Below are 144,179 nucleotides of genomic sequence, written 5' to 3'. Positions count from 1 at the left end.
AACATTCTATCAGCCTGACTGTAGAATGGACTGGAGTATGTATATGCTGAGCATTATCTCCTCCATTATAGGGTCCGTCTCTGACTGACTTAGAGGATTTTTTATGCATGCCAGTACATAGAAAAATGCATTCCAACATTCTATCAGCCTGACTGTAGAATGGACTGGAGTATGTATATGCTGAGCATTATCTCCTCCCTTACAAGGTCCGTCTCTGACCGACTTAAAGGATTTTTTATGCATATCAGTACATAGAAAACTCAGTACATAAGATATGTGCTTGTGTTTGTACAATGAGCTCCCACCTTGGGGCAAAGGCGCTCTGTGTTATCCCGTTATATAGCTCGCCGTTGGCCGGCTCGTGGAATAATCACTTTGCTTTAAGGCTCAGGCATCTGCCTCTGGCTTTATAGAGTGAAGTCAGCACGCACGGCGTTTTGCAGGGTGTTCCCATAGCGTAAGCTACTTACGCAATAGGAGAGACCTCTCGATAGGGAACGACTCGGTTACTAACGTAACCTCGGTTCCCTGAGAGGAGGGAACGAGTATTGCGTAAGCTGCCGTGCTTGTGCTTGGTCAGTTCGCTTCAGTCGATTGAACCTAATGGAACTCGCATGACGGGGTGCCCATTATATAGCCTGGCTATGCTAATTTCGGCGGGCTCTGAGCGCGCGAATGCGAGGCATGCGCCCATTGGTCGCGCGTTCAGAGTCGCCCCGTCATTGGTTTGAGCAGTTGCCGCAGCACAGCCAATGACCGAGCTGCCTCGCTCATTACTGTCTGCTGTGCAGCTGCAATGCGTTTTACATAAAGACTTCAATATTTCTCGAGAAACTGAGTTTTCCCATAGCGTAAGCTACTTACGCAATACTCGTTCCCTCCTCTCAGGGAACCGAGGTTACGTTAGTAACCGAGTCGTTCTCTCTAGAAGAGGGAACGAGTATTGCGTAAGCTAGCTTCTGCTACGGGAAAGATTCATCTTTTCTGAGATATTGAAGCCAAAAAATTATCCTTAATTTTGTATCCATTGTCAACGCAGTGCAGCAACTGCATACCTTGAGCGGGCTAGCTAGCGAGCTCATAGGTTGCTCTGCGACAACTGCTGCAGCCTATAGACGAACATGAGTGAACTTGCGTCCAATGACAGGCGCCCGCGCCGTCACTGTATCAAAGCACGCCAAAATGGGCATGGCTAGAGTGCATATAAGCGTAAGTTCGTAGGCTGGAACCCTGGTTTTCATTGAATGAAGCGAAAATCGCTCGTGGCGCGAAGCATGGCCGGCTACGCAATACTGCTCCTCTTCTAGAGAGAACCGAGGTTACGTAAGGTAACCGATTCGTTCTCTTACGATAGGTTCTCTTGTATTGCGTAAGCTAGCTTACGCTACGGAACCCATTGTCAACGCTGTAGCGCCAAGCATCCACTGCATGAGCCCCGGGGTGGGGAGACCCGGGAGCCCTTGTGAGTGGGGAATAATATTTGGCCGGCAAGAGTGCGGGCCAGTGTGTGTGTAATACATAAGCACATAGTGGGAAGGAAAAGACAGAGTGGCGGTGCCGGTCTGTGTGGAATGTGTCCCATCAGTGCAGCTCACCAGGGGAGCTGTAGCGTATTAAACCGCTAGTAGTTTTGTCTGCAGGGCGGGCACTTCCAGATTGTAAAATCTGACAAAGGTGGAGGGGGAAGCCCAGCCCACTGCCACACATGTCGTGAATGGAAATCCCGCTGGACCATGCCCACAAGGAGGCCATGCCTCTAGTGGAGTGAGCCCTAATGCCTAACGGGCATGGTAGGTCTTTTGATGCGTACGCGGCAGCAATAGCGTCCACTATCCATCTAGACAGTGTCTGTTTCGAGGCGGCGAAACCTTTGGTGCGCCCTCCGAACGAAACGGAAAGCTGCTCAGAGCGTCTGAAAGAGGCGGAGCGCGCAGTATACAATCTCAGTGCTCTGACTGGGCAAAGGAGATTGGCGTCGCGTTCAGCTATCGGATGCTGGCAGCGCCGATAGGGAAATGATTTGTGCTCTGAAAGGAGTACCGATCACCTTGGGGACATAGCCGTGTCTAGGCTTTAAAATGACCTTGGAGTCACTTGGTCCAAACTCAAGACACGCAGCGCTGACAGACAGCTGCGAAGGTCTCCCACACGCTTAACTGATGACAGGGCAGTCAGAAAAACGGTTTTGAGTGAAAGGTATTTCAAATCCACGGATTGAAGCGGTTCCAAAGGGGGGGCTTTCATAGCTTCGAGAACTACGGAAAGATCCCAGATAGGAACCGATGGGGGGCGCAGGGGGGTTCAACCTTCTAGCTCCCCTGAGGAAGTGGATGACCTGCTCATTTTTTCCCAGTGACTGGCCGTGCAGGGGTTCAGCGAACGCCGCGATGGCCGCCATGTACACTTTGAGCGTGGATGGTGATCTGCCCTTATCCAGCAGCTCTTGTAAAAACACGAGCAGCGACGACACCCCACATGTCTGTGGGTCCAGGTCTCTGTCGGTGCACCATTTTGAAAACACAGACAATTTGGACGCATAGAGTCTTCTCGTGGAAGGGGCTCTAGCGTGTATGATAGTGTTTATTACTCCTTCTGGCAAAGCGACGGGTAGTCGCTGATCACCCACTGCAGCAGCCCAGCCTCTGGGTGGGGATGCCAGATCGTGCCGCGAGCTTGAGAGAGGAGATCTGCCCTCACTGGAATGGGCCACGGGCTGTCAGTGACAGCTGCATAAGCTCCGGGAACCATGTCTGATTCTCCCAGCCGGGCTATGAGGAGCAATGAGTGACGCGTTTCCTGATCCTCTGCATTACCTGTGGCAATAGCGAGACGGAGGGAAGGCGTAAAGCGGGCGGTTGGGCCAGTCCTGGGCCAGCTGGCCCTCGCTCGAGAAAAATACTGGGCAGTGAGAGTTCTCTTCTGACGCAAAGAGGTCTATCTCTGCTCTGCCGAATATGCTCCATAACATCTGGACTGTTTGAGCGTGCAGGACCATTCCCCTGGGGAAATATTGTCTCTGGACAGTCTGTCTGGGCCGTCGCTCAGGTGGCCTGGCACGCGCGTCGCCCTCAGCGAGCGCAGGTGGCACTGGGACCAACTCAGTATGCGTTTTGTCAGATGGAAGAGGTTCCTGGATCTGACACCGCCCTGACGGTTTAGATAGGATACCACAGATCTGTTGTCCGAACGGACCAGGACGTGGTGACCCTGAATGACCGGGAGGAAGCGCACGCAGCGCGTACTCGACCGCTATCATTTCCAGACAATTTATGTGAAGCAGCTTTTCCTGAACTGACCATAGGCCAAAAACCGGAGAGCCCTCGCAGACCGCGCTCCAACCCGTGTTGGACGCCGCCTGTCGAGATGACTGTTCGGCGAGATACAGCTCCCATCGCCACTCCCCGCTGATACCATTCGGCCACTGCCCAGGGCTGCAGAGCTGAGATACAGGTCTGAGTCACTCTGATCGGCTGGCGCCCCTGGCCCAAGCCCGGCGAGATGCGCGGTGTTTAGCCAATGCTGAAGCGGGCGATGCACAGTAAACCCAGCTGAAGTACTGCTGCGGCTGAGGCCATGTAACCTAGCATTCTCTGAAATTTTTTCAGAGGCGTGAGGCTGTTCATCTGAAAGGACGCTGCTAGTCGCTGAACACGGCGCCAGCTGTGTAGATAAGCGAGCCGCCATCGCCATGGAGTCTAGTTCTATTCCAAGGAAGGAAATTGCCTGACTGGGCTATAGTGAGCTCTTGGTCCAATTGACTGCAAGACCCAAACTGTTCAGATGACTGAGGAGAACTGTCCTGTGAGACAGAAGCTCCGTATGTGACTGTGCCAAAATCAGCCAATCGTCCAAATAGTTCAGAATTCGCAAGCCCTGACTCGCGAGGGGTGCGAGCGCCGCATCCATGCACTTCGTGAAAGTACGGGTGCTAAAGACAGGCCGAACGGAAGGACGGTGTATTGATAATCCTGGCCGCCGGCTGAATCTCAAGAATGGCCTGTGACGGGATTTATCTGAATCTGAAAGTAGGCATCTTTCAGATCGAGAGAAATAAACCAGTCCCCTGGCGCACATGCGCGAGGAGTTTCCTGATTGTAAGCATTTTGAACGGTCTTTTGCGAGCACCTTGTTCAAAACCCTGAGATCTAATATTGGTCTGAGGCCGCCGTCTTTCTTGGGGACAAGAAAATAACGGCTGTAAAACCCCGACTCGCTCAGAGAAGGTGGCACTCTCTATGGCCCTTTTGCACAGAAGGTTTGTTATTTCTGAACGGAGCATGCAGGCTGCTTCCGTGTTCACAGTAGTTTCGAGCCGCTCTGAAGCGGGAGGGCGGCGATCGAACTGTAGCAAATAGCCCTGTTTTATTGTGCTTAACACCCATTTGGATATCCCTGGGATAGCTTTCCACGCTTTGAAGCGTAACGCTAGAGGGTGAATGGCCAAGTCGCCCTGATTGCCGCACACAGCGAGCTGAACAGAATATGTGAGCGCGCTGACTGTGCTTATGCATGACTGCTCGCAGACAGCAGTGACAGGCTGTTCTGTGAGTGACTTCTCTGTGAAGTGATGCGCAAGCATAGTCACGGGCATGGGACTTACATACAGAGAGGTGTTTGCTGGCCGTGTGACAGAGTGGGCAGAGAAGGGGCGCGCGCACGGATTCGTGGGCGCGTTTATTGACTCTAACACTTGAGCTGGCTGTGCCTGCTTTATGTGAGTGGGCTCTGATAGGGACACGGGAAGTGTAATGCTTGTGTGTAGGGGTGAACACTGGATTGTGGGCACATTTTCTACACATAAGGCATGTTTGCTTTTCACAAGATTTCTTTGGTCGCCGTGAAAACGGCATTTGATTGCAGGCAAGCGGGCAGTATCACCGCTTGTTGGCTGCTGAATCCACCACTGCAGTAGCCTGAGAGAAGGGGACTGACAGGGGCTGAATCTTTGACGGTGGTCTGACCGCGGGCGGACTGAGCCGCCGCTTCCTTAACAAAGCTAGGAGGACTTCGTTGCTCAGGTTTCAGCGCAATCTTAGGCCGAGGCCCGCGGGGCGGCGGTCTGCGGCGGCTGTCTGAGCGCGTTCTAGGGTGGCCGCCCTGTCGACGCTGAGAAGTCTGGCTTTGCTGAGCTGGGCGCTGTGAAGAGGCTCGTGCAGGAGGCTGGTCACGTGGGCGGCCTGCAGAGGAGCTAGCGACGAGGCAGGAAGAGATTCATGGCTTGGGTGGCTTTCTGGACTTCCGAGAACGGTCAACAATGCCACTCACCGCGGAACCGAAGAGACCGGACGGAGAGAGCGCGCGCTGAGGAACGCGGAGCGCTCAGCTTCTCCCATGTCGGCTAGCGTTAGCCATAGGTGTCTCTCGGTCACAGTCAGCGCGCCATGCACTTCCCTAGGGCTTGAGCTGCAGCTTTGGTGGCGCTGAGGGCGAGATCCGTCGCGCTCCTTAGATCTGAAACAGCCTCTGGGTGCCTGCCTTTCTCATCCCACTCTCGAAGAAGGTCCGCTTGGAGGATCTGTAAAACGGCCATGGAATGCAGAGCAGATGCGCTTGGCGGGCGGCGGCATAGGCGCGCCAACACAGGCGGAAGTAGTTCTGCAGGCCTTAGACGGGAGCACTGGCTTAGACCGCCATCTCGCGGAGGGCGGGCAAAGGTGTGCTGCTACTGAATCCTCGACCGGGGGGATGGAAGAGTAGCCCCTCTCGGTGGCGCCGTCCACCAACACAAGAGAGGTGAAGACATGGGATCAGTTCCTGGCCGAGAGAGGCACGTTCCACGATTTAAAGAGCTCAGCGTGGAGTTCCGGCAGGAAGGGAGCGGCCCGGGCCGCGGGCGCCGCGTGGCGACGGCTCTGAAGAAAGCAGCCGCCGAAGTCTGTTGGGAGCCTGCTCAGAGGGCGGTGACCACTCGAGCCCGAGGCGGTCGACGGCCTGTGTGAGGAGGCGCGTTAGTTCTTCCTCGACTCGGCGCTGGTCCTGCTGGATTCCTGGGCCGAGGAGGAGGCTTGGGAGCCTGACCACCTCGCTGTCCGAGCCATGATGGAACAGCAGCCCTTATCCTCCGCCTCGCCATCCGAGATGGCAACAGTGCGGCCGCTCGGCGGCAACTGTGCGTCCCGGGGGCGGGAGGGTGAAAGCGAGGCTCGAGGGAGAGGCTCCGGCGAGGTAGTCGCTCTAACACCGGTTCCGGCAGCCTTTGGGAGCGGCGCTTCTTTCTGCGCTGGGAAACGAAAGCGCTGGCGGCTTCGGTTTTGAGTGCTTCGAGTCGAGCCCGCAGGGGTCGACATCGAAGCTCCTCGCAGAGGTCGCATCCACCGCCAGCGAGGGCGAGCTCTGCATGTTCTAGTCCCAGGCAGAGAGCGCATATGAGGTGGCGGTCTCCGGCGCTGAGAGGGGCGCCGCATGAGGCGCAGGTGGTGCGAGGCATCTTTAAAAAGACGCTTGTTGCTCTTTTGTGAAGTTCGCTGAGGAACTAGCTTGCTCTAAAAGGATACGCCGCCGGATGGCGAGCTCGCAGGATCGGCTGAAGGTGGCGAAGACGACCGGCTTCTTCGAACGCCGTCCAAGCTTGCTAGATGCCCCTCGAATGGCGCACGCGGTTTCTGCAGTTCAGAGATGCGAAGAGCTTCGCTGAATAGATGAAAATCAGGATTCCAGCCTACTGAACTTACGCTTATATGCACTCTAGCCACGCCCATTTTGGCGGGCTTTGATACAGTGACGCGCTGGCGCTCGTCATTGGACGCAAGTTCACTCAAGTTCGCCTATAGGCTGCAGCAGTTGTCGCGAGAGCAACCTATGAGCTCCCTAGCTAGCCCGGCCAAGGTATGCAGTTGCTGCACTGCGCTGACAATGGATACAAAATTAAGGATAATTTTTGGCTTCAGTATCTCAGAAAAGATTAATCTTTCCCGTAGCGTAAGCTAGCTTACGCAATACGAGAGAACCTCTCGTAAGAGAACTGTCCTTCATTGATAAGGAACCGATTTGGAACAAATCTTGAGTCTCGTCTCATGAAGACTACAATTGTACCTATTTATTAAACATGAAAGTTAAAAAAAGTAGACATGGGGGCCTGCATGGGTAGCTCAGCGAGGTTTGACACTGACTACCACCCCTGGTGTCACGAGTTTGAATCCAGTCACATGGGTTAACCTCTTCGTGGTCGCTATAATGTGTGGTTCTCGCTCTTGATGGGGCACGTGGTGAGTTGTGTGTGGACGCCACGGAGAATAGCATGGGCCTCCACATGCTCTACGTCTCCACGGTAACGTGCTCAACAAGCCGTGTGATAAAATGCACGGATTGACAGTCTCAGACACGGAGGCAACTGAGATTCATCCTCCACCATATGGATTGAGGCGAGTCACTACGCCACCATGAGGACTTAGGGCGCATTAGGAATAGGGCATTCCAAATTGGGGAGAAAGGTAAAATAATGTGGATGTTTACAAATAGTAAAGCTCATGCTACAGTTGTGTACATGGCACATGCAGAGCGTAATCTTTCCTGAATTGCAAATACTACAGTACTGCATAATGGTCATAATTTCTCCCTAAAGAAATATTCCGAGTTAAATACAAGTTAAGCGCAAATGGCAACATTTGTGGCATAACGTTGATTACCACAAAAAGTAATTTTGACTTATCCATTCTTTCCTTAAAAAAAAACACTGGGTTACAGTCAGGGTTGGGAGGATTACTTTTGAAATGTATTCCACTACAGATTACAGAATACATGCTCTAAAATGTAATTTGTAAAGTATCCCGTTAAATTACTCAAGGTAAGTAATGTATTATAAATACTTTGGATTACTTCTTCAGCACTGGCAGATTTTTTCACTTGTTCTGTCTATAAAAACTCTGCCAGTACAGTAAGACAAAATACACGTTAAAAACACATTCTCTGAAAAACATAAATATCTCATACTTATCTTACTTCAAACTTACTTCCCTGTCTGCTCATATGAATGTAACACGTCATAAGAAAGTGTTTTACCGCTGTTCAAATGCACTTTGAATCACATTATTTATATGTATAAATGTTTTCCATCTGAAACTAATAAATATTAAATTAAACTAATGACAATAAAATGCAAAGTAATCTCTTCAGTAATCAAAATACTTTTTAAATGTAACTGAACTATAATTACTAATGATTTTCAGTGTAACTGTAATGGAATACGGTTGCTAATATTTTATATACATATTCCCATTACATGTATTCCATTACTCCCCAACCCTGGTTACAGTGAGGATCTTACAATGGAAGTAAATGGGGCCAAACTGTAAACTTTAAAATACACACTGTTTGATTTTAGTTTGATAAAGTTGTTTACTAACCTTTTCTGTCTAAAGTTACTGTATTTACTTCGTTGCCATAAAAAAGTAATGCTATAAACCCTTTAAACATTTATAACAACTTTACAGCTCAAATAATACACAAGTTTTAACTGAAGAATTAATTTAAGTGCTTTAATAAAATTATAAGGTTCACATTTCTGCTGTTAAACTCTCCAAACATTTGCCCCATTCACTTCCAATGCAAGTGCCTCACAGTCACTTCGATTTTACTTCTTTTTTTTAAGGAAAAGGACAGACACGTCTGAGTATTTGTGCCACAAATGCTATCGATTGAGCTTCACTTGTATTTAACCTAGAATATTTTTTAATCTGCTGTGACTCGGATGTTGTTTTGTTTCTTTATATAGTAACTTTTTCACTAATGTGCAAGGAAAAACAGCTAAATCCCATTGGCACAAGGACAAAAATAAATATGATCTAATAAAAATAACGCAAAATAGATGCCAAAGGCAAGAAATATAGCTGGTAAATTTTCAAAATTTTCTCAAAAAAAGTTAATTTTTGATGCTGCTTGTGATGTTCTACATTTACAAGATGCTTTGGATAAAATGTTATTGTAATGTTTGCATCTGTAATAAGGGATGAGGATGGGGTTTAGTCCTGAGGGATCAGGGATTAGGGTGGATAGGTCACAAGGGGGGCAACTGGGACACGAATGGGCAGGAATCGAGGAGGAAGATATTGGTACTGCATTTTCACAGGGGCAAGAAATTCCACCCGGCTCAAATGTGTTTTGGCTGCAGTCCTGGCTCCTTGTCAAACTCATGACTGTCAGTCGTTGGGCTATTCCTGGCAGGGTCTTGGATCCAGGCAGGGCTGAGGCTGGGCCCATTAGTGGTTAAAATTAGGGTGGCCTGCTTGTAACAACACACACTCTCTTCCAACAAAGGCGTGCAATGGTGAGGATAGAGGAGTGCTAGGGTGCGGTGTCATGGTCATGTGCCGTCCATCATCATCAGGTCCTGTGATTTGGGAGACAGCTGGGAGCGAGGGGAGTGGGTGGGTGTTCTAGGGATTCTAAGTGAACTAGGTAGTGGACAACACTCTCTTACAATAATCAACATGTTAAAGAGTTTGTTCACCTAAATATGAAACTTCCAACCCAGTTTCATGACAAGTCGAATTAATACGTTTGAGATGGTGAAATTATCATTAGAGGTGGCTTGTACAAAGGGTTACGACTTTTACTCCTACAGAGTAAAACAAACAAACCAGTAAATTATTATATGAGGATTTTTCGAAGTTTAACCCCTAAACCAAACCTAAATCTAACCTTAATGTTTATAGGAAAACCACTGTTGAGAACCATGTAAAAAAGAGAAACATCTTATGTTCTTGCGATTTTTCCTAAGTGTAAACGTGAACCCAAACCTAAACCTAAATATTATTTTAATAGGAAATAGACAGTAGGGTTAGGATTAGGATTAGGATTAGGTTTAGGTTAGGGTTAGGTTAGGGTTAGGGTTAGGTTTAGGTTAGGGTTAGGGTTAGGATTAGGGTTAGGGTTAAGATTAGGATTAGGGTTAGGGTTAGGATTAGGGTTAAGATTAGGATTTGGTTAGGGTTAAGATTAGGATTAGGATTAGGGTTAGGGTTAATATTAGGATTAGGTTAGGGTTAAGATTAGGATTAGGTTAGGGTTAAGATTAGGGTTAGGGTTAAGATTAGGATTAGGTTAGGGTTAAGATTAGGATTAGGGTTAGGGTTAAGATTAGGATTAGGGTTAGGGTTTCTACCACGGAAGAAAGAAAAACATCAGAATTTTTAAACTATTGTTCTTATGATTTTTCCCAAGTAAAATTCTGAACCCAAACCTAAACTGAAGCATACATTCTAACCCTATACCCAAACTCTAAACCCAACAGTCATTTTAATAGGAAGTTCACCTTTGAGTCTCACAGAAGAAAAAAAAAACCCAAAGACATTTGCTTTCTGATGTTTTCTTTTTTAAATAAAGTTTTGGATAGGAGGCTAGCTAACATTTAACTTCTGTATTGTTTAAATTTGAAATTCTGTTTGTTGATTTGTTAGATCTATGAGAATAAGAGTTGTACCTTTTGTATGAGCCAAGTTGTAATATATATTACGATTTCGACATCTTGTACAAATTATTAAGAGTAATCATGAGACTATGTTGAAATGTCTGTCATTATTTTCTCATCCTCATTGGGCTCCAAACAAGTATGACGTTCTTTCTGTAATTGAACACAAAAAGAGATGGGTTGGATGACAGTCTTAGTCACCATTCATTGTCATTGTTTGGGAAAAAAAAGATGCAATGAATGTGAATGTTGACTGTGACTATCATCCTGCCTAACATCTCTGTTTGTATTCCACAGAAGAAATAAAGGTATACAGGTTTGGAATGGCATTAGGGTGAATAAATATTGACTGAATTTACATTTTTTGGGCAAACTGTTCCTTTAAATAATGGTGGGCAATTATTTAAAGCAAATGATTTAAGACAAGGACAAATCTTTTTGTGTAAGCCATCAACAGAATAAAGTCAAGTTATCGCTCTGTACTTTGAATGGTGTTCTAAAAACATTATCAGTGATGCTTGATTTAAAGTAGCCAATTGAAAGACAACTAACACACACGTGTGTAGGTCTGTGTTTGGGATTAGAAGGGTTAGTTGTGTAATTTGTGCTTTTTAGCATTGCCAATGGTGTCTGGGTCTCCTAATGGGCAATGCAACACAAAATAAAATGATTTGATTGTGCCTCTGTGGATTACACGGGCAGATGTGTCCTTGCTCTCTGAACCCTATTGAGGTTTTTGTTTCTTTACCTTATATGTGAGGGGCTGTTCGGGTTCTGGGACAGGACACATTAGTGAGAGAGGAAAAAACCTCAAACAAGCATCACACGTGCACTACACCATGAAATCTTTTTTTAAACCAAGAGATCATCCACAGTATTTACCAGAAACATGTTTTCATAACCTCAATAATACTCTGCTCTAAGAAAACTGCAGCTTTTGGAAGGTAGTTTCACAACCATAATGAAACAATTGTAGTTTTGCTGGAGCAAGATTTATGGATGTTGCTTTGGATGAAATTACTCAATTGCATGTCACATGATTGATTGACAAGGAACACAACAGTGTGTCATGAATGGAATTCAGGTTCAGTCTCACCTCGCCAATCACACTTGTGTTGTGCGGACAGATGTGGTACACATCTCCTGTTGCCATTATGACTTGCTTATGTGTAATGTGTATGTGTAATGACCATTTGTCGAAATGAAGACTTCCCTGTACTTGCTTGCTGGACTAACACAATCAGGCTGTATTTTGAAAGATCTTATCAGAAGATATTTGAAAATTAATTGACCTTGGCAACATTTTTGCTAAGTGAAATTATGTGGTTCCTTTCATGCGTCGCAGCAGTTTTGAGATGACCACTGAGTGGCGCCAAATGCGAGTAAAATTGTATCCAAAACAGATGAGGTTTTAAAGGTTAATGCTCTTGAGTTTTAAATTAACAAAACTAATGATGAAGCAACCACATCCTTTTGTGGTGCTTCTATAATACTTTCGGATCATGTGTCAACGTGCATGTTCTTCAGGAGCAATGCTCAATCAGTTAAGCTACCGCACGATTTGATCACACCTGAACAAGCTTATAAATGTTGGTTATGCACTACAGTAAAAGTTGTAGATGTCACAAGTTAGCACTGTGTGAGCAAAGGCAAAAAGTTAGTGTATTGAGCTACGTAAAAATTATTTAGACTGTCAGTGTTATTGTTGCTTAATGGAGCTTTTTCTACGCTGTATTCACTGCAACATTAGTAGTATGTTTCCATCAAACAGGGAATGTTTGAAAAGCTTATGCTAATGTTAGGTAAAGGTTGCGTAAATGTTCAACAAATGTTCGACAACATTCTTAAAATAATGTTAATGAAATGTATTTAAGATGTTATCAATATAAGAATGAAAGTTCTCACTATGTTAGGGGAAAAAAAAAACTTAATAACCGTTCTCATAAGTAAAGTAATAAGTAAACCGTTCTCACATAATTTTTTTATACTTCCCCCAATAATTGTTCTTAAAATTCAAATAGGGTGATATAGCGAGTATGACCTCCATGAAGGAGTATTTTATACATTACAAATCTGCATTTTTAGAACGCTAAGTTGTTAAAACCATGGAGGAGAACAATTTCAGGAATGCTATGCTAACATTCTATTCATATTAAGAAAGTGGACATTTTAACATTCGTACAACCAAAATGGAATGCTGGGAAAACATTTTTAGACCATACATTTTTCATCTGTATGCATGTGTGTGTGTGTGTGTGTGTGTGTGTGTGTGTGTGTGTGTGTGTGTGTGTGTGTGTGTTTGGGACAGGGACAAGCAGAAGTATAATCTGAAAAGATGAAAGACAGGTGCTGACAGCAAAATCAGTTTAGCATAAAAACAAGTGTAAGGTACATACCATGAGAGCACCTAGAGCAGCTCTGCGCCTGCAGTCCGACCCCGGTGGTGACAGAGGCAGCTGGCCCGTCTTTTTGCCCTTCTCTGTCACCATTAATTTCCCACAAACCCCCACAGTGACAGTACCCTCATAGTGGCCATACTTGGAAACAAGGTGCATGGCAGACATGGGGAGAATGAGACAGACAGTTTATTGTATGTGCACGGAAACAGATGTCATGGAACCACAAACAGCAAGTGACCACTGTCACCTGGATGGAAAAAAAAATGCAATGTAAACTAACACCTCTTTTTTAAAATGCAAATGACGTCACATGTATTGTTTAGTCAGTAAATATATTTGTATATATAAATATACAGTATATGTCCTAATAAAAAAATTACAATTATAATATAATATCATATAACATAATATAATATAATACAATATAGCATAATGTAATATAATATAATATAATTGAATTACCCAAAATATATCTAAAAAGTGATTATTAAAATTATTATTATGAGATATTTATGTCCTTATAAAAAAATTACTTTTATAATATAATATAATATAATATAACATGAGCAAGAGTGCGATATGGCCCTATATCAGCACTGCTGTGATTCGGCAGAGTGCCGTAGGTAATTACAGCAGTGCTGATGTAGGGCCATACAGCACGATTGCGAGTGTGATATTGCTTATATACAACAAGTTCATTTTTTAAAATTAAGAAAAACTGAGTATTGTCATAAAAACGCATTTGTGCATGGAACTACTATCTTAAGCAACAGATCAGAATCTGCCATTGCTGGTTCGACCAAATGATGCGTCTAAGACATTAAAAAATGTCACTTCAGAAATAGTATCACGGCTTGTACTGTTTCGATAAACAAGGATGTGTGTGTGTGTGTGTGTGTGTGTGTGTGTTAGGTGGCCCATCAGAACATACAAAAAAATGTAAGTGGAAATTCCATTCATTAGAAACCTGCAATCAAAAACCACATATGAACCACAAACCACAAGTGAAATTTGAGACAATTCTGAGATGATTTAGAGGTTGCACAATGTGCTTGAATTTTCCTAAAATTGCCTACTTTTGCAGTTTATGTCAATATTTTGATATTATTTGCCAGTGGCTTGTTATTAATTGCAATTATGTTACTTATTTATTTGCAGTCATCAGTATATGTAAATAGTCTTTGCTGACATGTTTATATATTCTATAAAGTTGGTTTGTTTTCATCTGTTAATGATTATAAAATTAATTTAGTACTGAAAGTCCGAGTTCACTCAGTTCGGGTATGCCATGTAGCAGTAATTGCAGCAGTCAAACAGCAGATAATCCGAAGACAAGATCAGAATCTCATATTTGGTTAATTGGTCCTGTGAATAAGAGAATCGTCCAACACTTCGTGGAATATTGTCAGTGTTTTTCCATCACCATACAGAACAGAAAAAGACTCTCAAAGAAAGTGCACGCATAACAGTTTCAGAAGTCCTTGGTTTTTGGCAGAAGGCTGGAATACCAACTGCTCTCAGTTATGATATAGAAAAGCCATTTCTGAAAGTACATGCAGAATGGCAGTGTTTAAAGAAGGCCATAAACCGTCGTACTCCGAAACAAATTTCTAATGAAGCACAGTTCAATTCAAAGCTTGATAAGATATTTGACACAGCTCATCAAGATGCTGAGAAACTAACAGAACTTACAGAAGACCTGGAGTTTCTAGCCAGTCAGAGAGAAGGTTGGAAAGGATATATGACAGGGGAAGATAAAGCATGGACAGAGAGATCCTGAAGTATCATTTTTCAGCTGACACTTGTGGTACCTTTGTGAGGTTATGATGGGCCTTCCTTTCTTTGATATGACAGTTGATCCCTGGCAGAAAATGCAGATGTTGGTAAATATGTGAAAGAAAGAGGGATCAGAAGAACCACCACACCGACTGGATGGTAACGGTGAATATGCAGACAAGCAGCTCAGAGATTTCATTGCAACACATATGAAGACTTTCTTCACCGTTGTGAACGACACAGCAGAAAGAGGTGTGACGCTGATCCAGGACTTCAATGCAATTTTGATGAAAAGACCGGAAGATGACCAGAAACAATTCCTACTTCAGGTTGTGCAGTAATATTGAAAGCTGTACCCTGACTTGAAAAAAAAGTACTGTTGTTGGTTGACTCAGTCTCACAGCTGGAATTCAGGAAGACAGTTGTCCTGTACCTGATGACAATGACAGAGACTAAACATTTCCAAAGAAGTTAGCATGTCATTCAAAATGTTCTGTAATATTGACAGTCTAAGCTGTTGTTATACAAGTTGTCACTGGATGACTGCAGTGACTAAGAGACATCAGTTGATGGCTGTGAACTCTTGTAGTTTATATAGGGCATTTATTAGTGGAGATGGTGACAGACATTATGTACCAATGTTCCCAAATGTTACATTAAATAGCATAAACAATTAGAAAATATATACGGTGCTTATGTAAGTTACAGTTTGTCGCATTTGGCATTGAACATGCTTAGCTTGCAGTTTTGCATAAAATAATGTTGGGCCACCCTAATGTGTGTGTGTGTGTGTGTGAGAGAGAGAGAGAGAGAGAGAGAGAGAGAGAGGAGCGCGTGCGATCGCCTGTTGCCACACCCAAGCAGAGATGCTGTCAGCTTTCTGAAGATCAGCTTTCTCAGAGGAAAAATACAGTCCAAGCGGGGGTAATTCTCCCTATTTCGCGGTAGCCGGTGCGCAAGAGTCGATCAATATAGAAACCGCAATGTCCTCCGACATCTTAAAAAGTACCCATTGTGTAATTAATCAGTCTGTTGAGACTCTCAAATGTGATGAGCCGTAATGCTGAAGTTGTTAGTTTAAAGCCGTTTAAAGCTAGTTCCTAGCTTTAGTAGTATGGTGTAGTGTAGTATGTGTAGCAAGCGATCACGAAGAGCTGTTGTGTGTAAACGGCTGATGCGGATTCACTTCACGTCACCTAACTGGCTCATATTACACACAAAAAATATATTTTGCCACCACCTGCTGGCTAACATATAGCAAAAACAAAAAAGACAAACCATAGCTCTTAACAGATCTGCACTGCTCTTACAATTTAGTTTAGAATGGCACGAACACAAGGGGAGTGATACACACAGTGAAGCGTCGGAGTGCTGATGGAGTCAGACCATCAGTGCTAATGGAACGTCTCTCGTCCAATCAGATTAGAGGACCGGAACTAACTGTTGTATATGATATAATATAATATTAAAATAATATCTAAATTTAATTTAAATATACAGAGGTAAAATATGTGTATTTGAAGGTTGACCAGCAATGTGTAAGTCATTTAAAATCAGCTTAAAAAATATTTTCACTTTCATACCCCAAGGTAACAGGAAGACATGTTTTTTTTATAAATCATATTTACAAGTAGAAACAGCAGGAAATAAAGTAAACCAGTGCTTACAACAGGAAGAATAAATACATTATTATTGAAATTAACATTTTAAAATGAATCGTATCAAAATAATCAATTCAAATGGTGACCTGTACATATTTCACAAAACATCAAATCATTTAGTACAAAATCATAATCAAATCGATGAATGGTTACACCCCTTGAAATAACTGTATGGGAAATATTTAAGTTGCAGAATGACAGTTTGATAAGATTGTGTGTTCATTATTGTTTCAGATCCACTTTTAAACCACTATTAAAGTAACTTTAATTATGGTTTCTTCAGAAACCATCATCACTCTTGCCGTGGCTCCTTGGCGCCCAGAAATATTGCCCCTCAGCTATGTAAATTAGAAATGTTAATGAATAGCTTCTTTCATCACATGGAGTGCAAAGCAACAATTCTATCTATGTGTACCTAGGCTTGTGTTTATGAAGAGAGTGTGCCAAGCACTCAGAGTAAATGAAAATATACACTGGGAGAACCATCCCAGGCATCTCCTATAACAAGCTGCAGAAACTCTCTAAAGCATTGCTGCTATGTTGTGGGGAATCTTGAGAATCTGAAGCTTAAAGCACCATGCCTTCAAGCCTTCAGCGAGACCTCAGGGGTGAGGGGGTGACCGTGGATCATCACCAGCGGCTCACACGATTAAAATGATTTTCCAGAATCTGGGAGACAAAGATGTCAAGGACAGCTGGAAAGTGATTTGCTGGAGTCTTAGTTGAGTGAGTTGGGCGAGGTGGCATTGCACATTGCCCATGTGTTTTCTCTGCCACACTTTTATTATAGGTAACAAAGACTAAAACAAAATGAAAACATATTTATTCACTGAAATAACAATAGTAAAAACTTGCATAATTGGAACTGAATACTGCCAAATAACTGACAAGCGGCATCCCCCATCAGACATTTTTGTATCAATATACAATATACAAATACAACTCGCCTCTGACGCCACTTTGTGGACATTTCATCTGGAAGCGGGAGCTCACATAGTCTCACATCATCACTTCTAGCTTCGGCCACTGGGGGCAGTGATTAGAATTTCGGTTAACACAGACCGATTTCAGCAGCAGAACTTTCGATCTATTGTCGCAGAATTCGCAGAGTGATCAGTCTGAATACTAAAATAAAAACTAAATGTAGGGTACAATGGGGCAAAAGAGTACCCAGAGTAAAAAAAAACTTCTAATTTTATTTTCTCCCAAAACACTAAAAAGTAACAAAAGCTATCAAAGTATTACCCTCAGGGCTGGACCTGTAATCTGGCATACCGGGCATTTTCCTCAGTGTTCAGCGGAACCAAGCAGACCAGTGCTATGGCTGCGCAATGTTCCCAATAAGTTAAAATGAGCTGCAACTTCATGCAGAATGACCACAAAATGGTGCCGTGAAACAAGGCCAGTTGCCATGTAAAATCCGGGGCCGATTTCTCTTCCAGTCCAGCCCTGACTACCCTAAACTACTTTTTGTCACTATGCACTGCAAAGTTTTACTGATCCATGAGATCATCACATGCAATGTCTAAATGTTGATTTTTAGTTAATTATTTTGTTTTATTATCTTAATACACTTTGCAACCAGAAAAAAAGTAAATTCTGAAAAAGCTAAAGCCAAACTAACAACCAATGAGTGAAAACGAAACTAAATTTAAAGGACGGATTGACAATAAAACAGAAATGAAAACAAAATTAAAAATTAATGCAGCATGGTGTTGTTGACTATACCATGCTGTTCAACTAAAACTTACACCACATAGAGTTTGACTGATAAGCTAGAAGCTGAAAATGCACAACGCAAGTGTGAAAACTGGGTGCTAAATTGAGCATTGAACCTGGGGGAATGCACTTTTTTACAGCATGGCACCTTGGGAAATATGCCCCAAGTGTAATAGGCTTGTTCTGTTCAGACACACGCTGGTAGCAGTTAAGTACAGATCATGTTCTGAATGGCAGAATTCCTGATTCTTGTGGAGTCTCCATAAAACCAGACACAGCCAATAAACCATGAAAATACAGTAATAAAAAACAAGTCAATTTCAAAAAGACAAGTCAATTATAGAAGCTGGTTAATTAAAAGTATTATTATAAGGTGAAAAAAAAAAGAAAAATACCATAGACTTACATTAAAGCAGGGACGTAATCCATATCCAGTGAGCAGGATAGAGTCTTTGGGGTGTTTTTTTATACTACATTGGCCAGTAAGCAATCACGAGAACACCATTTCAACTGCATAACAACATCCTAGTAACAACCGACAAACCCGTACATTGTTGTGGTGAATTTTGCATGAGCAAACACCACTCACATTTTCTTCAACAAATGTAAAAATGAACAGTAGTCTTTTAACAACCCAGCTTCAGAAATGGCCGCTGTTGCTGTCATGTCTGCACATCATAAGTCATCAATGTGACTTTTGCTTTGACTCGATCAGGTTTCATGTCCGAACCTAGAAAAGTACTTTTATGTCAGTGCCTTGGGTCCTGTGACCAGCAGGGCCATCATCTTGCAGTATTTCAGGATGAGGTCACAATCTTTTTCTTTACTCAGGCGCTCTGCCAGATTCTCGACACCTGGCTTGGGATTGACAGCTCTATGGGCGTTCCCATGAATCAACGGTCATGTGGCTAGGCCTCCACACTCTAGGACAGACACCAAGTTATAAACAGCTTTGTAACCCTAGCTGGACAGCTGAGAAAGACACCCAAGACACAAAATGAGTGCCCGAGAGTGAGGAGCCGAAGAGTTGAGTGTATTTATGTATAGATTTTAAAAGTGAGGTCAGCCAAAATCTTTTGCTGTGAGGTGCTGCAACATAACAAGTTGACCTTGATCTATCTATCTATCTATCTATCTATCTATCTATCTATCTATCTATCTATCTATCTATCTATCTATCTATCTATCTATCTATCTGTCTATCTATCTATCTATCTATCTATACATCCACCAATCATCCATCTATCTATCTATCTATCTATCTATCTATCTATCTATCTATCTATCTATCTATCTATCTATCTATCTATCTATCTATCTATCTATCTATCTATCTGTCTGTCTGTCTGTCTGTCTGTCTGTCTGTCTCTCTCTGTCTCTCTGTATGTCTGTTGATCTGTCTGTCTGTCTCTCTGTCTGTCTGTCTGTCTGTCTGACTGTCTGTCAGTCTGACATCTATCCATCTACCAATTAATCCATCTATCTATCTGTATCTCATTGTTAAACAAAGACATCAGTTGTAATCTATGCAAACTGATATAAGACATCTGAGGAGGCCATAATTAGCTCATTAGTGCAGGTATTTGTATTAATTAACTTCCCTGATCCTTCTTTAGTATATTGAGACTGCAGAAGACGTGAACGTGTGAATTCAGCCCTGGTGGGCAGCGGAGACTTTTTTGAGGGATAGATTACAGTTGCTGAGGGCCCAGGTATTCATCAGCTTCAAGTCAGACAGGTCATTCATTCTGTGGCTATAAAAGGCGTCATTATACAGCCCTAAATACACCATTTGAAAAACATTTCTCACATTTTAGCTTTGCTCCATTTGGGATAATCTGAGAATTTGCTCATTGACGCTCTGATATTGTTATCCCGCCATCACCTTAATTAAACATCTAGACATGTCTCCTAATTAAGACCCTTTTCAAGCCTTTTCAATGTCCGCCTTGAAGAATAGACCTGTTTTTCTTGCCTGTCTCCTCCCCAGCATTTTTATGCCCCTCCAAAGACTTTAATTGAATGCTCATGTAGTGCTATTGCTGAAGGTGAGGCGGCCGTGACAAAAGGCAGGGCAGACAGCGAGATGAAAAGGATGCCGTCGGCTCGAGGAGCCATTCTTCAAACGGACTCATTAACAGACGAAAGATCTGCGCTCTACATATTCCTCTAATTCATGCAGCAACAGGTGCAAATCAAAAAATGATTGTGTCTTGGTGATATGACTCTTCCCCCCTGTTTGTTTGGACAACACTCTCAATGGAGCTGTTTTTCTTAAATGTTTGTTTGTTTGTGCGTGCGTGCGTGTGTGTGTGTGTACAGTTGGTGGTTCTGGGTTTTCATTGTGATCAATCCTTATGGAATAATAACAATATTCACCCAAAAAGGAAAATTCGGTCATCATTTACTCATGTCGTTCCAAACCCATATTACTTTCTACTGTAGAACAGAAAATTAGATGTTTTGCTGAATATGTATGCTGCTCTATTTAATTTACTGAAGGTGAATAGGGACACTGTCGAGCTTAAAATAAGACTTGTGAGCTATATTCCAAGTCTTCTAAAGCCATATGATAATTTTGTGTGATGAACAGACACAAATTTAAAGTATTGTTTGTTGATCTGACCCTCCACTGTAGCTCTCAAATTCAATTTGATTGTATTGAAAATAACAAATTACCGTTCTGCTTAGTTTCTCCTTTTGTGTTCTATGAGGTTGTGACAGATTTCTTGCTACTTTATGAAGGAGGAAGTGGGAGCCAGGTAAACAATCCATGTAATCTTTTTATTGTACACACTTTTTAGGCTAATAATATATTTAGTCCAAGACTCTGCAGCGTGCGTGCATAGGTCTCTCTCTCTCTCTCCCTCCTCCGGTGGTTTAGATTGCCCTTTTATCCCTCTGCAGCTCTCACTGCAACACAAAACAGCTGTTAGAGGAGATTTCCCACAGGTGTCAATCCTTACCATTCTTCCTCTCTCAGCCTCGCTCTCCACAGACGGTGCTTGGCCACGGCCACATCACCATAAAGGTATACTTCCATTTTGAGATGAATGCTTATCATCTGCGTACAGTCGAACGTGAGCCTGTCAAAGTATACTCCATATAAATGTGCGCATACAGAGGCGGTTGGCGCATGCAAACTATGACTGTTAAGAGATACTGGATTTTGAGTTTAGACCCTTAAAGATGTCTTTATATTCCTCGAGTAATACAAATGTGTAAGACCTCCTCACGCACATGCTTTTGACTTGCACATCCACTGTTGTTGTTTTTACCTTCATCTCCTGATGTTTAGTGGTGATTACATCTTCTTTGAACACAAAGTTTTAACAGCAATGGCTCAGATGTGAGTACTGCCACCTTGTGGACCCACAAATAACAGAGTTGCAGAGTTTGTAGGGTTACTTTTAAAATGTATTCCACTACAGATTACAGAATGCATGCTGTAAAATGTCATTTGTAACGCATTCCTATAGATTACTAACGTCAGTAACACATACATATCATACATAAAAATAAAAATAATAATAATTATAATAATTATTGTAAAGGTATTTACAAGGCATATTTTATTCATAGAAACTATAAATGTTAGAATATTATAATGGCTGTTACACGAGACAGATACAGATCATTTTGTCATATGAACACCCCTAGCTGGGCACTATGCAGGAATCTCCTTAATTGTTTTCTTTGCTTGATGCAGGTCAATAATTTGCCCCTTCTGAAACACAGTAACATCTTTTTCACGACCACGGGATACGTTTCTGACATGGTTGTTTAAGAAATGAGAAGCTACACACTGCATCAGTTAGGGTTAAAAGAAATGTTGACAGCTGAAACATATTAATCACTGCAATAATGATCCAATCATAGGCTCATAAGTATCTGCTTATTCAAATACAAACAGCGACTTTATTTATTTTATTTTTTTTTGGCCAGGCATTGTATTTTTCTCTCATCCAATGAATCAAAAAGTGGATAGGTACTGTATAAGATCACTGGAAAGAAAAATTAATAACATTTTACTTGTGGCCATCTGGTGGCATATGAAAAAAACTGTATTATTTAAATTCTGACAAACCTGTTGTCATTAAAGTATGGCAAATTCAGTATAACCACACATTTATTTATTTTCTTCTTCTATTGTTAAAATGTATTTTAGCTCAGAGAACATCACAACACACGAAAGTTCCTCTTCAGAATGTTGTAGTTTCCACACAGACATTGAGCACTGTCTCCTCAAGGCCGCACAAGAAAAATAGTACCCCTTCAAAAGACTTCAAATGCTTAATTACAATTCATATAAGAAGGCAAGTAAAGTGTTTTCTGTTTGTATATACTGTTCCATAGCATCTTCACAGCTCTCAACAGATTTGTACATTTTGAAAGTAAAGGGATAGTAAGCAATTAGTGAATGCATCGTTGCTGATGATACATGTTTTACACTTTATTACAGTGGAGTCAAAATTTGAGACCACATTGAAAATCCAGGATCTTAAAAAAACCTGTAAAATAGAATAATTAAGATTCCGCACTTTAGTCATTATCAAATGTGCACAATCCTTAAACGTTAAAATATGCATTGCTTCAATAGCACATCCACAGAAGTAAACAATATGCATGCTTTAAGTATTTTAGTTTGATAAAAATCGTTTACTAACCTTTTCTGTCTAAAGTTATAATCAGTTTGACACTTTATTGCCGTAAACCCTAAAACAACATTTAAAATGACTATTTACATTTTTTTACAGTTCAAATAATAAACATTAATGCTAAATTAATGTTTAAAAATGAATCTAAATGCTTTTATAAAATGATAAGTTTTCTAAAATTATATAACAAAACATTTTATGATATGATATATAATGTTATGGTATTATATAAAAATTATTTTAAATGAGGTGAATGGTAGGGTGTCTTGCTTCTGCTTTTGTTGTATTGTCTATAAATAAATAAAAAAGTGTGCATTACTGAACAATAGTCCATGGTACTTAAAAACGTTCTCTATATATTTCATTCTCCTGTGGGAGAGATTTGTCTCAGCACATCTCAACAGCTCCATTCAAAAGCCCCCCGTCACACCTGGCCGTCTCATCCAGACATCACATGTCTTTCCTTCACTGAACCTCATCTGGGCTGCCATAGAGACATGGGACGTCCTCACAAAAGAGACACAGTGACAAAAACCAGTGAGGCAAATGGTCTGTAACAAAGAGACATGGAAGGTGGGGGCATCCATTTGGCTTGACATACACAGTCAAAATTCAATAGCAAAATATCAAAAAGCTACACAGAACAAAAAAACAAGACTCATTAGGAGTGTATGTATTGCACAAGTTCAAACAGATGGTTAAAGCTATATGCATTGAGAAAGATGTAAGCATATAGTATAGTACACTGTATACTGTGTGCTTGTGTATATATACATTTTTTGCTCACATTATTTGGAGATTTTGTTAAATAAATGGCAGTTTCCATTGTGACAACTTACCCCTTATAGTGTGTAAAACATGTTTTGCAATTTGGACACGTTTTTGATTAACTTTATGTTTTTTCCTGGGCAATAACTTTGGAAATGTTCTAAGCTTTTTTGTTGCCAAGACTAATGTATATGCCTATACAGAAACTGACATTCAAAACCAAACACACTCTGAGAAATATTCACTGCAGTAAACAGTGTGACAACAAGCCCCGGTCTCCCCTATTCATTTGATGTGACCCATTTTACACTTTTCAATCCATTTTATCAAGTGGCCCTCAATAGGCGTCTCACCTCACACTCTAATTAAAATCATGTTATGAATAGGCTCCTTTCACTCCACCCTGCTAATAGATAAATGTGTAAAGACTCCATCTGCAATAGAACCTTCGTCAAATGAAGATCATACGAGGTGAAAGATGGAGATGAGCCAGCTGTATGCCCAATTTGTATAAAGCAAATCGCCATTAGCATTTCTGTTGGCACGATTAAGAAATCTAGTGATTGCATTTGCAATTATTTTTATTTTCAATGAAAGGACTGAATGGCACATAAAGAAGGTTAAGCTGTTTTGACAAACTCCATAACCATGGCACTGGAACAACATTATAAAGAAAAAAGGTAGAATAAAGGGTGGTGGTGCGTAAAGGGCAGATGTTGATCAGGGTGTTCATAGACTTGTCCCTGCTGGAAAAGAAAGCCTGTTGGTTGGTCTTAGCTGTTTGCCCCAGTTGGCTGGTTTTAGAGGGGTTTCAGGCACTTTTTTTTTACCTGGTTAGGCTATAAGACCAGCTAGGATGGAGATCTTACCTGGTTAGGCTATAAGACCAGCTTAAACCAGCTGGACAGCACCCCATTCTCGCCAAGAACCAGAATAGATCACAGTTTGGTCTCACATGCAGTTTGCGTTTGCAGTTTTGACTTTCCCACATTGAACATTGTATGAAGTCCTTTTACCTGCTACAGGAAAAACATTAAGTCCAATCAATTAATAAAAATGCATGTGCCAAGTCTGAAGGACACCACTGGAGCATGTAAAATACATAAATTGACTGTCTTAAGAATGTTACAACCCTCAGTCAGGTACATTTACATTTATGCATTTGGCAGACGCTTTTATCCAAAGCAATTTACAGTGCACTTATTACAGGGACAATCCCCCCAGAGCAACCTGGAGTTAAGTGCCTTGCTCAAGGGCCCAACAGTGGCATCTTGGTGGTGCTGGGGCTTGAACCCCAACCTTCTGGTCAGTAACCCTGAGCCTCTACCACTGAGCCACTACAAATAATCATGCTCCTTAAACACTTTTGTTAAGATTTGTTTCAATGATTGACTTAATTCAGACTGGAATTCATTTGAATTGCTGCAAAGTACTCTTGAAAACAATGTCGGATGTCGGGATTTTCAACATCTGATATAATTGAAAGCACTGACAATAGAAAAACGAGGGTACTCCATATTGGTTACTCTGTATTTTGCAAGATCCATCAACAGATTGTCTTTTATATGATTCATAGACACTTCAGCGCCCTTATCCAAGATCCATAATCTCTTAGTTTAAAAAAAAGTAATGATTTCACAGCGACAACAAACAGTAGCAAACATTTAAATTGTCATATTCAATGTGACAGGTGTACTGTATGTATAAATGCTTTTGTCAGTTTTATAAAGGAGACATGAAAAACCTCTACATTGTGTATTCTGTGGTGCTTTTAATTTCTAAGCAAACTTTTCTAGTTGTACAACTGCATAGATCTAGTATTTTACTTTCTAATTCAGATTTTTTGAAAAAGAGCTGGAAACTAGTGCCACCGAACGGAACTGCAAAAATAAACAATGTTTTCAAAACAGTTTTCCGAACACGGGCCTCGTCTGCAGTTGTTCAGACAGTCAGATAGTCCACACTACCAACTCATGCTATTGGTTGAGGAATGTTGTTTGGGCGGGTCTAAGTGGGTCACTCAAAACAAACAGAAATATTTATAGCTTACTTATAGTTGTCTCTGCATATTGTTGCCACATTATGCCAAAGACTGGCATATCTTAAGGTCAATATTAGAGGTTAAAAATGGCAAAGAAAAATCTTTCTCTAGAAACTCATCAGTCAATCATTGCTTTGAGGAATGAAGGCTATACAATAAGATTTCAGATAAAGGTGTACACTACAGTCTTCAAAGGACAACTGGCTCTAAAAAGGACAGAAAGAGATGATGAAGGCCAGATGTACAACTAAATAAGAGGATAAATACATCAGAGTCTCTAGTTTGAGAAATAGATGCCTCACATGTCCTCAGCCAACAGCTTCAGCACCAGTTTCATTACAACAGTAAAGAGAAGACTCAGGGGTGCAGGCCTTATGGGAAGAATTGCAAAGAAAAAGCCACTTTTGAAACAGAAAAACAAAAAGAAAAGATTAGAGTGGGCAAAGAAACACAGACATTGGACAATGGTGTTATGGATCTTAATCCCATTGAGCTTTTGTAGGATCAGCTAGACTGTAAGGTGCATGAGAAGTGCCCGACAAGACAGCCACATCTATGGCAAGTGCTAAAAGAAGCGTGGGGTGAATTGTCACCTGAGTATCTGGACAGCTAGAATGCCAAAGATCTGCAAACCTGCAATTGCTGCACATGGAGGATTTTTTGATGAGAACCCTTTTAAGTACTTTAAGAAGTTCTGAAAAAACTATTCAAATTGCAATAGTAATTTTATACGTTATTAATGTCCTGACTATACATTGTGATCAGTTGAATGCCACTTTGGTGAATAAAAGTACCAATTTCTTTCCATAAGAGCAAAGTCCTTACATCTGCAATCTGCACATCTGAACGATCATTCACGTAGAGAGAATTTTTTGGTATAGTTAGTCTACAAACATTTTTGTTAATGTAGTCTACATATCTACTCAAATACTCAAAAGTGCCTATTCATGGGGGCCTGGGTAGCCCAGAAAATATAGATGCTGACTACCACAACTGGAGTGTCGCAAGTTCGAATCCAGGGTGTGCTGAGTGACTCCAGCCTCCAAAGCAACCAAATTGGCCCTTTGCTAGGGATGGTAGAGTCACATGGGTTAACCTCCTCGTGGTTGCTATAATGTGGTTCTCGCTCTCGGTTGGGCTCCTGGTGAGATGTGTGTGGATGTCGTGAAGAATTGAATGAAGCCTCCACACGTGCGATGTCTCTTCACCCTATTGTCTAAAGGTGTTTTCAATTATTTTTTCCTCATTAATAAAGGCATGAATTGTAGTTTTGCAATATATGTAGGAAATCATGACCACTCATATTAAAATTAAGACTCTAATTTCTAAAATGGCATCTGAAACTGAAACAATTTGTATCTATCTAAAAAGAATAACACCCTTTGTTCTTTTCCCATGCAACTTACTGTAATTATATGTTGCTTAACTTCCCTCAATTGGATCACAATTCCTCACTTTGACACTTCTTCCATAACCATGAATATTTCTGCACTTGTTGTAGAGAAGTGCGCACTCTTTGGTGCTTTGCAGGAAGTCCAATCTTCTGTGCCAGGGAACCCATGAGAGATTCCCTCAGATATTTACCACCAATGAGAGAAATGCCTGCAATGCTCTCCAAATACTGTTACACCCACATGCTGCTCACTCCAGGTTAGGATACATGCAGTTGTGGAATTCTTGGGCTTCTTGTTAGTCAAAACCTATGAACTGATAGACAGCCTGTGGCTGTGTGGAGCTGTGACAGCAACTGTGAAGACCCAAAGGAATATTGAGATAATTAATATAATCATCACTTGGATGTCAGAACAATGATGTAAAAGATCTCACACGGAGTGAGGCATTTTATTCTAAAAAGTGTTCATACAGATAGATATTCATTAAGTTGTTAAAATACATTCATTATATTTATAAAATACCATCACTGCATATTATAAATCATTAGATATATTTAGTATACAATATACTTTAAGTAACAGTAACTTAAGAAAATATTTTTATTTTAGGTTTTAAATAAATGCATTTTTTTCCCCCCAATTTAAGTGAATTGTTAATGTTGGTGAGAAAGATTGTAGTCTTCATGTGTTCAAATTGTGTATTTCTTCAGTAACTTTTAGGATGATGTTCGTTTGTGTTTGCTTAAAAATAAAAGCTCTATGCTTTACATTACATTTATATTTTTTCAGCAGACACATTTATCCAAAGCAACAAATGATCATAAAGCAGTTCATTGAAATTCGATCATAAACATTAAAACCTTTTACATTTAAAAATTTCTCCAAAGAATTTTACAATAGTTTAAAGTTATTATAATGCATTCATCATCATAAAGTAATTATAATGCATAAAATTGCAAGAAGTACATGAACACATTGAAAGACAGACTGGACTTTCACATTTCCTGCACTACACTGCCACATGGTGGACTGATAAAATCCAACACTGAACACTGTAGTCATGCAAGATGCATAATCATGCATATGGCATCATGGAAAGAGTAATGTTATTAAATGTATAAAAAACAAGAAAAAGGTGACAAGGGGCAAAGTAGGTTTAGCGCTTCCTTCTCCCTGTTTGCCAAAATAAATGCAACTGAAATCAAATTAATATTTCATGTATACAAATCACTACCTAGATCAGGGGTTTTAATGGGTTTTTGTTTGTGTGTGTGTGTGTGTGTGTGTGTGTGTGTGTGTGTGTGTGTGTGTGTGTGTGTGTGTGTGTGTGTGTGTGTGTGTGTGTGTGTGTGTGTGTGTGTGTGTGTGAAATTTGTGACCCCCAAATGAGTTGTTTCCTTTGCGACGGAACCCTTTGCTAAAATATGAAGCCATCTAAATATAGATAGATAGATAGATAGATAGATAGATAGATAGATAGATAGATAGATAGATAGATAGATAGATAGATAGATAGATGATTGGTGGATGGGTGGATGGATGGATGGATGGATGGATGGGTGGGTGGATGGATGGATGGATGGATGGATAGATAGATAGATAGATAGATAGATAGATAGATAGATAGATAGATAGATAGATAGATAGATAGATAGATAGATAGATAGATAGATGATTGGTGGATGTATAGATAGATAGATAGATAGATAGATAGATAGATAGATAGATAGATAGATAGATAGATAGATAGATAGATAGATAGATAGATAGATAGATAGATAGATAGATAGATAGATAGATAGATAGATGATTGGTGGATGGATGGATGGGTGGGTGGATGGATGGATGGATAGATAGATAGATAGATAGATAGATAGATAGATAGATAGATAGATAGATAGATAGATAGATAGATAGATAGATAGATAGATAGATAGATAGATAGATGGATGATTGGTGGATGTATAGATAGATAGATAGATAGATAGATAGATAGATAGATAGATAGATAGATAGATAGATAGATAGATAGATAGATAGATAGATAGATAGATAGATAGATAGATAGATAGATAGATAGATAGATAGATAGATAGATAGAATGTGAAACAAAATATGCATTCAGATTTCTCAGCATTTCAAAATCAGTGTCAGAAGTCCTTCTGTATCCTTCCTCACATTGTAAGTCGCCTTGGATACATTGAATAGATGTAAATGTAAGTCTCTTTTAGGTATTCACTTGGCTATTGGCACTTAGAAGGTGCTTCAAAACCCTATATTAACAAAAACCCTGTCAGTCAAATCTAGACAAAAGCCTCTTCTGCAAACTGCTCACACTGATAAAGTTCCCTCATGGATGTGTTGCTACATATGCTGCACAGCTTTTTCCTCCCAACCATGAAATCTCAAGTGTAGAGGAAACACAATGCAGAGTTGATACCTTTTTTCAATTTATCTTGTGTGAATACAATCTGTGTAGCTGTATGCTGCTTGTTATTTATGATATCTGTGTGATATAAAAAAGATTTAAAATCTGTTTTCCTAAATCAAAGCCTTCAAAAGTAGCTATTTGAAAGTTTACCCTGATTACAGTATAACATATTTTCAAACATATTCCTGTACAATGGTATTTGCATAGGATACCAAAAAACATGATTGTACCACTTTTGTTGTGTGTTTGCTTTTTAAATCTAGAAAGCAGGATTTAATGAGTTTGTACAAAATATGCCTTTCCATTTGTTTTTATAATTAGCAAGAATGAGATCTGAACATTACACAAGAAAGAGCTTTTCGAGATTTTTAAAGATGTTTTAAGAAGAGTGCCATTAATTGTAAAATCACAAGTGGTAAATATGATTGTGTCAGGACTCGGTTAAACACATATTATTGCACTAAAACCATCTCTGTCCCTCTCTCACCGGTCACACTTTCCCTGGATCTGTTGATCTTTGTACTGGCTGAGGTGAATATGGAGTCTCCCTTCCTAATGCAAAGTTCTGGTTAAACATTCTCCCAAAGTTAGTGCTCTGCCTTCTGTTGTTTTTACATTGAAGCCTTGGCAAGATGGAGGCAGTATTGACTTTGTAATTAAACTATTTTAACGTCAGGATTTTGTAATCATTATATTTCAAGCCATCTGTTCCAGTCCAAGGGCTGAAATGGATTTTCCCCTTGAGTAGATAAAGGCCAGCACAATGTGGCCAATTTTATCATTAATTGTCAGGACTTTACACAGCAAAGACAAATGCTCAAATCCTTATTTAGCGAGGTGAGTTTAAATACAAACATAGAATACCTTGTGAGGCTTTGCAATGATATCATTTCTGCACAGAAAGACGGCTGTTAATGTAAAGTTACTGATTATGGATTTATTAGCTCCCCTCTGCTCAAAGACTAACAAAGCTGAAATTAAAGAACACTGGGATGAATACATAACAATGAACAGCTTGTGGTGTGCACACCTCTACAGGTCCTGGTTTAAATCAACACCTTTATCAGCCTGTATCCTAACCCTGTGAACAATGGAGAAATAATCTAATCCCATGTAGATAACACCCGACTTTTATCTGCAACTTCACCAATTTTGTTTCTGTAACCTCCAGCAGGGCTATGAAGGACAGTGTATTTCAATTATAGAGTCACATGTTCTGTTTATCAAGCATTGACTAGTAAAATGAGATTAAGTTAAAGGAATATTCCGGGTCCAATACAAGTCAAGCTCAGACGACAGCATTTGTGGTATAATGTTGCTCAGACAAAAAATAATTTCGACTGGTCCCTCCTTTTTTTTAAAAAAAATGTTAAATTCTGGGTTCCAGTGAGGCACTTACAATGGAAGTGAATGGGGGCCAATCTGTAAAATGTAAAATACTCCCTATTTCACAATTATAACAACAAGACATAAACAATATGTGTGTTAACAGTGATAAAATCACTTACTAACCTTTTCTGTGTATAATTATAGCCAATTTTACAACTTTATTGCCATGGCAATGTAGTCAACAAACCCTAAAATGACTGTAAAATGATGATTTAAACAACTTTACTGCTCAAATAATACATGAGTTTTAACAGAAATATTAATGTAAGTGCTTTTGTAAAATTATAAACTTCACATTTCCGCCTTTAAACCCTCCAAAAATTGGCCCCATTCACTTCCATTGTAAGTGCCTCACTGGAACTTCGATTCGACTTTGAGGGACGATTTGAAATCATTTTTTGTTGTAATCAACATTATGACACATATGTTGTCAACTGAGCTGAACTGAACCCAGAATATTCCTTTTACTCTTGATACATTTGGTTTGAAAATGTCCCACCCTCAAAATCAGCTCTATTTATTCTGTTTTCTGTCCTTCTGCCGCTTTTAATTACGATATTAGAAACATGCTTTATGAATTAATGCATTTTCCAGGAAATAAAGTCAGAAGACAGGGTCCATTTAATTATGTGAATCTTTAAAAAAAAAAGAAAAATAAATAAATAGATAGATGTTTACAGTGTAGATTTCTTTTTTTTTAGTTCATTAAATAATAATAATAATACAAATAAAAAATAAAAAAACACTCTGACCTCCAAAATGCAATGTACGGAAAGATATGTATTTTTTATATATTTTAGAGAATGTACAAGAGAACAAGAATGATAAATTACATTATAATATAAACCATAAAAAAAAAATGATTGGACTATTATAAATCACAATCTTAGGGTTAAGCACAAATCATACAATATACACAATACCAGTCAGCAATATATTTGGCAATTAAATATTTACTGTTTAAAGCTATACATATGAGCTAAAACACATTTCACCTGCTATAGCAGAGAAATTGAATGAAATATAAGGCACATTATAGTAACAGTCAGGGTGGCCCACCAGCTGACCCCATAAACACAGTGTTGATAGGCGGCAGGGCGGACACCATTTCTCGCATCTCAGTGGACGACTGGTGAGGAAGTGCATTTTGGGAGTGATACGGAGCAGCAGTTCCATACATGCAGGGTGCAGGGACAGAGCAGGAATGGGCTATGCTGGATCCTGTTGCATAAAACGAAAAACAGCATATAAAACAAGCAAAAAATAGCCCTTAAAATGTAGCTTAAAGATGAACCCAGTAATTTTTTCCCCATTAAAAAGGTTTTACTCTTAAATAAATTAATAGTCATTTTGCAAAATATGTATTAAATCATGAGCACTCACATAAGATGAAGACTGGTCATATCAGTAACCTTATTAAAGCTGTTTGATTCTGCTTGGTGAGGGTCTGCACATGAGGGGGGATTCATGTTAGAACCACATGACCAGCTGAATACAACTTGTTTTAAGGAATATTCAGGGATCAATACGAGTTAAGCTCAATTGACAGCATTTGTGGCATAATGTTGATTACCACAAACAATTATTTCGACTTGTCCTTCCTTTTCTTTAAATTAAGCAAAAGTTGAAGCGACTTACGATGGAAGTGAATGGGGCCAATTTTTGGACGGATTAAAGGCAGAAATGTGAAGCTTATAATTTTATAAACTCACTTAGATTAATTCCTCCATTAAAACTAATTTCAGCTATAACGTTGTTTAAATTTAAATTTTACAGTCATTTTAGTGTTTTTTGACATTACATCGTCATGGCAGCATAGTAGTACAATTGGAAATAACTTTACACAGAAAAGGTTAGTAAGTGTTTTTACACACACATATTGTTTATGTCTTGTGGCTATAGTTTTAAAATAGTGAGTAGTTTAACATTTATGGATTGACCCCATCCACGTCTACTGTAAAATCCTCACTGTAATCCAGATTTTTTTTCTCTTTTTTTTTTTAAAGAAAAGGAGAGGCAGGTCAAAATAATTTTTTGTGGTAATCAATATTATGCCAAAAAATGCTGTTGATTAAACTTAACTTGTATTGAACCCAAATACTCCTTAAATCTCTGTAACAGCTCTAATACTGGACATTTTTTACTCAAGGATTAAATCAAACATGGCTGACTGTGAATAGTGAATTTCTACTAATAGCAAACAATTGCATTTGAATGATGCTTCATCCAGGCCTCTAGGTGTCAGTGTAAGACCAGGACGACATAAACAAAAAAAGTTACTGAGTGTACTGTTTATGAGAGCATGCACTCGAGCGGGCATGGACTTCACCAGTTTGTGTAAAACCTAATGATCCATGTTATCCTGAACATTTTGAAAATATTCCAAAGAGCATCTCAGAAGCCTGGACATCTGACCTCTTTGTTTACATTTTTTTCCTGTTTATTTCCAGGTTTCAATTCAATTTTGAATCGCATAATGTAAACTCAGATGTTTGAACCCCACTGTATAAATCAGTTGTTTTTTTTTAACCTGCAGTGTGTGTGCCCAGTGATGACAGTTCAGTGTAGTAGGGTCTGGCTTTCTTCCTGCTTGCATCATCCAGGATGTTGAGAGGGTCGTGCACTTCAGTGTATGCTGAAACAGAACGAATGCTGCTCACACTGCTGATAACTGACACATGCTGATCAATCAATGTTCCCATCCTCTGAGCATCCACATAACCACTGCTGCTGTAATATCCTGGGTGGGAGAGAAAGGAACATTTCTTTTTCAAAAAGAAAATCTGCATACTTGCTCATTATCTTTCTAAACAGCATGCATACTGTACATGACATACTGTTTCATGCAAAGGACATTATTTATGTTTTTCAAATATATTTTACAGATAAATTCAAGTGGGAAAGACAGGGTAAATAATAAGTATTCAAAATGTATGCTCTAAAATTAAGTATGTTCATTGTTTCTATGTTAAAATACGGTAACAAGGCTGACATGGGAAAGGAGGAGGAGGGAACCAGCTGAACGGTCAAAAGAATATTTCATAAGAACTTAAACAAAAAGACACACAGAACACAAATACACAGACGGCAGCTGCATGTGGCTCTCTCTCTCTCCGAAATGCCGCCTCCGGCTACATTTATCCCTCTCCTGATTAGGGATAAATGGGCTGATTAGCCCAATTGGGTGCCGGGCGTATGTAGTCATGGCCCCGCCCTCCTCCTCATCACAAATACTTTTTTCTATCCCAGCTTAATATGCAGAGACAACAATAAGGAAGCCATTCATATGTTCATTTTCTCGACAATTGTAAAAACTGTCTATGTCGCAGATAAAAATGTCTGTGTTCGTTTTGAGGGACCCGCATAGACCTGCCCCAACAACGTTAATCAACCAAAGGTGTGAGTCTGGGGGCGGGACTGTCTGACTGTTTGAACAACAGAAGACAAGGGGTGTATTCGGAAAGCCATTTTGAAAACATTGTTTTTTTTTGCAATTCCATTCGGTGGCACTAGTGTTACAGAAATTACATAAATCAGCTTTAACAAAGCTTAACATGCAGAACACATTTGCCTTCTACAAGGCCATACCAGGCATAATCCTACTTTTTGCCACTTTTTTCTGCTAGTACAGATTACAGGTAACAGGAAACGATATGTAGAGGTATGTGATCAGGAAAAGGACAGGATTTACAATTTGTGTGTGCACTCTTTTGTAATTCTATTTGGTGATGCTGTTGGCACAGAAATTACACACTTCGGCATTAATTGGCCAATTATCCCTGATTTTCTCACCACTGTGTCCTGTACTGGAGCAAACTGGACCAGAACACCCTTCTCCATTGGTGGCACTTCCTCCAAAGCTGTACCCTGCAGGATCCAGTATCTGTACACCCTCAATGTCCATCACAGGGTCACCTGTGGATGTGTATCCAGTAGATGAAACCCTGGAACTATAGGGAGACAATGTACAGTTGCCACTGAAGCAGTCTTTGGCCAGCTGGTTCCCAGAGAAGGACGTGTAACATCCGCTTTCAGCACGAGCTTGATAGACTGATGTTGGAGTTTGTGTCTGTGGTCTGAACATGGGCTGGTAATAAGAGGGGTTTGGGTAGCAGCCAGAACTGAAATTGGGCAGGTTCTGGTACATGGTATCAGGGAAGGCCTGGCAGGGCACTTGGGGCTGGATGGGGCAGCTGCTCTGGGGCCTCACAGCCATCGGGCCCTGGTTGATCACACTGCTACGGTTGATCATAGGCGGAGAGATCGGAGGGGTCATCAGGGGTGCGCTGTTCTGCGTGTAATCCATTTGTCCTGGAAAATATGATGACGTCATGAGCCATATTTGTGACTAAGTATAATCATTTTAACAGATCTTGTTTTCCCTTTTTTATTGTATTTAAAGAGCTCATATTATAAATGTTTCACCTCCTGTGGTCCACTTATTATGTTAGTTAGTTTTTATGCCAAATTTTTTTTTTTTTCCAAGACTATTTTCCATGCTTCTTCTGAGTCTTTTTGTAAAATGGTGTATTGATTTTAAATAAATGTTTTGTTCTGTTGCTCATACACCAGCTTGTGGGTTTGCAGTCATGTCTAATATAGTTTTTAAAGGGTTAGTTCACCCAAAAATTAAAATTCTCTCATGATTTACGCACTCTAATGCCATCCCGGATGTGTATGACTTTCTTTCTTCTGCAAAACACAAACAAAGTTTTTTAGAAGAGTATTTCAGCTCTTTAGGTCCATAAGGCAAGTGAATGGTGACCTGACCTTTGAAGCTTCAAAAATCACATTAAGGCAGCATAAAAGTCATCCATACAACACCAGTAGTTAAATCCATATCTTCAGAAGCGATATGATAAGTGTGGGTGAGAACAGATCAATAATTAAGTCATTTTCTATCATAAATCTCTACTTTCACTTTCACTTGTGTGATTGCATTGCTTCAGAAGACGTACATTAAACCACTGGAGTCAAAAGGATTACTGCTATGCTCACTTTATGTGCTTTATGGAGCTTCAAAGGTCTGGCCACCATTCACTTGCATTGTATGACCTACAGAGCCGAGATATTCTTCTAAAAACCTTTGTTTGTGTTCTGCAGAGGAAGGAAAGTCATACACATCTGGGAAGGCATGAGGGTGAGTAAATGATGAGACTATTCCTTTAACTACACCATCCATCAGTAACAGCCTCTTTGCAAAGCCTGCATTGTGACAGATTCACAAAACAATCCACTCTGAAATGGGCCTCACTCAAAATTGTCAGGGTGCTTCACAAAGATATGCAGAGCGGTAGGTGCTACATGTAGAAACACGCATGGTTTGATTAAGTTTCTCTAATTTGACTCTTTTATTGTTAGGGATAATTGCAAATATACAGCTTTCTCATTAATACTTCATAATAAATGGGCAGGCTGGATTTCTGATTACCCAACAGGCATCGTTGAAGTGTAAATGTGTTTTCTATGTGTGCAAACATAGCGGAAGTACAAAACTAGATGTCCATAATTCAAGTAATCTACTGTTTGCAAGTACCAGTTACAGTGAAGCTGTCCGGATCGGTACCATGGTACACAACAGTATTGGTTTCGAGTTCTTGCTGTGCAGCTGTGAGCGACAGGAAATCATGTTCTGGATGGCTTTCGTCCTTGACAGTTGAATCACTCTGTGCCACACCAGATTTATTACGACTGGCCAAAAAACAGGAACTCGGGGAGGCTGTGAATGCAGCTTTAATAGCATCTGTCAAAATTTCAACATCACAGTAAACTGGGTTAAAAACATTAATGTATTAAATAACATACTTATGAGCTATATATGGAAATGATAAGGGTACCTGCATTCCTCATATATTTCTCCAGCAGGTTCTGAAGGTCCTGCTCTTTGTCATTGTTGAATTGTGTTTCAATTGCCAGCAGTATATACTCATCCAATAGCATCCGAATGAGGTGGAACGAGCCTACAAGCAACATTAAACCAGGTTTATTTTTTTTAATACATGTTGTAAAGATCATTTAAAAAAAATAAATAAATTACATGTAAATTACAGTATATGACCAGTCTAGTTTTTTTGTTATAACTGGATAAGGATCTATAAAAATAATAATCTAGACTGATTTGTTAACCAGTTTGACAGACACCACTTGCATGCAACTTGGTGAGGTCATGGGACATCAATGAAACGTTTATAGTAGAATAATGCCTTCTATTAAAAAAAAGTATAACAAAATAGAAAATTAACAGTAATGATTATAAGTACAATTTCCACTGCACCCTTTTTAATTAGTAAGCTAGTATCCGATTCCAAAAAAAGGCTCAAATCCTTCCCATGCGTTTCACCTTTAAGTTTTTAATGTTTAGGTCAAATGATTAGGCTAGCAGGTGATACTGTTTGGTTTTGTAAACACCTGTAGGGTTATCAGATGTTAGCAGCACAGGAAAGGTCACTCTCTAATCAGGGCACACGCGACGTAAGATAAAGTTTTGTTTGTACAGGCTGGGTGAATACATTTTATAGCAGCGGCTCTCTGGTTAAACAGTGCCAAGCAAATAGTACAGATCTGATTTTTTGAAAAGGGAACAAGCATTTTCAATAAAGGGTCCATGAAGTTACCCCACAAATAAACATAGATATTTCATCAAAATATACATATACTGCAAAAAGCAAAAAACAATAAAAAATTGCGCGCACACAAAAATGCTAAATGTGTTTCTAAATGTGACTGTCAAGAGAATTTGAAAGCGACAGAAAGACTAGAGTGCTGTGGAGGCAAGCATGATAAAGGCTTACCAAAGCTGGTAGCATTGTTTAGGGTGAGATTGTGCATCACTCGTGCTCCAAAGAAACTCCATTTGAGAAGGAAATCCTGAGCTCGCTTTTTAACCAACCGACCATTTTGCTTGCTGGGCTAAAGTAAAGATAATACGTAAATTCATTGTAACACTCATTGCTAGATTGGATGTTTTGAGTTCTCTACTGACAAGTTTAGCATAATTGGTTGGTTGATCTTAGCTGGTCTCCTAGCCTGGTCAGGATGGTCTGTTTATGGTTTTGGTGGGATTTTGGGCAATTTTAAGCTTGTCAGGCTGGAAGGCCAGCTTAAATCAACTTATAGTGGTATAAACTGTTGTTTTTTTCAGCAGGGGTCACTAGCATACAGTATATTACTTTCAGGAAAGTGGCAGCATGAGATGCTGGTGTGCTGGTGTTGCCATCAGGCTTCTGAATCAGCACAATTTTCTTGGACAACCATCAAGGTTTTGCTATATAATATGCATCAACATAAACGGGATGGAAATTTCAGCAAGGTCTTCAGATAAAGCTCTTGCAATGCAACAAACCTTAATAACTTTCTGCTCTACAACAGAGTCCAGCCATTCAATAAAAGGACTCTACTGTGGCATTTTTCCTCAGGAGGTCTTTCAGCTCTTGAAACACTGAAATTGATTCATCTAGCAAAAGAAAAACGAAGATATTTTGAGGCAGATTTTATTATCAGAATGTACAAAAGTTTACCAAGTACAAAAGATGACTAAGCCATTAATAACTCACATTCAGAGTAGAAGTCTGAATCTTGGTCATTTGTGATTGAAAGGAGCGCTTGAGAACCAATACTGTTCAAATCCACCTTATCAATGTCATTTACCATAGAGGTCACCACTTTCTGGTCAAAAAGTGCAGGTCTTGCAATCTACAACAACATGAAACTATTAACAACACATCAGTTTAAAATAGAAAACATAAGCTAGAATAAACAAAACAGTTCTACCTGTGCAAGATGTAAGAATGAGGTCTGTCTCTTTAAGGAGGACACAAATCGTCGAGCTATGGGCAATTTCTTGTCTGAGAGTATGTCTGGGAGATTCTCCAAGGAAGACACCATCCAGTGTTCCCAGTGCTTGGCAAAATTCAGAATATCTGCCAAAAGACTGGAGATATTTTCCTAAATTCATTTAAAAACACTTGAATTTGACACTTGCACAATATTCAGTGATTCTATTTGTATTTAAAGCAATAGCTTAGCCAAAAACAAGAATTATGTGGCACGTGTGTTAACGCAACAATTTAGGCCAGAGACTATTTAGCAGAGATGGGCCACTTATATTAAAATTAATTGGAGAAATTGGAGAATTTGGAATACCCAATGGTCAACGGATGTAGAAAGGAAGTCCCGCCTTACATCTAAAAGAGCCAATCATATTTTAAATACAGACATCGCCTGTCAATCAACTCAAGAACGTGCATGTGCATTAGCTATAAAAGCCGGGAAAATTTAGTTTTTAGTGTAATCTGACAATTTATGATACTGGTGTTGACAGATTTCACTAATGATTTGAAATATGTTATTTGATCGTAATCTTGACCAACCGTTTTGGAGATTTCAGTCCATCCCCATTCAAGTAGATAGGAGCTGCACTGTCATAACTAGAAATAGCTTCCCGGGAGTGTTCCAAAGATGGCCGCCAGTAGACTGACTTGTTAGAAAGGCTTTGCTTAGGTTGTTTTTGGCACTAAACAATGCAAATTCTCATGTGAAAACTTCAGCCACAATGTATGAGCTTTTTTCATGCACTAATGAATGCACTACAGATGTCAAGATTTTCACTGAAAACTAAACTACATTTTGTTTTTTCTAACCAAAACCATCATATGACTTCATAAGACTTGGAATATGAAACACAAATCACATTTACTATTTTATGATACTTTTGGGTCCATTTTGAAGCTTTGAAGTAGGTCTCTATCCTCTGCCATTGTATTGAAAATACGGGCTGAAATATTCATTTAAATATTTCCATTTGTGTTCCGCATAAAAAAGAAATTTAAATGAGTTTGGAGCTAAATAAAGTTGAGCAAATGACAGAAATTTCATTTTGGGTGAAAAGTATTTTCGAATTTCTACTGTAGTCCATTGTTGATGAAAATGGTTAACAGTACACTGCAAGCATTTCAACAAACAAACCTCTCTGGCATATCCTGCATTGTAGCAGGGATGAGAACATCAGTCAGAACCTGGGAAAAACAATTAAGACAGTTTGTGATAACCCAATATAACTGAATGCTAATACACTCATATCTATCTATCTATCTATCTATCTATCTATCTATCTATCTATCTATCTATCTATCTATCTATCTATCTATCTATCTATCTATCTATCTATCTATCTATCTATCTATCTATCTATCTATCTATCTATCTATATATATACAGTTAATTGACACTCACTTTGTAAAGTATAGAGTCACACACACAAAAGATGTCCACAATAACTGGATTCTCCAACAATGGTAGGAGATGTTCAGGCATCCCCTGCCAGAAGTGAAGCAGAAAGTTCTGTATCTGGAACGCAGTTGGGAACAGTTAAAGTGTATTATTTTGGAATTTAAATTATAGGACAACAAATTTGTTCAAATAGTACCTCCTCAAAGTTGACATTAATGGCGTTGTCCAGAATGCATTGACAATGAGTTTTGTACATCATAATCAATGTGTCAACCTACCAAATTATAAGTATAGAAGAGTTTGAGGTATGTAAATATAAACGGTATTTTGGAAATAGGTCTCATGGAAATGAACAAACCTTGTCTTTTGAAACAGACTTCTGAAGCACTAGATGTTGCGTACATGGGAATTCAGGTAAAAGAGTCCCTGTTTTAGAACTAAGGGAGTATTTCCTGGTGAATCCTCCCTGTAAACAACAAAGTGCATGCATATTGCAGAACTATTTGGCTATATCTTTAATAAAACATGACAATGTTTTTGGACTGTAATAGAAAGTTTTCTACTTTGCAAACATACATGAGTATTCCATCACACAATAATTAAATTAATAGTTTCTATGAAACGTTTCCAAGTGAAGTATTACAACACAACTTTATATGAAAAATCGCAAAATTGCCAACCTCGTTTTTTAGCTTGCTTCCAGAAAATCTTTAGAAAACACATAAGGTAGAAAAACACAAGATAGATTGTTAATATGATAAAACATTTAAACCTGGTTAAACAAAAGCATCAAAATATGCTTTAAAATATATGTGTGTCTTAGCATGTGTTTTTTTTTAAATGGCATGCCTTTTATATGGTATATAATGTATATTTTAGAAATATTCTAGGACTTCTAAAGGGTTCTAACACTGAGATGAGAGATCAGACGCAGAAATTAAATTAGGAAGGTCAGCGCATACCGTGTCAATCCTTTTCCTGAGTACACAGAGTGATAATACGCACTGCTCTCCTTTATTCCAATACCATAATAATGATACCTGGAAGATATTTATGAGCCAAAGTTACCACAAACTGAGTGGTTCAGATCAAGTATACTACAAGTCGTGCATAGTACAGTAATAAAAGATAATAGTAAATGAAATTAATTTGTCTTTCTCTGACTTTGAATGGCCTCTGGTTCCAAGCCTTCGTGTTGTAAGTAGAGGAAATTTCTGACGTATTGTCTGCAATACAAGAGAACAAAGTGCTAACACAGTAGTGCAACTGATCTCAAAGTAAAATCAATTGCTATTTTTATGCATTTAAAACAATGTCTGATAATGTATATACTTGGTGAGATTAGAAGTTGGATATTATAATATATTTTATAATCAATTAGAATTATCATACTTCAATTCCACAACGGTCTGGCAAATTATTGGCACATAAAAAGCACTAGAACTCCTCTTACCTTTCCAAAAGTGGCAGCACATGCTGGATCTAAATTCTCCTTCCGACAAAAGTCCAAATAATGAGTATAAAGGATACACCGCGGCAGGCAAACGCCTTCACAAACAATGTAATTGTCCTCAAGCCTAAGGGAAGCAAAACAAAAACTATGTTGCTGTAGTATGCAGAGTGTCCTATACAAATTAGTGTAATATCATTTGTTGCATACACTCTTGTACATTATTTATAATGGCAAGCGAATACCATTGTAAAGTAAGCTGCATCTGTTTCCTTTTGTCCTTGATGATCTGACCAATGCTTTTCTTCAGCACAGTTGGTTTCAGAGAGAAGGTTTGTGAATAATCCAGGTGATCCAAATCATCTTCAGAGGATATGCTTCCGTTGCTCTCTTCAGCTTCTGCCAAATATATAACATACATAGCTTACAAAGGTCTTGTACAAAACCAGTGCCCAAACTATTCATAATATATCATTGCTACTAAACAAACGGGCAACACAATATAGCAGTACTTTTAATCAAAAGCAAGTTTGAAAACAATTTACAACAAAAAATGATGTCCTCACCTGATTTAATTCCAGAGTCCTCCTCCTCATCAAGTCTGGTTTTAAAAAACACGTTTTGGAGATCCTCTTGGTCAATAATAATTGTCGCATGGAGGTCATCTGCGCTTTTGCAAGCTCTCTTTGTCTGTGATGGTTGTAGTTGATGAAACGTGTCATTCTTCAATGCACTGCCTATATTTCTTTTCATCGACATGTTCAAGGAGACATTAACAAAGAAAAACTGGAATGCAAAATTAAAACCACCTAGTGAAATTACAAAAAGTGTCCCTCAAAAAAATGTTGAAACATTCAAAAATCGACACAATCCAATCTAACATTTGGCAATGTGACACAAATATCCATTCCTGAAATAATAAACATGTTCAAACCTTCCCAAAGAATCTCCCAAAAAACATTCAGACAATTTGACAACTATGTGTGTTATTTTTCCCTCTTTCCTCACAAATCTTCACCTGCAACATTATGGAAACACCTCAAGTATAACATTAATCCTGTAAATGTTCACATTAATCCAATCATTTAGAAAGATAACACCTTCCAGTCTCAAGTAAAGCTCTGCTGTCTCTGAAATGATGTGTCACAGAGGTGAGCACCTTAGGGACATCTATCTTATTTACAGAAGACTAGCAATGGGATTTAATGATTAACCAAATGGGATATCATCTCCTTGAAATCATGTGCTGGTTTTGCTGCTTGGCTGTAGACTCAATCAAGCCAAGCATTAGCATTTTGGTCAAAAACATGTAGAATTTACAACTAGATCATTCATTTCCATTAAAATGTTTGGACATTTTTTGGAAAGTATGTATGTAAAGTCAATGTTTTATCCAAAAATGTCAATTCTGTTAATCAAACTCATTTTGTTCCAAACCCATTTGACTTTTTTTTCACCCTTGTGTGGAACACAAACAGAGATGTTAGACAGATTATTAGCTTCTGTCACCATTCACTTTCTTTGCATCTTTATTCCATTCAATGAAAGTGAATGGTGACTGGGGCTAAAATTCTGCCATGTGCTTTCTACAGAAGAAAGTCAAACAGGTTTCAAACAAAATGGAAGAGAGTAAATTATGAATTTTGATCAAAGTAAATGTTCATTTTTGGGTGAACTATCCCTTTAACAGTTTTGTTGCATATTATTATTAGGCTATTTTTGAAGTAACTGTTTTATAATTAATTGTTACAATTGATACATTGATGGCAAAGCCCCATTTTCAGCTTATATTACTCCAGAAAACACTGTTACTGTATCTCAATGCTAGTCCATTTGTGCACTATACACTCAAAAAAAAGGTTATTTGGCAAACTTGATTCAGTCGTTGACAGTGGTTCGCTGTGTTTGAAATGAGTTTTCTTAACATAAAGCCGCAGTATGTTATTTTTCGGTGCTAAAATACTTTCTCCTATCCCAGCTTAATATGCAGGGAACACTATAAGTAAGATATTCATATGTTCATTTTCTCAAAATTAACTGTTGGGGGAAAAAAAGTTATTGTCAGAAGTGGGATTCGAACCCACGCCTCCAGAGGAGACTGCGACCTGAACGCAGCGCCTTAGACCGCTCGGCCATCCTGACTGTTACCAAAACATTACTTTGGAATAAATAGATGCATATAATTATTGTTGTTTATCAATAATGTTGCATTCTTATGTGTGGAATATATATTACATCTCTAAACGGAATAAACATGACATTATTCGTTAGGATGATTTATTGGGAAATAGGCGGGGTTAGGATATCTGCGGCCTCCCAGGAACAAACTGAGACCCCTTTGAACAACGGGCAAAACACTTAATTCAAAAATCTGATATTAACTAATGTGATTATCACATTTCAAAAGAATATGATTTAATTAAACAAATGCGTCCTTCAAAGTGAAAACATGGCACGCGGGGCTTGTTTATATTGTAATATGTTGTAGATTATTGTAGGAGTGCACATTTTATTTCCCTTATCTGTTTGAAGGAGCTGCTGGAAGCATTGAAGAGTCCCCAATGTATCTCAGCCTTAAAGTTAAATGTTCTGCACTATGAACAGGGGCGTCGGACTGGGGGGGTAAAGGGTACCGAGTACCCAGGGCCCGAGGCAGGGGGGGCCCCTTAGAAGTCAGTTTTCTATACATACATATTTGGTACAGGGGCCCAGCAAGATGGTTTGTACCCAGGGCCCAAAATTTGGTGCTACGCCCCTGACTATGAATTCAAACTTTTTTTATTTATTTATTTTATTTTATAAGTTTTTCCTTGGTTATTGGTATTTTGGTTTCATCATAAAGTGCATCTGGAATTTAATTATATTTGGACTCTTGTAGCCTCTGGCCTTTCCCATCACAGGAAGAAAAGTCCATTAAAAACATGTAATATAGGCTACCTATTTTAAAAACTATTGGCAGATTAATTGCCTTTCTTTCAACACATTATCACATCAGTGAAATCAAATATTGTTCGACCTCTAATTTGTATTTATTTATATAATGGTACATAAACCCATTTTTACGTGATATATATGTGGAAAACATGTCTTGAGTATTTTATACTTGCATATAAACTTGATTTTAGAAACTCTGCAGCAGCCCGTTCATCTCTAATATTGTGTTTTTATGTGTATAAATGATATGTGAACATTGACAGTGCAATCTCTGTATGGGATAGGCCTATGTGATTGGTATCATATTCCTGAAATATCTACTGTAAAATACGTGTATGGAGCTAAAATTATGACTTAAGTATTTGAGTGATGGGTTGTTCGTGAACAAGTCGGCTCTAAGAGCAGGCTCTTGTGAGTGAATGTTGGGAGTCGGCTCACATATCAAAAGAGTCAAATCTATTTATAAAATATTTTAAACAATTAAAAAAAAAAGAAAAAATGGAAAGGAAAGACAATTTTTTTAAAAATAAACAAGACAGCCTCGATGGCATATGCGGCCAACAAATATGACCTTCGGAGGAGGCATCCTTCCGAGACACATGGGATACACACATAGCAGCCAAGGAGAGATAGGAAGGATAACTGTAAAAACAACAGCTGAAAAGTGGGAAATGTGTCGAAAGCATTTGGATGTATTTTAATAATGTAGACATCGTTAGAGCACAGTGTATAATTTGCCAAAACAAAATCTCATATAAAGCCGGTTACGCACAACCTAAACCGGCATGCAATCTGTGCACCCTAATAATTTAATTAGAATTGTTTTAACACCAATTATAGTCAAACTATCGCAAACTGTTTGAATTGAGAAAATACAAAAAATATTTTTTAAAGAGCCGTTTAGGAGCTCTTTTTGGTGAGCTGAGCTGTCCTACCCGCTCAGGATGTGCTACCGGTAGTTCAAGCTGTCATATTGTCTGACAAAATGTGCTTCTTTCTCAGAATGAGCTACTATTTATATTAAAAACCGCCTTAATAAATGATGTAAAAACTGGGGTAGCATAGTCTGTCAGCAAGAGACACCCCATCAGAATGTACTACCGCCTTAATAAATGATGTAAAAACAGGGGTAGCACATCCTGTCAGCTTGAGACACCCCATCAGAATGAACTACCGCCTTAATAAATGATGTAAAAACAGGGGTAGCACATCCTGTCAGCTTGAGACTACCGCCTTAATAAATGATGTAAAAACTGGGGTAGCACAACCTGTCAGCTTGAGACTACCGCCTTAATAAATGATGTAAAAACAGGGGTAGCACATTCTGTCAGCTTGGAAGTCAGCTGGAGCACCCCTATTTCAGGAGTGGTGTTCGGAGATGGCTAGGTTGGCAGCTTTTGAGGAAGGGGCATCCAGAAGACTGGGGAGTTTAGAAATGGGGCAAATAATGCCTATTTTGGAGGGCTGTCAGGGAGGGAAAGTGGAGAGAGAGAGGTGTAGTGGATGTGTGTGATTATATATATTTATTTTTTTGTGTCTATACTTATGTGACCAAATATGTTTAAATATTGATTCTGTTTATTAATGTTTTAATGTTCTTGTTTAATAGATTAAATCAATAAAAACATGTTAATCACAAAAAACAAACAAACGTCCAGAGATGTAACAAAGAGCAACCCAATAATAAAGTAGTGAAACAACAGATAAAATGCTATAATTTGCAATGGGTGCAATTATATTGTATCGGCAGCTCCTCTGCAGTCGTGACATCAGGGATGCAAGATAAGTGTTCCCACCTTGAACACAAATTGCACTGCACCTATAAAGAGTCAAGTGAATTAAATCAACAATACATCAAATCAAGTTTATACTGTGAACATGGTGAATCTATGTGTCATTTACCATGGTAAAGCTGTCAGAGATGCCTTTGCATGGGTTAATGTTGTTACAGGCTGTGCAGAAGGGATTAACCTTACCTTGTGGGATAAAGAGATGGGTATTTACCAAAAATACTTTATCAATACGATCCACTTTATCAATACATTGTGCTTGGTTATGGAACCTTGATAATAAAGAAACATTAGCAATGCCAAGTATATGCTGATAAACAATGCAAAAAGGAATTTTACAGACCATCATACCAGTCTTCACAAATTACTTTAAAAGGCAATTGTGAATTTAACTGCAAATAATCTTACCGCTATGCTCAATTAATGTGCATGCTATAGAATTTCTGGCCATTTCCACAGATTTTGGATCCGTCTGAACATTGAGAGCTGTTCCTGTTTGTAGGTAATCCTCTGCAAACTAACAAAAAAAAGTTAATCAAGAACATTATTATACATAATGTAAAACAAACCTTTGCCGAATTTTAAATAATTTGTTTCCCTACTTTTAAAACTAAGACTCCACAGCTGCTCCCATCCATCTGTTGCTCATGCTGTAAACTGTGTGTAGTCCAAGTCACAACCATCAGATTGTGACTAAGCATGTTTAGGAAATTTCTTTAAAAAAAAGAAAAACACCTTTCAAAGCAAATATTTGATATTTGATAGCACAGGTAAATTATGATAGACACCTATAAATTATTTTACGGCTTAAGAAAAGTAAATCTTAAAGATGCAATAATTCTTCTGCCTCAGTAACTGTTTAGGTTTTACTGACCAATATGAAAGTGGTCTTGGACTTATACTAACACCTATTATTACATGGCAGTCTGGAATCCTCAATTCTGATTTGTCAATGGCAATCTAGTGGTCTGATATCTCCTTGTAACACCTCCTTGTTCTCGCCTGAGAAAGAATAATCAGACCGGTCACCCGGGTACTGCAAGCCATTTTTACTGCTTCTTGGATCTTTGCATTCTCTACAAGTAAGCTAATAAAAATATTTTCAACACAAATTAATGTGTCATGTGCATTTATTAATTAATTTGTCAAGTAGTCTTGTAACAGGCTCAAAAATGAAGTGTAATGGTCATTTTCATAAAATTAACAGCAACAAAACGACATGAATCAGAGGTGGATTCAAGCAGTTCAACTACGTATTTGTTCTCGCATAATTTCAACGCAGATCAATATTTCATGAACATGTATTTGTTTATTTGCAAGTAGTCGTGTAAAACGCGGAATAATTAAGAGTCAGACGGCCATTTTTACGAAATAAACACAAACAGAACTCCGACACAAACCTGAGGCAGATATACTTTAAGCTGTTCAGCGATTTATTTATTTTAACATAATTACATAATTTCAACGCAAATCAATATTTTCTGTCCATGTATTCATTTATTTGGTTAGTAGCTGTGTAATAAGCAGGATTAAGCACAGATAGCAGATTGTTATCACATAATAAACCCAGCCGGGCCTGTACATTATCCCTTACAAAGTGTGGGTGGAGCATCACACAAAAATAGTTTTGGTTGGTTGGTGTCACTTTAGAACTGCTCTATTCACTGTCAGCCATGATTACTACATTAGTGTCAGTGATTTGTTTTCTTAAAGGTGTGCTAAGTATTTTTTTTTCACTGCACTGGCCAGTAAAACAACCATAAAATTATTTGGTGCACTCTTAAATTGATCAAAAGATTAAAATTAAGAAACTTTTTAATGTGAGCAATGACCTCCAGTTTCTATGTATCTTCCTTTTGTGAGCATCTTCTTTTCCTTGTGGATCTATAATGATGATCATCTTCTCTGACAACTTGAGAATCTGAAACAAACATTTACGAAACATAAATAAACATAACATGTATAGTTGTACAACGTATAATAAAATCATGATCAATTATGTACTTAAAAAAAAAATAGTTGAAGTTAAATAACAGTTTACCATCAACAGCAGTGACATACAGATTACCACAGAAAAAAAAACCTCCATCCCTTCGTAAAACAAAAGTAATTAAATTAATTTATATTTTGCTTCACAAAATACACAATGAGCTTTACAAAGAGTAGTGCCATGCAAACCACTTATAGGAGGCCAAAGTCAAAAGTGGCAAGGACAGAAAAAAATCTGAAGATCTAGAACGGTTGAAGTTAACATGTTAACAAATGCAATTAAATGTTTAACATTTCAATGTTTTAATGCTGTTAATGCATTCATTCAATTTGACATTACAGTTTTATTCTGTTCTCTGTGATTTCATAAAAACTGATCAGAACCTTCAAGAGCAGATTCGAACTGATAAGATTTAAAGTGCAATTCTCTCTCTCTCCCTGCCTCTCACTTTCTCTCACACACCCACACCCCAGAAAGACAGTCCCAAGTGGAGCACACATTCATTACTACATAAAGGAGAAAGACCCTCTTTAGAAAAAGACCCTGGTTTTTTTTGTGAGATGAGTAAAGAGCATTATACTTTGTTATCAGTGTTACCCACACAAACTGCCAAATTTAATGATTACACACAGGCTGTTATTTAGTTTTTACTAGCATTACATTTTAAAACTTAATCATATTGAAATATCTTAATCGTTTGACAGTCCTAATAAGAAGATGAGTCACTCTTACCACAAAGAATCCAATGATCTCCGGTGTTGAATGGACACAACCAAACATCATCATCTGGGATGGCCATCTAAGAAAGATAAGACATTTAACCACTTGTGTCAGCCGATACATTTTAAAGGTACTCAATGTCAGGATTTATAACCTTTTGTACAACTCGAAATCGACCCTGAAATAGTGCAGTAGAAACAACAGAGGACAGAAGAAACACTTTGGCCTGTGTAAAACAAACAAACATTTTTTTCTCCACAATTTCTTTACATAAACATTTCCCAAGTATTATATTACAGAAATTAAGTAATAAAACAAATGTATCCTTATAGTTACCTTCATTCTCTTTTTAAGTGTATATAGGTAACTATCAATTACCTGTTTTAAAAAGCAGAGAATTACTGTCACAATGAAAAAAACAAAAAACAAATATCATGTGCAAAACTATCCTTGTTTAAACTTTTGTTCCTACCTCATCTGATAGCCAGTTACTCCCTTGCAAAGTTTGCAAGGAAGAATCGTACAACTTGTACGGACCCACTACAGCTTCTATTCTACCAACAGCCTTCTTTGACCAGATGAGCTGAACTATTTAAAATAAAAACACATTTGAAACCTCAAAATAATTAGTCATAATATGAAGTTCTTTCATATCTTTTGAATTGATTCAACCACTACATTTTTTCACCTCTCTCCTCAAGGTCCTTAGCTATAGCTTCACTTTTGATTGTATTAATGCTGCTTCTCTTTCCTCTTCCTTTTTTCCCATCCAAAAGAATGATGTGGTTCTTGCTGTCAGTTGTCTCCTTTCCTGATTTCTGAATTTCAGTTGTCTCCTTTCCTGCTTTCTGAATTTCAGTTGTCTCCTTTCCTGCTTTTTGAATTCCTGATGTCTCCTTTCCTGCTTTCTGAATTTCAGTTGTCTCCTTTCCTGCTTTCTGAATTGCTGTTGTCTCCTTTCCTGCTTTCTGAATTCCTGATGTCTCCTTTCCTGCTTTCTGAATTCCTGATGTCTCCTTTCCTGCTTTCTGAATTTCAGTTGTCTCCTTTCCTGCTTTCTGAATTGCTGTTGTCTCCTTTCCTGCTTTCTGAATTCCTGATGTCTCCTTTCCTGCTTTCTGAATTGCTGTTGTCTCCTTTCTTGATTTCTGAATTCCTGATGTCTCCTTTCCTGCTTTCTGAATCTCTGTTGTCTTTTTCTTTACTCTCTCTTTCCATTTCTGGGGTAGAATTTCTTCTCTCTTCTCTCCCTCCAATTCCACTGTTTTTGACTTATCTTCTAGTGTCACCTGGTCAACTTCAAACCCTATGGCTTTCCCTTTCACTGAATTTGACTGACACCTTTCCAATTCACTGTACTTCTCATCCAGTCTCACCTGGTCAACATGCAACTCAAGTTGGCCTTGCACTGCTTGCTGCTGTCCATCTAACGTTTCTTTTGTGTCCCCTTTTTTGTGTCCTTCCTTGTATGGTTTTAGAAGGTTTAAACTGTATGTGGTTTTTAAAATTAGTCCTTCCTGATTTGTTAGTTCAACCTTCTTCCCTGTGATAGTGGAAATGGAGTAGGGCCCAGAAAAGTCTGGCTGGAGTCTACCCCCCTTCCGTCCTTTTTTTCGTGCATTAAACTGTAAAACCTTGTCACCAACATTGAAAGTGATGTTCTTGTATTTTTTTTGCAAGCGTTTTACATAGGCCTCCTGTTGCTTTGTCTGGGATTTAACTATATTTTCACTTGCCCTTTCTTTGACAAGTTCTATTTGTTCTGCTCTGTTTTGAACAAATGATTCAGTAGTGTGGGGGAGAACAATGTGTGACAGCTAAAAGGTAAACAAATAAAAAATAAATAAATACATTAGACACACAATAATGTAAACTGCTCTCTAAAATGTTAGTTTCAGGAATATTACAATACTTTAACTATTTCAATGGGTTATATACAACATTTTCCATTAGTTTCTCCCCATGGATAGTAGTTTATTTTATGTGCATAAAAAACACTGACACTTGTTTAGTTTTTTTGCTGTTGTGCTTCTAAAATGCCCAAGTTGACACTCACTTCACATGTGAAGAAACAGGGTTCTGAGCACTAAGCAGCCTTCTCACAAAGCACTAGCTGGTCAAGTTATCTACACACATCATGATCATCATGATTACAACGTAATTTAAACTGAACATAAAAATAAGACTTACTGGCAATTCTTCTGGGACTTCAGAAGGAAATCTTGCTTCTCTTGCATACATCAAGAAGAAGGGACTGTATTTAGTAGTTGTTTGGATTTTTGAACGCAATGAAAACAGAGTTGCATCAAGAAAAACATCCCAATTATTCTGATGTTCATTAACAAGTTTTCTGAGGGCCCTGAAATGGATTGTGAATACCAGAGGAACCATTATTTGTACAATTTATGACATATAATAAAAAATTATGTAAACATTTTATTACAGACTTTAAGCTAGAAAAGTACATTTTCCAAAACCCTTGTCTGAAATTTAAAGAAGTGTTAAAAAAGCCTTGCAGTTCCATAGAACAGTAGTTCTCAAACTTTTCAGGTACCACCTTTAATCAAATCAGAGTTCCCAAGTACCACCATATCACCATCTCTTTGAGTGCAAGGTTAAGGACATACACCAACACAACATACTCCAGATTTTGATTTAATATCAATATAAACACCACAACTGTTACATTTAGAAGTTTTGTAAACCAATTAATTCACATTATTGTGTAAACCATTTCAAATTTTGCAATCCAATTTAAACACTAATATCCAATTAATAAATATTTATACATTTGAAGCTTTTTAGTCAACATGAGGGCATAATCATGAGCCAAAACATTGACCACTATGGTCATAATATTATGGTCATCCAACACCACATTAACAGCAGGGTGCGATGCGCTGTGTGTTGTGACACATTCCTACGTGACTTGTGCCACAGATGATCTTATGTCAGTTTGGACCAGACGGGATAACCTTTGTTGCCCTCACTCAACAATGAGCCTTAGTCACCCAACACCCTGTCACCAGTTTGTGGTTTGTCCCTCCTCGGACCACTGTCGGTAGGTACACACCACTGCTGAACAGGGTAGGGTTGTACCAGCTCTGCGCAAGTTATCACGTAAATCAGGATATAAAGTTCACACTAAGGCTTAGTAACTACTAGTTAGTTTGTAACCAAGTCAGTGCTTAATTTGGTTGCACCACCTGTTCTTAAGGCAAGACTTAACTAGTAGGTCATAAACTCTCCGTAAAGTGATGCGTAGTTGCATAATATGATGTTTACCTGAATTTATCCAATAAGCAGCCTTTAAATTTGTACACAGAAGTATTAAAAAGCTGTGCATTTAAGTTTTTATCTCATTACGGTTGATGTTCAAACCTTGTAACCCGTAACTGTCAGCTGTAATAAATTAAATCCCCATTAAAATACAATACATAATAAAAGTACATTTGATTAATAGTATATTTGCCCTGTGTAAATAATAAATAAGAACTGTATCTAAAATAAATACGGGGTGATAAATAAATACTAGAAAATACAGGCTGAAAAAATTTATTCAAAATAAATATCTTGTATATTTCGTATATGTTGAAGGCACGGAGCGACACATCCTGAAAACGGCACTGTTAGAATGGTTTCATGCTGAAGGGCCGCTTAAAAGTGACACACACTTTTTTTTTTTAGTGGCCTTTTATTGCACAAGGTGCACCTGTGTAATGATCACGCTATTTATTTAGCTTCATGATATGCCACACCTGTCAGGTGGATGGATTATCTTGGCAAAGAAGATTCTCCCAAATGCTCACTAACAGGGATGTAAACAAATTTGTGCACAAAAGTTCAGAGAAATAAGCTTTTTGTCCATATGGAAAATACATTGTAAATCTGGGATCTTTTATTTCAGCTCATGAAACCTGGGATATTTTATTTTTGTTCAGTGTAAATGGCCAGACTTGATATGCTAGTCTTTCTTAGTTACTTTACCTTTTTATGTTGTCATTTGTTTTTTCATCCAACCCATTTGTTTGGGGATGGTATGCAGCCGTCACACTCCTTTTTATTTGCAGCAGGTCACACAGGCAGCTGTTTATCTGAAAAGAAAGAATCTATGAATTCTGACTTTAATCATGTTCATTTATGCATTTGTCAGATGCTTTAATCAAAAGTGACTTACAATCTATTCAAGGTATACATTTTATAAATTTCATGCAATCCCTGGGACCCAAACCAATGATCCCAGAATTGCTAGCACCCTGCTCTATTTTATGAGCTACCAATCATGTGTTGATAGGTCACTGATATGCAGAGAGAATTAGGCACTATAATAGTTCTTGTATTTTGACTCACCTCATTAACAAACTCTCTGCCTTGATCAGATAAAATCCTGACTGGGCAACCGTGTCTGTAAATTACAGAACACAGGTGCCTTGAAATTTCCACAGCAGATTTGGATTTCAAAGGGAAAGCTTCTACCCACTTTGAGAAATAATCAGTGATTGTTAATATGTACACATGTCCATCAACTGTTTTGGGCAGTGGCCCTGTCAAATCAATTCCTAGCAATTCCCAGACTGAGGAGACCTAAAATAAATTAATGGCAAGCAGAAAATAATATTTATCTTTAAGTTCTCAAATCACAAATCTGTATATTTAAAATAAAGTAAATACATTAGCAACTCAAGGGCATACATACCTGAATACTCTCCAGCTCACTGTCTACTATAAGTGGTTTTCCCACCCTTTGGCATTTGTCACATTCACTCACCTAGAAAATAGACAATTATTGACCATAAAAGAAATTTAGTAAACTCTACAACAATTACCCATATTTATATGTTCAACAATATGACAGACTACAACTTTTGCCCAGATATGATTGGTCAGTAACACTTAGGTGGTCTTAGAAAAAGCTCATTTGCATTTGTGATAGATTAAAACAATAAACCACAAGATCAGTGATGATACCATGGGTAAGTGACATTCTTAGGCAAAATGCTGAGCTTATTGCTTTTATAACACAACAGCAGTATGACAAGACACTGTCTAGTTACATATTTTTAATAATGATCAGAAAAAAAATAATTATTCTGCTCAGTATTTCCTTACCTCTGTTCCTACAAGAGGACCCCCAGCAACTACACATTTTGTATGTGTCCCCCCTCCCCCCATGCCAATTTCCCTACATAGCAAGCGAAAAACAGTATGTGAAAAAAGTACTATGTCCGAATTCAACGTGTTAAACTTTAAGGAAAATTACTTAGTTCACCTTTAAAATAGAATGTGCAGTCACAGATGTGCATTTATTATATTTAATAATATTGCACCTTTCTGATTTTTTGCACTTCTGGTTGGATGCAAACTGCATTTCGTTGTCTTTGTACTTGTACTCTACACAATTACAATAAAGTTGAATCTAATCTAATCTAATCTAATCTATAGTCATTTTCAGATATAAAATACATAATCAGATAATACAGTCTGAACTCTTTGTTTTATAATAGGTAATTACCCATTTCTCAATGTCCACTGTCATCCCTGGCCAATAATATCTGGCACACAGTGCATTTCTCGTTTTGAATATTCCACTGTGGCCTCCAATAGGGATGCCGTGGAACTCTTCAAACAACATTCTGCAGTCCTCCTTGCTCTTTACTGCTTTTCTTCTTCCGTAGTGTAGCATTCCATCTGCAACCATAAATTAAAATACCTAAATTATATGAGAGATGTACCTAATTTAATCCACTTTTGGTACAAAACTACTGACATACTAACCAGTGACTCTGAACTTTGCTGCAAACCGCTTCAAATTTTGCCGTTCTGACTTGCTGTACTGTGCAGGGAACTTGTTTAAAGTGAGTAGATTGAGAACTTCTCCATATCTTTCCTCCATGATTACAGTGCTGTAAAGAGTAAAAGATTCAGGAGTAGAATTGTCTTACAAGTTATCTTTTCAACAAGTAAAAGAAGCATAGCCAAACAAATTAAAGGTGCACCAAGTAACTGGTTCTTCTTCATCCAGTGATCTTAGAAGCCTAACAGTGTGGGTGCATTACGTTTTTTGAAGACTTGATCTGGCCTGGTAGTGCTCATGGATGTACTTGTGGCACAAAGTAAAATAACAGTATAAATCATTTTAAAACACTCATAAAATACCATTAATTTCATCATCTGTAACACTTTAGCAATTAGCAAAAATATAAAAAATATATATATATATTTTTATATACATTTTAAAAGTGCACCTTTAACATAACTCTGTGTTAAATAATATGCAGATTAACCCCATAGGTGCTGTTAGAAACTCAACTAATCATAACAACAATGCTAGATATACACTGATAGGCTTAATGCACAAAATCTTTGTTGTTGTCCCACTTGTTTACAATTAATCTCATGTTACAATTACTGTCTGATAGTCTTAAAACATTGCAAACATCTGACATATAGCTAATTGATATTGGCACTAATAACTTTAAATCACATTTGCAATATTTAATACTTAAAATGTATTTTAAGAAAATGGAATGTGTACAATGTGTACTGTGAAAAGCGCAATACAAATACATTTGACTTGACATTGACAGACGCATATCCAATTTTTGTCCCACTTGTTTACATTCACTTAAGACATATAACCGTTTGTTATACGGTATTACATTAATATTAATACATTAATACCCCGCAAAAAGATGGAAACTAACCTGTCTTTAGCGATTCACTAACCACATACAGAATATTAATGTATATAACGTGCGCACAAAGCATGAAAAAATTATTCTAGCGATTTCTACACATACTAGCCAATTTCATACATTACGCTAGCATAAACACGTGTTTTTTAATGATGTCTTGTCAGTTACACAACTCTACAAGTTATTTGTGCTAAATAAAGTTCCATTTGAGTAGATTTCAGATATCGTTCTAGAGTATTTATAAAATATATATTTAGATACCGTATCCGAACACACGTATGCTTCAGTGATGTAAAGGTGCTCTTTAACCGTCAAATTCCTACCGCGTATATTTTTATCACAGACAATACAGATTCATTGTTGAGAGATTTTTTTATTTTTTTTACAATAAAATATTATATATAATTGTATTATTATTCAGCAAGATTTTACTTACATCTTTTCACCCAAACTCGTAATTTTTAAGGCAAGGTAGCTCAAAATTATGGGCGTGTCTTCAGATATGCTAGAAAACGTATTGCGCATGCGCAGTGCATGTTGGTAGCACATTCTGAGAGGTAGGACAGATTGTCAGAACACCTGTTCACTGAAAAGAGCCGGAATGACCAACACTAGTATTTGAAGCATAAAAGCATGTTGAATTGCTTTAATCGAAAAAATTAAATCCATTGTATTTACAGTGCTTGCATTTTGGGAGGCTGGATTTTAACAAAGTTGTATTTTTAAGCATTGAATATTTCATTTGGAAATATTTTGCAAATAATTTCATGATTAAAAATTCCTTAATAAATATTCACCTTCCAAAGTTAATTTCCAAAATATTCAGTTAATTTGAAAATACCATCTAGATTTTTTCAAGTACTTTACAAGTAAAATGCTGCCAGTTATATTTCTCTTAACAAAATTATCTTCCTCAAATTCAGTGGTTCAGATTCGGTTAGAAATTCAACCTTCTACATCCAGGAACTGCAGGAAAAGCAGCAGATTACCGATCCTCAATAGCCATCTGGTGCTATTCGTTCTCACCAGTAGGTGGTGCAATGCGGTCGGGTGTTTACTGCTGAAGACCAAAGTCTTAGTCTCGCAATATACAATTTATACAAAATATACTATATATTTATTTGATCATAATATGCATTACTATATGCTATTTATTTAAAACATGGTTACAGAAAAGAACAGGCTTTTGTGTCAGTCCAATGTTATATAACAAAGAGAGATAACCTACTGTTCTTCTTTAAATGGCTTACTCCAAGTAATACTAGATTTAGAGGGTGACAAAGCAGCAGAGCCAAAAGGGCAACTATGGCAAATATACCAGGGGACTACATATAAGGCACTTGGAGACCCGTAAATGCATGTGATTTCAAAATACATTGAGATGTCTCAAAAACAGTATAAAATAATCAGATGGCTTCCAGACTCACTAAGATTTCACAATTTTACTGTTTTACTGTATTCTGGATCACACCAATGCAGTGAGCAGAAGAGGAAAGCACATCTACCACCCCCCATCCTCACTACATTCTATAGAGGGACTATTGAGAGCATCCTGAGCAGCTGCATCACTGCCTGGTTTGGGACTTGCACCATTTCGGACCGCAAGGCCCTGCAGAGGATAGTGAGGACAGCTGAGAAGATCATTGGGGTCTCTCTTCCCTCCATCAAAGACATTTACAAAAAACACTGTATCCGCAAAGCAACCAGCATTGTGGACGACCCCACACACTCCTCACACAAACTCTTTACCCTCCTGCCGTCTGGCAAGAGGTACCGAAGCATTCGGGCCCTCACGGCCAGACTGTGTAACAGCTTCTTCCCCCAAGCCATCAGACTGCTCAATACTCAGAGACTGGTTTGACACACACACACACACACACGTGTCCTGAGTTGCACTTTAATTACTGTCACTCCAATAACTGCTATGTGCATAGAACATTATCTCATAGTATGTTTTGTTTACGTTTTTAGAAACTGTCATCTTTTTGCACTACTGTGTACTGGTCGGCGCTGCACTGTGTCTATTATCCTGTTCATTGTCAGAAATTTGTTGTACTGTCCCGTACTTTTTGCACATGTTTGCATGTGCACTTTATATAGGTATATATAGGCATTTTATATAGGTATTTTATTTTGTGGTGTAGTCTCATGTGGTCCTTTGTTGGTCCTTTGTTGTTTTTATGTAGCACCATGGTCCTGGAGGAACGTTGTCTCGTTTTGCTGTGTACTGTACTAACTGTATATGGTTGAAATTACAATAAAAACCACTTGACTTGACTTATGAACTTTTGAACAGTAGTGTACATTAAACAGAATAATTCTAGCATTATTTACCAATGTAGTATTTACTACCCAAAAAACAACTGGATGATTGATGTGACACTTTGTGATATTAATGTTTGTTCCAAAAGACTTGTTTAAATGCATGAAAATAGTTTATTAGATATTAAAAATATAAATTGTGACAAGACTGCCTGTCAGTCTCTGTGTTAGTGTTGGTGGGGATTTTTCAACGATTTCAGTTACGTTAAGACGTCAATAGGTGGCAGCAAGGGACTGAAATGAGTGAGTCAGTCAGCAGACTATTCAACCATTTATGTCAATGCTATGGTTATCAATATGTCAATCATTGCTATTTCAAGAGTGAATCCCGAATTTATATGTATGGAGCCAGAAATATGACAAAACAATTTGAATTAGAATTGTGTAAATTTGAATTATAGAATTTGTAATATTACGTTGTATTTTAAATAGGTTTGAATTTGAATTTTTTTAAACTCCAATCCTGGACATTTCATACTTTTTTTTTTTTTTTTTTGGCTTTTCTTTGGAAAACTTTTTTCAAGTTTTCAAGATGAAGAAATTCAGAACACCAAATTCAATATTCTAAAATTCAAACCGCAGAAATTCAGAACTACAGAATGTGGGTCAGAGATCAAGCTTCAGTGTTCCACAGGGAAGAGTAGAGAGTCTCGGAAAAGTCGAACGGAGCATTTTGGCCAATTACAGGTCGAGGTGTAATAATTCTCTGGCGCGATCGTGATTCAAAAGGTCGCCATTCTGACCATGAAGTGGCTCTTAAAATTTATGATTTATATTTATATGGTTAGTGTTCGATAATTTTGTCATCCAGTGTATTTAATTTATTTTGTTGATCTGCAATCGCCGTCTCGATACGCCTCAGCTGAGGGAAGAAAGAAATGACACAGACACCCAATGCTATCAGATCCTTCTTCAAAGTTTATTGTTCAGCACTTTGTTATATGGCCCAGAAAAACCACATTCCACAGGACACCCACAATGAAATAGTTCTTTACCTAGAATTTCACCTACTGTTGCACTTGTGTACATGGTAGTGTGACAATGAAGTGATTTGATTTGATTTGATATATGGGGTGACATACATGTTTTAACTATGTGTGAAACGTGAGAGTAGAGACAAAAAACATATTCCTAAAGAACACATCCTTTGAACAAGGAGCAGCTTTGCTTTGTGATGACACAGCAAGCTACATCACCCAGAGAAGTTGTTGAGAAGCATTAATTATTTCACAGTTAGCACAGCACATTCTCAGCACATGAGACATTTGTCTAAGCGGTCTCTGGTATTTGTTTTAGTATAAAGTATATTTAGTATGAAAGTGATAGTAGTAGGCTATGTTAGTAAGCATCACATATAACTAAATGAATTCTGCTTCATTCTGTGATCGGAATCCACATCAGATCCAAGCCGGATGTTATTTCAAACACTTGTTGGTGTGCGTTTTGAGCTCAAGACATGAACATCACAAATGATCATTCAGATGTGTGTAATTTAGCAGGCACGATTACATTATACGATTAAATTCATGCAAATTGAAGGCTTATTGTAAGGCATTTAATGGCTAATTTACACAGAATTCCAACAAACGTTACAAACACAGGATGACAGACATTCTCACATTGAGAGTGCACATCCCTATTGATGTTTAGTCATTATGCCATTTATTTTCAGTTTGACTGTCAGAATCATTGTAAACGGAACATTTCACGTCACGTGTTCTTGTAATAAATCTTCAAAGCTGCAAAATAAGTTTAAACAAGCAGCATAAATAGGTTCGATTTTGGGTAATGTTGATTATGGTTAATAATAACAATGTAAAAATGTATAAGCCTTTTCACTGTTTCATAATTTTATTCATCATTATGGTCATCATTATGAAAGCATTTCAACGCCATTAAACCGCGCGCGTTATTGATGCTCGCACGCGCGATATAGCAAAGCCGCGACTTCAAATTAAAGCCGGGAAAGAATCTCGCGAGATTGACGAGAGAGGGATCCCTTCTAGACACAACTTTCCAACTGCGCGCACCACGTGACCTGCACCACATTCCGTTTCGTCATGTGACTCTGAAAGGTTGCTGTTACACAGTTAATGATCGGTAACGAGAGAGGATAGCTGTATCATGTCGGACTGTGTACACTAATTTATTTCCTTACATAAAATATGAGTCGTTTGCGTGTTTATAGATGGGCACTCCTTCGCCGAATCTCCGCTACTGTTGTTTCTACTTTGATATTGCTTCAGTTTGTATCAACATCAGTGGGATCGGATGACAGCCCATGGTACCAGGATCTGTGCAGGTGAGAATAATAAATAAACAAACACTCAAGACACATTGCTGCCAAACACGTATGTATGGCATGTTGACACTTGCTAACCAAGAAATGCACGTCTTCTTATATGATGCAGGTAGCTGATATTGCTTTTAGTCATTTTGAAAGATAGTTATGGCTGTTTAGCATTTAGCTTGGCAGGTCATACTAACCACTAGATGTTTTCTGTTACCTACGGCTGGAGTTCAACGGTATGAAATAATTTAAAGGGTGAATATTCAAATTCTGTCATCATTTACTCGCCCTGATGTTGTTCCAAACCAGTTTAACTTTCTTTCATGGAACACAAAAGCAGGTGTTAGGCAGAATGACAGCCTCAGTCACCATTCAATTTCAATGTATGAAACTAAAGAAAGACAGTTAGAAACAGGTCTGGAATGACAGATATCAGGTTGATAAGCAGATATATAACAACTATCATTATGGAGCTGATTAGATGACTTCACAGTCATCAGACTGCCATGTAGCTGTAATAAATTCTGATCATGTAAATGGATTTTATGAGATTTTCTGTCTCTTTTGTGTGTGTATGCAGTTACAAATGGGAGGCAATTGACCAGGACAACAATGTAAGATACACACTGAAGCTCTGTATTTCATCGCCAAACACAGACTGTGGTAATCACAGTGCTGTCTGTGCTCACAACCTTAAGAATGACCAGAAAGAGTCAGTGGGTAAGTACAATACTGAACATTAAAGTGCCAAGGCTACATAATGCATACCCAAAAGCATTTAGAACCGGCCTAAGGTGTATTTTACAGTACGTGACAAAAAAAAATACATTTCCTTCCTCATTGTCACCATCTGTAAATGCTGATTTGATCATTTAAGACCTGTACATCATGATTCGTCCATTCAAGGCCTGTACATTTTTGTACCTTATTAAAATGCTCCATGTCTCTACATGAACAATACTATGGGGGATTCTCATATTGTATTTCACACTGAAATACAAAATGTAAGTAAATGAAAGCATGTTTAGGGCTATTAAGATTTTCTTTATTTTGTTTCATATTTTATAACATTTAAGAACAATTCCCACCCAAATGCTTATAACTGTAATGTGTAAAAATGATATTGTAAAGCATCAGGTAGTATTTGTTGCTAAACCTTTAATTTGTGTTAATGACTTTCTTTCGTCTGCCGAACACAAACAAAGATTTTTAGAAGAATATTTGTACTCTGTAGGTCGGTACAAGTGAGTGGCCAGAACTTTTAAGGTCCAAAAAGCATACAAAGGCAGTATAAAAGACTGTAGGTCGGTACAAGTGAGTGGCCAGAACTTTTAAGGTCCAAAAAGCATACAAAGGCAGTATAAAAGACTCCAGTGGTTAAATCTGTGTCTGCAGAAGCAGTATAATAGGTGAGGGTGAGAAACCGATCAAAATGTAAGTCCTTTTTTACTATAAATTCTCCTCCTTGACCAGTAGGTGGTGATATGCACAAAGAATGTGAAAGTGCAAGTGGAGATTTATTAAAAAAAAATATATATATATATAAGGAATTAAATATTGATCTATTTCTCACCCAAACCTATCATATTGCTTCTAAAGATATGGATTTAACCACTGGAGTCTTATGAGTTACTTTTACCTGCCTTTTATATACAATTTTGGTCACTATTCACTTGCATTGTAAGAACCTGCAGAGCTGAAATATTCTTCTAAAAATCTTTGTTTGTGTTCAGCAGAAAATGTTTCGGGTGAACTGTCCCATTAAACATCGGAAGCATTACAGTAATGGGAAATGGGGTGGGGTGCAAGTGTGATTTATAGAATAGGTTTCATTTTCTTTTTACAAAATGCAGTTTTAATCTATTTGGTGTTCTTTTGAAATTGGAGTAAATGTGTCCTGGGCATGTTTTCATAAGATTAATAATTATAACCATTTAAATCGTTTGTGGTTGACTTCATTTCTTGTTGCTTTCTATTGATTCAAGCCTAATGTAAGACAAACACTCAGTTGAACAAAGAAATAATTCTTGATTTTTGCTTAGTCTAGATATTAACACATTAAAGCTCTTTCAAGGAAGTAAATAGTCCTCATTCTTTATTTTCACAATAGTTAACCCTATAACACAGGGATAGTGTAGGGTCATATGCTGTAATTGTGCACAGCACATTGATCTTCTGAGCTAGTTTTTTGGCCTTCTCCAACAAGTCAGGTGATCTCCATATGACATGAACATATCAACCTAATACCCTCACCAATAGCAACTTTTGAGTGTGGTTGTATTAGCCCAAGTTTAATTTGTTGTCAGAACAAACACCAGAGATATTACGTCACACATCATGAGACCATATGGAAAAATGGTTTGAAAAGTCCATAAATGTTGATCATGCTGATATTTAATTGATAAATATTTTTGTGTTGATGTTGTCTTTTGTATAGATTTGTATATAGATTTGAGTGTCGTTCAACACCGTTGCATAAAGTAGTTTTTGTCTGTATCAGGAAGTTAGACAGCATGCAAAGACAATTGTAGTGTCTATTTTTAACTCTTGTTTCATGCTGTGCTTACTGTATTCTAACTTTGTTGATTATAATCGTATTGGTCCTTGTTTGTTTATTTAGTGTGCATGCATACTTGCTTGTCCTAGTATCTATTTTCTTATATTCCTGCAGCTGTATCATTGTTTTTAGCGGTAAGCAGGTCACAGTTATCAAGCAGCAGGTGCTGTAGTTGAGTATGACATGTGTTTCGGTAGCTGGCAGTAATTTGTGGTGCTTGCAACATTTTTTTTTTAAAGTCGAGCTTAAAAAATATTGTGTCCTGAACCAAGCCATTGAATAAAAGACTTGTGCTTTGTTCAGAATAGCATACTAGTTGTACGATTTCAGCAGTATGCAAATGTTCTGGATGCATGGAATATCCAGATGACCTACCTGTACTACATATACAAATATCTGCGGTATGCAAGCAGAGCACACTACTCAGAATACCTATTCCAGTGCACCCGACAGGTCAATTGCGTTCTTCTTGACTCATTGTTAAGAAAATCATTCGATTTAACGAGTTAGTTCAGTGTGATTATTACATAACAATTGTGGTCTGTTGGTAAACATTTTTTAATTGCGATTATTAACATAATAATTAACATAATTTTTTGTAGTTAATCGTTATTAATCGCAGATTAAGAAAGTGCTGGAATTTGACTCTAAATATACTTATTTTCCTTCTTAGGAAAGGAAACAAAACAATACGTAACAATATAATGCTTTATTAGCATTTTCCAAACAAAGCCTTCCAGAGTATAAAGATAGAAATGCACTAAAAATCACCAGATCAAGTAACATTAAACGTTTCCCAAAGTCTAAGTGGGAGTTTGACTAATTTTAAGAACTAGTCCCCACATAGGATGCATAGTCATATCAATGAGCATTAAATCTCTTAAACTCTCATCCTCCACATCCTCCAAATCAGCCAGTAGACTGTGGCTATCAACATTGTTACAGCAATAATGAAGCCACATTCACGATTTGCATCAGGGTGTCAGTGCCAGCGTCAAGCGTGGCTTTAAAATCCACATGAATAGCACTTGCAGACAAAAACGTCTCATTCTGTGTTTGGTGGTAGGTAAGACTTGGCGTACTTCTGTGGTAATTAAAATGCACCTTACGTAGGCTCCCCATCACTTTATGACTCTGAATCACTGCTGTGTGTGTTTTTGGTGGACATCGGAAAGGTTCTGCTCTAGTCCCACCAGTGTTTATGCTTTATTAACAGTAAATGCGTTAATCGCGATCAAGAAAAATTGATGCATTAAACTTTTTTAATTAATCGCATACGTTAACGGCATAATTTTGATAGTTCTAATAAAAAATGATGCATAAAAAATGGAACGCAATCGATCATGTCCCCTGAATGTACGTCAATTCTGTAAAGTATTTGGATTTGGATTATCTACCATAAAATGGTATACTTCACGTGCCACTGCCTGAACCTTGGATTTAGGATAGACCTCACTGCTGGTTGAACTGCGATGCACCTCGCTGATCTCTACCTGCATCACCTTGATCTGATGATGAACTACACTTAAAATATAATACATAAACTATTTCTATTTGCCAACAAAAGCATTCATCGGCCGACTAACAAAAGACAATACATCTATGTGAACTGCTGCAGTTAATCAGGATGAACTTCAAAGACATTAGTTATTAATCTTACAGTTCAAACTAAATCTTATTTTTTTTAAACAGGCCCTTAACACTTAGTTTACTCATTTTAAACCATGACCTGCAGTGCACATAAATAACTAATATTGGCATTATATCCATGTTTGTTAGTAAGAGGGGAACTGGCTTTCTTGGGTTTCTCCCAAAGTTATTTTTGTCCATTAACCAACATCTTATGGAGTTTTGTGTTCCTTGCCACAGTCGCCTTCGGGTTGCTCACTGGGGTTCTATATACAATTATTATTTAATTATTTATTTTTATACACAATTTACAATCATACTAATCAAACTACACAATGATGACTATAAGACTTTATAGAAATTACAGTTTTAATTTTCTGTTAATGCATGATTTTCTGTAAAGATGCTTTGAAACGATGTGTTGTGAAAAGCGATATACAAATAAAAATGATGACTTATCTGAATTAGCGATTAAATGCGATTGGATAAAACGGTATCTCATGTAATAAATTCAATTAAAAAACATTGCATGTATTGACAACCCTTATTTTTATACAAAATTGGATAAAAAATGCATAGTAACCCATTTTTTCTCTTTTTTGATAACTGGACAACTCACTGAGCTTCGTATAATACAATATAATGAGGTCATGTGAACACAATATAGCATAATACTCTTATAAACAGTATTTTAATTGTTATATAATGCATTATGTTTTACATATTAGTTTTAAGAAATAGTACACAATACATTTTGCCCAGTAATTAGTACACTAACTAGTATTTCTGAACATTGTTAAAATGGTTCTTCACATATGGCATGCTGAATGTTCTCCCATGGTCTTTCATTCCAGCTGTAGTTTGTCTGACTCTAGTTGGCATGTTTACGGAGCTGGTTGACACGCTGGCCCATTTTGAAGGTCATCATCTCATGTTGTGTATTCCCATGGGTTTTACGCCGCTAGACATTTTGGCCCTGGAACTTTCGGCCTGTACAGATCACAAGCTGCAATATTTTAACTTTGTGTTCCACGGAGATATAGTCAGAAGTTTACATACACGTAGGTTGAAGTCATTAAAACTCATTTTTTAACCACTTTACTGATTTAATATTAGCAAACTATAGTTTTGGCAAGTCATTTAGGACATCTATTATGTGCATGACGCAAGGAATTTTTCCAACAATTGTTTAAAAAAAAGATTGTTTCACTTTTAACTTTTGGCTACTGTATATCACAATTCCAGTGGGTAAGAAGTTTACATACACTGTGCAAGCCTCAAGTTTCATCAGACCAGAGGACATTTCTCCAAAAAGTCAAATCTTTGTCCCCATGTGCACCTGCAAACTGTAGTGTGGCTTTTTTATGGTGGTTTTGGAGAAGTGGCTTCTTCCTTGCTGAACAGCTTTTCATGTTATGTCGATATAGGACTTGTTTTACTGTTGATATAGATACTTGTTTACCTGTTTCCTCCGGCATCTTCACGTGGCCCTTTGCTGTAATTCTGGGATTGATTTTCTCATTTCGGACCAAACTTTATTCATCTCTAGGAGACATAATGCGTCTCCTTACTGAGCGGTGCTATAGTGTTTAAATTTGCATACTATTGTTTGTACAGATGAACGTGGTACCTTCAGGCATTTGGAAATTGCTCCCAAGGATAAACCAGCCTTGTGGAGGTCCACATTTTATTTATTATCTGAGGTCTTGGCTGATTTCTTTAGATTTTTCCATGATATCAAGCAAAGAGGCACTGAGTTTGAAGGTACTTAAAACACATCCACAGGTACACCTTCAATTCAGTACGCCTCCTATCAGCAGCTAATTGTCTACAAGATTGACATACTTTTCTGGAATTTTCCAAGCTGCTTAAAGGCTCAGTTATGTTGGTGTATGTAAACTTCTGACTCATTGGAACTATGAAATAGTCAATTAAAAGTTAAACAATCTGTCTGTAAACAATTGCTGGAAAAATTACTCAAGTTATGCACAAAGTAGATGTCCTAAACGACTTGCCAAAACTATAGTTTGCTAATATTAAATCTATGGAGTGGTTATAAAATTTGTTTTAATAACTTCATCCTAAGTGTATGTAAACTTCTGACTTCAACTGTAAACTTCTGTAATACAATTGTAGTGCTGGTAAATTTTGGCTGACTTCATTTTGAATGAGATAAGTTGTTTTTTTATCTACCTGTGTTACAAAACAAAAACACAAAAGTTTTTTTTCAAAGGCATGTTATGGCTGCTGTTCATGTGCTGTGCTGTTTAACACAAAAAGTGCATTGACATCTGACTTTATCTCTGTTACACAAGTTATGTCCAACTGCATAAAGATTGTATTCTTTTACGGCTTTAAATTACAGAAGCATTTTAGCCTTGGGTTCTCAGATTGTTGTATGATATTGTATTATACTACCGGCTTGATGCAAAACAAGTCCAACATAAAGAAGCTTTGGTGCCTTTTCACTTTTCAGACAGATTCTGTTTTACATGTGGGTAGTTTGTATGACATGCAATTTCACATTTATTTATTTTATATTTGTATAATTTGGTTGGATGTTTGTTTGAAATTTCAAGTTAAATTCCTCATGAACTGTGACAAACAGAAACATCAAAATGAACAATGTTGATATAAATAGTTGAAATATATATGAGTTTATTTTCAATAATTATTTGTATATCTAAAAATGTCTATAATATTCTGTCACCAATAATTGAGTCCTTTGGAGTGAGTCATGAAATATGTCAATTGGGCAGTAAAGAAAGAGATAACACTTCTTTTGGAAATAAAGACATTTTAAAGAGAGTTTTAGCTCTTTTCAATGTTTATGTGCTACTTTTGGGTTCATTACTCCATTCGGTGCAATGCCTTCATAAAATGGAAAGAGAGATTCTTAGCATTAATAAGCATAAAATAAGTAAAATCTTTACTTATTTGTGTGAATTCTGCTTGCTTTTAGGGAGTCTTGACTGCTTTAAACAGCACTGACCTTATTTATTGAGAGACAGGGAAAATCTGTGCTTGAAAGGAAATGAAAGAAATTGTTCACCCCAAAATGAAAATTCTCATTATTTACTCACCATCATATCATCCCAGATGTGTATGACTTTCTTTCTTCTGCTGAACACAAACAAAGATTTTTAGAAGAATGTCTCAGCACTGTAGGTCCATACAATGCAAGTGAATAGTGACCAGAAATTTGAAGGTCAAAAAAGCATATAAAGGCAGTATAAATGTAATCCATCTGAAACCAGTGGTTAAATCTGTGTCTTCAGAAGCAATATGATTGGTGTAGTTGAGAAATAGATCAATATTCAACAAATCCTTTTGTACTATAAATCTCCACTTTTACTTCCACACTCTTCTTCTTATGTGTTTGTCGATTTACATGCATATCACAACCTACTGGGCATGGAGGAGAATTTAGAGTAAAAAAGGACTTGAATATTGATCTGTTTCTCACCCACATCTATCATATTGCTTCTGAAGATATGGATTTAACCCCTGGTTTCAGACGAATTACTTTTATGCTTTCTTAATGTGCTTTTTGGAGCTTCAAAGTTCTAGCCACCATTCACGGTCACTTGGGCTTAAAGAGCTGAGATATTTTTCTATAAATCTTCATTTGTGTTCTGTAGAGGAAAGTCATACACATCTGTGATACCATGAGAGTGAGTAAATGATGAGAGAATTTTCATTTTTGGGTGAACTATCCCTTTAATTTGCTGAACCGCAGGACCATTTACAATGAGCTAGTAATGAAAATGGTGACCTGTAACCATATCTAAAATATTCAGTTTCCCTTATAAAGATTTATACATTTTAACCTAAAATCTTGATGTTAGGTAAAAAAAAGTTCTTGTCCATGTTGTCATCCAACAAAGTGTTTTTCTTTTTCCCTGTAGGTGAGCTCTCATTGCGGAAGGTCTCACCTGCTGTGTTTGATTTCAACAGTTCGAAAAAATGTTATGGCAAGAACAGCAACATTCAGAGCAGCATCACCTTTCAGTGCGGCAAAACAATGGTAAGCTTTCTCCAGTCAGAGATTCCCGAGGACAGACTGTGACATTTGCAAGGCTGTTTGTTTCCTTCCCACTTCTTGCTCAGCAAGAACAAACAGCACAGATGGAAAAATAGTACAAAATGTTGACAAATCAAGAGTTGGTGTGGCTGAAGCTGCACACTTCCTTTCCAAGTGAAAGAGTACAAGTTTCGGTTTATTCTCAGATTTGGTTTTAATAGCTGTATGAAGGACTTTTGTTTAAGGGGTGGTCAAACTGCACTTCACACTACATTCACTCCCATTCAAAAACAGGAGACCGGAAACGCAAGCTCATGTGAAGAAATATTGTACTGCGTATCGAAAGATCAAGTCTGGTGAACTCTGAACTGTGAATCTGTATGACAAGAAGATGCTTGATTTTTTTTTTTTTTATAGAAAATCGAAGCTTCACAGACTGACCTTTTGGGTCAATTCAAAGAATACATGTTTTAAAGCTGCATGTTTTAATACATTTGAACAAATTGAATATAATATTATTTGTTATATGTGATGTATTATTTACTTACAGCAGAAGCCCTTATGTGTGACATCCTATCCTGGTCCGTTGCATTGTCTTAAAAAATAATTTGTGTGCGCAGCCTAGTGTGACCACTTCACTCTTTTAAACCACATGACATACGGTAAAGGCATGCCAAATTGTTAACGGATAGATTAGTCACACTTTAAAGGGTCATCAAAAATAAATCGGATAGCTGTATAGCCAGAATACATAGCATGTGATAACAAAAGTTTTCTCGTTCGAAGTTGATAAGCCTTTTTATTTTGCAATCGTAAGTTTGCATGATCATATGGTTAGTTACATTTTATTATTTGCATTTTTGCATCAATCTTTTCCCATGCTAACCTCAATAAATCAGATCAGATTTAGGACACGACCAAACAGAATCTCTTATACAGACTATGTAACTACAGAACTGAAACAACAATTTCCCTTGTATGCATTGATGAAACAGTTCTCTAATTTTAACACCAGCTCATTTGCAATGTGTGTAAGCCACAGAAAAAAAAGATTTTACTTTTAGATTGGTAAAAGTAAAATCATTAAAGAAAATTATGCTTGCTTGACAATATACCTATTTTATGTTTGTAACCGCAAGTTTGCATGCTAATTTTGATTACGTTAGCACACCATTAATTATCTGCTTTGTTTTTTGTTTTTAACAAAAGGGCACACCAGAGTTTGTCACTGTCTCTGAGTGTGTACATTATTTTGAATGGAGGACGTATGCTGCCTGCAGAAGAGAGAAATTCAAACCGCATAAAGAGGTGAGTGAAGCTGACGAGACAATGACATTTCAGTCTGAGCATGTATGTTGGAACAATATTGTTCTGAGTGGGATAAAGACAAATAATGAACTCCTCTTTAACATCATGCTTTGACAGTGTGACCTTCTAAATAGACAGCTGAATATTGTATGAATATTCATACAGAGGAATATAACTTACAAAAGTTGTAAATGAGCAATTAAGCTAATTTATAATGATCTAGATCTGCTCTTCAGTATAAGATTTGCCAATTTATCAAATTTTCTAATACATTTGTATTACATAAATACATAAAAAGCATGAATTTATATATATATAATATTATTATTATTATTATTATTTTATTTTTATTATTTTATTTTATATTTGTTAGTGGTTGACTGATATGGGTTTTTCAATGGCCGATGCCCAAACCAGTATCTAGAGAGTTGGAAAGTCGATGACTTACATAAATGCTGATAAATGTAATACAATTTAACAACAACAAATCACAAAATGTCCAAAGTGAAACAAACACTTTATTTGCAATATTTACTCAAATTTGCATAAACTGAAAAGAAAGACATTTTAAAAAGAAAGTTTTGACTATTCATTGACAAATCTATTGGTACATTTTGGAACTGACACAAGGGAAAGTAAATTGACCAAGAGTTCACCGTTATCGGGCGATGTCGATAATTGCAAAATGGCCGATTAATCGATCTTTCACTAATATTTGTTATTTATTTCGTTTGATAGTTCAAACTGGAGGTTGACCGACAGTGGATTTTGCTGATATCGAAAAGGTGGTGCATAAGACAGATAACTGATTAATCAGCCGATAGTTTAAAAAAAATTCCCGATAAATTATTCTACCTCTAGTTCAGACTAGGGATGTGCGAGACTAGTCGACTAAATGGTTCTGATGCTGCTAGGCGATACTGGAATTACTTGACGGTTAATATTTCCCCCCATTAAACTGATCAACATTTTTACACATTTACGTTTGGCTTTATATTTTTACAGAGGCTGCGCTTAAATTACTGTCATATTAATGTTACATATTTTAAATATAATTAATATTACAAGTGTTATTTTAAAAAGATGATAACTGCCACAGATACAAAGTTTCATTTCACCTCAGGGTGCGCAAGAAATTGTCCTCTCGCTAGAGCAACAAACTCAGCAAAGCAGTTATGAAACCACTTCGGTGGTGGTGCGGGAATCGTATTTCCAAACAAGTCCCTATGGATGTTTTCACATTTGAGTCTTCTTTAAATCTCTGCATGCTTCTACATTATTTTTCCGCTGTGCAGACATTTTCAAGTGCAGGATGGCCACCACAGGTGAGTCAAGTCTCGTCTTTAACCGGACCATGTTGGCGTGTTAATTTAGCTCATCCAGAAAATGTATGCTTTTGAGTAAGTAGCCTAGAAAATTACTGTTTATTTTCAACGAGGTGCCGACTGCTCAGCGGGTTAAACTATGTTTTATTCTGTGTGCACGTCATGTTTAGAATACATTAGGTTTAATATAGGCTACATCACAGGCCTATTTTTTTTAATATTCATTGAAACTGTTAGTGGTTATCGTTCTTTACCTAACAGCTGTCATATTTGATCAGTGGCTATGCACGACTTGATGTCGTGAACTACGCGCAACTTTTCAGCGTATTTTTTTTTCTCTCTCGTAGATTTGGTATTAATTATTATTAATTATTTTCAACGATGTCCTTACTGTTTTAATATATTAAGTAACTTTTACTTGGCAAATTGTGTTTAGAACAGGCTGGGTTGCTCTATTGGTCCTGCACTATTCATTCAATTGTTTTCAATAAATATGCCTGTTTAATATTGATTCAGTGAACGCGTGTCATGTTCTATATTTAATAAACAATGATCATAATGCAAGGCGAGCACGTCGCAGCTAAATTACCCTTTTCAGTGGAATTTAGATTCGGATTTGGAATAGATGAAGTATTTTAAATGGGTTGCATAAACAATTATTTTTTTCTTTTACTGTTTTCTGAAGGTTTGTTTCTTTTTAGACTATTAGACTTCAAATATTCTGGGGCTCCATACAAGCCAACCTCAATTTACAGCATTTGAGGCATAATGTTAAGTACCACAGATATTAATTTCGACTTGACTCAGCTTTTCTTAAAATATAAATAAAAAAATAATAATCTAGGTTACAGTGTGGGACTTACAAAGGAGGTGAATGGGACAAATCCTTAAACATAAAAGAATTCTCACTGTTTCAAAAGTATAGCCACATGACATAAACAGTATGTGTGTTAATAATTTTAGTATTTGAAAAGTGCATACCTTTCTGTGTAAAGTTAGATCCAATTTTACAACTTCATTGCCATGACGAAGCAACACCAGTAAACTGTAAAACCCTAAAATGACTATAAAAATGTCAGTTTAAACATCTTTACAGCTTAAATAATACACAAGTTTTAACAGAAGTATATAAGCGCTTTTATAAAATTATAAGCTTCACATTTATGCCTTTTTAACGCTCTAGAAATTGGACCCATTCACTTCCATTTTAAGTGTCTCACTATACCCTCCATATTTGCTTTTTTAAAGAAAAGGAGGGATGAGTCGAAATACAATTTTGTGGTAAAAAATATTATGCCACAAATGCCGTCGATTGAGCTTAACTTGTATTGAACCCGGAAATTTCCTTTTTAATTAGCCAAATTGCCATGTTGTTTGGCAACTGCAATCAGCCCTCAATTAGGATATTGATCTACTAAATGGAAGAATTGTTTATTCTGATAATTATTAATAATAAATATAACTGTTAATTGAACATTGGTGTAGTGCGTTACAGTGATTTTACCACAGGTAAGGGGTGTTTGGCACAACACAAAGCTGAGTAAATGACTGCAATGCTCTGCCTTTCGTGGCTTATTATTTTAAGAACATAATTTATTTTTTGTCTTTTCTCTTTTTAAAGGTCCCCTGCTATGTCTTTGACACGGATGGAAAGAAACACGACCTCAACCCGCTGATTAAACTCACGGATGGTTACCTGGTTGATGACCCAGATGACGACATTGATTTCTACATAAATATATGCAGAAGTCTTAGTGAGTTTTTATTTTAAAAATGATTTATGCATAGTAAAATTAGGACACAGTATTGTACATCTTCAAGTGTCCTGCACTTGTTGCACTTCCAGTGTCCTGCACTTGGTTTGTCTCCAGGTCAACAAACACCTTACATATTTAATTAAAATATGCATTTTCAAGCAAAGCGATGTGCAAAGTGTCTGAGCAGGTTCTTATTTAAATTATACAAACTAAACATCTGAAAGTGCAGTGTATGGTTCACATGTACAAATAACTTATTTTCGATTGGCCTTTTTCTTTTTTAAAACCATTTGATGTAAACTTCTCTGTTTAGATCGAGCCGGAAGTCTCTGTCCCGAGGGATCTGCTGCCTGTCTCACCTCCAGCAAAGGTTCCTTTGACATGGGTCAGCCGGTCAACCAGCTGGAGTTGCTCTCCAATGACAAGTATGTGCTTTTGTAATTGCTAATTTGTTAAAGAGATAATTATTTTACTCACCCTCATGTCGTTCCAAACTCATATGACTTTCTTTTCTTCTGTGGAACAGAAAACATGAATTTTTGAAGGATAACCTGGCAGCTCTTTTCCATATAATGGAAGTAAATGGGGACTGGGGCTTGAAGTCAATGATTTCAAATGGCACTTTTTTGGGGTGTCTCATAACAAAACATCATTGACATCAAACCTGATTAGATGCATCTAATGGCACCATTTTCGAATGGGAATTGTTTTGTGAATAACAACTTAGATTTTGTCTGTACCACACACAAAGCTATCATATGACTTCAGAACACTATAAATGTAGTGATTGATTGTATGGTCTAGGATTATGATACTTTTATGATGCTTCGAGGTCATTTTGGAGTTGGGGACAGTCCCAGTCCCCTTCAATTTCATTATATTATAAGAGCAGCCAGGATATTCTTTCAAATTCCCCTTTTGTTTTCCATGGAAATTCAAATGGGTGAGCTAAGCAAATTATGAAAGAATTTTCATTTATGGTCAACAATTCCTTAGTCACTTATCAAATGCTTCTATCTAAAGAGAAAGGGGGACTTGCAGTAACCTGTTGATGTCTTTCTCAAGGGCTTAATGGAGATAAATGGAGATTTTGCAATGGTTCATAAATTGCCCCATGCCAACCTATAACATGTTTTTCCTAGCCCAGAAATCTAACTGTGCCTTACAGCTTCCCTTGATCTTTACCGCTGAGTTTTGGGTTGTTTTCTGCTCTCTTTCAGACTGAAGCTGCGGTATGAAGGAGTCAAAGAAAGCCCAGAATTCTGTGATGGTCACAGTCCAGCGGTGACAATTACATTCATTTGTCCCTCTACAAGACAAACGGTAAAATTACACGTACTCCTTCAATCATTGTTAATCTTGTCAATGAAATATCTGGCTAAAACATTAGTTGACAAAGGGGTTTTTGATTTCGTCAACAATAACAAGTTCGAGATGAAAGACATGTCATAACAATAATGAAATGATTTTAAAGCTGAAGTATGTAACTATTTTAACGGTGTTAAAATATTTTCTTCTATCCCAGCTTAATATGCAAAGACAGCCATAAGTAAGCCATTCATAGGTTAATATTCTTGAAAACTATAAACGCTGTGTCTCTCTTTGTGTTGCGAGACCAGTCTCAAGACAGACAATAACATTGACTCGACCAATAGTGTTAGTTGGGGATGGGACTGCAAAGCTTAAAAGATTATTAAAACTGTAGCGCTGCCTATTTCCACCATTGAAATCTGCTCTGACATCACACCGCAGTAAACCGTGCTTCCAGGTTCTTTCGAGCAGCAGATTTCAATGCTGGAAATAGGCAGCGCTTCAGTTTTAAAAATCGTTAAGCTTTATAGAATCTTATAATGTTTATTACATAATAATTTTATATACAAGTTATTCTAAAAGAATAATACAATCATGTGGTTTCTTTTCTGAAATATCGGCAAAACAAGTTTAAACTTGGTTCAATGAGCCTGTGCGATTATGTCGGACATGTAACTGGTTGATGACCACATCCTCACATGTATAACACACTTTTAAAGCCCAAGACTTTGAGTACTTAGAAATTAAAAATACCACCAGACATACAATGTGTCTTAATTGCTTAAATATAAATAATAATATTTTACTTTAATATGATCATATTCCATGTCCAACATTTTTCAATTGAACAATATTATTTAATGCATTCAAAATAAATACAAAGACACCATTTTAGCATTATGACATTTTTATTCACTTATCCTTTCACAAACTTCCATCCATGCGCTGCTATGGTTGAGAAGTGTCCCGTTCCTCCTTTTATATCTTATGTGGTGGTCTTTTCCATTATTCCATTTTGGAATTCCAAATTCCCAATGTGCTTTTAAGTCCTCGTGGATGTGTAGTGATTCGCCTCAATCCGGGTGGCGGAGGACGAATCTAAGATGCCTCCTCGTCTGAGACCCATCAACCCACGCATCTTATCACGTGGCTTGTTGAGCGCATTGCCACGGAGACATGGCTTCACGCCATCCACCACGGCATCCACGCTCAACTCGCCACACGCCTCACCTAGAACGAACCACATTATAGCGACCAGAAGGAGGTTACCCTATGTGACTCTACCCTCCCTAGCAACTGGGCCAATTTGGTTGCTTAGGAGACCTGGCTGGAGTCGCTCAGCACGCACTGGAATTCGAACTAGCAAACTCCAGGGGTGATAGCCACACGTCTTTACCACTGAGCTCCCCTGGCCCCATGTATGTGTTGGTCTTGATGATATAAGATCATCGTTAGATCATATTTGACCTCATATCACAGTTTTTTTTGTAAAAACAAAAGTTAATATCCACCAACAGCTGCTGCAGGTCAATTGTGTCTAAATAGATCAGATGTGATAGCAATGACGGTGACCCGTGAAATATCATTAGTTTTTCCTGATGCAACGATCTGGTAGAAATTTTAATGAATCCTTAATCCTTTCAACCCCACAAACAGCACTTTTTGGGCCGTTTTAGCACAATTTGAGAGAAGCGCCTATAGACAGCAGTTCTTTTTTGGGCAACTAGAAGATCCCAGAAGTGGCGGGATGGAGCGTTTGTTTGTAAACAGTAACATCATATATTCATTGTACTATTATTTCAGGAGCTAGGGATTTCACAACAAGGACAGGTGTATTGTTTTTTTTTTGTTTCTTTTATTTGTTTGATACATGTTAAACATTTCTTTATGTTTGAATATTTGGTTAAAGTTTTGTCTGTTATAGTTTTTTGCACATTCTCATCTAAAAGACATTATTTTTGTTGACTAAAATTAAATGCCATTTTAGTCAGAGTTAAACTGACTAAAATGAATAAAAATGACATGACGAATAATTGACACATTTTTAAGGACATTATTGTCAAAAGACTAAAACTATGACTAAAACAAAAATCTGTTTAAAAATGAACACTTGTCATAGTATAGAGAGCCTGAGGCCATGAGGCACTGGCCATGTCTTTCTATTAGGTGTCACTTTTGCATGGTTTAATTGTTCCTCAGGGCAGTAACCCAAAGATGATAAGCAACTCAAACTGTCGTTATGAGATCGAGTGGGTGACGGAGTATGCCTGTCACAGAGACTACCTGGAGAGCCACGTGTGCAAACTGACCAGCGTTCAGCACGACATCGCCATTGACCTCACTCACCTGACACATGGACGTGAGTCACTATTTGTTAGTGTAGATGGAGTACAAATACAGATTGTGTAATTTGCATGTTTAACATACCACAGTTCAGCAACCTGCTTGACGGTTGGGATAAAATTATGAATGAAGAAAAGATTGACTCGATATGCTGTTCAAAGAGTAGATTAGCTGGATAAACCACTTACAAAAAAGTCATGCGGCAGCACTATGTACAGTAATAATATCAGATGGAAATGCCATCATATTTGTGTGTATATATATATATACTGTGCCATGGTCTGAATGATTACCATATTGATAATTGTATTTACTGTACATGGTACTCTAAGAAAAGCCATAAAAATACCATGGTACTACCAGGATACATGTTCTAAATAGCATGGCATTGCCATGTTCAAAAAACAAACAATATCCAAAAAGCCATAGTATTACCATAGAACAATGTCCAAAGACCATGGTATTCCCATTGTACATGCATATTTAAAAACCTTGGAATAGTTATGGTACATGTTGAGAGAAAAAAAACATGGTATTAGCATGTTATTATGTTTACAAAACAACTCATGTCCAAGATTGAATGGTATTATCATGCAACATTGTCCAAAGGCCATCAGATTCCCATTGTACATGTACAAGAACATATTATTTTGGTACCATACCAAAAAAAATGGATATTGTTATGGAATATGTCCAAAAAAAACTTGGTATTTCAGAACACAATCAAAGATTTTTATAAGAATATCTCCGCTCTGTAGATCCATACAATGCAAGTCAACAGGGTCCAAAACTTTAAAGCTCCAAAATGCACTTAAAGGCAGCATAAAAGTAATCCATATGACTCTAGTAGTTAAATCAATTTCTTCAGAAGCAATTTGGTACGTGGTGAGAAACAGATAAATATTTAAGTCCTTTATTTACTATAAACTCTCCTTCCTACCCAATAGGTGGTCCTAACCCACACCTCCTATAGCACTTCTGAAGACATGTATTTAACCATTGTAGTCGTGTGGATTGCGTTTATGCTGATTTTAAATGCTTTTTGAGCTTCAAAGCTTTGGACCCTGTTGACTCGCATTGTATGGATCAACAGAGCTGAGATATTCTAAAAAAATCTTCATTTGTGTTCAGCAGAAAAAGTCATACACATCAGGGATGGCACGAGGATGAGTAAATGTTTTTTGGGGGAACTTTTCTTTAAAATAAAACAGATCGTTACCAGAACTGTTAGCAATGATTAGCATAGTTAGCATGATTGAAATTAATTTTGCATGATATTTCTTTAACTTTCAGCTGCAGAAGGACCATATATGGCTGAGGCCAAAAATGGCAAGGACACCTATGTGTTCTATATGAATGTGTGCGGTGAGACCAGTGCTGGTAGCTGTGAAGATGGCAAGGGTTACGTATCCACCTGCCAAGTCAAAGACACTGGCGATGTGAAGAAGATTGCTGGCAGATTTCAGAACCAAACACTGAGGTAAACATCAGAAATGTTTTTATCTGTAATGGAAAAATAAAGCATTCTGTCTCATTATTTTTGAAATTCTGATTGGTAAATTTAGAGGTTCAGTACAGAAATGACACACTTTATTTACTACACACTGCAAGAAAAATCTTTGCTTCCATTTGTTTAGGTATTCTGATGGGGATCTCACACTGATCTACCCAGACGGCAGCAGATGCAGTACTGGATTTCAGCGCATGACCATCATTAACTTTGAGTGCAACTCAACAGCTGGTGAGTGACACAATGACTCATAGTGGCTCAGGGAGTCAAGTGCTGATGAGAACACAGGGTCACTGCTTAAACCCTGCCTGAGGAAGTTGAGGAAGTTGACTGGATGAGAACCAAGAGGAAGGATCTGCCACGGCTTGGAATTATAGACGGCCTCATATCAGAAGTTTGGTAGATGTTTTCTGAATTTATTTCACTTGAACTTAAACCCTTTTTTTTCTTCTTCAGGGAATGGCCAGCCTGTGTTCACAGGAGAGTCTGACTGCACGTATTACTTTGACTGGGAAACGGCATATGCTTGTGTTAAAGAGAAGGAAGATCTGCTGTGTCGAGTCACAGACCACAAAAAGCGCTATGACCTCTCACCCCTAACACGCTTCCCAGGTAGTGATGGTACAAGTGCTTGTGTAATGGAAAGTGACATCAATGATCATGAAAACATGTTTCCTTTAATTTCTTTTTTTACTTCAAAATGTTCCAGAGTTGTTTTGTCTTAACAATCCTGATCGATATGTTATATTGCCATTTTTCACCTTACATAGGTTGATCATAGAAAACATAGATTCTTCACACATTTTTATTTTCAAGCAAGGAATCATTTTGCCCAAGTGCTTCCTCATTTCTTTAGCAAATTCAATCAAATAATGATGAACGAGTGCATGCTAACTCACAATCACGCAAAATCTGCACTTCTTCCTCTAAAAGATCCCCAAAAAGCGATTCTATCACCATCTAAAGTGACTAATTGTCCTTGTTTCTTAGAATCGGACGGATCTCATAATTGGGAAGCTGTGGACGGCAAGGCCGATAAGAAGAGATTTTATGTCAATATTTGTCATAAAATCATCCAGGAGGGAGCAGCCCTCTCTTGCCCGGAGGATTCAGCAATATGTGCAGTGGGTCAGTACATCGTTTATGACTTTCGGTAGGATGAATACAGTGGAGAAAATCTGGTATTTCAAATGTAATTAAAACCTGTTAATAAACTGAAACTGACATTTTCATTATCAGGAGTTTTGTCTTGTTGTACAGTAACATCTAAACAAAATTAAGCATTACTTGCATAAGATGCTAACATACTGTATTAGATTTCATTTTTTTTTTTACCACATTGGTAAATAGTTTTAAGCATTAATCTAACCAAATTTTTAGAACCAAACTATTCTTTCAATGGGGTTAGAGAAAATGCATATTTTGAGATATGTTCTCTGAAAACAAGTCTTAAACATATAGTTCACCCAAAAATGGAAATTCTCATCATTTACTCATCATCACACCATCACAGATGTGCATGACTGACTTTCTTCTGCTGAACACAAATTATTTTTAGAATTTCTCAGCTCTGTTGGTCCAAACAATGCAAGTTAATGGGTACCAAAATTTGAAGCAATATGATAAGTGTGGGTGAGAAACCAATATTTGAGTCTTTTTTTTACTATAAATCTCCACTTTTCACTTTCACATTCTTCTTTTGTTTTTTGCGATTCAAATTCTTTGGGTGATTAAAAAAAAAAGGACTTAAATATAGATCTGTTTCTCACCCACAACTATCATATTTTGCTTCTAAAGACATGGATTTAACCACTGGAGATTAATGGATTACTTTTATGCTAACTTTATGTGCTTTTTGGAGCTTCAACATTTTGGTGCCCATTCACTTGCATTGTATGGACCGACAGAGCTGAGAAATTCTTCTAAAAATCTTCATTTGTGTTCAGCAGAAAAAGTCACAAATCTGGGAAGTCATTTTGATATCTTCTGCAGTTTTGCCTCTCAAATACTTTAAGACAAACATTTTGATGTTTTTTTTAATTTTTAATTTCATCTCAAATTGTTATGCTGATAATATTATTTATAAAATATATATATATATAAGTTTTAAATAGGAAAAATGCAAAATAGAAGCATTTTCACTTGTGGTCTCAGATTTGTGGACCCCAGTGAATATTTTTTTCTGTTCTTATCTTATTCTGTACTTTTAATACTAACCCTAATTCTCCTCTCCAAGTAAATGGAAAACCAATGAGTTTGGGCAAATTCCTCACTTCTCCACAAAAAGCGGCACAAGGCGATGACATTCGACTCATATACACCGATGGAGATGCATGCTGGGGGAACATGAAAGTTCAGACCATCATCACTCTAAAGTGTAAGCCTGGAGACGTCGAGAGTGCTCCAATCTTGAGAGGTGTCTCCAGTGACGGCTGCACATATGAGTTTGAATGGCTCACCGCTTTTGCCTGTGTCCTCTCCAAAACAGAAGGGGATGACTGCAAGGTAGAAGACCCTCAAGCAGGTACAGAGCTATGGATTATCAAGCATCTGTGCCATAATATTGCCTGCTTTAATATTGTGGGGCGTTGTGGCCTAGTTGTTTGAGATCTGGGCATTTAACTGTAAGCTTGTGATTTTGAGCTATAAACGGGGTGATCCGTGATATATTCACATTGTGGATATGAGCAAGGCAATTCACAAGTGTCCAGTTAGTTGCTTTGGTTAAATGTATCTACTGCATGACTACTTAATGCTAAATGACTACTTACTAAATTTACGATGACACTAGGCTGTAAGCATGCAAACATTTCTTGGAACTCCACAATGAATAGCTGCAACAGGATGATATCATGCTCCGGGGTTTCTGTTTTTAATAAATCACAAATAATAAAACATTACAAATATTTAAATAACTATTTTAAGATCTAGCCATCAAATTGTCATTTTCCTGCAACACTGCAAACCATTTGCAGCTCTGAAGTTTGAAGGTTTCCAAGATTTTCAAGTCAGATTTCACCAAACGTGAATTTTGTTCATAGTTGTTTTTTGTTTTTGTTTGTTTTTTCAAGAGCTTGCTCACATTAATCCAATTTCTTTTCAGATATTTCTTTTGATTTGTCCCCCTTACGGAAACCTAATGGAGGCTACTATAACATGTCCAGTGGAAGGTATGATTACTTCATTAACGTATGTGGCAACATTAAGGCCGCAAAGTGTCCGGAGACTGCAGGGGCATGTCAAGTTGACCAGAGGCAAGTTCACTCTACAGTACATTTCTATTTAACACACTCTTGTGACAAGTAAAAAGTGCAATATTACCAGTGGTTAAAATGCTTCATTTTAGCATGCTTATAGTTTAATAATAAAAAAAATCTTTACAAATTATATTATCAGCATAAAAATATGAGTAAAAATTTGAAAAAGAAACATGAATGTTATCTATTTTGAATTCAGTATTTTGTATGAATCCCTTTTGCTTTAATGACAGCATGCACTCCACAACATACTCAGATTTGCACACAACCTGATTTATGATATGCCGTATTCATTTCATTTCATCAACATCATAATATTTCTTTGTTTCAATTATTCAAAATCCTAAAATGCCAATTTTATTTCTCTCTGCATCTCTGTAGTGGCACAAGTTCTTGGAATCTCGGGGAGTATAACTCCAGACTTTCTTACTATGACGGCATGATTCAGTTGACCTACAGAAACGGCTCGCAGTACAACAACCAGCAGCACACGCAGCGTTCCACACACATTTCTTTCCTCTGCGACAGAGAGGCCGGGCCAGGCAAACCAGAATTTCAGGTATCACACCTGCTTCTTTGTTGTGTTAGTGCTGACTGTGTACACAAAAGTGAATATTTTTAGCCTCACCTCAAGTAATACTATTCCAGCTTAAAGGGCTCATGTATTAAGTGATTTTATTGTCATTTTAAAGTGATAGTTTACCCAAAAATAAAAAATTGTCTATAAAAATGTAAATTGTCAAATAGTCATTTAATCTCATTTAACACAACATTAATGCAGCTCACACCTGATTGAGGAGAGGAAGAAAACACAGAAGAGACTGCTTTTTTTGTGTGTGAGTTAAAGATGAATCAAAGTGTACAAAAAAGATAGAGGGTGTAGTCTTAGCCCAATATACAATGCAAAAACAGAAACAAATTGGTTATTGATTTGTCATTTTGGGTTTATTTTCCAAAATAAATATCTAAAACTCCTTACACACATTTACTTTAGCAGCTTTACTGCAGAAGAACAAATTGTTTTCAGAGAATGTTGAATATAATATAATGTTTTTTTAAATATGTAAAAAATCTTTAAAACAAGATACATTCACATAAGAAGCAACATATAAGATATTAAGACTTGCTTTCAGAGAATATATCTTGAATATAAGTATATTTTATATATATATATAAGTACACTTATATTAAAGATACATTCTCTGAAAGTCTAATTATCTTCTATTTTGCTATCATATCTTGTATAATTTTGAGATCATTTTAAATGGTTAACAAGACAAAAAATAAAATCCATGTAATTCAGTGAGTCATTTTGAGGTATTTTTAAAAGATGATTTTGTCCTCTTTATTATTAGTAAGCACATTTAATACAACCTTTTAAGGCGAGGCACAAGCTGAATAGTCGGTTAAGAGCTAATGATTAATCGTTGCAATAATCAACTGAATAGTCGAATAATCATTTGATTAGTCGATTATCAAAATAATCCTTAGTCGCAGCCCTAGTTTGGAACAACATGAGGGTCAGTAAATGATGATAGAATTTTCATTTTTGGGTGAACTGACTTTAACTCTAGATTTCAAAACAAATATGTCCTTCATTTATAAACTTTCTTTCTGTAGGATGAGGATGTCTACACTTACAACTTCAAGTGGTACACATCTTACGCCTGTCCAGAGAGACCACACGAGTGTATTGTGACTGATCCCAACACTTTGAAACAGTATGATCTGTCCAGGTTAGCTCACATTTCTCAAAAAACACAAATGTTCTAGATAATTTCTACAGTTCTTGTAAGGCAGCACTGTATTGATATACCTCAAACATTCGAATTATGGTGGCTATGTTTTTTTGGACATGTTACCATGATACTACCATGGTATTTTTAAAATAACCTTTGGTGTACCTTGTTAATGCCATGTTATATGGCTATGGTAATCATTTTATACCATTGTATATATCAAAGTACAATTGCATTACCTTCTGGCTATGTACAGGACTCTATACTTAATGTGTTGTGTCCTCCCTTCCTGCAGTTTGTCCATATCTAATGGTGGCAGGAACTGGCAAGCCATGCAGACCTCTGACCCAAGCAGCCCCAGGAAATACTATATCAGTGTGTGCAGGCCACTCAAACCCGTACCTGGTTGTGACCGACTTGCTTCAGTCTGTGAGATGAAATTCGAGATTGGCAAGGTGAGTACACTGGCTGTACACACACACACACACACACATGTTGTGTTTCCATGTTTTATGGGGACTTTCCATAGACATAATGGTTTTTATACTGTACAAACTTTATATTCTATCCCCTAAACCTAACCCTACCCCTAAACCTAACCCTCACAGAAAACCTTCTGCATTTTTACCTTTTCAAAAAACATAATTTAGTATGATTTATAAGCTGTTTTCCTCATGGGGACCGACAAAATGTCCCCACAAGGTCAAAAATTTCGGGTTTTACTATCCTTATGGGGACATTTGGTCCCCACTTAGTGATAAATACACACACACCCACACCCACCCACCCACCTATTCAGTATTGTTTAAAGCACAGTAGAAAAGTATAATAATGACTTTGCTGGAATTTAATAAGAAATCGGTTACTTTTAAAATGAATTCCACTACAGATTACAGAATACATGCTGTAAAATGTAATTTGTATCATGTTCCGTTAAGTCACTAAAGGTCAGTAAAGTAATCTGAATACTTTGGATAACTTCTTCAACACTGGGGGCAGATTGTCTATAAACAAGTTAATAAAGGGTGAAGAAAACAAAAGAAGGCAAAAATCTGCCAGTAGAGCAAGACAAAATACACTTGTATTAAAAACGCATTTTCTGAAAAAGCCTAAATATCTTATGCAAAGTAAATGTACCTTGATTATTTATATATATATATATATATATATATATATATATATATATATATATATAGATCTTGAATGAATGTAGCACATTATAAGGAGGAGTTTCACCAATGTTTAAATGTTCCTGGGCTTTTATATGGATTATGCTTTCTAAATGAATAGACTAAATATCAAATTAAACAAATAACAAAATGCAAGGTAATCTCATAAGCAATCAAAATAAATGGTAACTACTGGAATATAGTTACTAATATTTTAAATACATAATCACGTTACATGTATTCTGTTACTCCCCAACCCTGACAGTGAGGCAGTAAATACAATTCTGACTTTACTCACTGACAACAATAGACTCTTAATACATGCTGCTTTTTCAGAAGCCATGAGACAAACTTAGTGGTGTGTAATTAAGTGTATGTAGCTCTGTTCACAAACCTGGTGACCTTCCTTGCTGACTAAAATCTACAAAGGCCTTCTAAAAGGACTGTTCAATCCAAAAGAAAAAAATGCTTGATGCTATGCGTATAACATACGTATTTGAGACACGCTTTGAAAAGTTGACGTTTTTTTGTTTAACCTGATACGGTGCCTAAAAAACAAAGCACTCCTGCTTGAGATGCTGAAAAAAGGTGGAGATGCGGTGCAGCGTCAGATATGTTTGTATAGTGCATGTTTGCTTAGAAAAACAATGGAAAAATAAGTAGACGGACATACAGTTGAAGTGAGAAGTTTACATACTACAAACTCATTTTGTAAACACCACAGATTTCACATTAGCAAACTGTAGTTTTGGTAAGTTGTTTAGGACATCTACTTTGTTCATGACATGAGTAACAATTTTACAGGAACAATTGTTACAGACAGATTGTTTCACTTTTTATTGACTATATCACAATTCTAGTGGGCCAGAATTTTACATACTCTTAAGTTAACTGTGCCTTTAAGCAGCATGTAAAATTCCTGAAAATTATGTCAAGCCTTTAGGCAATTAGCCAATTAGCTTCTTATATGCTAATTGGAGTCAATTGGGGGTGTAGCTGTGGATGTATTTTAAGGCCAACCTTCAAACTCAGTGCCTCTTTGCTTGACATCATGGGAAAATCAAAAGAATTCAAGAAAACCAAGACCTCAGAAAAAAAATTGTGGACCTCCACAATTCTGGTTCATCCTTGGGAGCAATTTCCAAATGCTTGATGGTACCACGTTCATCTGTAGTATGCAAGTATAAACACCATGCAGCCATCGTATAGCTCAGGAAGAAGATGCATTCTGTCTTCTAGAGATGAATGTAGTTTGGTGCAAATAGTGCAGATTAATCCCAGAACAACAGACCTTGTGAAGATGCTTGAGGAAACCGGTATAGACAAGTATCTATATCCACAGTAAAAACGTGTCCTACATCGACAACCTGAAAGGCTGCTCACCAAGGAAGAAGCCACTGCTCCAAAACCGCCATAAAAAACTCGCACTACAGTTTGCAAGTGCATATGGGGACAAAGATCTTACTTTTTGGAGAAATGTCCTCTGGTCATCTATAATCTCACACTGGACTGTCAACATATTCTCCTCAATACAACTACTTATAAATATTTCATATACTCTTACTTATTGTATATTGTGTATTCTATATTGTGTGTATTGTCTACTGTACATTGTATATAATTATTGTGTTGTGTAAGTATGTGTACATTTGATATGTAAATTGTGTTGTGCAAGTATGTTGTTTTACTGTAATTGTTATATGTCTCGTCACTGTCATGACTGCTATGTTGCTCGGAACTGCACACAAGAATTTCACCTACTGTTGCACTTGTGTACATGGTAGTGTGACAATAAAGTGATTTGGTCTGATGAAACAAATATATAACTGTTTGTCCATAATGACCATCGTTATGTTTAGAGGAAAGAGGGTGCAGCTTGCAAGCTGAAGAACACCATCCCAACCGTGAAGCATGGGGTGGTAGCATCATGTTGTGGGGGTGCTTTGCTGCAAGAGGGACTGGTGCACTTCACAAAATAGATGGCTTCATAAGGAAGGAAAATTATGTGGATATACTGAAGCAAAATCTCAGACATCAGCCAGGAAATTAAAGCTTGGTTGCAAATGGGTCTTTCAAATGGACAATGACCCCAAGCGTACCTCCAAAGTTGTGGCAAAATGGCATAAGGACAACAAAGTCAAGATATTGGAGTGGCCATAAAAAAGCCCTGACCACAACCCGATAGAAAATTTGTGGGCAGAACTGAAAACGTGTGCAGGCAATGAGGCCTACAGACCTGACTCAGTTACACCAGTTCTGTCTGGAGGAATGGTCCAGAATTCCAGCAACTTATTGTGAGAAGTTTGTAGAAGGCTACCCAAAAAATTTGACAAAATGTAAACAATTCAAAGGCAATGCTACCAAATACTAACAAAGTGTATGTAAACTTCTGACCCACTGGGAATGTGATGAAAGAAATAAAAGCTGAAATAAATAATTCTCTTTACTATTATTCTGACATTTCACATTCTTAAAATAGAGTAGTGATCCTAACTGACCTAAGACAGGGAAAGATTTCTACGTTTAAATGTCAGGAATTGTTAAAAACTGACTTTAAATGTATTTGGCAAAGATATATGTAAACTTATGACTTCAACTGTAAATGTGTTGGGTGTGAACGGCCCTTAAGGCAGCATCCTTACTCAATTGGAACCTCATAAGTGACCGATTTGGAACAGCTTTCATGGAGAGCAACACTGTGTGTCACATAAATAGCGCTACTAACATGGTAGACTTGAATCGCAATTGTTTCGAATAGAGATTTATGTTAGCATGTTGCTAAGCCAGTTAATTCATTTATTAGCTTTTTTTTTTTTTTTAAAAGGTACAAGTACGTTTTTACTAATCAAAAAAAGTTGGCACATAAAGAAATGAATAGCATTTTTTAGAAATAGTTTGACAATTATGTACACTCACATTAGATGAAAACAGATGATAAACAAAAGTATTTTGTGTTAAGCTGCAGCACTTAGTAAACAAACTTCCAGTATCCAGGACAAAAAGTGTCAGTATAAAGTCCAAAACCACAAGTACTATTGAGGCTGAGAGGATGAGTAAGAGCCAGCTAAAATCTTTCTGAGTGCACTTTTTAAGAACTGTAAAAGCCTATGGATGGGCTCCACCATGATAAAAAAAGACATGTTTGTGTTGTACTTGAGCAGGAAGGACTGTCTGAGAAGGTGGAGGTTAGTAACTTTGGCATTGCAAAAAAAGCACCAGTGATCGAGGAGGACGGCCAGCTCATGTTGGAGTACACGAACGGGTCAGTGTGTGAAGCAGATGGAGAGATGACCACATACACAACACGAATCCACTTTGTTTGCTCAGCAGGGACAGCGGTGAGTGGCAATCTTGATCTTATAAATATTTTTTGTATTGCAATAATGCTCTAGTAATGAGTGACAACAACAATATGAAGAAATGCACAAAGTTTCAGTAAATTAACAATAATAAAAACAAAACAATTCTTCTGCTAAGCAATCTGGTTCCATTGTCTAACTGCAGAGTGTTTATTGGTTATTACAACTTGTTGCATTAATAAAAAGTTCAACTTATATGCAGTAACAGGTGTGAATTTTTACTATTTTATGACTTAACCAAACGTCAATCATCCGATTGTTTTCTCTAATTTTTTTTTTCTTTTTTACAATAATGCATTCTTAAATAGTTTGAATGGGATTTAATGGGATGTATTACTCTTATCTATAATGGTTTTATACCACAGTAAAACTGTGGATACAATAACATTAGCTCTTAGTTTCTATGTTAAAACATTATGCTACTGCAAAAGCATTAAAGCAATTTATATGTCTGCATAATTAGTTCAGAGTAAAGGAAATGTTTTTACAGTTAAATGTATAGTAATTTTTGGCTTGTTATCTCATGGTCTTTTTCCTTCAGCCATCTGGTCCTCGCTTTGTGGGGAAGCAGAAATGTATCGTTGAATTTGTTTGGGACACAGAAGCAGCCTGTGCCATCTCAACTGTTGTAGACACCAACCAGGTCAGGCTTTTATTTGGAATTGAAGTTTTGTATTTTATGTTTGCCTATGTGTCTACTCTGTACATTTATTAAGGAGATTTTTTTTCTAATTTCCCTTATTTGATCTGACTTTTAAATGAATAGACCTGCTCAGTGAAACATCCCAATACCGGCTTTGAATTCAACCTGAAGCCACTAGCCTCTGAAAATGGATACCGCGTCAATGCTCATGGAAAAGACTTTGTCGTATGAAAACTTTTATATTTTTCAAATGCACTGAAGTTCTTTCTCAGTTTCTTTTTTGCCTCTTGAAATATGTTTTTAATGCATTGTATCAACATGAAACCGTAGGTCACAACCTTCCTGTCTGTTGTAGGTTAATATTTGTCATGCCGTGAAAGACTGTGGAAGTGTTGGTGGGAAAGCTATGGCTGGCTGTGAGCTGGAAAATGGTAAACCTGTGAGTCAGGTCGGAGTGGAACAGTCTCTCCAATTCTCAACCGATGGCTCACTCACTCTAACTTACAAAGGGGTCTTGGACAAATCGTCAGGTGATGCACATTGACAAAATCCACTGAATACCATATTTTGTTTCATTTTGACAAATATTATATGTCCTGATAAAAATGCTGTAGTCAATAGCTTAGAAAGTTCTGTCATAATTTACTCACCCTCATGTTGTTCCAAACCCATATCACTTATCAAGGAGCACAACATAAGATGTTTTGAAGAGTCTTCGAGCTGCTCTTTTCCAAACAATTGAAAACATGTGACCAGGGGCTTTCAACATAGCTCTCAAATTGAATTTGTTTATGCGTAGACATCAAAGCTGGCATGACGCATCTTGATACAGACAATTTCCAAAATATTTATTTGCGTGCACAATTTTGGTGTGTTCTCAAACAAATCCATTTGACCTGAGAAGAGCCAGTTATCTTGTGATTCCCACCCCTAGTTCCATGGAACAACAACAGTCATACGTGTTTGGAACAACATGAAGGAGAGTGAATAATAATAGAATATATATATTTTGGTGAACTAAATGTTTTATTTAATTTATTTGGTGAAATAATATTCTCATATTTGGATATATCACTAACAGTTTCCTCTCTGCTGTAGGCAATGAAGACACCTTCATCATTAATTTTGTGTGTGACCAAAATGCCGCCACACCCTCCCTGAAGCTTACTCAAGAAGAACTGGGCACGAGTACCCATGTAACCCACAATGTGTTCTTTGAGCTGTCCACGGCCCTAGCCTGTGAGCCGGCCCCTGTGGATTGCCAAGTCACTGGTAAAATTTCCCACACATCATTGACCTTATTTATTGCCGGTATGATGTATTTCCGCCTTATTTTAGCAGGGTAAATGTAGCTAAATATTTTTTTTTTTGTATTTAAAAAAGAAAAAATATTTATTGTACATTTATATCACTGTACTTTTTGTTATTTTACCCTGGTAAAAAATAAAAAGAAAATAAAAAAGAAAATCTACACTGTTGCATTGGTAATTCAAAAACAGCTGCTGAGTGAGTGACAATAAATATGGCATCTTTCTCTCTAGTGATTGCCGGGATCAATTTCTCTCTCTCTATTTTTTCCCCTTTTGGTAATTTGTGTAAACGTAATAGAAGCATATTTTTTTCTTTTGTTGTTGGTGATAGTGGGAGTGCTGTGGTCTGCCACCTCCTATAGAAGTTTATCCCGCTATAGTTTACTTCTGCGTTCCGAACCTGGAAATGTCAAAGAGTCCAGTCACTCGACTAAAACACTGTTTGAAGGCTGCAGAAAAGTTGATTCGGTTGTCCTATTAACTTGTCTCGCATTTTTCAGATTTGCAAGGTAGAGAGTACGACTTGGGTGACCTCAGCTTGGACGGAAAATACTATGTACCTCTGGACACCTCTGATCAGGCCCGGTCTCAGAAGTTTTACATCAGCGTGTGCAAACCACTGTCTCATGTCCAGGGCTGCCCTGGTAAGTGACTACGGACGTGTAGACTGACTCTTTAAAGGTTTGGTGCTTGGAATTTTGGGACTGTTGGCTTGTTTGTAACCACTTAAGGGCTCACCGCCTTTGTGCTTGTTTAAACAGCTTTGTTATACACGAATAGGTGAAGTGGCATAGATGTTAAAGGTCTGGGCTTTTTAACAAGGTTTAAAGGTTCAAACCCCACAAAAGGCAATCCGTGAGTTAGCACTATTAGTATTAATTGTACTGTAACCATCCTATTATCTTAAGAAATTGTGCCCTTGTTGTGTCCTTCGGGTCATTTTTGACCAGTATTGAAAAACCATTCAAAATGCATAAATTATTGATCAGTGTACAATGCCACTAAAGACCCACTTTAACTAAAATTGGTTTTATTGTGATCGCAAAGTGTACAATGATAGGGAATTGAAAATTAAGGAAAGGAGTAACATTTTATTTTTTAAAGTATTTAAATTTTTTACATTTTTATGTTTTAAACTTGGCAAACATTGGCCAATGATGTTTGAATCTACTTTTATTTAAATCACTTGTAATATTTTATACTATCTCAACTATATTACAAAAATTATATTCTGCTTTTAGTAAATCAAATGTGTAGATTTTAGAGGTACAATTTTAGTGCATGCCTATTTCACCAATGAATCTATTGCCTTTTCCAGCAGTCAGAATAGTCCTACTTTGCAAAAAAAAAAGTACTTTATCCCCACTAATGTCAAACAGTTTGTTGCAGTGTTAAAGGGGTTGAGGAAGGTAAAGCAGAAAATTATATTCAATAGGTCTTTTACCGTTGGAGGGCCTTTTGCCCCATTGTACCCTATCATTTAAAATCATTATAGTAAACATTTTTAATAACAAATGACCTGTCCAAACTGTAAACAATTATACTCTCTCTTTGTTTTTGTTGTGTGGACATATGCATGTGTGCGCCAACCCTGTTTGGGAGGAAAGTATGCAATTTGTGGGAAAGATGCAGTACACTGTGTAGGAGATGGGGGAGCTAGAGAGTAGTACAGGCTAGGGCCTAAATTTGAGAAAATGTTAAATATTTTTAGGATAAATTTGATTCATAGCTGTATAACAACGAGGAAGTCTAAAGGTGAGAGGTCAAAACTGGTTCTTCCCATTCGGGTCAAAATGACCCGTTAAGACAATGGAAAGAAACATTTGATTTAAATTATTTATTTTAAACAATTATGCACAAAAATAATTTTTTATTTTTTTATTTTGTTTTGATGGTCTTGACAAAGTCACAAAGTTTGGTTCCAGTACCAAACACTATGTGGTATTTATAACGTATTCTTTACCTAAACATTACCCTAAAAATATAGGAGGGTTAAGTGGCTTTGGAAAGAAGTGTCTGCTGAATGACTGCTCACTATTAGATTTGTGTTGTCGACAGCTGGTGCCCTAGGAGCATGCGGCCAGATCAATGGGAGAGGGCTGAATCTGGGATATGTGCAGTCTAGTCTGCAGGCCATGGCGGATGGCTCCATCAGTATTGTATATCTGAATGGGGACAAGTGTGGCACAGGGCGTTACTCCACCCGAATCATCTTCCAGTGTGACGACAGTCCTGTAAGCAAGTGTACAGTGTCTCTCTTGAAAATTCTGTAGCAATTTTCTTTGTAGCATGGAACATGAAGTAGATATTTTGAAGATTTTATTTTTTAAAGAAACTTCATCCAGTTCATTTCCATACATTGAAAGCATACAGCAACCAGAGGCTGTCAAGATCCAAATAGTACAACCATAAAAGTAGTCCATACTACCCATGCAACATATTCCAACTCTTTTTAAGATATTCAGTTGCTTATATATTACTCTGTTCCTCACATAAAGCCATCGTATGTCTAATTTTTCTTTCTTCTGTTAAAAGGGTGCACCCATGTTTGATCGCAGAGACGGCTGTGAATACGTTTTCATCTGGAGAACCTCAGAGTCTTGCCCAATCAAAAGAGTGCAGGGTAGGACAAACAGCCAATTAGGTCGCAGAACCATGGAACAAATCTTCCCTCTTTGTCTCTTATTCAATGTAACTAATTTCCTTCACAGGTGAAAATTGTAAGGTCAAGGATCCCAAAAGTGGCTATGAGTATAATCTTGCACCACTTGCCGGAAAGGACTATGAAGTGAAGGGTTTGCATTATGAGTATCACTTTGCAGTGTGCAGCCCAATTACAACCTCAGTCTGCCCTCACAGTCCCAGCGGCTTGGTGTCCTCCTGTCAGGTAGAGGGCCAAAATCACAGGATTGCTGGTAAGTTTATTTATTTTGCAGAGTATCAAAGCTAAATGAAATTGAATGCCCAGTTTCATTGTTTAAAAAGTTTGTCTCATTTGTAGTAGTGGTGTAATGGTGCGTTCACATACATTGCAAAAAAAATTTTTGCCTCTCATTGCTCGAGTTTGACAGCTGGATTAAATTTGTGTTTAAACTCGCTTTCACGCAAGTATTCCCCCTTCTCTTCCGTAAAAGGACAGGATTCCACTGATTTCTTCTGCTACTACGTCAGTACATCAGTGACATCCGGACAATCTCAATGCTTATACGTCTCACCATTTATGCCGCCCGGTGCGAATCTTTGCATTGACTTTGTATGCAATCGTGCCGCATGAAACGTTCGCTTTACGTTGTATGTGAACGCACCATAACGGTTTATCGTGGCAAGATAAATCAGGGTTCAAAAATGTGACGTTGTACATAGTGGAGAAGGGTCTTTTTTCATCATTGTTTTAATATTTTTTTAGCGTCTGTTCTATCCAGTAGGCACGACATCCTAAGTGTAACACAGGCATACAAATGGAAATCGCTTCATTGAACACGAGGAGCTGTAAAATATGAACGTAGCCATTGGTGTTAAAGGTCTGGGCTTTTTAAAAAGGTTTATAGGTTCAAACCCCACAAAAAGCAATCCGTGAGTCAGCACCATTAGTATAAATTGTACTGTAACCATTAGGGCCGGGGGAAAAAATGTATTCTGTTACAAATAGCGATTCTTGAGCCAAACTATTTTGAAATCGTGATTTTTATTTTATAAACAATACATGTTTATCTGAAGGCTACAAATGATTAATAGATAAATATAAAAAGCTATATTTGTGATAGAGTTCCACACTAACAGTTTTTTTTTCTCTGACAAGTTTTGTCTCTTTAATCCTTTTAGTTCTTTACTGCACCGCTGCTACAGCCATCAAAGCGAAGTTTGTTCACTATTGGACCACAAATCCTCTGCTGTGATCAATGTTCCTGTTATTATAGGTGTTGTGGAGAGTATTTGTCAAAAGTCATTCTGCAGATTCTGTCTGTCACTGCTTTAATAAATGGTTTAGCTGTGAAAAGGTTCAGCAAACTGCCAGATGCCGTAAACTACATGTCGCACACCTGCAGTATTTATAATCTTACTGGTAGTTTTGTACATTTACCCGCCACCGTCGACAACAAATGTTGCTAGACACAAAAACATGTGCTTGAGTAAACGCACCTGATTATATTTTGAAAAACAGATAATGCCTCAATAATGGCCAGATGAAAAATAATATTTAAATAATGATGAATATTTGTTTTTCACTGTTTGTGGTCACAATTACTGTCTGTCAAAAAGTAATAAATATTTTAAAATTTACACATAATTTGAAAAAAGTGTGAAAGAAAGCCCTTCTGCTTGTGGATATCAAGTGGAAAAATTGCGAGTAAGTGCCTTAAACCAAACTCTTGAATATCTTCCATATTTTTTAAAGACTATCTTGACAAACTTTAGCGGATTTACTAATTTAATACGCAATATTCTCGTATCAACCTGGTACCTTGTAAACGTTACTTTGTTTCCAGGCGGGCTGCTAAAAAAATTCAATAAAATAAAAACTAGCGTTCCCTTACACCTGAAAGTTGCGTAAAGTCAGCCAATAATATTAGAGCTTGCCAGATTGAGAAAGTAATTTCCAGTTTTGTGTGCAGTCTAAGACAAGGTGGTGATGTTTCTATATTTCCCATGATCCATTGCAGGGATAGCCAATCAAAATATCACATTTGATGATGGGATTATCATGATCAACTACACACAAGGAGAAACCTGTCACAAGATCTATGAGCGATCCACGGCCATTCTCTTCTCCTGCGACCACAGCAAGAATCCTGTGAGTTAATTTCTGACAATGAATGAGAATCTAGAAAAGGCTTATTAGTTTCCTGGATTCCTTTATCTTATTATCTTATATTTGTTCATCAGGGAAAGCCAGAGTTCATTCGGGAGACTGCAGACTGCACGTATCTGTTTGATTGGCACACGGCTTTGGCTTGCCCTTCGTTCAAAACCACGACCTGTTCCTACAAGTAAGAACAACCCTAATTTATTTACTCAAACATACATTACATGCTTTTGAAAATCTTGAGTATATCTAAACTTAATTAGTAAAATTCTTCTTTTCTGGCAGTGATGGAAATGGCCACTCCTATGATCTGTCCTCATTAGCCTTGCACAAATCTAATTGGATGGTCGTGCCAGAAACGGGCAATCAGAACCAGCGGTATTATATAAATGTGTGCAAGTCTCTGGTGCCTCAAACCGGTGAGTGGTAGCTTTGAAATTGGATGATAGATGTATGGCAAGATGTGTTCTACTCTTACATATGTACACAAATGCATAGCATATTTTCTTCTTGAAACACGAACAGAAGAAAGTTGAGTACATTGTCCCCATGGAATTTGAGTTAGAATGATTTTACCAACAATTTACACACCGGTTTCATTGTTTCTCTACTGATTGACAATAATTATCTCCATTAATAGAAAATATTCATATTAATGGACCTGCATTTAAAGTAGAGGTAGACGGATAGGTCGGTTTTACTGATTAATCTATGTTGAGGGTTGCTTTTTGGAACTATCTTTTATTGGCAAAAATCTATGCGGACAGTTGCCAATTGTTTTTTTTATTATTATTATTCCTCTGTGGCATCTAGAGGTCAATAAAACTGACAGACAATATTCATCCATGTTTTTATCCTCACTTCAATGCAAATTTAGTTATTTTGATTAGTTTAGCGAGGGCATGAAAAGAAAAATGTGACTAAATGGAAACATGCCACATACCTTGTGTATACCTATTAGGGCTGCAACTAACAATTATTTTTATAATCTACTAATCGAACGATTATTTGACTATTTGGGCGATATATACAATATACACTCTTAACTGACTATTCAGCTTGTGTCCCGACATAAAAGGTTGTATTAAACATGTTTACTAACAATAAAGAGGACAAAATCATCTTTTAAAAATGCCTCTAAATGACATTCACTGAATTAAAGGGAAAAACTACTTGGATTTTTATTGTTTAATTAATACAAAATTTCACTGCAAAAAATCCTAAGTAAGTGTTTTTGTCTTGTTTTCACATCTAAAAATCCTTAAAACAAGATACATTTACTTGAAAAGCAACATATAAGATATTTAGACTTGCTTTAAGAGAATATATCTTAAATATAATGTATTTTGATAAGTGTATTTTTTCAGTTGTTCATACTTCTGCCAGTGCAGTAAAGACAAAATATACTCATATTCAACATAAATGCTCTAAAAGCAAATCTAAATATCTTATATGTTGCCTCTCATGTATCTTGTTTTAAAGATTTTTACATATTTTAAAATTTTTACATATTAAAATTAATAAAATATTATATTCAAAATTCTCTGATAAATGTTTTTTCTTCTGCAGTATAACTGCTAAAGTAAACGTACATAAGGAGTTTTAGATATTTATATTGGAAAACAAACCAAAAAAGACAAATCAAATAAATGTTATTTTGCATTGTATAATGGATTAAGACTACAGCCTCTCACCTTTTTGTTCTCTTGATTTTGATCCATTTTTAACTCACAAAAAACAAACTCTTTCTTCTTTATAGAGCTGCGTATCACCGATATTCTTCACCATAAGATACACACCGTGACAATCACTGTAAACAAGCGTGCGTGATGAGCGTCTCCGTGCGAGATAGTGTATCAGCCAGCAGAAGTTTGAAACAACTCGCGTTGTTTTTCACGCGACTCATATACAGGTGAAACTCGAAAAATTAGAAAATCGTGCAAAAGTTCATTAATTTCAGTAATTCAACTTAAAAGGTGAAACTAATATATTATATAGACTCATTACAAGCAAAGTAAGATATTTCAAGCCTTTATTTGATATAATTTTGATGATTATGTCTTACAGCTTATGAAAACCCCAAATTCAGAATCTCAGAAAATTAGAATATTGTGAAAAGGTTCAGTATTGTAGGCTCAAAGTGTCACACTCTAATCAGCTAATTAATCCAAAACACCTGCAAAGGGTTCCTGAGCCTTTAAATGGTCTCTCAGTCTGGTTCAGTTGAATTCACAATCATGGGGAAGACTGCTGACCTGACAGTTGTGCAGAAAACCATCATTGACACCCTCCACAAGGAGGGAAAGCCTCAAAAGGTAATTGCAAAAGAAGTTGGATGTTCTCAAAGTGCTGTATCAAAGCACATTAATAGAAAGTTAAGTGGAAGGGAAAAGTGTGGAAGAAAAAGGTGCACAAGCAGCAGGGATGAGCGTAGCCTGGAGAGGATTGTCAGGAAAAGGCCATTCAAATGTGTGGGGGAGCTTCACAAGGAGTGGACTGAGGCTGGAGTTACTGCATCAAGAGCCACCACACACAAACGGGTCCTGGACATGTGCTTCAAATATCGTATTCCTCTTGTCAAGCCGCTCCTGAACAACAAACAACGTCAGAAGCGTCTTACCTGGGCTAAAGAAAAAAAGAACTGGTCTGTTGCTCAGTGGTCCAAAGTCCTCTTTTATGATGAGAGCAAATTTTGCATCTCATTTGGAAACCAAGGTCCCAGAGTCTGGAGGAAGAATGGAGAGGCACACAATCCAAGATGCTTGAAGTCCAGTGTGAAGTTTCCACAGTCTGTGTTGGTTTGGGGAGCCATGTCATCGGCTGGTGTTAGTCCACTGTGCTTTATTAAGTCCAGAGTCAACGCAGCCATCTACCGGGACATTTTAGAGCACTTCATGCTTCCTTCAGCAGACAAGCTTTGTGGAGATGCTGACTTCATTTTCCAGCAGGACTTGGCACCTGCCCACACTGCCAAAAGTACCAAAACCTGGTTCAATGACCATGGTATTACTGTGCTTGATTGGACATCAAACTCGCCTGACCTGAACCCCATAGAGAATCTATGGGGCATTGCCAAGAGAAAGATGAGAGACATGAGACCAAACAATGCAGAAGAGCTGAAGGCCGCTATTGAAGCATCTTGGTCTTCCATAACACCTCAGCAGTGCCACAGGCTGATAGCATCCATGCCACGCCGCATTGAGGCAGTAATTAATGCAAAAGGGGCCCAAACCAAGTACTGAGTACATATGCATGATTATACTTTTCAGAGGGCCGACATTTCTGTATTTAAAATCCTTTTTTTTTTTATTGATTTCATGTAATATTCTAATTTTCTGAGATTCTGAATTTGGGGTTTTCATAAGCTGTAAGCCATAATCATCAAAATTATATCAAATAAAGGCTTGAAATATCTTACTTTGCTTGTAATGAGTCTATATAATATATTAGTTTCACCTTTTAAGTTGAATTACTGAAATTAATGAACTTTTGCACGATATTCTAATTTTTCGAGTTTCACCTGTAAGCGGCTCTGACCGCACAGACAAATGCCAGTTTCGGAGTTAGTGCTTATTTATACAGCCCGCTTCCTTATTATTTGAACTTTAATAAATGATGCATTAAATATAGTATATAACGGCACAGTGTTTCCTTTTTAGACACTCTGACATGCAAGTTTTGTTCAAGTGGAACACCAGGTATGGCTCCGCTTTATTTCACGACGACACTAATTCTGTATTTACTTATTTTGCTATTATTTTTGTATTATAATACTTTGCGATCTACATCACCTTAATCTGTTTGGAAAGTTTGGAGTGCATCTCGACTGTGAACTGCTGTTTCTTCCTCTCCTCATTCAAGTGCGAGCTGAAGTGCTGCTCTCCTGCATCATCATTAGCATTTCAAAAGATCTCGTTGTGTTAAATGAAATCAGACGACTATTCGACAATGAAAATTTTTGTCATACATTGTTTATTGGCGACGTTGTCGATAATGTTGACTAAACGTTTCAGCCCTAATATATATATATATATATATATATATATATATATATATATCATCTGGAGAAATATATACAGTATATATATATATTATATATAAAATCCTTAATATGGTGAATAAATTGGCTATAAAAAGCTTTATATGGTAAATAGTTTAATAAAGAGCATTGTAAAGAGTCAGATCTTCGACATTTCAAAATAAGTGTCCTGAAATCCGTAAATGTATTTTGGGCTTGTTCATTGTCCAGTGCTATGCTCCAAATCTAAATTTTTCTGGATATTATTGGGATTTTGGTTGCACAATAAATTACTTCTGGGATTTGATTAGTTTTGGACTATTGGGCGATTAATCGGTCATCTACCCCTTTTCACCATCTTAGTTATCTGTATCAGCAAAATCCACTATCAGTTGACCTCTAATTTAAATGAGCCATATTCTACATTTTATAGCATTTTTTCCCTGTAGTTCATACATAAAGCTATTTAAGGCTTTTTCCACCCAACTAGTCATAATTTAGTTTTTCATTTTCACATATATTATTTAATATTTTAAATGGTGTTCCATTTGTCTCAGGTTTGTGGAGCTGCCCATCCAGCGCTGCAGCTTGTTTGAAGGATGGAGATAAGTATGTGAGTCTGGGGGAGGCAGAGACCAGTCCAAAGTGGGATAAAAACATTTTGATCCTGAAATACACAAATGGTCAGGCCTGTCCTGACGGCAAGGGAAACAGAAGCACCATCATCCGCTTCAGCTGCAACCCTGATAAAGTGGTGAATGATCATTTTTACTTTTCTCTACAATCACAGACAGTGTTGTGTGTTTATTCTAAACTAATTATAATTTCTATAGACCGGTGCTTTTTCAACTGGGGACCATCTAAAATTGCCCGATGGTCCACGGAAAACTCCTGAATTGTGAACAAAAATCTCACAGAAAATCACGACCAGCAATATAGACCCAAACCAGCAACCTCGATACACTATAAAGATGTCAACTTTTAAGAAATTTTGAAAGGTTTGAGGTTATGAAAGAGGTCATTAGTTTGCAAAAACCTACTTTAAACTAACCTTAACCCTAAAATTTATCTTTTTCATTGTACTTTTTAGTAAACCTATTAACAGGATACTCTGCAGGAAATAAAATAAAGCAAGAAAAATAGAGCTGTCCACAGGGCTGAGAAACTAGATTCAACATTTCAACTGAAAATCTTCCAAAATTTGAATGATATAAAAACGTTCTAGATATTTCAGGTTGAGGGAAAAATCAACAAGACGTGATTTTTAAATCAAAGTTGTCTTCTACATCCACACATGGGTGCAACAAATCAATATAAGTCAATCAGCATCGTGATTTAGCAATTGTTTATTGCAAAGAACATATCTGGCTGTTAACAAATGTGCGTAAAATTATTTAAAATGAAGATTTACCCACCTGTTGCCACACCCAAGCTGTCAGCTTTCGGAAGATCAGCTTTCTCAGTGGAAAAAAAGTGTCCAAGCTAGGGTATTTCTCCCTATTTTGTGGTATCCGGTGCGCAAGAGTCATTCACTATAGAAACTGCAATGTCCTCCGCCATTTTAAACAGCACCCATTGTGTAATTAATCAGTCTGTTGTGCCACAAAATAAATAAATACATGAAAAAAATACAAATTCAGGGATCCAAACTTTGCCGTTTTGAAAGCATAATTTGTCACTTTTGTGATCGTGAAGAGCAATGATTAATGTGTTTTTAAATTATTTGCTTAGCCGAATTTCAAATATTACAAGTAAACACGCTTCTAAGACAGACAGAAAACATGGACAAATTCTTGAAAATATCGACGATGGTTAGCCTATGTGGGATAGTGGTGTGCCGTATAATTTTTTGGTCATAAAAAGTGTGCCGTGGCAGAAAAAAGGTTGGGAAACACTGACCTAACTGGCACTTGGAGTGCTGATGGTGTCAGACCATCGGTGCTAATGGAACGTCTCTCGTCCAATCAGATTCGAGGACTAACTGTTGTGTTTATATGTATGTGCTGCTAGATGGACATTTTTGACTGCTCTGTCATGTCTCACTGTTTTTTCGTGTCTCATGCAGTAGAATATCTGTCAATTTAAAAGGCTATTGAACCTTTTAAATGCGTCTTGAGACATGTATGTTTTAGCCCAAGAATGTAAGCCATCATCAGTGTTTAACACACATCTAAATTTCGAATGCTCATTTTTATCTTATTTGAAGTTTAGATCCTTATTAAGATATTATTGTTAATGTTATTTGTTCCCCACCCATGCAGTCTTGGTTATGTTGGTAAATCAGACAATCAGACAAGAAACATACATTTAGGAAGTTATGTTGGGCAGTTTTGTTTATTGTTAATTTTAAGACATTTTTGAATGGTCAAGGCAAGTTTATTTTTATATAAATACATATTTAAAGTCTTTCACATTGACATTAAAAATAAGTCAATGAATAAAAAGACATGAAACATGTTTTGATGTATATAGTGGAAACAATGACACCGTCCATCTGTCTGTAGGACTCCGAGCCCACTCTGATCACAGCTCTAGAGAACTGTTCCTATAGCTTTGTGTGGTTCACTGCTGCAGCCTGTCCTCTTAACAGCACTGAACATGGCGACTGCAAAGTTACAAATCCAGCTACGGGTGAGTCACTTGCACTGAATACACAATAACACACATGACCAGTCAAACATGAACAACCGAGTCATCTTGGACTCTTCCTGTCTGCTCCTGTAGGTACATTTCCAGTCAAAAGTTTGGACATGCTTGACTGAATTTATGTTTATCAAGATGAAAATAGTAATTCCTTAAAATCAGCAAGGATGTTTTACATCAGTCCAATTAGAGTAATGGCATTTTTGCAGTTTTTTAATTGATCTGAGATTCCCTGTTCACTGTGTATTTGCTTGTTCTCCACAGGTCATCTCTTTGACCTGAATGTCCTCAGTCGGACTGGAGGATATATGGTCTATGATCCAGTGGACCTTAGAAAGATGTTCAGACTGAATGTGTGTGGAGAGATAGTCAACGCTGGATGCGCCCCAGGAACAGGTGATACTCCCTTTGTGCCTTTTGTGTACACTTTTAAAGGGCCAGAATCCTTTTTGAATTTATGAATGCATTAACTCCGTCCAAGAGACTTGGGTGGAGTTGTCCATCTGAAAAAGATCAGAAATAGAAATAGGTCAGCCGGTTCAGTGTATCTATTTTGAAAGATTGATGATGCAACCTCAGTCTCATGTTCTTTCACACCTGTATGATGGTCTTTCTTCTGTGGAACGCAAAAGGAGTTGTAAGTTGCAAAGTTAGCCTCAGTCTCTAAACATTGTGTTCGTTGGATAGAAAAATGATGCAATGAAACAAATGGAATAGATATCTTACAATCTCTTATGCTACAAAGAGTTCCTCAGAAATGGAAACATTCCAAAGTTGTCCCTGTTGCAAATATTAGTACTCCAAAGGTCCCTAGTGATTTTAGGCCAGTGGCTCTTACTTTGTTAATTATGAAATGTTTGGAAAAGTTAGAGAAAAAATAGATTCTAGATCAGACTGGAAATGGCATTGATCCTTTGCAGTTTGCTTAAAGAGCCAATAGAGGATTCGAGGATGCCACCCTTTTTTTTAATTAAATACTTTGTTTAAACATCTTGAGAACCCTAAAACTTTCATGATAGATTTTTTTTATCTGACTGGTTCACCCCAGGGCTGTTGTTTATCTCCACCTTTTATACATTATGTACACTAATGTTTGTCGAAGCCACCATGAGAATTGAGTGAATTGGAGTGGTGTTGGCGTAGTGGCTAAAGCACAGGGCTGTTAATCAGAAGGTCGCTGGTTCGAACCCCACGGTCACCACCATTGTGTTCTTGATCAAGGCACTTAACTCCAGGTTGTTCCGGGGGGATTGTCCCTGTAATAATTTCACTGTAAGTCTCTTTGGATAAAAGCATCTGCCAAATGCATAAATGTAAATGAGTGATTGACTGCAAATTGTGTTTCAAACCGAATGTTGATGTTGTCTGCAAAAAAGATCAGTAGCGACTATTTTTGCTGGGGAACTGAAATCCTTCGTGTGTTTGATCATTTGACCCTGTCATAACACTATAAGTGAATCTGTTTTAACATATGGCAGGTAAAATTATTGGGGACAGTCAGGCCCATTTAACCAACATTTATTTTATATATGGTTAAGAAGTAAAAGCACAGACCATCCCTTGCATACAGAGTTTCGAGTTACTGCCATCAGGCCGTCACTTCAGTGTGCCGAGGGGGAGGACCAAGAGAATTGAGGCCTCTTTTGTGCCTGTGGTCTTTGAACTGTTGAACTCTATTTAAATTAATTATTTTTGCTTTATGAACTTTATGGATGGTGTCTTCTTATGAGATCTTGTTTGTGTTTTTGCAAAACAAATTTCCCTTAGAGGGACAATAAAGTTTCAGTTGAATTCAAATTGAAAGTGAGTGGTGACTGAGGCTGTCAGTTCATAACATTCTGCCTAACATCCTTTTGCATTTCATGGAAGAAAGGCCACACAGGTTTGGGAGAACATGAGGGTGAGTAAATTATTTGAGTGAAATAACCCTTTAAGCTTGCAAGCAAAAGAGACCCTTGTTAACCGAAGTTTTATTTTTGCTGCAGGAGTGTGCATCAAGAACACCCAGATGGTGATCAGTGGTGGAACAGCCTCGAGAAAGCTGGTCTATAAGGACCAGGTGGTGGAGCTCACCTATGAGGGTGGAGACGCATGTGCCGCCAACCCCTCCCTCAAACACAAGAGCATCTTCAGCTTTGTCTGCAAGTCTGAGGGAGGAGGTACTGATGAACCTGTGTTGGTGTACTCTGATGAAACCACATGCACTCATTTCTTCTCCTGGCACACCCCTCTGGTCTGCGAACAACAGGTAATTGTGGGAAATGTATTATTTACAACTATTAAAATGTGATTCTTTTTAATGTTGACAGGGATTTTAAATAATTTCAGCATTTACCCGATGCTAGTTCATTTTCAGATATTTTTTTTTATCTGTGATGGTACAACAGCTTGTCACTAGGGCAGAACCTTCAAAGGTACACTTAGGGCACTTTTCCACTGCACGTTACGGTTCGACTCGAGTCACCTCTACTCGTTTTACTTTTCTGAGCTTCCTTTTCCACTGCAGTTTAGTGCCGGCTCAACGTGGGTGGGATTATAGGCTGATCCTCATAGTTGCGCCTCCTCTACTGCTGTGACATCAACTTAAACGCGACACAAACATTACTGACCATAAACAATAACTACTAGCTCATTGTGCTGCATTAAGCAGTTGTTGCATGATGATTTTACACAATTGAAATGGTTAAATTGGCCTGGTTGTTTTAGAAGCAAGCTTCCAGTAGCTGGTCAACTAAATAAAGTGAAGCTTTCAAGCAGAATATAGAGTTAACGTAACAACGTAACGTTGGTAGGTCCGGTGTACTCATCCTGAAAGGCATTTTCGTTTCGTTCGTCGCTAACGAGAGGACTGTCTGCAACAAATATTAATTTGAGTAAACATAAAGTTAATTATTTAATATTGGTAAACAGTCATTAATAAAGATCAAAGAAACAAGCAATAGAACAAAGATACAAATTAAGAAAACAGCAGTTTTAACAGCAGTCTCAAGTATTTAAGTTTCAGAAATTAATAAAGTAATGAAATAAATCAAACAAATACTTTTTAAAGCAGCTAAAGTTTCCAGCCAAGAGCAGGGGGTGGTTTCTCATTTTGTCATTGTTGTTTGACTAATATTGACAACATACTAGACAGCGACAAGTATATCAGGCTGCATTTACACCTCAAGTCAACAACAGAATGAAGGACAATTCAATGGCGATAGCAACAAAATTTGTAATTGCCACCTCAATTTACGAGTTTTATTATAGAGGAGCCACGCAAAAGTTATTTTACAAACATCATTACCATCTGAATTGGGCAAAATTTTTAAATAATCTAACACTCTTTCTCACTCTTTTCTGTGCAGGTAAAGTGCTCTGTGTGGAATGGCACCAATCAGATTGACCTGAGTCCTCTGATCCATCTCACCGGTTACTATACTGCTATAGATGAGGATGTGGACAAGGACAAGTCTCCTGACTTCTATATCAACATCTGCCAGCCCCTTAACCCCATCCCAGGTGTCAGTTGTCCTCCAGGGGCTGCTGTGTGCATGGACCCCGTTGACAGGGACCCGATTGTAAGTAGACATCATACGACCCCCAACACAAGCATAGAAGATGTATATTGAACACTGCATTGCACCCTTCTTAATGCAAGTAAAGTGTGTGGAATGGAATTGTAAAATATATATATATATTTTCAAACAGGTTTCACTTCCCTCTAAACCTTCAAATGACTTATTTATGGTTGACTCATTAAACTGAACATTAAACTGGGATAGGAAAGCATATTTTAACATCTTAATTGCACACTTCAACTTGACAGTTGACCCTAAAATCATTAATCGACTTATTAATTTTCTCACTCATGTTGTATGACTTTTTCTTCCGTGGAACACTAAATGAATGGCAGAGCTGCTTTTACCCAAATAGTGAAAATGAAGCAGGACAGGTGCTGTCAAGCTCCAAAATGGATAAAAAATGTGCCATAAAAGTAGTCCATCCCAGTTGTGCACTTTATTCTAAGCTTGGTGTAACAAATTATATTTAACTCATTATTCGTTGAAAATCTTCCAAATTTGGCGTGCTGTGATCAGTTAGAACACACACCACATTTGTGAACGACATGAGGGTGAGGAAATGATGACAGAATAGTCATTTTTGGGGGAGCAATTCCTTTGTGATAAATCAGAAGGTCTATAGCGACATGTATAAACTTCACTAGATTGTAATTCAGTGGCTTGTTTTGTGTTTATTGCTGTGCAGGACATTGGACGTATCACCTCACCTCCGCGATATAACTTAGACACCAATGAAGTGGAGATCACCTTTAGCAGCACGACTGTCTGCCCCTCCAATCACACCTCCAACTACACCTCCAAGATCATCTTTACCTGCCAGAAAGGCGCAGACCTGGTAAAAATTTGGTTTAGATTTGTGGCCATCTAAAAATGCTTTAGTGCAATGGTTATAATTTGGTCTGGTAACAGAATGGTTGTAGGTTTTAGGGCTGTGTCAATAAAATCATATTGAAAATGTACTTTTAAATGTATTGCATTGCAAGGTTTTTGGTGATACCGAGCCCTAGTAGGTTAAACTCATTTTTTTATTTTCTGCTGTACTGTACATGTGTGTAAATCTTTATGTTGCAGGGTTCTCCTCAGATGATCAGGGCACAGGACTGTATGTATATGTTTGAGTGGGCGACTCCTGTGGTGTGTCCAGAGACCATTACATCAAAGGGCTGCAAGCTAACGGTCTCCCAGTTGCGCTACACCTTTGACCTCTCAGTGCTGACAGGGGTCATTCAGGTATTGACCTCTCACACACTAGAATGTAATTGTGTCTTTGACTAAAAGTCAGGAGCCACTTTTGCTCATGAAAATCTGTAACTTTTAAATTGCTGTAAATTGTGAAGGTACCATGTCGGCAGTGTTGGGTAGATTTCCTCTGAAATGTAATTCGTCACACTTTATGTAATCTAATCAGATTACCTTTGGATTACTTTTTACATGTTTTAAATCTTGCCTAAAGGGTGTTAAAATCCAATTTGCTCTCGTTTAATTACACATTTAAAACATGAAATCAAACCGCAATTAGTTTTTTGTTAGCCTTTGCTTTTTTTATTAGAACCCCCTCTCAAATTAAAATACACTCACTGAGCACTTTTATTAGGAACACCTGTACTCCTCTTTATTCATGCAATCTAATCAGCCAATCGTGAAGGTAGCAGTGCAATGCAGCAAATCATTCACAAAGGGTTAATGAATGGTATTGATTAACTACTCTGTTTCTGTGGAGATGATAAAATGCAATAAACAGAAATTATGGCTTGTGAGTTAATCAGAGGGCCTTAAAATAAGGAATTTAAGTCAGTAATATTTTACTATTGCATTATATAATAGCTATACAGATTAGCTGGGTTACGAAATAAACAAATGAAGAAAAATTGGACCAAGTGTAAATCTGACAAATAAGAGAGATATTTCTCGTTTCGCGGCCGACCCACCGGCATGTTCTCCCAATGGCCAGTCCGCCCCTTGATCGGCACCAAAGTGCATCGTCCCTCCGGGAAAATGCCCAGTTTGCCAGATTACCAGTCCAGACCTGGCTGTGACAAATAATGTCAAAGAGGGGGAGGGGCAGGGTCTTGTGTGGTCTTGCAGAATTACAACTTAATTGCAGATGTCGGGCACACGTTTAATTGAGAATTGATGCCAAGGGCCAAATTTAAATAAAAACAAAAATATACAAAAAGAAAATTAAAAATGACTTGCAAAAAGGGCACTTATCTTGTGAAAGAGGGCGGGTGCTTGAGCACCACTTGGGGTCTGTCTGCCTGAATTTCGTCGACAGTCGGAGGCGGCACAAAATTTGACGGAGGCGGCCGCCTCATAATTCTCTATGCAGGAAAAACTCTGATTTGTATTACCAAAGCTGTTTTATTACCCTCTTTTCATTCATTTTTCACATATTACATCAGTGCATAACATTTTTAGCTGTTCAAAGAGCATCATCATTGTGTCATGTACCTCATGCAGTTCTGTTGCTCAATTTCATGTGTTTTGCAGGTTCCTGGAAGCTCTGGTTCATATAAGATCAATGTGTGTGGCACTGTGACAGACACAACATGTAAGGACAGCGCTGTATGTCTGATTTCCACTGGCTCATCAGCTTCATATGGGAACAGCAAAATTATGAACCTGGACTACAGTAGAGAGGAGCAGACTGTGATCATGCAGTATATTGGAGGAGACACCTGCCCTTCAGGTCAGAAAAAAGCTGCCTGCCAAGACAGTATTTTAAGGCATCTTAGGCATGTGTCCAATGTGAAGTTTCCAAATGGTCTCTTGGGTGCTTTGCACGAGGAGGGCCATTTGTGTGGCACATGGTATTGCTGCCTATGTAGGGCATTTCAAATTTGTCACTAGTGAGGTTCCATTTCAGTTAGAATGCTGCCTATGTAGGCAGTAGACAGCAAGGTAGCTCGCTAGTTTTTGGAACAGAGCCAATAACACTTGTGTGGCACTTTAAAGACAGCAATTACTCTCAGCTCCTCTGGGAGAAAAAAATAATCATAAATGGCTAAAATTTGTATTTATTATCTTTCAGTGACTGATGAAGATGAAGTGTGCGCTTTCCCCTATAACTTCATGGGCAAGTCTTATACTAATTGCACAACTGAAGGCAGGTCTGATGGCAGGAAGTGGTGTGCTACCACAAGCGATTATGACAAAGATAAGAAATGGGGCTTCTGCTCTAATGGTAAGAACTCCTGACAGCCTAAATATTCATGAAACATGAACTTCAATTCTTTTGCATTGCATTAAATCTGTCAGTACCAAAGGCACATGGACAAATGTTCCTTGCATTAAATGTAATCTTATTTTAGACAACAAACTTGATTTTTGCTGTGTAGATCCACAACAGTGTGACATTTGCATATTTAAAAAATGTATTCACTGTACTGGCCATTTGCCTGCTTGGCTGCTGTTGTAAGTGCATGACTGTTAACATGTTTTCAAGCATTTATTAGAAACTGAGGGATGAATTGAAATTATTTTGGGGCCCCAAAGTCATAAAAAGCATCTTATTGTCATGTTTGTTTTTATATATTTCACAGCGCAAAGAGGGAAAAGGCATTCTTCCATTTTGTTTTCGTGTGACCGAACGGCTGGCCGCGGGAAACCGCAGCTGATGAGTGAAATTCAAGGTTGTTCTGCCACTTTCCAATGGCGAACAAACATGGTGTGCCCACCCAAAAAGATGGAGTGCAAGCTGGCAGGCCGACACCAGACCTATGACCTGCGTACTCTCTCCTCTCTTACACTGCCCTGGCAATTTAGCAATAAGCAAGATTCGTGAGTTTTACACCTGTTCTTCTACTCACTTGTTGTGAACTACTTTGACTCTGGATAGGAACGTTTTGTTGGGATGTATCAGTGTCTGTTAATGGCCTATGTCAGCTGGCTTTCTTTGGAATTATCAGTTTTGGTTTTATTATTGGATTAACAGGTTTGAAGAGTGGCCGATATTATGCCTATATAATGTAAGTTAAGAATAAAGATAAGTACACAAAATATTAATTTAAATGAAGACATATTTCACAAAATATAAATGCACTATCCATTAACAAAAGTATTAATAGATTTTGAAATTGACAAAGGAAGGTGGAATGACCACTTTGGTTTATCTGGCAAGCGGACATGGTTATTGGCCAATACTGATAATCTTAAAATAGCCAAATATCGGCCTGGCTGATATCAGTCTATCACTCATTTATATGGTACATTGTAATATTTTGATTCACATCAATGTTTGATGTCTGAATAATCTATATGAATGATACCGATTTACAACATTGACAAACATATCTGTTATCAGCCATAAACAAAATATCAGTTGCCTGTATTGACCACAATCTTAATTTCTAGACTACTCATTGTTTTGTATAATTTGACTCCATTGATGTCAGTGGAAACTGGGCACAGATGTTTACTTGGTTATGTAACACTGGTGTAGTATTGCCCCTACACGTGTTGTGTATGTGTGAAACTTCCCTTTGCCCTCGACAGATACTACTTTAATCTGTGCCAAGCGATCCATGGAGGCCTGACAAGCTGCCCTGAGGAAGCCGCCGTGTGCCGCAGACGTGCCAGTGGGAAGACTGAGACTCTTGGCCGTGTGCACACGCAGACCATGGAGTTAATCGGTAAGTGTTTTAAAATCTCACGTTACATAAATACATTTACATTTTATTGATTTATGTAAAAATAGCCATATTTCCCATCCAGATGGAAAGATCCTGGTGAATTATTCCATGGGCGACGATGTGTGCGGAAACCACCAGCCGGCCAAAACTATTATACAGCTGACGTGTGGAAGCACAGTGGGGCATCCGAAATTACTGCGGTGAGTCGAATGAAAGGAAATTGGCCACATTGATTGATAGTTGAGAAAGACTGGACAAGAAATAATGGAGAAAAAAACAGGGGAACAAGATCGAGAAATGTTCCTGAAAGTCAATTACAGAGCATTCAATAGCAACACCAAGGTCATGGTTTCGATTCCCAATGAGCACATATACTGATAAATGTATACTTTCAATGAGTAAGGGTTAGGGTAGTTAAGTCGCTTTGGCTAAATCAAGTAAACATATGTAAATTGGAAAGGGTACTAGCCGGACACATGCTTGTGTAGTCTGCATAAGCACCATGGCTCAATGTGTCAGACTGGGCTAAAAAAAAATTGTAAGACTTTTTCCATATTCAACAATACGTCAAATTCATGTTATACACCATTTATGTTATGCGATAACTGATTTAAAAGAGCTTATTAGGAGGATGTTGATGTAATCGCAGTCATTGGTTGCATAATTTATTCTTTATTAACGGTGTTGATGTTTAACGTCGGTGTTAAAGATTTACATTTTTTTACCAGCCCTTACTCAACCATTCAGAAAAAAAATAAAAATATTTTGTAATTACATTTATACAGTGTCCAATGAGATGCTGGTGAAAGTACAGAAGGTTCTCACAGTCATGGAAAACATAGAAAAATCAGGATTTTGAGGCTTGGAAACTGAGTTAAAGTTGTTAGACATGTATTATACATCTTTATATTGTATACATTTTAATTTAATTATTTTATATATAATATTTTGTTTTTTGCTGTGTAAAGTGCAACCTTTAAATAACCTTTTTAAGGTGCTACATAAAAATAAAGACTATTATTAATATTATGAATTTATTTATTTATTATTATTACATTATAAATTATTTTTCTAATGAAGTTATAATTATTAATTCATCTAGTTATTATAATTATTACTAAATTGAAAAGTTAAGGAAATGTCTGAAGTGAATATAATTTTTTTTAAGCTATGCTCGGCTCTAAAACATTTTAGTGACAATAAATTGCTCTTTGTGAGCGTTATCTCTATAAAAGATCTGAACGACTAGAAATTAAGTCAAGTGGAAACCCAGTACAGAGTGACATTTTCACATTCTTTGTTTGTGTGTGTGTGTTTTAGGGAGGATAAAGCCACATGTGAGTTTTGGGTGGAGTGGGAGACTCGATCTGCGTGTGCTGTGAAACAGGAGGAAGTAGAGATGGTCAATGGAACCATCAAAGTACCAGAGACTGGAGCCACTGTCAGTCTGGGAGCACTTTATTACCGGTGTGTATCTCTCTCTCTCTCTCTCTCTCTCTCTCTCTCTCTCTCTCTCTCTCTCTAAATGGTCTCTTTTAACACCTTAATCACTTTGACAAATTTCAGCCATTAACACAAAGCAGTGTTGGATTTAACTATTTAAGTAACTCACCTTTATTAAGGGCACAATGTATTACCTTGTGCAGAGGCATCGGTGATGTATTTCAAAATGTGGAGCGATGAGACAAATTGGGACCATGTGTTTCTGTTCTTTTCAGTTTCCACAATGCAACAGGAGATATTCGTCCTAATGGAGACCGTTATATTTACCACATCCAGCTGTCAGGCATCACCGACAGCTCCATAACCAAGTGCCTGGGCGCCAATATTTGTCAGGTCAAGATTAATGACAGTTACCGCAGAAAAATCGGCTCCTCCAGCAAAGCCAAGTACTACATCAAGGGTGAGAGGAAATGTTTTAAGGGGTTGTATTGAGAATTACATTGTATGATCGGTGCACAAATGTTTCTCCATACAGTACCATGTTGGCACTGAGCCCAATTTCCTACACCAAAAATATAAAAAAACATTTTTTTCTTTTTTTTCATGTACGCATGGTGCTCCGGAAGGGCTTTTAGGCCATGTAGCTTTTGGCTAACAGTTAGCATGTCATTTGTAAAGTCAATAATGATGTTACTATTCTCTGATTTTACTGGGTTTTATATTTTTTCAGGTGCAAACCTTGATGTAATCGTACCATCTGAATCGTTATGTGGGCGTGACAAAACCAAAACAGTGTCCTCCACCATCCTTTTCCACTGCAGCCTCACGGCAGGAGAGGGCATCCCAGAATTCCTGCTGGAGACAGATGGCTGCCAATATCTGTTTGTATGGCACACATCCGCTGTCTGTAACTTTTCGTGAGTATAACTAAAGCGATGTGTATCTTTCCACTTTAATTCACCAGTTTTGCCACATAGATTTGTAAGCAGTAAAGTTTAAATCAAGTCACTATGTTGGTTCTCACACAGTTCGCTCAGCTCCATGGACCCGAACATTAATGATGGTGGGGAGGAGCAAACTGGCTTGTCTGGGCGGAGTCAGACACTAGGCGCATTACTTAGCCTGCTGCTGATTGTGCTCTCAATCAGTTTGCTGGTTCTTCTGCTTCACAAACAAGACAGGAGGTAAAAGGATACAAACTCATACTGATTTAGTGCACACTGCAACTGCATTAAATGTGCACCAGTTAAAAATGTTTTTCGCAAGCCAATTTAAGTGATCTTAAACTTTATATCATCCCCTATGTAAAATAAAACGACTTTCATTAGGCTACTGATATTACTGTTGTCTTAATCTTATATGAGAGAACATGACTAAGTCATTACATACATTTGTCAGAATTACTATTTTTTTCTTTAGGTGGAAAGTATTACTTGGTGCACCTTTAACAACATAAACTCAGCAAAAAAAGAAACGTCCTCTCACTTTCTACTGCTTTTATTTTTAGCAAATTTAACACGTGTACATTTTTGTATGAACATAAAAAGATTCAACAACTAGGACATAAACTGAACAGGTTTGACAGACATGTGACAAACAGAAATGGAATAATGTGTCCCTGAACAAAGAGGGGGGGTCAAAATCAAAAGTAACAGTCAGTATCTTGTGTGGCCACCAGCTGCATTAAGTACTGCAGTGCATCTCCTCCTCTTGGACTGCACCAGATTTGCCAGTTCTTGCTTTGAGATGTTACCCCACTCTTCCCCCAAGGCACTTGCAAGTTCCTGGACATTTCTGGGGGGAATGGCCCTAGCCCTCACCCTCCAATCCAACAGGTCCCAGACGTGCTAAATGGGATTGAGATCCGGGCACTTCCCTGGCCATGGCAGAACACCTGACATTCATGTCTTGCAGGAAATCATGCACAGAACGAGCAGTATGGCTGGTGGCATTGTCATGCTGGAGGGTCATGTTAGGATGAGCCTGCAGGAAGGGTACCACATGAGGGAGGAGGATGTCTCCCCTATAATGCACAGCATTGAGATTGCCTGCAATAACAACAAGCTAAGTCCGATGATGCTGTGACTCCGCCCAGACCATGATGGACCCTCCACCTCCAAATCATTCCCGCTCCAGAGTACAGGCCTCGGTGTGACACTCATTCCTATGAAGATAAACGCAAGAAAAAACTCATAAGTTAATTGCACATTTTGCCAGTCCTGTCTGGTCCAGCAAAGGTGGGTTTGTGCCCATAGGCGACATTGTTACCGGGAATGTCTGATGAGGACCTGCCTTACAACTGGCCTACAAGTCCTCAGTCCAGCCTCTCTCAACCTATTGCGGACAGTCTTAGCAATGATGGAGGGATTGTGCGTTCCTGGTGTAATTTGGGGAGTTGTTGTTGCCATCCTGTACCTGTCCCACAGGTGGGATATTCAGATGATCTTGTGCTGGTGTTGTTACACATGGTCTGCCACTGCGAGGACAATTAGCTGTCCCCTGTTGCCCTGTCTTAGGCATCTCACAGTATGGACATCTGGCCTGGCCACATCTGCAGTCCTCATGCCTCCATGCAGCATGCCTAAGGCACGTTCACGCAGATGAGCAGGGATCCTGGGCATCTTTCTTTTGGGGTTTTTCAGAGTCAGTAAAAAGGTCTCTTTAGTGTCCTAAGTTTTTATAACTGTGACCTTAATTGACTACCGTCTGTAAGCTTTTAGTGTCTTAACGACCGTTCCACAGGCGCATGGTCATTAATTGTTTATGGTTCATTGAACAAACATGGTAAACAAGGTTTAAACCCTTTGCAATAAAGATCTGTAAAGTTTTTTTGGATTTTTACAAAATTATCTTTAAAATGCAATGTCCTGAAAAAGGGACTTTTTTTTTTTTTTGCTGAGTTTGTAAATTATTTATTTTGAAATAATACATTTTTTATTTTTTTTAGGTGCTTTGTTTTCATAATATGTATTTATGTATTTTTAGGCAACTTGTCATGCAGAAAGTGTCCAGCTTCTGCAAGAAAGGAAATCCAGTATCTTATAAATACTCCAGGGTAATATTTCATCATGTTATGAAAAAAAAAATCTAATTTAATCAGAATTAAAGGTTTTGTTCACACTGCAGAAAAATCGGACTGAAACGCATTTCCCAAAATCTGATTTCAAATGACAAACAAATGTGGTTTGGATCAGGATTGTTAATTTTATTAAAAACAAAAAAATCATATTTTTTTTTTGCAAATTTGATCATGTAATAAAAAAAAAAATTCTGGCTGTTTAGACAGAGATGTATTTTCCAAAATCAGATTTGGAGCCACATACGAATGTGGTATTTAGTGGGGGTTTTTTTGTTGTTGTTTTTTGTTCTGAAGTTTAGACCAAAAATAAATACATTTAAAAAAAAAATTGGGCTACGCCAAAAAATTCAGATTTTTCCAGTCTTTTTGATCAAAGCCAAACAAAATTAATATATACATGTGAGTAGATCAGAAAGCATAACTCTCCACCTCGTCCTTCTCTCGATTTGTAGGTGAACACAGATGAGATGGAATGGTTGATGGAGGAAACGGAAACACCCACGCGGGAGCCGCAAGAGAATGGACACATCACAACCAAGCCCGTAAGCGCAGACGCTCTGCGTACCTTCTCCCTGGATGAGCAGGACAGCGAGGACGAAGTGCTCACATTGCCAGGGGTCCGAATGGCCCACCCTTCATCATCACGACTGCAGTCAGCCTTGCTAAAAGCCGAGAGTGATGAGGATCTGGTGGGGCTTCTGGAGGACACAAGGAGCCAGAACAAGACCAAATACAGTGGTAGAAACCAGAGGAAACCACATCCAGACCCAGATGACAGCGATGAAGACCTACTCAAAGTCTGAGGTGGCCCAGTGCAACTTTTGAATGTGTCTGCCACCATGTTCCAAATGCTTAGTTGCTCCATTTCTGTTTTTCTAAAGGGAAATCTATTTATCGGTGAGCTGTTTACCAGACAGCTTTCCAATTGGTTGATTCGTCTACTAAATAGTCAATGCCTTCCTGACAAAAAACAGTTTTTGTCATTTGATTATAATTTTTTTTTTATTTGATTGCCATTAGTTGAGATGAATTATGTACAAATATATTATTCTGTGAATTAATTTGGTCTCCTATAAACTTCAGAAATTGACTGTATAGATTTTTTTATAATTATTATTTAAAGATTTTGGCAGTTTTAGTTTTTTTGCACCAGTTCACTGGGAAAATACACTGTTTATCAAAAAATAATGGATAATTATGGCAGGTACAGTTGAAGTTTCTATTCTGCAAACTGAAGCAGTATTTATTTAGCATATCTTGAGCCATGTAGCACCAAGAGGAGATTGATTACCTTTGCCAAGTTCATATTTAAATCACAAATCTACGAATTGTCACATGCGTCACATTTGTGTTCTGCATCAATATTCATTAAAACCTTAAAGGGACATTTTTACACAAAAATGAACCTTATGTCATTATTTACTTGCCTTGTTATTCAAACCCTGTATAACCTGCTTTCTTCTTTGGGACACAAAAGAAGAAAAAAGCAGATTAAATGAAAAAATGAATGGGGACCACATCTGTACCTAGTCCCCATATACTTTCATTGTATAGAAAAGAGCAGCTTTGACATTTTGCAGAAGATCTTCCTTTTGTGTTTGGAATGACAAGGGTGAATAAATGATGCCAGAATTTTCATTTTTGTCTGATTTATCCCTTTAACATCCATGTGTTGTTTAAATGGATGTTTCTACAATGCTTTTGCCCCTTTTTCTGCCAAAAAAGCATGATCTGCTTAACCTAATAGAACACAGACAGCACACAGAATATTAGTGCCATGAAGTAGGTTGGTTTACTTTTTCAAATGTACATTCACAACGTGGGGTTTATTTTGGTTATTGTTCAGTTGCTTTTTTTCCTCTTTGTTTTAATGTACTCTTTGCACAGAAGAAAGTGCCTATGTAAAGCCATACATCCACTTAGATGCATATAGTCGAGCTCACAACTAGAAGCGTTTACAAGGCACTTTATTCCAAAGCGTGAATCGTTGTTGCTGCTTTACAAATGTTGAATACGACACCTCAGAAACACCTGCACGTTTTTTTTTTTTTTTGCCTTTTTATTTGCTGAATATGTAATTTGTCCATTTCAGCTCAACTTTTATACACAGCATTCTGCTAACTAAAAAGTGTAAAGAAAGATGCAAACATTTGCTCACTGTTGTCAGCCAAAATGTTATTCTCACGAGGGCAGTTGAAGTTCTGTTTGACAGCATGTAAAGTATTTTAATTGATTTTTTTACTCTGGCTCAGCATACGGTACATTTGAATAATAGCTCAGTAACTGAAATAGTTTGTCATTTTATGAATTCTGAAAATGTATTTCTCACCTAGACTATATGGTTGCCAAATAAACCCACACCAGTTTTGTATGTTTGTCATAACACTGCACGTAAGAAGGCACTTTGAAGTTAAGGTACAGTACAGCAGGACTGGGTGTCATTGAAAAGAAAAGCTTGTTTAGTGCTTTGTACTTATGTGGATGTATTAGTTCTGTCCTTTAGGGCAGAAGGTGGACTGAATCCTCTATTGCTATTGGTCATAACAGGTTCCCCCCTTTGCTTATTGAAAATGTCTGAAACTGCTGTATGGGTTATCATATGGTACAATTTTCAAAAGTCTTTGAAGAGAAGGTCTCGAGATCTTCAACGGACGTCTTTTTTCTGATTAAGTCTCTGGCACTTCTGAGACTTGTATTTGTCAAGTTTTACAGCGTTTTGTTTTGGTATTTAATTTTTTAATGGTGAGGCATGATGCCGTTATCTCAATAAAAAATGTTCAGCTCCTCAGCATGCATTCTTAGTGTTATTGTGGTATTGATGCTAACACTGAAATACAAACTACAGTCAAAACTATAATAAACCTGGTTGTTAAATGCTAATTTGTTCATATATAGAGCTATATATGAACAAATTAGCATTTAACAACCAGGTTTATTATAGTTTTGACTGTAGTTTGTATTTCAGTGTTATTTTCACATTCTTCTATTGAATTTAGTTTTATTTTCACTCTATGACTCAGTTTTAGGTAAGTTTTATTTGTTTCAATGTTTTCAAGCTTTAATTTTAGGCCACATCCACAGTAATCAGTTTTCAAAAGTGTACTTTAATGAAGAGCATTTTGGTGGAGGAAAATTATTCTTGTGTGGATGAGAGGCGTAAACTTAAAATTAAAGTCACCTTCAAATTTCTTAATATACTGTGTATCAGATACTAAAATTAATTAGCAGTCATTTTTAATTAGTCATATTTTAGTTAAGTTTCAGTTTTATAAAAAAAATATTCTCCCAGCTAATGACATTTTTTTTATTAGATTTTGTTAATATTAATAACAGTAATTTGTAATCGGTTAAATCAAACATTTACAGCTTACTAACCCACAGTTGACCGTTGCATTTGGTGTTTGTGGTGTAGTGGTTAAATATCTGGGCTAGTGATGCTAAAGGTTCTTAGTTTGAACCCCAAAAAGTTGCTGAACTCTCCTTTAACTATTGTACAATTGAACAAAGTACTACATTGCTAGTTCTTTTGGGTGCAAGTTGCTCCTTTATTCCATTACAACATTTTAAACCACAAAAAAATCAAAAGATCTCGTCAGACACCTTTGGGTTTGGTTAAATTCATAAATGTTTACTTATACATAGTTTTGCCATTGTATCAATGCTTACTTAACCATTAAAAATGATACAGTGACAAATTATAGAAACTCTGTGGCATCTGAGGCCTCTTCTATTAAAATGTAAGTTGGTGGCCCCTGTGCTGCCTCAATGCATGATTGGTCACTTACTGCATGAATGAGTTGAAGATCAACCACTTTCTGGACTTTAGATCAGCCAGGTGTGGGTAAATACATGGTCCCAGAACTTTGCAGGAACTCTAAAGCTGCAGACTACTTGAGGTCCTCCACCGTCACGCATAATACACTGTGACCATGGCAACTTTCGATGGCATCTTGGAGGAAGCTGGCAAGTTTGGTCAGTGCCAGATGCGAATTGTGTCCATTTTCTGTTTTATCTCCATGCCATTCGCTTTTGTCTACGTGGGGATTGTGTTGGTGCCGTGACCCAGGTGTCAGTGAGATTCGTGGGCATTGTGGCTGGGGTCTTCAAGACACACAAATTATAACTGTACCCCTGGTGAACAGTTCTGTTGGTGTATTGCGCAGTCAGTGTGAGAGATGCAACATAGACTGGAACGCAACTAGTCTGCCTGTGAACATCATAAAAGCAACCTCAGCCAGGCCCAGTGCTCTCTGTTGCCTTTGACAGCTTGTACGAATGGTTGGGAGTATGAATATGAAGGGAGACAGTCTTTCGTCACTGAGGTAGGATCTCAAAACAAGTACTTTCTTAGGTAATAAATGTGTAAAATGCATTTATAGTATAATGATTTGAATAAGATGTCACTGGCTGATGTAATACCTGTGTGTTACAGTTTCACCGATGCCTGGTATTTTGACATGTTCCAGGCTACACTCAATGTTGGTTTCTTGGTGGGAAGGTTTTCAATTGGATACCTGACAGACCAGTATGGCAGACACTTAATGCAGGGTCTCACTCTCTTGACCATTGAATGTATTTTTTATAATTTCCACTGTCAAATGTATGTCGTGTGTCCACATTTCATGAATTTTGTAAGCAATGCCTTCTTTTTGCCACACGAATAAGGTAAGCATTAGCATTTTGTGGCTTAAAACTGGACGTTTTACAAGGATGTCTTGATTTCGGCCAAAATGTTTGATGGTTTTATTTCAGATTAAATACCATTTACAAAACAAATACTTGTTGTATTTTATGTAACATGTTTGTCGCCCAGACGTATTTGATGTGCACATTTTAATCTGGTAAGTGTTATGTTTAGAACATTTGCTTATCTGCAATATTACAAAACATTTAATGGAATTAAGGGGTCTCAGCCCCCTCTAACAGCCCGTAATTATTGAACACTGCCTTTAAAAACTTTCCAAACCATACCAACATTCAAGCAATCTTGAGGAAAAAAGCCTACTTCATTTTAAATGCTTTATGGCTAGTAAAATATTCTCTGTGAATTAATTTTTCTGAATATATTTTTGGGTTGCAACATGCATTGAACTTATTAAATATAAATCATATGAATTTCAGGTTTGTCCCTGAATCACCAAGATGGCTCCTTTCCCAAAACAACAGAGCCAAAGTGCTGGAGATCACAGAAGCAATAGCCAATATGGTACTATCAACTTGGTGTGTTAAAGGGATAGTTCACCCAAAAATGAAAATTCTCATCATTTACTCACCCACATGTCATCTAAGATGCGTATGACTTTCTTAATCCAGCAGAACAAAAATTATGATTTTTAGAAGAATATATAAGCTCTGTAGGTCCATACAATGCAAGTGAATGGTGATCAGGCCTTTGAAGCTCCAAATAGGAGATAATGTCAGCATAAAAGATATCCATACGACTCCAGTGCTTTAGTCCATGTCTTTGAAGAGGTCCATTTGGGTTTTGTTGAGAAAACTTCAAAATATAACTCCTTTTTCACTGTACATCTTACCATGGCACTTTCTAGGTAGCGTTGTGATTTCAAACTTGATGAATGCCCAGAGCACTAGATGGCACTATAGGAAGTGTATTCAAGCTAGAATTCATAATCGCCAGGGAGAACATATCTCGCCCTTGTGGATGCGTTGCAAAATGTATATATTTACTTCTGTGTAAGTCTTCTACAGGTATATGTTCTGTTTTAAAACTGCTGTTGCTTGTATTGGGTAACAACGGCTTTTGAAATGGTAGTATTTGTGAATACCAAAATATATCCCACTGTTATCAGGCAAGTTGCCCGGTCTATAATTCATTTCGCTAAATATAATTTATAGGCTGTTTTTGGTCATGTTCCTCAGAATTGTATATTATGTGTTTATTGCTGCAAATATCTGGGTGTGACATTGGAGGGATTGTACCTCCATTCCTGCTTACAGGCTCGCTGTTATCTGGCTAGAATTACCTCTCATCATTTTTGGGACACACAAAACATTCTTAGAAATGCAATTACATTTGTGATACTCGTGTTGATAGGTGGACCACCTAAAGTAATTTACCCGAGTACTGTAGGAAGCGCCATTGTTTGTCCTGGTGAAGTCACTAACCTTAAATATGTCATTTTTATGAAGATATTTTGTACTCGTCCCAGTATAAGGTTGGTGAAATGTATGTTTATTCTCACAGGTGCTTTTGCGTATGTGGCTGGTGGACTAGTTCTGCTGTTACCTGAAACCAAAGGTGTCATTCTTCCAGAAACTATTGATAACATTGAATGTCCAAACGGGTGAGGTACTCTCCTTGCACATACACTCACTGGGTACTTTATTAGGAATGCCTGGAAATCTACTTATTCATGCAATTATCTAATCAGCCAATCGTGTGACAGAAGGGCAATGCATAAAATCATTCAGATATGGGTCAGGAGCTTCAGTTAAATTTCACATCAACATCAGAATGGGAAAAAAATGTGATCTCATTGATTTCAACCGTGGCATGATTGTTGCACAGTAGTCTTTAGAATTTACTTAGAATAATGTCAAAATCATCCAGTGAGCGGCAGTTCTGTGGACAGAAACACCTTGTCGATGAGGTAGGTCAATGGAAAATGGCCAGACTGGTTTGAGCTGACAGAAAGGCTACGGTTACCATTCTATACAATTGTACTGAGCAGAATAGCATATCAGAATGCACAACACGTTAACCCTTGAGGCGGATGGGCTACAACAGCAGAAGACCACATCGGGCACTTTATTTAGACAGTAGTGTTCCTAATATAGTGCTCAGTGAGTGTATTCACCATGGTAATGTTTTTCACTTCCCACTGATGTGACATTAAACAAAGTAGTTACAAATGTCTGATTTTCACAGTTTTTGACATAACAGACAGACCAGCAACCATCTGTTTTTATTGGATGATTTAATGTAAATATCTATAGTGGAATAAATGTGTCTTTTTGTTGAACATTTTATATTTTTGTGTTAATTTTAAAATAATAGCCCTCCATGAAAATATCAATTTTAAAATATTGCTTTAAATTATTGTCCATCACTCACTAAGGTTTAAACTTAAGTGCATGAATGACATTTTATATATATACAATTGTAAAGGTAACAGCTAAATTGTTGGAAGGTTTGTATGGTAAGATACAAATAAAGAGACTTTTAATCACATGCATTTTTTTAACCTCTTCTTTAATGTAGGAAAACTATTTGTATTTTTAATTAATTTTGATTACATTTTAAGATGTGATAAAACATGCTGACCTGGATGGCCTCATAATAGAACAAATCTGGCTTGTGCAAACAATTTGTAAAAGCCACCACTCTGTTACCCTAAAATTAATCTTCTGTCATCATTCACTCACCCTCATGTTGTTCCAACCCCTTACAATTTTCTTTCTTCCGTGGAACACAAAAAGAGATGTTATGGAAAATGCTCACCTTAGTCACCATTCACTTTCAATGCATTGCAAAAAAGGTTGGGTTTGGAGCAACATGAGGTTTAGTAAATGACAAAATTTTGATTTTTAAGTGAACTATCCCTTTCAACTTTAAAATGGCCTTTGTATCAATAAAATATCATTCATACAAGTTGTACATTTATTGCAAAGCGTATGCTTGTGTTTAGGTTGAACCGTTCTCAATTTCCTTTTATGCTTTGTTCAATCCAGTTGACAAACTTGGAGACACGGGTGTACACTCCTGGTTTCATGGCATTAGCACATCCAAGACCCCATGATGTCACTCCCTGAAGAACATACGTGTTCTGTGAGAAGCAAACGAGAGGCCCACCGCTGTCACCCTAAACGAGAGTGAACAAAATGCACATTTGGATAACATAACACTGTGAAGTCTTACCATTACTGCAAAATGAATATCATCAATGTCAGTCAAAAGTCAGTTCCAAACCCTAGTGAGCTGCCTCAATGCTTACACCAGGGCGTCAGGTTTTGGCGGGTTAGTTTCTACAGCCCCTCTTGGTAGATTCTGTAACTACACCGTTGTGCTGGCAAAAAGCTGTTTTTTTCTTCTATATTCCCTTACCTGACAACTGTCAGTTCCACCTTCTATGTTTCCTGCACACATCTCATGGTCCTTCACACGGCCATCCAAAAATGAAGGACGGTTGCAGATTTTATTTTCAATTACTGGGAAGCCGGTTTCTTTCAGGACACCATCACCTCCAGTTCCTGAGAAATGGAAAAACATGAAGCTTTAATCAAGTCTCAAAGTCAGAAATGCAATAAAACAGTAAATATATTTCATAATCAATACATTTTGCTAGTCTTTTTACAGTGGCCTACCTTGTGTCTCTCCCCAGCCTGTGACATAGCATTCAGTTTTACTCGGCACAATATAGTCCTTTTCTGGTAGGCAAACAGTCGACACCTTATCGTTTATATTTACAGGCCTGAAATTAGACACATGGTGAGTTTGCCCTCATTGCGCCATTATAAATAAAAAAAGTGAACTGTGAATTTTCCGAGCCACTAGTGTCACCAAACGGATTTACAATAAAATGACAGTTTCAAATGAGTTGGTTTGGTTGGGTTAGGATACTCAACAAAAAGCAGTGCAATGTTTTGAAAGCACCACAGATCCAAAATTTTGGTGGGAATAAAACTGTAAATGGCTTCCTTATATTTGGCTCTGCATATCACGCTGGGATAAGAGAACGTATTTTAACATCCCAAAAAATTACACAGTTCACTTTTTTCTTTTTGGAGGTTATAAGTGGGTTATTTGAATTGCAAATTCAAGTAACAGACATCAACAATGGACAGCAGAAGACTCTCTAACCTATCCAACTTGAGAAGAGCAATGTCAGTCCCGCTTGGTCCCATAACAATCTTAGTGACGTCTCGCTCTTGTTTGGATGATTCAGTTGCAGTTTCTTTGTGGATTCCAAGGAAGATCTTGTAGGCAGATGGCCTCTTAGACCTACGGTATGATAGGTTCACATTCAAAGGAACAGTTCACCCAAAAATGAAATCTCTGTAATTTACTCACCTTTGTGTTGTTCTAAACCTGTATGGCTTTCTTTCTTTTTAACATTTAGTTAATTTCTTTGGAAGCAATCTTAAATGTACATGTCAAGCTATTTTTTGTGAAAAGTCACTCACCTTTCAAGGCAATGAGCTGCAGTCAGGACCCACTGTGCATCAATTAGTGTTCCTCCACAGAAATGAACTTTACCAACGCTATGACAGAAATTGACAGTTAATATCTGTTGAAAACCATTCTTCAGGAATTAATGATGTTAAAGAGATTATTATTGTAAAGGGGAGACTGGGGCTAATTGACATACTGAATGTTTAAAGTGAATGATGAGATCATGGAACACATTTTGCCCTTTTGTGACATGCCCCGATAGTAGTTCAACCTTTTGGTCTGCTAAATGTATTCCAGTGTGGTTTCATTGTGTTTACTTGTTTACCCTACAGCTATAGCAAACATATGAAGATGATATTTTTTTTAATGTAGGACATTATTCACTAAAATTATTCTAAAAGGGTTTTGATCTACAGATAGGTGTTTCAAAGCAATATACAAAACCACAACCCCCAAGATTTTCCTTGTGCCCCCAGAGTTGTACAGTGAAACAATCAAGGTAAGACAAATAAGACAAAGAGAGAACCTATTGCCCACCCTAAAGGCCAAATTGCCCCCTAAAGATCGCATCCTAGAACTGCCTAGCACTTCAATAATTATGAATGAGTCTTCCCCTGCCATCGTATGTTTCAGAAGTCCACGTCCTGGTCTCCCCTTATTTACCTCTTTCAGAATCATGCAGATGTTTAGCTTAGGAGGGATGATAAACATTCTATATTCCACAGTGGTAGAACATACTTGTATGTCTAAATATCTGTTACCTTTTTAAGGTTTATTTCTCTTATTATTATTTTAAGAAATGCTAATCTATTATAGATTCTCCAGGGGTCTGCAGATTGATAGTGTGTTAAATAACTGTAAATGAGCATACAGAATGAGGCAGGAGGAGGAAGTCTGTATACCTGGTCCTAAGACTGATCTGCCATGGCCAGGAGTGTGGCTTGGAAACGCATCCACCAACAATCCGGCCAAAGCAGCGTTTAGGTTTTGTCAATGGCTGCCCACATTTCATGCTCTCTGATAAGAAGGGAAAATGCATTATATCTATATTACATATCAGGTCAATTAGATTTGTAAGCCTAGATAATAACAATTAGATTTTTCCATGTCAAATGGAATGAAGCATATCCAATAGAAATATTAAGAATCTTTACCACAGTCTGGGATCTGACAGTAATCCCACTTCTTATTTCGGTCTGTTGTATAGCACCAAGGTCCATTCACATCATTATCTGGGTTTCTGCATTGCTAACATAGTAACCAAGTGAAACCATGTTAAATTTATATCCGTTAAAATTTGTCTCTCATCTTATGATTCAACTTAAAATTCTGCTTAGACCTACATTAGACTCCAGGCCCTTGTCTGGATGTGACTCAGCGGTAAAACTGGCATGCTGATGGGGGGTCATAGAACTCCATGCTTGGCAGGTCACTCCCATTATGGTCGTAGATGTGGGACCACGGTAATCTGCTCCGTTGCCAACCTTACAATCTTAAAAACAATCAAAACACATTGCAACTCACACCCTCCCTTGGATAATATTATGGCACATTTGGCATTTGATATCAATGATTAGCTTGCAAGTTGAACCTCTTTCTGAAGAAGCAACGGTGCCCTGTATTAGAGGAGGTACAACTACTGCAGGTTTGGTTGTAGGCTGAGGTTTGGACATGCTGGGTTTGCCGTCACACCGGTCTATGTTGCAATACTCCCACCTAACAGAGGGGTCAGTGGTGTAGCACCAAGGGGCTCGGTCACCATCTGGGTTTCTGCACAGGTTCCTCCTCAGATCTCTAATAGGACAAAAACATAAACTTAGGAGTTTGTAGCAAAAGGTGCAACACTACAAGTCCAGTGTTTCTAAGTGTGGGGCAGAAGTATACACAGTTTTCCTGACCAATTGTCTGCTAAAAATATATGTCGATGCAACTGAAAACACTGGAGTCTGAAAACAAAAATAGACTTCTGTTATGAATCATGGAACACTTCCGCCTTCAGAGAAAAGCTGGATTGTAAGGGGGATGAGGAAGTGGGAGACTTCCCTAGTTCTCAAGTCCCATGCACTTGAACACATTAGCACTTCTTGTAGTTGACAAGTAGCCTAAGCAAGCAAAGGCAGATCACGTTCACCTTGTTGCCGAATACATAAAGATGATATAACGAAAAAGTACCCCACTGTTATTTAATCCCACCTCCTTTTCCTTCTTAGGGAACAAAACAAATCAATAAGTAGCAATTTAATGCTTTATTAACATTTTCCAAACAAAGACTACCACAGTATAAAAATAAAAATGCACTAAAATAGCAAGTAACATTAAACGTTTCCCAAAGTCTAAGTGGGAGTTTGACTAATTGAAAGATCTAGTCTCCCCATAGGTTGGATATTCATTGCAATGGGCATTAAATCTCTTACACTCTCATCCTTCACAATATGAATCAGCAGGTAGACTGTGGCCATCCATTTTTCATGATTCACATGAGGGCGTAAGTGCCAGTGTCAAGTGCCGCTTTGAACTCCACATGAAAAGCGCTTGCAGACAAAAATGTCTCATTCTACATTTTGGTGAGAGTTAAAAATCAGCGTGCTTCTGTAGTAAATAAAATGCACATTTTTTAGGATGACAAATACTTAATTTCTGTCATAAATTCCATCTAGGCTTGTTTTGTACAAGAGCATTTTATGACTGATACTGAATCACTACTGAATGTGTTTGTTGTGTGTCCATCATTGTAATTACTCCAGGCAGACACATCGCAAAGGTTCTGCCCTAGTCCCACAACTGTTTATACTGGTTTATATTGTAGTAATGGTAAATGAACGCACTCATTGTGCCGACGTGTTTGCAGGCATGCCGAATTCGAAAGAGTGAAGGACATGATTTTGAGTGAATTACCGATTTAATTTGTATCTGCTTTCCACACAAAGCCATCATTGAATGACTTAAGAAGATGTTGAATAAAGTGTGCAAATCACATGGACTACTTTTATGGTGATTGTATGAGAATTTTCTCACACTTTTCACAGATTAAAAAACTTGTACAGGGCTGGAGTAGAGCAACATGAGGCAAGTAAATTATGCTAACTTTTTCTATTTTGAGTTAACTGTTTCTTTCATGACGTTCCTGCAAAGTAAAATTATTTTTATTTGTTATATTTTAAATGCTTTATGTATTTCATCAGAAAACGACATAGGCCTACAGCTACAAATGTGTTTAGTGTTTTTGTTTCACACAAAAATGTCAACACAACTGAGCTGTTAATATTATAAACTTATGCATCTGCTAAATCATGAAAAATAGCATAGTAAGTTTGGCATTGGCTCCTGAAAATATAAGGGTGTCATTTGGATTATATAATAAAGTTGTCAGTCCAAACCGTGCGTGACCATTGTATTTAGCACTCAAAAAACAGGACTGACAACTGACAATACAGCTCCTGTGTGAACATGGCCTGTTTCTGTACTGAAAGTTCTTACCCTGTAGGGAATTTCTGAGGTGTTTTGGAATGTTTATGAGGTTCCATGGATGTCCAGAACTGGCATTTCTTTCCACTAATGGTCTCTGACATGGCACCACGGTATGAGCTTCCATCACCTTCATAACATTCTTCTCCCTCAGGGATGACCGGCGCCTCTGGGAATAGCATATGTTACATACAGTCAGACACATTAATCAGTTCTGGCAGCACATTAAATAAATTATGAAAAAGGAAACCAGAATCTATTTTATTTGATGCATATTTTGAGTCATGTAACTACTCCTTCAAAACACACCAGGTCCAGGCTGATCTCCGCAACTGGGCACAGTGCAGTACTCCCAGCGGGTGTCAGGGTCTGTGGTATAACACCAGGGACTTCTTTCATTATCAGGATTCCTGCAGTAATTCCCTTCAAGGCCTCTGGAATGGAAACAAACTATAGTTGCATTCTTTTTGGCAGTCTCATGCATTCAATATGTGCCCAGAACGGTGAAGTATTGTTTCATAACCTGGTTCAGGCTGTCTACTTTTTTCTTGTAGTTCAGTGGTTCTCAAACTGTGGTAAGCATGTACATGACTCCAGAAATTTACAAGACTATATTTTATTTTAATATAACTCTGTACCTCTAGTATACTTTTTTTGACGCAAACGCTTAATGTCTGCGTACATTCAGGCGTGAGATTATGCTTCATTTGACCGTGCTCGCATACACAAGCGGTTAGCACATGCACTCTACGACTGGAATTAGAAACTGGACCATTTCACCACAGGAGTTTAGACACACAAAGATGTTATACAAATGCAGGGATCTCATGACCTCCTCACAAATGCGTTCTTGACGTGCACATTCACTGTTCTTTCCAAATTCGATTCCTGTTTTTCTCAGCAGTGATTACATCTAGCATTTCTTTGTGACAACAATGGCTCAAATGTGAGTGTTGCCACCTTGTGGACCCACAAATAAGTACAAATAATTCAGGCGCATGCTCATTCGGCGCATTTGGTAAAACCAGGCTGTGTGTGTTCATTGCTCAAGCACTCTGCTGATGACAAGATTTGGTGTGCTGTCCATAACGGAGGACAGGATCGGGCTTGACCTCTAAGATCCTGAGAATGGTGTGCCATTAAACGTTATTTTAAACTTGTTTCATCCCCAAAGCAAGAGACACTGAGGGTTTTCTTAGGGGTTTCCCACAGACAAATTCAAATGAGTTCCATGTCTCACACCACACTTCTTGCAGCGGGGTTTATAGTGATTTGTGCTGCATGGGTAAAACTGCTCTGCGTTCCCACTGCTCTGTTCATTGAGCTGGTGTCGTGATAATGACAATTGATCCAGGTAGTGGCTAGCACAGAACAGAACAGAAAACGGACGCATCACGCATAATCAACAAGTGTTGGCAAACTCTGAAGTCACACTGGTGCACACTCATGCACTCATTTGTGCATGAGTGTGCGATAGCTTGATGTGATTGGCTTAATGAAAGGTCAGACCTAGGCACACAATTCTTCGAAAATAGCCCTCACACAACCACCTGAACAGTTTTGAGCACTGGCGCTCCCAGGTATGTGGAGGCTGGTGGTGTATGGGCATCACAGCCATTTCAGCCCTCATTATATCAGATATTACACTTATTCTGCAGCATCTATTGGAAGCATTTAATAAAAGAAGGTACAGTTACCCCAATCCTGCAAATAAAACACTCCCTGAAGCAAGGAGCTCATTCAGCTAATCTATCAAGTCAAGGCGGCTCCCTCAAGATAAAGCACATAACGTTGTGGATGGAAGCGTGCAACAATTCTTACTTACTTAAATGCAAAACATTTAGATGGAAACCAGTGGTTGTTTACTAGGTGGTACAGCGATGTTCTGATTTGTTCAACCCTGCTGCTTTGATGCTTACTTGCATGGGTAGTTCTCTGGTGTTCTAGAATGTTTTTGAGGAGATTGAGATGCCCAGTTCTGGCAAGATTTTCCTGATATTGTCACAGAAATAGTGCCTCTGTAGGATCTACCTTCTCCAGTCACACAATTAAGCTCTGGTACAATTGTGGGTGGTTCAGTTGCTACAAGAAAAAGATGACAAATGAATGATGAAATTATAATTTGACACATAACCTAGAGTCTTTTCGTCTGACTGGAATGTAGCTTACTGCATCGAGGAATGGGACAGTATTCCCAGCGTTTGGCCAAGGTCGTGGTGAAGCACCAGGGCCTGGGCTCTCCATCAGGGTTCCTGCAATAGTTCTCCTCCAAGTACTTCTCAGGAAGACTACAAAAGCACATACCATATTCAAAATGTGTACTTGCACATAATGTGCATTATCTTGTTCATGCTAGATTCATTGATAATGGCTCACGCTGAAGGGGCGTAACCATGGTTGTGAGGTGTCTGAGAGTCCCAGCGTTGGCAGGTCCATCCACTCTCAGTGGTGGCGATCTTGCCCCTGTAGTTTTCTCCACTGCATTGTATGCACTCCTCTGCAAATATTTAAGAGATTTAAGAGAATTATATCCTGTCAAATAAATGGACTTTTCACAATTGTTAAACCAGAATGTTTTTTACACTCACTAAGCACTTTATTAAGGAACACCTGTAGATCCATTATTCATGAGATTATCTAATCAGCCAAACGTGTGGCAGCAGTACAATGTAAAAAATAATGCAGATGCCAAAGTGGTAGCCCAGAAAACCGCTCTGTACAATTGTAGACCACATCGGGCACTATATTAGGACCATAATGCTCCTAATAAAGTGTTAAGTGAGTGTAGCTCTGGGTTCATGTAATCCTGGATTAGCATGTTTCATACTCTACACTTAGCTTAATAACCACAACTTCATCAAATAGCGTAGTTTTGCTACTTTTCAAATGTCTTTATGTATAGATTTTTCTAGACCTAGTCCTAGACTTTCAATCTTTGAATATGATAATGCATCATAAAAATATGAATGATTACACTTGATTGTGTGAGAAGAAAACCAAGAAAAGCCAATCTGTTATTTTGACTATGCAAGAAATATATATTTTTTAATATTTGTAAATATTATTTAATTGCATCTATTTACATATAGTACAGTACATGAAATGCAAGCTATTAAAATAGCCTAAGCAAGACAAAGCTGACTCCCCCCACTACCATTTGACATGACATAAATGTAATTGTAAATTAAACAAATTATATGAACTGGTAAGACTGTGAAAAGTGTGTTTTAAGAGTTATTTTATAAAATTCCACAGAGCCAAGAGTGACCATAGTTGTAGAAACAACCATCCCTGGCAACGCCATTTGATTTGCGGTACTAACTCTGCTTTGGAGCAGGGCTTCATAATCAAGGGTTTAATGCAGTGATAACAAAATCTAAATTAGTGATGGATGCTAACTTTTAAAATTACAATTATGAAATCTGCTTAACCCCAGGGTTAAACAAGGGCTATGGGTAATGTGAAAAGCTTACATTTGATGTACAGTTGAGAAAATTAACTGTTGAATATACCTGTGCAGTCTTGGATATCACAGTTCTCCCATCTTTTGTCTTTATCCATGGTGTAGCACCAAGGACCCTCTTTGTCTCCATCTGGGTTTCGACAAAAGTTGGACTCCAAGTCAGCTTTTGGATGCGTCTTTGGTGTTATGCTGTGGGAATTTGCTATTGAGGTCAATTATCTGTTTGAACTAGAATTGTTTCTGTATTTCTTAAAGCTGCATTTGAGTATCACAGGCAAAAAATTTAGATTAGGACATGTACTTTGGCTTATGGGGGAAAGATCCCTCCCATCGCTGACATGTTTTTCCAGATTTTGTCTTGGATTTTGTCCCTCTGTAGTCTGTGCCAATGCCATTCACACATTCCAGTAAGTACTCTGTATGAAGGAATCATTACAAGAATACATCATTTGGGGGGAATTATAATTTTTTTAATGAATGATTCTTTTAAAAATCCCCCAAAAAACATACTAGAAGTTCATTGTGTTTTAATACATCTGTAGTTTCAAGCTAGTACATCCACTTGTATTTCTAATGATGAATAGCACTTTTCTCATTGGTATTTATTCATAGTATATTTAAAATGTTAAATAAAATGTAAACAATTAAATGCCATATTGTTGTACGTTGATTGGTATTAATGTAGGCTTTTATAAGGGAAGCAGAAAACACTTGCATTGCTTTTATTGTTGATGTCAAAGGCCACATGTCCAATCAAACTCTTTGGTGTTTTACCACAGGTTCATCTTTCACTTTGTAATATGGCTAATATTAATAGAATATTTGGTCCAGTGATCCACGATGGCCTAAATCTGGTAAATCACACTTCTTACAAAAATGCTATCATTTTGTAAATTATTGGACTAATTCATGGTTTCTTGTTTGATTTTTTGCAATAAACTGTTTTAGTGCTGCGTTGGGTCACCACTTTCTTAAAGCTGACTATACACAACTCAATGCGTTTGCGCTTGCAAGAGCAATCCCTCGTTGAACGATAGATTTTTAGATAATCCTATTCACTTTGTTTACTGACATGGACCAAGCTACACTTTGATAAATATGTGAAGATTATATATTAACTTGGGGACAGAGAGACTTTTGAGAGGAAACATAGCATTCTCTAATTCATAATTTTCTTTAAACTAATTGAAACAAACGTAGTGCATTTTAAAAAGATGTTATGGAAGGGTTACAAGGTCATCTGATATTACACTTTAAAATCTGTAAAGTCTAATAAAATTGATTGAGCTATAAAGTCTCACCCTTTTTCTCATACAGGGAAGCACTAGTTCTTCGCAGTATATGATCAGTCTTAGAGTTTCCGGGTAATGTTATACAATCCTGATCCTTTTCAATATACGTAAAGGACCTGCAAAGCACAATATAGAGTACATTACTGTATATATTACAGACTTTATATACACCATAGACTACTAGACTATACAGTATTTGCCATAGTCAATTATAAGATATAAATGAAACCCAATACACATTAAAAAACAGTTTTTAGTGGTGAAAACTGCACCTGCATGTAAAGAGAGTTTCTTTGTTACACCTGGTGGCACATTCTTCTACTGAGTTTACAGAATACTGCATTTTTGGCAATTTCACTATCCAGGCCCCATCCGTTTGAATATATGTAGCGAGAACATCTGTAGAACGTGAAAGTCATGGCAAAAGGGTTGAGTTTCAAGTTGATGAATTGGTGAATCTAGCACTCTTTGTTTACACATTTATCGTTTATCCATGTTGATCATGAAAGTTGTCTGGACTGTTGAGTCCTAAGTTCTGTGGATTCTGCTATTGACCTAGATCGCTAAAACCAACAAAGCCACACTGTCCTAAATAAGATCCCATGTAAGCTATAAAGGGATTTTTAAAATTGAAACCCAATTCTTCATCTATACGCTCACAGGCAAATGGGAATATCACATTAAGGAATTTGATCAATTCAGTATCAAAAGACTGAGTTGGGAATTGGAAGAACACTTTTGCTTTAAATTTGAGGATGACCACTCTCCCCTGATAAATAACTTCTTACCTGTGCTTTCGGCGTGGCCCTCAAGGAAACCTGAAGGTGATTGAGTTAGTTAGATTAATTACATCCAAATACAATTAGTGTTATTATAATTATAGTTTGCTTTTGGTCAGTTCTTTTTATTCTTAATTATTTAAAGTATAGCAGAAATAGACTAATAATTAAAGCACTTTTATGAATAAATGTTAATTGGCTTACCTGAACAAAGGAAAAGAAAAAGAGCTGCTCTGTGAACCTCCATGTTGGAGAATTGACAAGCAGTGTGGGCATGTACTTTAGGAGGTTTTGAATCCTTTAAACATGGCAGTTGAATAAACATCATAGTACATTCATGTCATCAGTAAATCATTGTCGTAACAAGGACATGGACCTGGTCATGTTGTGTTTGTCAATCAGTGTGTTCTGAACCCACCATCACTGTTTCTGATCACATGATTTATCAGATCTAGACATGTGTTTAATGCTTCTGACATTAACACAATAATACAATATTCTTGTATTGGAATTGCACCAAAGAGGTAAAACAGGGAATAAAATAATAAACAGATAGATAGAATAATCATTCATTTGAAAGCAATTTTAAAAAGCATTTAAATACACACATATTCCATCCTACTAAAAAGAATAACCTATTCCCATCAGTGTACAAATCAACAAGTTAATCAGCAACTGAGGGGCCAGGAGCCTTCCTAAGCTAACTCAATACACAAACAACCCAATTTTGCAATTGCGAACAAGTCCCATTTGAGTCAAGTCAGAAACCACTACTGTGGTGTTTCAAGGTTTGAGTGACTGGAAAATACATTGGATGAGAAATAAAACTGCTTCCAAGGCAAAAGTTATTCAATCAATACAAGAAAAATTAAAGGTTTTGCAAAGTTTGTTGTTTCTTAAAAACAAACTGCAAGCTTGCTTTTTCCAGCCCACACTCATTTGGCAAAATATTAAACTCAATCAAGGTTTGTTCTTTTAATGTGGTATCAACTTCTATGTTGTGGGGTTACATTTGTGTAGAGGACTTCTATCATCTCTTTCTGGTTTGCTATAATTTTATGCAGTTTTCCCTGGCTACTTATGCAACTAATGGGATGTGGACTTTAACTATTAACTACTAAATTGTCTCCCTGGTGGACAGAGATGCTTTATCTAAAAGTTTGAAAATACTTAGATTTAAACAAAATGAAATTATTGATCTAGACATGTACAGTATGATTCCATGTAATAGATTTGTTCACTTTAAGCAGTAAGGTGCACAGATATAGTGTTTTGTATGTATAGCCAATTGATTTTGCTCCTTGCTAAATAAAATGTACACTCACTAAGCACTTTATTAGGAACACCTGTACACCTAATTAGTCATCTAATCAGCCAATCGGGCGGCAGCAGTGCAATGCATAAAATGAAGCAGATACGGTTCAGGAGCTTCAGTTAATGTTCAAATCAACCATCAGAATAGGGAAAAATGTGATCTCAGTGATTTCAACCATGGCATGAATGTTGGTGCCAGATGGGCTGGTTTGAGTATTTCAGTAACTGTAAATGTTCGAAAACATCCGTTGAGCGTCAGTTTTGCAGACGTAAATGCCTTGTTGATGAAAAAGGTCAACAAATCTATAGAAACTTATCGCATTCAAGAAGTGAAGAATGGACATCTATGTTTTTGTTGCTGACAAGGCATGACCACTGATATATAATATAGAACTGGCCTGCTCATGACGTCATATCAGTAAAGCCACAGCGCCGCCATATTGCTGTGCCCAAACATTCAAATGCCCCTATTGACATAGTAGGAAATCATCTCATTGCAGCGAGTAAACATAATCATTCAATCACCTATTTTATATCTGAAATCTGCATGTACATCCTTACAACGCAAACATCCGAAACATGTAATTATTTATTTATTTAAAGTCAGGAATGTATCCTGTTTATTGAAAGCCCAGGCGATTTATATATATCTGTATTAGGGCTGCCAATCTATAAAAAAATTTGTATCTAATTAATTACATATTGTCCCGATTAATTAATCGCGATTAATCACATTTAATCACATATAAAATATTTGAGAGAAAGCCCCTCATATAACAGTTATTCAATATATAACGATTATACATATTTATATCAATATATAATTATGCATAGTTATTTTTTAATATATATATATATATATATATATATATATATATATATATATATATATATATATATATATATATATATACAGTGAGGAAAATAAGTATTTGAACACCCTGCTATTTTGCAAGTTCTCCCACTTTTAAATCATGGAGGGGTCTGAAATTGTCATCGTAGGTGCATGTCCACTGTGAGAGACATAATCTAAAAAAAAATCCAGAAATCACAATGTATGATTTTTTAACTATTTATTTGTATGATACAGCTGCAAATAAGTATTTGAACACCTGAGAAAATCAATGTTAATATTTGGTACAGTAGCCTTTGTTTGCAATTACAGAGGTCAAACGTTTCCTGTAGTTTTTCACCAGGTTTGCACACACTGCAGGAGGGATTGTGGCCCACTCCTCCACACAGATCTTCTCTAGATCAGTCAGGTTTCTGGGCTGTCGCTGAGAAACACGGAGTTTGAGCTCCCTCCAAAGATTCTCTATTGGGTTTAGGTCTGGAGACTGGCTAGGCCACGCCAGAACCTTGATATGCTTCTTACAGAGCCACTCCTTGGTTATCCTGGCTGTGTGTTTCGGGTCATTGTCATGTTGGAAGACCCACCCTCGACCCATCTTCAATGCTCTAACTGAGGGAAGGAGGTTGTTCCCCAAAATCTCGCAATACATGGCCCCGGTCATCCTCTCCTTAATACAGTGCAGTCGCCCTGTCCCATGTGCAGAAAAACACCCCCAAAGCATGATGCTACCACCCCCATGCTTCACAGTAGGGATGGTGTTCTTGGGATGGTACTCATCATTCTTCTTCCTCCAAACACGGTTAGTGGAATTATGACCAAAAAGTTCTATTTTGGTCTCATCTGACCACATGACTTTCTCCCATGACTCCTCTGGATCATCCAAATGGTCATTGGCAAACTTAAGACGGGCCTTGTTATGTGCTGGTTTAAGCAGGGGAAACTTCCGTGCTATGCATGATTTCAAACCATGACGTCTTCGTGTATTACCAACAGTAACCTTGGAAACGGTGGTCCCAGCTCTTTTCAGGTCATTGACCAGCTCCTCCCATGTAGTTCTGGGCTGATTTCTCACCTGCCTTAGGATCATTGAGACCCCACGAGGTGAGATCTTGCATGGAGCCCCAGTCCGAGGGAGATTGACAGTCATGTTTAACTTCTTCCATTTTCTAATGATTGCTCCAACAGTGGACCTTTTTTCACCAAGCTGCTTGGCAATTTCCCCGTAGCCCTTTCCAGCCTTGTGGAGGTGTACAATTTTGTCTCTAGTGTCTTTGGACAGCTCTTTGGTCTTGGCCATGTTAGTAGTTGGATTCTTACTGATTGTATGGGGTGGACAGGTGTCTTTATGCAGCTAACGACCTCAAACAGGTGCTTCTAATTTAGGATAATAAATGGAGTGGAGGTGGACATTTTAAAGGCAGACTAACAGGTCTTTGAGGGTCAGAATTCTAGCTGATAGACAGGTGTTCAAATACTTATTTGCAGCTGTGTCATACAAATAAATAGTTAGAAAATCATACATTGTGATTTCTGGATTTTTTTTTAGATTATGTCTCTCACAGTGGACATGCACCTACGATGACAATTTCAGACCCTCCATGATTTCCAAGTGGGAGAACTTGCAAAATAGCAGGGTGTTCAAATACTTATTTTCCTCACTGTATATATATATATATATATATATATATATATATATATATATATATATATATATATATATATATATTATTATTATTATTATTATTAAAAAACTATATTCAGATAATTAAAATGCATTACATTCTTGTGGCACAAGAGTTAATCATTGATAAGACAATACAAAAAGTTGCTTTAGAATACAATGTATTGTTTACTACCATATTATTGATCATAAGTCAATCATTGGCATACAGTTCACAGCAATCCATTTCACAAGTGAATTTGTCAATCAGTTGGAGATTTATTATGAGGGCTTGTGTAAGGACCCCTCAATTTACACCTGCGTCAGACATTTTTTTTTAATTTTTTATTAATGTTTACAAAACTTTTACATCTAGAGCCAAGAGGTATATTAAAACAAACAACAACAAAAGGAAAATACATAAATAAAGTTTGAATAAAAATATCAAATTGTTTACATATTTCAATACATTTTACAGTTTTCTTGTTACTCAAGTTGGAAATTGTTCTTAGGTATTCCTGAACCTCTGAATTAAAAATTTAAACTAATGGTTTATTACCACCATACTAACATCTATGAATACTAAACTTTGCCAACAAAAGCAGAAAATAATCAAATAATATTCCTTAAAAAAATTATAAAACATTTTCAAAACAAAGTTGAATGCTGGGAATGATATGATCTCTAACAATCTTGCAGAAATCAGACCAAAAACAAGTCGAGTAGGGACAACTCCAAAATAAATAAAAAAAAATTTCCGCCTGCAGAACACAAAATGTACAGAATATATTGACATCACAATTAAATCTCTCTACAAGAAAATAATTAGTGGGGTAGTACTTATAAATAAGTTTGAAGGAAATTTCTTTGATTTCATTCATGATTAAATATTTATGGGGTAATTTCCAAATTTTGCACCATCTTAATCCTGCGTCAGACATGCTTGTGTAGTGCCTTGGGTGCGTTGTGTCATAAACATAAAATGTTTAGGTCACTGTGTCAAGTTAAATATAGTTTAATACTCAATCTTTAAACACATCTTGAGATCCCTTAGCTCGCATTTGCGCTCCTTCAAGTGTTTTGAACACAAGAACGTAACGCATGTTTGTGTTGTTCTGCCTACTGAAGTGTTTTCTTCACTGTATATACTGTGTGTTGCTCATACAGCTGAAATTTCACTTACTGCCCTCTGGAGTAAACAGGTGGTACTACAAGCTTGCGTTTGCGTCAGGAATCTTCCAAATTATAATCAGGGGGCATTGACTGAATTAACGCGTTAAATCGACAGCCCTAATCTGTATCAAACAGTATCCACCTCTAACAAACTTAATCAGCGAACAGATCAGCTGAATGTAAACAAGTTCACTGAAATGGAGTTAAGATACAAACAGACATTTTCAGACGTATATATTGTGAACACCGAAGTGTTTGTTTAGAGTTATCTATCTATGAGGGGCCGTACAAGACATTATTAATTCTGGCCCTCTCACATACTTTCTCCTTTCACATACATATATTTTACGTACACACACACACACACAAATATATTTTCACTCTCACATACATACATTCTCCTTTCACATATATATTTTACGCACACACACACACACATACATTCTTTCAATACATATATTCTGGCCCTCTCACACACATATTTTCACTTTCACATATGTATATACTTGACACTCACGTGCATGTATTTTGTCTAATCTTTTTAGTATCCATTACTTTCACTGACACAGGAAGTTCCTACTTAAGCAGGAAGTCGCTCCCAAACCAGGAAATATGTGTGCAAGACTTTCTTAGCTTATCCTAACACGATATTAAACAGCTATAACTACAATGATGTTATTCAAATTCATCCTGTTCTTTTATCAAGTGCAGTTTTTCATTTTGGGAGTAAGTAGCAGTGAAAATGAAATTAGAAAATAAAATTGTCAAGAAAATTAGAAAATTTAAATAATGTCAATGTACCGAACAAATTCAAAGAGAAGCTACAGATTTTTTTCGTTCACGAGAGGCTGTATGGAGAACTTTGTTCAAGAAATAGAGGAGCAGTCAATACATACAATTAAAATAAAATCATTTATTTGACAGTGCATGCATACAAAGACTTGACAAATACCATCATATAAAATAAATATATACATTTGATATAAATAGTGATATAAATTAAATAAATTATTATCTGGAATTCAGCATTACAGTCAGTATATACCAGTACTGTCAAGGGCCAAATTCATTTTGCCTTCTTTTCCCTCAAACATGGGAGATTGGGGAAAAGCTTTCATTAGAAGTCTTAGAAATTTCCTTCTTGGTCCACCCAAGTCCACAGCCTCTTCAGGTACTCCCATATCATCAGAAAACCTGACATAAATGGTGTGACATGGATCATATGTCCCTCGTTTAAAACCTCTTATTGCTCCATCCAGGATTGTGGATCAGTTAATTTTAAACATGCATTTCATCTGATGATTTATTTTTGTTGCAAGATCATGTTAAATATCTCTTGCTGGCACAGAGATTTATGTGGTCCTTCTGAAAAAAAAAGAAAACAAGACAAATAGTAGATACACACTAGTTTTAAAAGGGTGGCATCATGTGTGTGTTGTAATTATTACGTACAAAGTACACTCACCTAAAGGATTATTAGGAACACCATACTGATACTGTGTTTGACCCCCTTTCGCCTTCAGAACTGCCTTAATTCTACGTTGCATTGATTCAACAAGGTGCTGAAAGCATTCTTTAGAAATGTTGGCCCATATTGAATTGATAGGATAGCATCTTGCAGTTGATGGAGATTTGTGGGATGCACATCCAGGGCACGAAGCTCCCGTTCCACCACATCCCAAAGATGCTCTATTGGGTTGAGATCTGGTGACTGTGGGGGCCATTTTAGTACAGTGAACTCATTGTCATGTTCAAGAAACCAATTTGAAATGATTCAAGCTTTGTGACATGGTGCATTATCCTGCTGGAAATAGCCATCAGAGGATGGGTACATGGTGGCCATAAAGGGATGGACATGGTCAGAAACAATGCTCAGGTAGGCCGTGGCATTTAAACGATGCCCAATTGGCACTAAGGGGCCTAAAGTGTGCCAAGAAAACATCCTCCACACCATTTCACCACCACCACCAGCCTGCACAGTGGTAACAAGGCATGATGGATCCATGTTCTCATTCTGTTTACGCCAAATTCTGACTCTACCATCTGAATGTCTCAACAGAAATCGAGACTCATCAGACCAGGCAACATTTTTCCAGTCTTTAACTGTCCAATTTTGGTGAGCTCTTGCAAATTGTAGCCTCTTTTTCCTATTTGTAGTGGAGATGAGTGGTACCCGGTGGGGACTTCTGCTGTTGTAGCCCATCCGCCTCAAGGTTGTGCATGTTGTGGCTTCTCAAATGCTTTGCTGCATACCTCGGTTGTAACGAGTGGTTATTTCAGGTAGTGATGTGTCCTCCCGTATCGAGGCTTCGAAGCGTGTGTCGAGTAATCCGGGATGATTTCTGTGAAGCGCGTATCGAGGCTTGTGTCGGTGACGTATGTGGTGACGTTTGAAGCCTCGCGAGCCGCCTGTACCACGTGACTGCTTCAGGAAGTGGTTCGCGGTTTGGCGGTCTATTTGAAATATAAGGGCCAGCAAAATGCAATGGATTCCACCTCACATTTTGTGGACTTGGGACTTTGCGAGTTTGTTAGCGATCTATTCAAGCTTCTTTTTTTTGCGATGGAACCAGCCAGAAAAAGGAGATTTTCCCCTGTCTGGGAACACTTTGAGCTGATCTCACCAAATAATGTATTTACATTGTAATAATAACTAGTGTAATATAAATAAATGCGGCAACACAAGGTATTACTTGTTCTAATGTCTTTCTTCTTATTTCTGGTATTTTAAAAGGTGAAGTGTCTGTTGTGTCCCAAAGAACTTGGATACAACAACAACACCTAATAAATAAATAAAGTAACACAAGCACATTCACATGACAACGCTGTCCCTTGTTTCCACTTTTCATTTTGACCCTGTCATTGTATCATAAAGACAGACACCATATAAAAGTTTATACTTTATGTATAAGCATCACAAACATCATTGATTAATTCATTCAATGCTTCAGACACCAAAGCCATAGTGTCATTATAATCACACTGCACGTTTTACATTTATTGTCCACTTGATGGCACAATAGAGCAAATGAAGCACCATGAAGCTTCGGCACATGAGTGAACCAATTGGATGGAACGCTTCAATGCTTTATGAAGCTTCATCTCGCCATCACTAATTTCAGTCAAAGTTGCTCTTCTATCAGCTTGAATCAGTCGGCCATTGTCCTCTGACCTCTAGCATCAACAAGGCATTTTCGCCACAGGACTGCCGCATACTGGATGTTTTTCCCTTTTCACACCATTCTTTGTAAACCCTAGAAATGGTTGTGCGTGAATATCCCAGTAACTGAGCAGATTGTGAAATACTCAGACCGGCTCGTCTGGCACCAACAACCATGCCACGCTCAAAATTGCTTAAATCACCTTTCTTTCCCATTCTGACATTCAGTTTGGAGTTCAGGAGATTGTCTTGACCAGGACCACACCCCTAAATGCATTGAAGCAACTGCCATGTGATTGGTTGATTAGATAATTGCATTAATGAGAAATTGAACAGGTGTTCCTAATAATCCTTTAGGTGAGTGTATATTGGTAGGTATTTAGTATAGTACAAAATCAAGAGGTTGTGATATGTGGCGCAATAAGCTCATTTTCAACAATATTAAAAATGTAGAAAATTGCCAGTCTTATCCTTAAAATGTGTATATAATATATACTGTCAAGGGCCAATAAATACATTATATATGCATATGCGAGCTGGCCCCTTCACTACATTTGATACAGACCAGTCAATCAATCATAATGAGAAAGGTTCCAACTGTAAAACCTAAATAAAAAAAAAATCTGCAATAACACAACAAAACGTCTAGGTTACGTATGTTGTGTTGAGGTAGAGGGTAATGCAGAACAATATATGTCCCTTTGATGGCCTCGGAAGAAGGGTGACGTCTTTGTTGAAAGTATCGTGATAACTTGTTTTGGACCTACAAGACAAAGCAGACATTATATTTTATATTTGTTCATCCTTAATTGCATTCTGAGCAATCCATAAAACATGGCAATATGTTGTGTTTCAAGAATCTTACCACAGCTCTTTTAAAAAAGTTGTCTCATTAGTTTAATCATGCACACATTGCAAATGACAGAGAGTACATCAAACCATTTGATACATTTAAATTACCAAGCAAGAACAGAACTAGAAAACAGAAAAGGCTGTCCTATAACAAACTACAACAGCACTATTTGTTATTTTTTTTTACTTAAAATTAGGTCCTGTCAATATCTTAAGATGGTTGCTAATGTTACTGTCACGTAGGGCTGAATAATGTGACAATGGTCTATAGTTGTAGTCTACGTTGCATTAAACATAAGTTCTGACAATATTTTGACCCCGCTACTGCTTTAAGCTCTTCACTTTACCTTAACATTAGCTCATAGCCGACATGACACCGGTGTGGACACACAGATTTTCGCCCCTTTTATCTGTTTCTATCTGCGGATGTCTATGAACGTCTCATCCATATGTTTATGTAGTATTAGCATGCTATACACTAACAGTGTGTTAGCTGTTACGTCTTTCAGATCACACAAACCCTGCCCAGCCAGCACAGTGCTGATAAACAGAAACACCGCGGCTACATCTTATTTTTATACAGTCTGTAGACTACACATATTTTTTTCCAAAGTAAGTTAAGTTCCAAACCGTCAGTTAAGTTTCTATGTACATTGTTCTCACCTTTTCCTTGACCGGGAGCTCCAGTTGCCAAAGTGTTGCGGAGTCTGATAACGCAATGGCTGCCGCAATCCTCCAGCTTGGCGTTGTAGAACCGCTTGTCCTGCTGAAGCGACTCGGGAGTTGCTAGGTCTGAAAAGTTCTCTCATCTCACTTTCCGTCGTGCTGTGAGTAACGTTAGGTGCAGATGAGCCTGTCCCCCGCCGCTCAAGGGAAGAGGACAGGATGTGACAGTTTCAGGGGATAAAATATTATTTCGTAACACCCCAATGGCTTGCTACAGTATTCGCGTCTCATCTCCATGCTGATCGTGACCTGAACATGACCCAGTACAAGCTTCTCAACCAATCACAGCACGATAAATGTCTTGCCTTCCGTTTCCACTATACTCTGTCTCTCACATGCATACATTCTTCTCTTACATACATATATTTTCTTCTTACATCCATACATTATATATAATATTACATGTATATATTGACTGCATTTGCATGAGAGGAAAAGTATGAATGAAAATATATGTATGTGAAAGGAGAATGTGTGTATGTGAGAGGGCCAGAATATATGTATGTGAAAGGAGAATGTATGTATGTGAGAGGGCCAGAATGTATGTATGTGAGAGGGCCAGAATATATGTATGTGAAAGGAGAATGTATGTATGTGAGAGGGCCAGAATATATGTATGTGAAAGGAGAATGTACGTATGTGAGAGGGCCAGAATATATGTATGTGAAAGGAGAATGTATGTATGTGAGAGGGCCAGAATATATGTATGTGAAAGGAGAATGTGTGTATGTGAGAGGGCCAGAATATATGTATGTGAAAGGAGAATGTGTGTATGTGAGAGGGCCAGAATATACACTCACCTAAAACTTTATTTGGAACAGTATGGTCCTAAAAATAGTTCACAATATGGTCTTCTGCTGTCGTAGCCCATTCGCCTCAAGGTTCGATGTGTTTGCATTCTTAGATGCTATTCTGCACACTACAAATGTACAGAGTGGTTACCTGAGTTACTGTAGCCTTTCTGTCAGCTCAAACCTGTCTGGCCATTCTCCGTTGACCTTTTTCATCAACAATATGTTTCTGTCCACAGAACTGCCGCTGACTGTATGTTTTTCGTTTTTGGCACCATTCTGAGTAAACTCTAGAGACTATAGTGTCTGTTGTGCATGAAAATCCAAGGAGATCAGCAGTTATACCAGTCAAACCAGCCTGTCTGGCACCAACAATCATGACACCAATTTTCCCTATTGTGATGGTTGATGTGAACATTAACTGAAGCTCCTGACCCATATTTGCATGATTTTATGCAGTGCATTGCTGCCACATGATTGGCTGATTAGATAATCAAATGAACAAGTAGGTGTACAGGTGTTCCTAATAAAGTTCTAGGTGAGTGTATGTATGTGAAAGGAGAATGTGTGTATGTGAGAGGGCCAGAATATATGTATGTGAAAGGAGAATGTGTGTATGTGAGAGGGCCAGAATATATGTATGTGAAAGGAGAATGTACGTATGTGAGAGGGCCAGAATATATGTATGTGAAAGGAGAATGTATGTATGTGAGAGGGCCAGAATATATGTATGTGAAAGGAGAATGTACGTATGTGAGAGGGCCAGAATATATGTATGTGAAAGGAGAATGTGTGTATGTGAGAGGGCCAGAATATATGTATGTGAAAGGAGAATGTGTGTATGTGAGAGGGCCAGAATATATGTATGTGAAAGGAGAATGTGTGTATGTGAGAGGGCCAGAATATATGTATGTGAAAGGAGAATGTGTGTATGTGAGAGGGCCAGAATGAATAATGTCTTGTACGGCCCCTTATCTGTTTTATGTTTTCATCAAAAAGTGTCAAATTCTCGTGGTCACTCTCTCTCCCTCTATCACAGGTGCAGCGGGCGTAAAGAGAGGGAGACACACAAAGCAAAGTTGGGTAAAATTAAACTGATACTCTACATTTAAATGGCAAATGAGCACATATTTGTGACATGTATGAATACAGAGAGCACTTTATTATGAAAACAAGCAAATCCGGACATTTAAGGCGATTTAGAAATCCTGGTCTGTCTTTTCTAAAGTCCCTTTCAATGGTAAGGACGTATTGTCACCCTAAACAAGCAGATATTACATAACTTCTACTTACATTACAACTTGTGGACAGTATTTCTGCTTACTTTGGTGATTGTTGTGCTGCACTGATAGACTGAACACCGGGGCACGTGAATGCTCTGACATTGTGATCCGCATATATCTTCTCAATTTCTTCTTCTTGTTCTCAATTACTGGGAAGCTGGTTTCTTTTAGGTATCATTCTATGCCAGTTCCTGAGAAACAGAAAAGCTTTAAAACATTAAAGATATCAAATCAAATCACTTTATTGTCACACTACCATGTACACAAGTACAAGTGGGTGAAAGTCTTGTGTGCAGTTCCGAGCAACATAGCAGTCATGACAGTGACGAGACATATACCAATTACAATAAACAACATATTTGCACAACAACAATTTACATATCAAATGTACACATAATTACACAACACAATAATTATATACAATGTACAGTAAACAATAACCACAATATAGAATACACAATATACAATATAATAAAGTAAAGAGTATATGAAATATACATTATATATATATATATATATATATATATATATATATATATATATATATATATATATATATATATAAAGTAGTTGCATTGAGGAGAATATGTTGACAGTCCAGTGTGAGATAGATTATAGATTAATGAAATACCTGATAGATCAAGTGTTCAACAGTCTGATTGCTTGGGGGAAGAAGCTATCATGTAGCCGGCTGGTGCGGGTCCTGATGCTGCGATACCGCCTGCCTGATGGTAGCAGTGAGAAAAGACCATG

General features: G+C 37.6%; 3 protein-coding genes, 1 non-coding gene and 1 pseudogene across 4 annotated transcripts; 2 read left to right on the top strand and 3 right to left on the bottom strand.

Moving 5' to 3' along the window:
- Nucleotides 1–31,608: 31,608 nt before the first annotated feature.
- LOC127622499 (DNA-binding protein RFX6-like) lies at nucleotides 31,609–42,078 on the bottom strand. Its single transcript, XM_052096599.1, is given in 20 exon segments — nucleotides 31,609–31,862; nucleotides 33,172–33,381; nucleotides 34,434–34,952; nucleotides 36,178–36,384; nucleotides 36,479–36,601; nucleotides 37,433–37,550; nucleotides 37,984–38,028; nucleotides 38,030–38,094; nucleotides 38,195–38,333; nucleotides 38,412–38,571; nucleotides 39,606–39,655; nucleotides 39,873–39,986; nucleotides 40,066–40,143; nucleotides 40,228–40,335; nucleotides 40,550–40,577; nucleotides 40,832–40,909; nucleotides 41,034–41,095; nucleotides 41,323–41,446; nucleotides 41,565–41,718; nucleotides 41,886–42,078. Coding segments are annotated over 20 exon segments (2,751 nt in total). The 3' UTR covers nucleotides 31,609–31,686.
- Nucleotides 42,079–43,378: 1,300 nt separating this feature from the next.
- On the bottom strand, nucleotides 43,379–43,461 carry trnal-cag (transfer RNA leucine (anticodon CAG)). The gene has a single exon. It is a non-coding gene; the product is annotated as a tRNA-Leu (tRNA).
- A 16,403-nt stretch (nucleotides 43,462–59,864) lies between these two features.
- LOC127622161 (cation-independent mannose-6-phosphate receptor-like) lies at nucleotides 59,865–116,264 on the top strand. Its single transcript, XM_052096132.1, has 47 exons — nucleotides 59,865–60,072; nucleotides 60,641–60,780; nucleotides 68,155–68,273; nucleotides 69,480–69,578; nucleotides 72,525–72,657; nucleotides 72,974–73,085; nucleotides 73,881–73,983; nucleotides 76,171–76,330; nucleotides 77,608–77,794; nucleotides 77,952–78,055; nucleotides 78,281–78,436; nucleotides 78,815–78,952; nucleotides 80,061–80,348; nucleotides 80,928–81,078; nucleotides 81,463–81,640; nucleotides 82,702–82,817; nucleotides 83,116–83,275; nucleotides 87,151–87,327; nucleotides 87,890–87,991; nucleotides 88,115–88,216; nucleotides 88,347–88,521; nucleotides 89,090–89,263; nucleotides 89,802–89,945; nucleotides 91,360–91,535; nucleotides 91,837–91,924; nucleotides 92,013–92,216; nucleotides 93,963–94,093; nucleotides 94,186–94,289; nucleotides 94,391–94,524; nucleotides 98,681–98,877; nucleotides 100,628–100,754; nucleotides 101,031–101,162; nucleotides 102,752–103,014; nucleotides 104,114–104,326; nucleotides 105,015–105,164; nucleotides 105,401–105,559; nucleotides 106,820–107,018; nucleotides 107,361–107,513; nucleotides 107,872–108,109; nucleotides 108,824–108,960; nucleotides 109,043–109,160; nucleotides 110,281–110,427; nucleotides 110,679–110,863; nucleotides 111,134–111,320; nucleotides 111,432–111,587; nucleotides 113,389–113,458; nucleotides 113,935–116,264. Exons 1-47 carry the CDS (start codon nucleotides 59,936–59,938, stop codon nucleotides 114,283–114,285), a joined length of 7,374 nt encoding a protein of 2,457 aa, XP_051952092.1. The 5' UTR covers nucleotides 59,865–59,935; the 3' UTR covers nucleotides 114,286–116,264.
- Nucleotides 116,265–117,411: 1,147 nt separating this feature from the next.
- On the top strand, nucleotides 117,412–119,791 carry LOC127622444 (solute carrier family 22 member 1-like; annotated as a pseudogene).
- A 614-nt stretch (nucleotides 119,792–120,405) lies between these two features.
- Nucleotides 120,406–131,955, bottom strand: LOC127622047 (plasminogen-like). Its single transcript, XM_052095949.1, has 20 exons — nucleotides 131,819–131,955; nucleotides 131,624–131,653; nucleotides 131,108–131,234; nucleotides 130,845–130,951; nucleotides 129,845–129,959; nucleotides 129,593–129,732; nucleotides 128,457–128,577; nucleotides 128,250–128,368; nucleotides 128,000–128,162; nucleotides 126,390–126,514; nucleotides 126,093–126,249; nucleotides 124,207–124,409; nucleotides 123,959–124,107; nucleotides 123,770–123,863; nucleotides 123,518–123,632; nucleotides 122,627–122,704; nucleotides 122,304–122,444; nucleotides 121,808–121,914; nucleotides 121,548–121,693; nucleotides 120,406–121,305 (listed from the first exon to the last, which is right to left on the bottom strand). Exons 1-20 carry the CDS (start codon nucleotides 131,940–131,942, stop codon nucleotides 121,144–121,146), a joined length of 2,523 nt encoding a protein of 840 aa, XP_051951909.1. The 5' UTR covers nucleotides 131,943–131,955; the 3' UTR covers nucleotides 120,406–121,143.
- Between the last annotated feature and the right edge of the window lie 12,224 nt (nucleotides 131,956–144,179).

Source organism: Xyrauchen texanus, chromosome 28 (genome assembly GCF_025860055.1).
Source record: "Xyrauchen texanus isolate HMW12.3.18 chromosome 28, RBS_HiC_50CHRs, whole genome shotgun sequence".
In the NCBI taxonomy this organism is placed as follows: domain Eukaryota; kingdom Metazoa; phylum Chordata; class Actinopteri; order Cypriniformes; family Catostomidae; genus Xyrauchen; species Xyrauchen texanus.
The sequence above is the reverse complement of the archived record's forward strand: the minus strand, read 5'-3'. Positions and strand labels throughout refer to the sequence as shown.

What these genes read in the sequence shown, in the direction of transcription:
- LOC127622161 (XM_052096132.1), top strand. Translation starts at nt 59,936, where the DNA reads ATGAGTCGTTTGCGTGTTTATAGATGGGCACTCCTTCGCCGAATCTCC. An exon ending in GTCCCTCTACAAGACAAACG is followed by an intron (nt 73,984 to 76,170) that starts GTAAAATTACAC and finishes ATTGTTCCTCAG; the next exon opens with GGCAGTAACCCAAAGATGAT. An exon ending in CACTCACCTGACACATGGAC is followed by an intron (nt 76,331 to 77,607) that starts GTGAGTCACTAT and finishes TTTAACTTTCAG; the next exon opens with CTGCAGAAGGACCATATATG.
- LOC127622047 (XM_052095949.1), bottom strand. Translation starts at nt 131,942, where the DNA reads ATGATGTTTATTCAACTGCCATGTTTAAAGGATTCAAAACCTCCTAAA. An exon ending in CATGGTTACGCCCCTTCAGC is followed by an intron (nt 128,369 to 128,456) that starts GTGAGCCATTAT and finishes GTGCTTTTGTAG; the next exon opens with TCTTCCTGAGAAGTACTTGG. An exon ending in CAGATCAGTCTTAGGACCAG is followed by an intron (nt 122,705 to 123,517) that starts GTATACAGACTT and finishes TTTCTGTCATAG; the next exon opens with CGTTGGTAAAGTTCATTTCT.